We start from the raw sequence: 141,285 nt of genomic DNA on the forward strand, positions 1-141,285 counted from the left end.
GACTCAGGATGTAAGACCAGCCAGCATTCTGGGATCCATGATCAAGCGGCAGATAGTTCAGTATCCTAGAGGACATAAGAGGGAAAGAAACAGACAGATAGACAGACAGAGGAGATACTAACATAGGTCCAGGGCATGGAGAAGTCTAGTTGGACAGGAGACTTTCAGGACCATGGACAGATCACTGGGCCTGAGCAACTACAAACTGTCACTATTTTCCAGGGCCATCCGGATTTGTCCGTATCCGTCCAATTTCCTCCGGGGAAATCCAATCTTTACTACTGAACCAGAGCAAATGCCAACTAGATCTTCTCTGGGTGGATGTTTTGCACCGATTTATCACTGAAAAAGTAGGTTTTCCCAGGGAAAGCTGTGAGGAAAGGGCAAACTCCGGCTTAGAAAGTGAGGGACAAGTGGGAAACTGCCCGAACCCGTGCTCTCTAGACAAGGGGCAAGTGGCAAAACACTGAACAGAAGTTGATTTGGCATTCTTGAGGAACAACCTCCCACACAAAAGCTGGAGTTTGGGGAGTGAGGTACGTAAGGGGGAAATGCACCAGGAAATGTGGAATAACAGCTTCCTGAACCTAAAAGGTAAAGGTAACGGACCCCTGACAGTTAAGTCCAGTCACGAACGACTCTGGGGTTGTGGCGCTCATCTCGCTTTGCTGGCCGAGGGAGCCGACGTTTGTCCACAGGCAGTTTTTCCAGGTCATGTGGCCAGCATGACTAAGCCGCTTCTGGTGAAACCAGAGCAGTGCACGGAAATGCCGTTTACCTTCCTACTGGAGTGGTACCTATTTATCTACTTACACTTTGACATGCTTTCGAACTGCTAGGTTGGCGGGAGCAGGGACTGAGCAACAGGAGCTCACCCCATCACGAGGATTCAAACTGCCAACCTTCCGATCTGCAAGCCCAAGAGGCTCAGTGGTTTAGACCACAGTGCCACCCGCGTTCCAGAACCTAACCTCCCTGTAAATAGATCTGAACAAATGCTTGGTCTAAGCTCTCTGCAAACAAATGTCCAAAATGAGCAGGATCTCTAGAACAAACCCCAACCTCAAATTATGCCTCTCCTTCCAGACCCTGACTGTCAACGTCTATTGGTTTAGGGGTGAAACCATAGAAGGGCAGCCCTCAGACTTGGAACTCAGCACTCTGTCTCCTCTATTGCCTGTCTATTATAAGAACAGAAGAAGAGAGGCCTGCTGAATTAGGCCCATGGCCCATCTAGTCCAGCATCCTCACAGTGGCAGACCAGATTCCTGTGGGCAGCTCAAAGCAGGACCTGAGCACACCAGCTCTTGCAATTCTCTTAAATGGGCGTTCAGAGGCATCCTGTCTCCAACAGTGCCCATTAGGGCTGGGTGATATCTGGCTTTCAACATGGTGATATATCACCAGCTAAGCATCACGATATACTGATATATCACAGTGTCTGAAATAAGGACGGTGCTATAGAGAGGCATTGGCTGGCTTTGCGGTTTTCCCCACACTGTGATTTTTGCATAGTGCACGCACCCTCACAGACATCGTGATTCATGATACATTGCCAGGAGGAAAAACTATGAAACCAATATGACAATGTGGATTTCAAACTGGTTTGGGGAAGAATACAGCCATACCTTGGTTGCTGAATGCCTTGGAACTCATACGTTTTGGCTCCCAAACAATCAGAAACCAGAAGTGAGTGTTCTGGTTTTCTTTTCTTTTCTTTTCTTTTCTTTTCTTTTCTTTTCTTTTCTTTTCTTTTCTTTTCTTTTCTTTTCTTTTTTTAAAAAAGGTAAAGGGACCCCTGACCATTAGGTCCAGTTGCGAACGACTCTGGGGTTGCGGTGCTCATCTCGCTTTACTGGCCGAGGGAGCAGGCGTACAGCTTCTGGGTCATGTGGCCAGCATGACTAAGCCGCTTCTGGCGAACCAGAGAAGCGCACAGAAACGCCGTTTACCTTCCCGCCGGAGTGGTACCTATTTATCTACCGTATTGTTCGCTCTGTAGGACGCACCCGACCATAGGACGCACCTTGTTTTAGAGGGGGAGAACAAGAATTAAAAAAATTCTCCCCCTCTCTGCTCAGCGCCCCTTTAGCGAAGCAGCAAGAGAAACGGAGACCCTTCCATTTCTCCTCCCGCTTCGCTGAAGGGGCGCAGCACAGTTCTCCCTCTCTGCTGAAGCCAGGAGAGTCTTTCTCTCCCGGCTTCAGCAAAAGGAACCTGAAGCCTTTGGAGCACAGCGCGAGTTCCTGCTGCACTCCAAAGGCTTCAGGTGGCTATCCCTGAAGCCTGGAGAGCGAGAGGGGTCAGTGCGCATCGACTACTCTCGCTCTCCAGGCTTCAGCGAAAGCAACGCATAGCCTCCAGAGCGCGGAGGGAGCGCTCCCTCTGCACTTTGGAGGCTTCGCGTTGCTATTGCTGAAGCCAAGGAGCCTGCATTCGCTCCATAGGACGCACACATATTTTCCCTTAATTTTTGGAGGGGGAAAAGTGTGTCCTATAGAGCGAAAAATACGGTACTTGCACTTTGACATGCTTTGAACTACTAGGTTGGCAGGAGCAGCGACCGAGCAACGGGAGCTCACCCCGTCGCGGGGATTCGAACCGCTGACCTTCTGATCAGCAAGTCCTAGGCTCTGTGGTTTAACCCACAGCACCACCCGTGTCCCTTCCAAGTGTTCTGGTTTTCAAATGATTTTCAGAAGCCAAATGTCCGGTGCGGCTTCCGCAGCTTCCGGCAGCCAATCAGAAGCCATGCTTTGGTTTCCGAACATTTTGAAAGTCAAATGGACTTTCGGAACGCATTCCGTTTGACTTTCAAGGTACAACTCTATTGATATATCACCCAGCCTTGCCTTCCATTAACTTGTCTAGCTCTCTTCTAATCACCCAGGTTGGTGCCCAAAGCTATCCCTTGCCAAGCAAATTCTATAGCCGAACTATCCACTGTGTGGAGAGGTACTTCATTTTGTCTTGCCTTGAATTTCTAACATCTTGCTTTGCTGAATATTCTCGAGTTCTAGTTTCATGAGAGGCTGGAAAGCAATTCTCTATCCACTTCCCCCGCAGCATGGAAAATTGCACCGTACGAAAAGTTAAGGCAGCTGTGTTGGCACGTGAAGGGAAAACAAATTCAAAACCCCTCTTGCGTGAAATTGGTCACTAGGTGGCACTAGAGTTTCGGACTTGCCTGGAGCAAGGTCGGGTGGGTGGGCAGTGAGTTATGAAGGGGAATTTCCCACAAAAAAGGAACAGCGTCAACTGTCAGCCCCACATCTGGTTCGGTTTGCCGCATTGTCAGTGCGCAGAAGAGAGGGGATCCCAAAGAGACCTCAGCTGTCACTGGTAAGAACGCTGGGGCGGAAAGTAGAGGACCCAGAAATCTGGGGTGATGGCAAAAAGGGGGTGGGGTGGGATTTTCGCTCCTCAGAAGATTGGCTGTGTTTACGGCTGCCCGAATTTGATTCAAGGCTTTCCCCAAACCTTAGTTTCGGGGCCTGTTTCCAGTGACCTTGGAGTGAGAGGAAGTGAGGGAGCTTCTGTGCATGTGCAAAGCACTTGGGGGGGGGCGAATTCAGGGAGGAAAAGGTTATCAATGGCTTATGAGCTTTGCCTCCACAGTCGGAGGCATTGATGCTTCTGAATACCAGTTGCTGGAAGCCACAGTGGTAAACAGTGCTCTTGCCCTGGGGTCCTGCTTGTGGGTTACGCACAGACCTCTGTTTGGCCTCTGTGAGAACAGGATGCTGGACCAGATGGACCACTGGCCTGATCCAGCAGGCTCTCCTTATGTTTCGTTCCCTGGTGACAAATCCCAGAATAATAGCCTTGTAGGGATGTGGGTGGCGTTGTGGTCTAAACCACTGAGCCACTTGGGCTTGCCAATCGGAACATCAGTGGTTCGAATCTGCACGACGTGGTGAGCTCCCGTCACTCTGTCCCAGGTTCTGCCAACCTAGCAGTTCGAAAGCACGCCAGTGAAAGTAGATAAATAGGTACCGCTGCAGCGGGAAGGTAAACGGCATTTCCGTGCAATCGGGCACTTGCCACAGTGTCCTGTTGCGCCAGAAGTTGTTTAGTCATGCTGGCGCGGAAGGCTGTCTGTGGACAAACAGTGGCTCTCTCGGCCTGAAAGCAAGATGAGCACCACACCCCATAGTCACCTGTTACCATGGGTGTAGCCAAGGGGGTAGGGAGGGGAAGCTGTCCCCCCCAATCAATAAAAATAAATAAAAATACATAGCAAACTGAGGTTCTTGCTCCCCCAAAAGACCTGCTCTCTCCTCCCAAAATCCTGGCTACAGCCATGCCTTTGACTGGACTTAACTGTCCAGGGGTCCTTTTCCTTTTTACCTAGTACAGTGGTGCCTTGGGTTAAGAACTTAATTCGTTCTGGAGGTCCGTTCTTAACCTGAAACTGTTCTTAAACTGAGGTACCACCTTAGCTAATGGGGCCTCCTGCGGCCGCCGCATGATTTCTGTTCTCATCCTGAAGCAAAGTTCTTAACCTGAGGTACTGTTTCTGGGTTAGCAGAGTCTGTAACCTGAAGCGTCTGTAACCTGAAGCGTCTGTAACCTGAAGCGCCTGTAACCCAAGGTACCACTGTAGTCTTGTTTTGTCTGTCACAGTGCAAACAAAAGAAGAGCCTTGCAGGACTTTAAAGCAGAGAAGGAACCTCAGGTGAACTGCATTTCCCCGGGGCTTCTCTATCCAGCCCTCAGGACTCTCCCCAGGACACAGCCCCCCTTCCCCATTGGTTCTGCTTCAAACCCTCGTTGACTGTTGTTGCCAGGAGAGAACGAGTCCTTGAACTCAGATAAGGCTGCTTGGCTGCCTGGATGGAAGAGAGGGGTGTGTGACTGTGAGTAGAAACAAAGGAAAACATTTGTAGTTCCTCCCCCTCTGACCCCACACACTGCTGGCACCAGGCCCCTGGGAAGTTGCCTGGGAGGGACTGTGTTCCCTGTGTTGATAAAGGTTCCCAGCTTCTGCTTTAGAGATTATCAGCTTTGTTGTGAGAAAAGCCTTTGTGGGATAGATGCCAATGTTTGAGAGGCTGCAAGTGTAGATTGAGTAAGCCTGGTTCTGTGTTTTTAGGCCTCATTTCAAGCAAGGCTTTTCCCTTCCCACTACAGGTGTAAAATTAGCATATAAGGGGACCCTGTTAACATGCATTCTTGCTGCCATTGTCGTTGGTCATTGCACTTATCCAGTAGCAATCAGAAGCAATTCCCGCCCCCCTGCAGCCAGCATCTCTCCCCTTCTCTGCCTGCCTGTATCTGCTATGCTAACTGAACAGTATGGGACTTAATTTTAAGAAAGCATGCAAATGATTGGTCTGTTAGCTCTCAGAAGTCTGTCTAAAGTCTGCCCAGAAGTCTGGGCTTATCCACACTTAACTTTTGCCCTGTTTTTTCTAGGCAGAGGTCTGTGTTTGTTTGTTTGTTTTCTCGCAAAACCCAGCTCTGTAAAGCTGAATCAGAGCAAGCATCAATTTGAATTTTCTGTGATAGACATTTGTTCCGATTGAGCTTTGAAGAGCGGATTTTCACGAGGAAAGCTCCGGAGCAAAAAAAGAAAAGAAAAGCAAAAAGCAGGGGGAGCTCAGATATGGATCTTGAAATCGTGGAATGTGGTTGTGGATAAGCACTCAGAAAATACTTTTGTGTTTCTGCCACATTCAGTGTGGGGCATGCCATGAGAAAGAATGGTGTTAAAGAGTTATAGGTTTGAGCCCCACGTTGGCCAAAAAGATTCCTGCATTTCAGGGGGTTGGACTAGATGACCCTCAGGGTCCCTTCCAATGCTACGATTCTATGAATTTAAATGTCTGACCTCAGGGCAGTTCATAACATGAAATTGCAAAATACAAATGCATCCATTTACACATTTGCCATGAGATATCGCTCAGGAAGCAATTCATAAATGGAATTAAGTGAACAAGCAGATACCTAAGACCTTCCAGGGCAGAAGGTGTGACTGTTAAAATAATGTAGGGGCTGATGGAGGTTACTGTGCAGTTGTTTGAAAGCACTCTGCTCAAGCATACTCCTGAGCCTCCTTCTTCCTTCGCACGTCCCAGGGCTGAACCCCCGATTATGAAAATAGTGTCTGGGACCTAGCTGTAGCTCAGTTAAGCTATAGTTGCAGCAGAGTTAAACTACAGAATTGGTTCCCGCAAGAGCAGGGTGGATTTGAATTAAATCAAATCAATTTAAATCACGATTTAAATCACTAGTCAGTAAGACTTGATTTAAATCATTTTTTTTACAGAAAGACTCATTTTTGCATATTTAAAACCAGATGGTTTCATTTCTGGGATAATAAATTTTCAGAGTAGTTTTTACAGTTATATCAAAAATTACTGATTTGGTTATACTATTAGAAATACATTCATAGATAATTATGAAATTATTGTGAGTTTTTAATAAGTTAACTGTTTATAGTTGGACAACTTTTCTGCTTTACTTTATTGGAAGTAATCATTTTCTTAATAACAATTTAAACAATTTATTTAACTAAAACAATAACATTATAGCATATGTATCCATATTTGTTAACTGATATGGTTAAAGGATTTTTTAAAAACCAAAACCTTAGACCCAGTTTTAGCACACACGAAAAACGTAAAGCAAATCCTTACATCCTGATGGAAAGCCTTTGGACCAGGGGTCAGCAAACTTTTTCAGCAGGGGGCTGGTCCACTGTCCCTCAGACCTCGTGGGTGGCCGGACTATATATTTTTTTTGGGGGGGGGGAATGATGCAAGAGCACCATGAGCCCTGATGGCTGTTTACCTGTGTCTTGTGAGAGGCAGGCGCTGGCAGTGACAGTGGAGGGACAATGAGCGGTGCGCGAAAGGGCTCTGGAGAGTGGCTGCTTAAAATGGTGGCCGCTCGAGCGCTGCTGCTGCTGGCACAAACAAAGCCCAGACCCCTTCCTCCTCTAGGCAGGGCGGGGAGAAGCCAGGAGGAGGGAGGGAGGAGGCGCTGGTGCCATGTGAGGGAGCGGGAGGAAGAGGGAAAGAACGTACACGCTGGCGATCCATGTGGCGATTCCCGGATCGTCCGCAGGCCGGATCCAGAAGGCATTTGGGCCTTATCCGGCCCGCGGGCCTTAGTTTGCCGATCCATGCTTTGGACTATAATGTAACTTAAATAGAAAACTATCTTTAGACAGTGGCGTAGCGTGGGGGGTGCAGGGGGGGCCGGCCGCACCGGGCGCAACATCTGGGGGTTAGGGTTAGGGGGCGCAAATCCACAGGTTAGGGGGCGCAAATTACTTGCCTTGCCCCGGGTGCTGACAACCCACGCTACGCCGCTGTCTTTAGAAAGAGTTTTTCACCCAAGGCATTTTATTTTTAAAATCCGATTTAATTTTTTTAAAAAATCCGATTTAAATAAAAAATCCAGTTATTATTATTTTTATCCACCCTGCACAAGAGATAGTGATGGTTGCCAATTCTGATCGCTTTAAAAGATGATTATACAGATTCATGGGAGACAAAGCTATCAACAGCTGCAAGCAAGAATAGCTGTGTTCCAGCTCCACTGTCAGAGGCATTATGCATCTGAATACCAGTTCCTGGGAATCTCAAGTGGGAAGGATGCTGTTGTGTCCAAGTCCTGCTTCTGGTCTTCTCATTGGCATCTGATGTGAGAGCAGAATGCTGTGTCAAATGGGTCTTTGGTCTGGTCTGATCCAGCATGGCTTTTGTGTTCTCAGACGAAGCCCAAGAAGTAAACAGGTGCCTAAGGCTGTGCACACACCATTCTCCTGGGAATCCTGGGAACTGTAGCTCACCCACAATGGAGCTACATTTCCCAGCACCCTTAACAAACTACTTTCCCCAGCATTCTTGCAGGAGGGAGGAAAACGTGCTTTGAATGTATGTTGTGTATGCAGCTTTGGCTAAGTTTTTGTGGTAAAAAGGGGGCTGTTTGGGTGCTGCACCAGGGGCAACAGCAGGGACCCTTGGAATCTGCTTGTGGTCCACATAAATAAAGCTGAGAGGCTCCCCATAAGTAGCCCAAAGTGGGGGAGCATGAATGTGCAGTACAGGGACTGTCAACGGAGAAATCTGAGGGCTCCCTTGGACAAAAAACAAGGACACCAGCCAGGAATACCAGAGGAAAACAGCAGCCAGTAGGCTGGGTTTTTATTGAAGACTGTCGCGACAGGACTCCCACCTACCACAAGGTGAAACAAGATGGAAGCCCCGAACAAAAGAAAACCCAAACTTTTATTAGCTGCTAATCCCCACGTTAAAGGTAAAGGTAAAGGTACCCCTGCCCGTTCGGGCCAGTCTTGCCAGACTCTAGGGTTGTGCGCTCATCTCACTCTATAGGCCAGGAGCCAGCGCTATCCGCAGACACTTCCGGGTCACGTGGCCAGCATGGCAAAGCTGCATCTGGCGAGCCAGCGCAGCACACGGAACGCCGTTTACCTTCCCGCTGGAAAGCGGTCCCAATTTATCTACTTGCACCTGGAGGTGCTTTCGAACTGCTAGGTTGGCAGGCGCTGGGACCGAACGATGGGAGCGCACCCCGCTGCGGGGATTCGAACCTCCGACCATGCGATCGGCAAGTCCTAGGCACTGAGGTTTTACCCACAGCGCCACCCGCGTCCAAATCCCCACGTTACACCCCCCCAACTACATCACTAATACATCATGGTTACATCATGAAAGGGGAGGTCTGGGGGCAGTAATCTGAGCATCCTGGACCCTGCCCCATGGTTCCCCTTGCCCTCCACCAAACACCCATCAAGTGTAACAAAAGAGATATTTACATTTCCCTGTTTCCCAGCCAGGTTAATCACACCCTTTTGTCTTCATCTGGGTTTGTTTTTTCTGGAATGGCTACCTGTCTGGCACTCAGGTATCAGGATGCCAGAAATTATCACTCAGGCAGAGGGGCTGCTGAGGAGCTGAGCTCACATGTCTATATGAATTTCTGAAGTTTTCCCTGTGAGCCAGTACACAGATACATTTATCAGTGAATTGTTACATTTTGGATTGTGCAGCAGAGCCCCTTTGAATATATAGGAAGAAACTGTGATGAAGTGTTTTGTGGGGACAAATCACAGAAGTCACAAAAGTGATTGTGCTGATTTTGGTAGTGGGCTGCATGTGCATGATATCTGCTGGAGGGGCAACCCCCCCCCAAAAAAAATCCCCTATACATGAATTCCTGCAACAGGACATACTTTTAAAACAGCAGCAAGCTCCAAGCTTAACGTGTCACAGTTTCCTTTCACTGACTTAAAAAAAGAAAAGGAAAAGACTGAGACAATGGTTATGAGAAGAGAAAGAAAGGAAGGGGGAAAAACAACAACCCTCAGCCAGCTGAGTGTTACTGCTGGAGCCACACCTACCTCTTGGCCAGAGGATTTTGCAACCTGGAACTTCCCCAGTGAGCTCTGGGTCTGTAGGGCAAAGGCATGTATCTGCGGAGGTGTGGGTGTACATGGGTGGAAGCCAGGAGCGAGAAGAAAACAGTCCATGGAAAACAGCCAGTGCTTACTCCTTCCAATAGTCTCCAAGAGCAGGGCATCCCTTCCATGTTCCTTTTATCAGCCCCGCTATTAACAATGTCCGGGTGCAAGAGACATTCCTTCTGTAGCCAAAACAGCAAAACCCACATACAAGGGGGCAGGTAGCGGCACGAAACCTTAAGGTTACAGAAGTAAGAAAAAACAACAACTAAAACCCACCTAGAGTACAGGCACTGCTGTTTTTCTAGAAAAAGAGGTGCCAGAACTCACCACAAATGCCTCTTTTATAATGGCAATGGCATCCACCTGAGAAGTGAATGAACTGCTCAGTTCCGGTGAGTTCCAGCTGAAAAAAAATCCCTGAATACAAATCGAAGGGAGGAAAAAAACCCCGAACATTGCCCAATGAAGACTGAGTAACAGGGGTGCCCAAATGTTTTTCATAGAGGGCCAGATTTGATGAAATGAACATGTGTGAGGGCCGACCAAAAAGTTGTTGACCTTTTTTTATGAATTTACCCCAAAGTTCTTGAGCTTTTTTTTTACATTTTTACCCCAAAATTCTTGAGCTTTTTTTTTTACAGTTTTTTTTTACAGTTTTACCACAAAGTTGTTGAGCCTTTTGGCAGATTTTACCTCAGGAAGTAAACTGCCACAGGGGCTGGATTAAACCGACTGGCGGGCAGGATTAGGCTCCCAAAATGGACTTTGGACATGCCTGGAGTAAGACAAAGGAGTTGACTAACTGTTGGGGACAGGTGGGGACTGGGCGAGAGGGGCAATGGAGTACCGTGGATATTCAGGAACAGCAGAGCAGGGCACTGCACACTGCAACATTTTATTGCCGTTCCCTCTTGTTATTACTTTCTCCACACATTTTAGCTGGTCTCAGTAGCTGACCCAAGAGGCATGGTTGCCAGGGTCCTCCTCCTTCCTGCAAGTGTGTGTATGAGTGTATTCAGGGGTTACCTGCATTACGCCTCAGGAATTTCATGTTCAGAGCTGGGATGGTGGACATTTCCCACAATCACAGGCATGCTTTCGAGAAGTGCTGCTCCCACCCCTAGCAGCATGGTGCCACTGTGCGGGTGATAATGCCCCCCCCCCACCAAACCCTAAGACAAAGAGGAGGCTTGTCACATGGCTGAGATTTGATGGGGGGGGCGCTTAGCAGGTGGCTCTGCACTCCTAAACATTTCCCATCTTGCCCTTTTGTGGCCACAGGGCAGGAAAAGGGCAGCAGCCAGCAGAAGGCTTGCAGGTCTTACGATGTTCAGAACTCAGGAACCTAAACATCAAGAACTTTCTGGGGGCAAGAGCTGTCGGTGGAACGGACTCCCTCAGAAGCTGGTGGGCTCTCCTTCGTGGGGAAGCTTTTAAACAGAGGATGTGTTATGAGTGTGTACCTGGATTCACATGTGCGCAGCCGGCACTCATGTTTATTCATGTGCACACTGCTGAGAGGTCTAGGATCTCCTGCTGGAGCTACGATGTACGCTTCTTGTTATGGATGTGTGTGTCCACAAGGAACCCTCACACAAATAAAGAAAGAAAGCTTGGTTTATTATAGAAAACAGGAGTGACAGAATATATAAAGCTGCTGCTTTGGATGGCAAAGTTTCAGTCTAAGCAGGTAGCAAATTGCAACACAAACACACCTCGATTAACGAGTAAAATATTCCCTAACTATTCTAACGCAGGTGGCGCTGTGGGTTAAAGCCTCAGCGCCTAGGGCTTGCCGATCGAAAGGTCGGCGGTTCGAATCCCTGCGGCAGGGTGCGCTCCCGCTGCTCGGTCCCAGCGCCTGCCAACCTAGCAGTTCGAAAGCACCTCCAGGTGCAAGTAGATAAATAGGGACCGCTTACCAGCGGGAAGGTAAACGGCGTTTCCGTGTGCGGCTCTGGCTCGCCAGATGCAGCTTTGTCACGCTGGCCACGTGACCCGGAAGTGTCTCCGGACAGCGCTGGCCCCTGGCCTCTTAAGTGAGATGGGCACACAACCCCAGAGTCTGTCAAGACTGGCCCGTACGGGCAGGGGTACCTTTACCTATTCTAAGAGGTCTACAGAAATGTGGGCATAAACTACAAGCAAAGAGAAGCAGAGGAGGAAAGTATACATGTCCTTAGCGCTGGGATAAGCGTTGTCCTGTTGGAGCCAGAAGAGCCAAATGATAACCTTTGAATCTAATGGCTTTTTAATATCTTTTTGCCAGGGCATGTCAATGGAGAGGGGGAGAGGGGCTGTGAAATGAGCGCTTCCTACAATTTTCATAATCCCTTCCAAGACTTTCCTGCCTTCGTTCTCACCTTGACCATCTTGCTTGCTTAAAAAAAAAAAGGGGGGGGGATGAAAGACTTTTGATAATGGTAATGGCAATCCCTTGTCTGAGACCTGCCTTCAAATCACCATCCTGTACTACTTGACAACTCAATTTGCATGTGTCAGATGTGTGTGTGAACTCAGGATATTCCTGAATGCCTTTCATCTCTCTCTGGTTTTGGTTGCCTGCCTATTTGTTTCTGGGTTCGGTGTAAGAAGTGTTAATGATCTTAACCATTTAGAATATTAGAATTTTAGATTCTAGTCCAACTCCCTGCAATGCAGGAATCTTTTGCCCAAAGTGGGACTGCTCATGCTGTAGCTTCAAAGCTATCCCAGCAGAATTTAAAGCCCTGGTCCCTGGTTTGGGACCAGGTTACATGCACAGAGGCTTTTTTGCAGTATTTAGAAACATAGGTAGGGCGTTGCTTGAGTTGATAGACCATTGGTCCATTCTAGCTTATGCCTGCCAACACTGACTGGCAGGGGCTCTCTGGCGTCTTTCAGACAGGCTATTTCCCCCAGCCCTACCTGGAGGTGCCAGGGACTGAACCCGAGATCTCTTGCGCGCAAAGGTCGTGCGCCACCACTGAGCCACGACCCCTTTCAGCAACGGTCCTTCCTCCTCCAATAATTTCTGGTTGCGCAGAACTCTCCCCATACTCAGAGGCTCCCTCTCCTAGGGAAGAGAGGAGGAGGAAGACCACCCCCCCGTCCCTGAATTTCGCAAGTAACGCGCTTCGCACTGCAAGGGAGGAAGTTTAAAAACTTGTACAGGAAGCTTTTTGCAAAGTGAAAGCCCTCCTTCCTCCCTGGACCGAGACGCGCCGCCCAGCAGGGAAACTCCGCGGCTGCTCAGGCGTTTCCGCATCGCTCCAAAATGGAAGCTGAAACTCGGGTCGAGAAGCGATGAGAAACAAAACCAAAACCGAGACGAGGCGAGAGATGGGATTGGCTGGATCCTCACCCTCGGCCCGGCGTTGCTGGGTCTCCCTCGCCGACTCCAGCGGGTAGGAGACGGAGGAGAGCTGCCAAGTGTCGGGGAGGCGGGTGAGGAGGGTGAGGAGGGGTCAGGGAGATGGGTTTCCCGGGATCGAGGGGGGTCTCCTTGGAAAAAGTAGAAGCGGGGCAGAATCCTTCTCCCTGTCACAAGTGGGAAGGATCAGGCGCGGAATCGCCCCTCTGCCCCAAAATGATTACATTGTGTAAAAGGACGTGTAGCTATGAATTTTAAAAAGGGGTGTGTGTTTTGGAGGGGGCGCATTCAAGAGGAACATTTTTTTTTTTTTTACGCTTAGGGCGCAACAGGCGCTTGGTCAACAGCGCGCAGATTTTTAGGCTGGGAGGGAATCGGTTGTAAACATTGGGCGCTGTCAAAGGCAGGAGAGGGTTTTCCAGGAGCAAAGCTCGTTCCGTTGTTCGCAAGGCCCTTTCTGCATGAAAAGGCATGTCACGGGGGTGTGAGCTTTTGTTTGCGTACATCCGACTGTTTCCTGCCTCGGTGTTTTGTCTCAAAGCTTCTTTGCGCTTCAGACCAGCGGTGTTGTTTTGCCCGATGGATGAGCCGTAGGATTTCACTTCGCTTTTAAGACTTTGCTGTCCGTTTAAATATTCAAGCTCTTCTCTTTCCGCTGAAGGATAGATTTCACGTTTATTTTACAAAATAAAAATGGAGATCTATGTGTTTTTCCCAGGGAGAATAAATTGTGGCTTTAAGGTGCCACAAGGCTCTCAAAGTTTGCCTACAACAGGCTAACTAGCCTTTTGCTGCGGGTAGACATTGATCCTTCTGATATTGGTTGCATTTATGTCCTGTGGCGGTTCAGATGTTGTTGCAATCAACTGTCCCCATCCCTGACCATGGGTTAGACTTGTTGGGATTGTTGGGAGGTAGAGTTGAGCAACATTGGAGGGTCACAGGTTTTCCCCCTCCTCGACTTAGATGTTGTTTCACCTTTTAGCAATGTTTCCTTATACTGAGTCACTCTATTTTTCCATTTAGCTGACTCAGTGATTCTCCCGCTTGTTTTAGACAGGTGTGTCCAGCCCCACCTGGAGAAGCCGGGAATTTAAACCGAGACCTTCTGCAAACAAAGCAAATAGCTTCCATTGAGCTATAGCTCTTCAGCATTTATTTGCGAGCACAACAATTTCCTATAACCCCTGTCCCTCTTATGTTTCCCCTGCTCCGCATTAAGAAAACTTTATTTATTTGCTCCATTTTTGGCTCTCACGCTTCTCTATTTTATCCTCACGACAACCCTGTGAGGCAAGCTAAGCTAGGAGTGACTGGCCCAAGATCACCCAGTTAGTTTCGTGACTGAGTGGAGATTTGAACCCGGAGCTCCCTGTCCAAAACTCTATACCACACTGGCTATAGGGACGTGGGTGGCGCTGTGGTCTAAACCACTGAGCCTCTTGGGCTTGCTGATCAGAAGTCGGTGGTTCAAATCCCTGCAACGGAGCGAGCTTCCGTTGCTCTGTCCCAGCTCCTGCCAACCTAGCTGCTCAAAAGCATACCAGTGCAAGTAGATAAATAGGTACTGCTGTGGCGGGAAGGTAAATGGCGTTTCCATGAGCTCTGGTTTCCGTCATGGTGTTCCATTGCACCAGAAGCAGGTTAGTCATGCTGGCCACATGGCCTGGAAAGCTGTCTTTGGACAAACGCAAGCTCCCTCAGCCTGAAAGCGAGATGAGTGCCGCAACCCCATAGTTGCCTCTGACTGGACTTAACCGTTCAGGAGTCCTTTAACTTTACCTTTACCACACTGGCTCTACCAATAACAATTTTCTAATCAATTCTGTCCAATCCCTGGCTTCTTTCTAGTGTAATTATCTGGCCTGCCCTCACTACAGCCCTGTAGGGTCAATCATTAATTAGTGTTCCCTGTTTACACAACGCAGAAATGTGAGAGCAGGTTTATGCCTTATTAAGAAATTAAGAAATTAGGTACATTACTGCCAGTACATACCCCCCGCCCCGTTCTTTGTAACAGGACTAGAAACTTAATTTAAAAAGAAGAAAAACCCAAAAATTCAGGAAAGAAGCCCAGAATCTATCTGTGGGACAAAGTCCGAATACTGTATTGACTATTAGTTAACTTACTATATGCACATCCTGCATTATTGAACTGGCTTAGGGCTTGCAGTTCATTCCTTCCTTTTCCACCTGTGGCCTTATTCCTAATACACAAATGCTGATCAGGGTGGCACATTAGAACCAAAGACACCACTGGCCCAGGCTGCTTTCCCTATATTTTTTCAGCTTTCACTTTCAAATAAATAGTTTTTGGCCCTCTGGATTGCGGAGAAGTAAGTAAAGAGGTATATATAAGCTGAGACCCCCCTGTTAGTCCTGCCGGCCAATGTTGGGCCCATAAGTCCAAAGGCACTGGATTGGTTGACAAAGCCCTAGGTGCCTATTTTTAATTTTTATATATATAAACATGAAGTTGATTTTATGTATGCATTTGTTATTGACTTAAATTGCTAGATGCTCAAGAGGAAAAGCGCTTGGGTCTCTCTCTTTGTATGTGTATTGTATAGTACTTTTGACCATGTTTATATTTTGGTCAGGATGCGGGTGGCCCTGTGGGTTAAACCACAGAGCCTAGGACTTGCCGATCAGAAGGTCAGTGGTTCGAATCCCTGCGACAGGGTAAGCTCCTGTTGCTCGGTCCCTGCTCCTGCCCACCTAGCAGTTCGAAAGCACGTCAAAGTTCAAGTAGATAAATAAGTACTGCTCCGGCTGGAAGGTAAACGGTGTTTCCGTGCGCTGCTCTGGTTCGCCAGAAGCGGCTTAGTCATGCTGGCCACATGACCCGGAAGCTGTACGCCGGCTCCCTCGGCCAATAAAGTGAGATGAGCGCCGCAACCCCAGAGTTGGTCACGACTGGATCTAATGGTCAGGGGTCCTTTACCTTATCTTTTGGTCACAATATTTCTGGCTGTGAAACTCTTGGTTTTGCTTCTACAATATGCAAAGCAGCCCTTGTACATGTTGCTTCCACTTACGCTCTTCCCCATGTTTTAAAATAAAACCAAGCACCAGACCTCGCTATCTCATAGCCCAGGGCCATGTCAGCTCCACGCTAGAAACGTATTAAAGGACTCTAGCAAAAATGCATGCTTCAGGTAGGTCAAAGGATTTGGCAAGTCATGCATTGCCTAATTCGTATTGCATTGCATTTTTAAACAATCCTATTTTTGCGTGATTTTTAAAATATTTTTTATGTAGTTATTTTTTCCCCACAATTCATTCTGAATTTGCTAACCTTGGATTTGCTAACCTCTTCTTCTTCTCTTCTCCTCATCTGCTGTCTTCCGTTACCTGCAGAAGTTGCATCTTCTCCCTTGCTGCATTTCAAATTCAGGTTTCGTCCAGAACCTTCCTCCCCCCATTCAACCTGTGTTTTTGTTCCGCAGTTCGTTATCCACGTAACGGCCTGCCTCATCTCCAGAGCCGAAACGTGGCCCTGCGGCCGGTGGTCGTGATCTCCCGCCATGACGAGCAGTGGCAGGACCCTGGACGAATTTGCCGTCTCCGAGGAGGTGCGGGAGTTGGTGACCCAGCAGCGCCCCAGGATTGAGCAGCTCTTTGGGGTGGAGCTGAATGTCCTGGGGGTCCTGGGGTCGGCACAGAGCCCCAGCGAGGACCCCCAGGGAGAGAGGAAGATCTGGCTGCAGCTGCAAGGATGCAGAGAGAATTTGCAGAGGGCAAAGGTGCGAGAGGGCAGGAGCGGGAGGGAGGGAGGGAGACGGTAAGGGCTTCTGTGGGTCTCCATCAACTAGCACAGGTGCCAGCAAACTTTTTCAGCAGGGGGCCGGTCCACTGTCCCTCAGACCTTGTGGGGGGCCAGACTATATTTTGGAAAAAAAATTAACGAATTCCTATGCCCCCAAAATGGGACGCGGGTGGCACTGTGGGTTAAACCACGGAGCCTAGGGCTTGCCGATCAGAAGGTTGGTGGTTCGAATCCCCACGACAGGGTGAGCTCCCGTTGCTCGGTCCCTGCTCCTGCCAACCTAGCAGTTCACAAGCATGTCAAAGTGCAAGTAGATAAATAGGTACCGCTCCAGCGGGAAGGTAAACGGCGTTTCTGTGCACTGCTCTGGTTTGCCAGAAGCGGCTTAGTCATGCTGGCCACATGACCTGGAAGCTGTACGCCGGCTCCCTCAGCCAGTAAAGCGAGATGAGCGCCGCAACCTCAGAGTCGGTCACGACTGGACCTAATGGTCAGGGGTCCCTTTACCTTTACCTTATGCCCCACAAATAACCCAGAGATGCATTTTAAATAAAAGCACACAGTCTACTCATGTAAAAACAAACTGATTCCCGGACCATCTGCGGGCTGGATTTAGAAGGCGATTTGGCTGGATCCAGCCCCCGGGCCTTAGTTTGCCTACCCATGGACTAGCCTTTGGAATCCAGGACAGAGATGCCACCCACTGGCCCCTTCTGCTGTTAAAATAAGCACCTAGCACATCTGGAATATACGAGCATAGGAAGCAGCCTTATGCTGAGTCAGCCCATTGATCTAGCTAACTCAGTATTGCCTGCACTGGTGGGCAGCAGCTCTCCAGGTTTTGGGGCAGCCCTAAGTGGAGATGCAGAGGATTGAGTCTGGGACCATCTGCATGCAAGCGAGATGCTCTCCCACTGAGCCACAGCCCTTCCCAAAGCACATGGCTATATATCACCATATGAAGTAGCCTTTTACTGCCTTAGACCATAGATCTGTCCTGCCAAGTAATGTCTTTTCTGGCTGGCAGGGGCTTTCCAGGGTCTCGCATGGGGGTCTTCCTTTGCTGCCTGCCTTCCAAGATCCTGGAGATTGTGAGGAACAGGTCTGGGACCTTCTACATGCAAAAGCAAATGCTCTGATGTTGATCTATGGCCCCTCGTAAAGAGCAGAAGTGAGCATTATACCCTGCATGGGAATGCCACCATGGCAAAACTCCCCTGCAAAGGTCATATCTTCCAGCACCATTGTATTCTTATGTACACAGGCCTTCAGCTGCTAATGACAGGGAGTGGAGAAACTCACTATGTCATAAAACCACCTGGCATGGTATGTGTTCCCAAAGGTGGCGGAGTAGAGGGGTTGCTCATCGTGGGGATACCAACTGCAATATCACATATGCTCTATTTTCCAGGAATACATCAAAGGTCTCTGTGCGCCGGAGCTGAGTGAAGAGGTTTATTACCCCAAAGACATGCAGTGCATATTTCTGGGAGCCCAGGGATTGTTCCTTGACTGCCTCACCAAAGGGACATCTGCCAGCCTTACTTTCCTTCGCCCTGGCACTCTGTTAGTCTCCGGCTTGGCTGAATCCTTCGTCATGGCGCAGAGTCGGATCCAGGACTTTGTGGAAAAGCACCAGAAGAACCTCAGGTTGCCTGAAGAACAGGAGACCCAAGTCAAACGGGCCTTCCTGGAGCTGGTGGAAACCTACAATGACAAACACGCTATGGACCTCTTGATCCTTCCCACCTCGGTCAAGGAGGAGTTGCTAAGTTTGGTGAAGGAGATTCAGGAAGAAGATGGGGAGCACAGGCAAAGGAACGGATGTTGGGCACCAAGCCTTGGGCAAGACCATTTGGTGGGCTGGGAAACTAACATGGGTGGTGGCGGCAGGCCTCAGTCTCCGAGTAAAAATACATTTGGCTTGCCCATGGGACTCAGTAGAGTCCAAGAACAGAGTAGAACTGGAGACTCTACCATTGATTTGCCTGCAGGCTTTGCTAGGCCTGAAGCATCTTCTCACAAGTCCCCACAAGAAGCTACACAACCGCAGTACTCTGTCAGGCCTCGAGATGTTAGGACTGACTTGCCTGTCACGGTTGGTAGGCCTCAAGACCAAACTCTACCTCAGGTGTCAAGGGTTGACTTCCCCAGAGGCTTTAGTGAGCCTGAATTCCCCAGTAGGCCTCAGCACGACCTGTCTTGCTTGAATGGTCCTCAGGGTTGGCCTGAGGTGACAACCCCTATGAGGCCAGCACTTCCCAAGAGTTCCCCTAAACCTATTCCAAATGCACAGGCTCGGTTTCTTCCTGGTTACGGGGGCCAAGCTGAGTCTTTGCAGGATCGTCACGAGGGGAAGGATGTTCTTTGTGCAAGGGACTCGAGCCCTGCCAGCTTGCCTGAGGAAACCAGTGAAGAGGAGCCATCGTCAGATGTCCTGTTGTCATCGTGGACGGAGAAGGAGTTCAAAATGAGGCTGAACTTCTTTAAAACCATGGGCTATGAGGAACGGGTGGTCAAGAAGATACTTTTGGAGGGTGGGGTATGTGAGGCACCTTCAACTATCCTGGACAGGGTCCAGATGGCAGAGGCGTCCCAGAAAGAAGGGGTTGTCCTCCCTCAGACGGAGCCTGGGGGAAGAGAGCGCTCTCTTTCTCCACCAGAAAAGAACCAGGATGAAAATGAGTATCTCCGGGAACTCATCAAAGCAGCTGCTGCCAACTGTGGCCACTCGCCAAGCGAGATCCCCACAGAGATACAGACAGGAGCCCCATTGGCAGGTCTGCTGAGGCGGCTCAATGAGAAGGGGGAACACCAAGAGGAGGCTGAGGCTGGAATTGGGGCCTCAGCAGCAAAGCTAGAACACGGAGGACACCTTGGTGCCCGGAGGGCAGCCATCTTGAATCACAGGGAATCTTCGCCTCAGAGGCCTCAGGAGAGAGGGAGGAACAGTGGGTCCCCTTTCCATGAGGGCATCAGTTTGTCACCAGTCAACCCAGAAGTTGCTGCTTTCTCTCCTTCCCCCAGTGGTCACCTGTTCTCGACGTCCGATTCTGAGGGGAGCCAGTCGGCAGAAAGCACCAGCTTAGGGCTCCCCCACCAAGGCTCTGTTCCTACAGTAACCGGAGCCCAGCGCTTTGAGGAAGCCCTCCAGACTGAGTTCAAGCTCAAGTTGGCCAACACGCCAGGGAAGAAGAACCTACGGATGATCATCATTGATGGCAGCAATGTGGCCATGATGTGAGTGGTGTGTTTGTAGGGAGCCTGGGAATGGGCTCTTCCTATTGGTATGGCCTGTGGTACATGAGGTTGTTACAAACGAGAGGTAGCTATCTTGTGGACATTTTTTCAAATGTTATTGGGTTCCAGTACCTAGCCATCCAAGCCAGCCTGGCAAATGGTCAAGGATGATGTGAGTTCTAATCTAGCAACTTCTAGAGGACATGCTGGGTTGTGCAACTGAATCATTTCTATGTTGCTCCTCCCTTTTCTTTAAGCACATAAACAAACCAAGGAGGGATATAGCCTAGTGTTATGTATGAACCTGACATGGTGGTTTGTTTCCCTTTAACAAGGCTTAAACAATGGTTTGTATTGGTCTATGGGTTGTGGTTTGTTGGAGGGTCCTAGGTTCAGACAGAACGTTAAGAGGTGGAGAACCTGTAGCCCTCCAGATGTTGCTGGACAAATGTTCCCCATATTCCCTGCCCATTGACCATGGTGGTTGAGGTTGATAAGAGTTGGAGTCCAACAACATCTGGAGAATGCAGGACCTCTTATCTCTGGTTTAATACAAGGAGATTGTCTTACCATAATGTGTGACCTCAACCAATAAGAAAATGAATAATAGTGAATTTGTTGGGGTGTCTTTTAAACCCCATCTGCACATAACTGCTTTAAACAGTTTCTCACAAAGAATCCTAGGGACTATAGTTTGATAAGGATGTTTAGAGTTGTTAGGAGTCCTTTGTTGCCCTCATAGAGGTATAATCTCCAGCGTGGCTGTGGTAGAGTATAGCATCCTGAAGGCCCCTTGAGCCCCTGTTGGTTGCTGTGGCTTTCCAGATGTTAAGACTCCAGCTCTCCAACTATTGATCATGCTGGCTGGGGCTGATGTGAGTTGGGAGGCCCAATAGCACCAGGAGAACAGGTTCTCCATCTTGGAGATACACACACACACACACACACACACACACACAGAGTTATAGTAAAAATGTACTTTCTAGGAATTCTGCCTTGGCTGCCCAACGAAAGACTCATCTACATTTGTAGCTCACCAGTTCTCTAAAACAGGGGTTCCCAAACTGGTCCATGGACCACCTGTGTCCTGTGAGCTTCATTCAGTTGGATTTGTGTTTAAAGATGGGAGATGGCACATCCATCATATTAAATATTCATATTGACTTTTAATTGTAATTTTTAATGCTACTTTTATTTCATATATATCTATATGAGAAATAAAAGTAATAAAAAATAGAATTGAAAATCATACCGCATCTAGCATAGCACACTGAGTGGTTCTCCAAGATCTTCAGCAATTTTGAAGTGATCTGTGGGGGGGAAAACGTTTGGAAGGCACTGCTCTAAAACACGCAGTGCTGCTAACCCCAGGGTTATCCACACTTCCTCTTCTCCCACTGCTCTCCCTTGAGAAAACAACTCTTTAGTATTCATTTGGAGCAAACAGTATTTTGGGTTTTCCCCAGATTGCCTTTTGTTCTGATCTATCGCTAAAGAGTGGTTTTTCCCTTTGAAAGGAGCAGGGCAAGGGGAAAACTGCTTGGATCTGTGCCTAGAAAGTGTGGGTCAAGCGGAATACAGCTTGGACCCATGCTTTTTACGCATGGCCCAAGCAGAAGTTTTTCCTTGATCTGCTGTGTATCTTGTTTCCTTTGCTGGGATAGCCAGTGGATTCACCTAAGCGATTCTTATAGTCCTGCCATTTTGAGTGTCATCTTCTGTCCTCGTAGGCATGGTCTGAACCAGTTCTTCTCATGCCGGGGCATCGCTCTGGCCGTACAATATTTCTGGGACCGTGGGCACCGGGAGGTGACCGTCTTAGTACCTGCACATCGGATGGAAGAAGACTCCAATGTGAGAGGTGAGAGATGGCTGGCTCCCACCTATTGGGTGAGAACTCAGACGATATTTTTTTGGGGGGGGCAGTGCTGTTGCTTTTTAAAAGCCATTAACTGATTATTTGGATTGATCTGTGTGTTATTAAGAAAGATAGGGTGATCTGCTTTTAATTGATTCAGAGACAAGTGGCCTCAGGTCCCCCGCTGTCAGAGGGAGTGAGCCTCTGAAGACCAGTTGGTGAGAATCCTAAGTGAGGAGAGTGCTGTTGCATAGGGCTTCCTATGGGCTTCTGGTGGGCCACTGTGAGAATAGGATGCTGGACTGGACGGACCTTGGTTCTGGTCCAACAGGGCTCATTGTATGTTCTCATGTTATGCTCCATTCTTAAAAGAGACATTCCCTGCTATTTCCAAGATCAACTAGAACACCTCTTCTAAGATGGTGCCAGATGCATCCATTGTAGCTTTGAGTGTGCATAAGTATTTTCATTAAAAATAATTAGGGATGGGGGAAACCTATGGCCTTCCAGATGTTATTGGGCTCTAGCTCCTATCAGTTCTGAATATTGACCACCCTGGACTGAGTTGTTGGTGGTTGGGGTCCAACAACATTAAGCGGTCTAGAGATTTCCCCAGAACTCATGCCAGCATGAGAGTTTTAATCTATCAACATAGAATCATAAAATTTGAAAGGAACCCCAAGGGTTGTCCAGTGTCCCCCCTGCTATGCAAGCATCTGGAGGGCACTAGATTAGGGAAGCCTCCCCATACTTGGGAGAGGAACATCTGCCTTGCATGAAGAAGACGACTCCAGCATTCAATCCTTGGCATCTCCAGGTAGGACTGGGATAGAACCCACTAAGGTCGATGGACCCAATGGTCTTGCTCAGTTTAAGGCAACCTCCTGTGTTCCTCATGAAAGCCATCTACCTACTGAGGAGTAAGTCTTAATTGGAATCAAGGACACTTACTTCCAAACAAATATGGATGAGATCAGGCTGCAGCTGCCCCAATAAGAAATGAGGAGTCATTGAATGCGATGTTAGCGTCTCAGCTCCAGTGCAGGTATCATTCCTCTTTGGTTTTTTCTCTCCCTTTTCCCCAACCACAGAGCAGCACTTTTTGATTGAGTTACAGAACCTGAGCATCCTCTCCGTCACACCGTCACGCAAAATAGATGGGAAGGGCATCGTGCCGTACGACGACAGGTCAGCAGAGCTCTCTGAACTTACCATAAAGGCAATTCAGCGTTTCTCTGTATCAGACATAACACAGGTTCGCCTGTCGGCACCGAGTGGCTGTTCCCTGTGTGAGCGATCTCCCTGATCTTCCCCTACCGTTGGTCTAACTGCTGCGAGATCATGGAACATTCAGCTAACATTTTAAATATTGGTGGGGAAGGTTTGGAATGCTGGAGCTCAGTACAGCTCTGCAGGAGAGACGGAAGGTCTGTTTGGTCTGAGAGTTTAGCCAAAGGTTGGACAGAATTGAGGACCCACTTTTGTTTTTGGATGGAACACCAAGGTCCACCCAAAAAAATCAAAGAATGACATTGGGGGCAGAGCCAGACGCAAAGTGGTGCTGGGGTGGTGGTGGAGCCAATTATCTGCTGCGCCCCATGAGGTCATGCACTGTGATGCATGTATAAATTCAGATCTTCACCTGCGTTACTACAGAACAAGAATTCCAACTGGCCGATTTGTGTGGGGAAGAGAACTCTTAACTCAGGCATAGGCAAACTAGGCTCTCCAGATGTTTTGGGACTATAACTCCCATCATGCCTGACCACTGGTCCTGTTAGCTAGGGATGATGGGAGTTGTAGTCCCAAAGCATCTGGAGGGCTGAGTTTGCCTATGCCTGCCTTAACTGTTGTTAAAACAACTGGGTGTCAGAAACCTTCAACCATTGAATCTCCTTCCTGCCCAGACCTGTTTTAGTCAATTAGAACATTTCTTTGCGCTTGTTTAGTCGGTGGAAGGGTTTGATCTCTTCTAAACCGATCAGTCAATAAAACATTGCTGTTTCAGTTTTTCGCTTTCTTCAAGGCGAGCGGTGGTGGGTTTTTTGCGTGTGGCAGAAACTGATGAAAATATCCTCTCTTTTTCTGGTCTTTTTTTTTTTTTTTTTTTTTACTTCAACTTGGACCTTCCCTGGGATTTCCCCCAGGTTGGGCTTTCCAGATGTCAAGTCACCGGATATCGCTATGCTTTGATGAGGTCACAAGTATGAGGGTTTGGGGCAGAAGTAGGAAATGACTCTGCCAGCAGATGGGCCCGGGGTGGGGGTGGCAGGCATGATTTTTTAGTCATGGTGTAACTGACAAGATATGAAAGGGTGGTTATCACAGAAAGGAACTGAAGCATGTTGTGGCTACCAAGACACAGAGTGAAATTCTGAAGTGATGTCAGTCACACCACAGAGAGTGATATTCCAAAACCAAATTCTCAAATGTGTTCCATTTCCTTGGTATATTTTTATCCTTTTTGTTCCATTATTTCCTCACAACAATCCTGTGAGGTAAGTCAGGCTGAGAAAGGGGGCTAGGGATGGGGGAAGCTGCGACCCTTCCAGTGTACTGCTGCACTCCAACTCCCATCAGCCTTAGCCAGCATGGCCAAATGGATGATTGTAGTCCAGTAACATTAGGAGGGATTTGAACTCTGGTTTCCCCGGTTGAAATCTAACACACTAGCTACTGTGCCATCCTGGCCTGGAATGGAAGATGACGTCATCGCAGTAGGTTTTCATTGGGTTCCAGTTTTTGTGTAAACTTGTAGCTTTATCAGTAAGGAGATCAGTAATGGCAGACAAGCTTCCTTGAAAGATAGCATTGTTTTCTTTTTGTTGATCTGCTACACATGCACACATGCAGGTGCACGCACACACACACACACACGCACACACACAAAGGTAGGGTGAACCCTCGGTTTAAGAGAGACAGCCAATGTCTAACAGGCTTTGCCAGTGACAGCATTAAGCCCAGCCTCTGTCCCAGAACCCTTTGCAACATGGCTGTGGTTCTGTGGCAAACCACTAAAATTTAAAAAATATTCTATTTGACAGGTGTTTTCTTCCCTTTCTATGCCCGCAGGTTCATGCTCAAACTAGCGGAACAGACCAACGGCGTCATCGTCACCAACGACCAATTCCGGGATCTTGCGAAAGAGTCGAAGAAATGGATCCGAATCATTAAAGAAAGGTGCTGTGGGAATTGGTGACAGAGTAGCCCTCTTCTTTTTCCTTTTGACCTCTCTTGATTGTGCCGGGCTTTCACCCTCAGTTGAGTAGGGCTGGGGAGAGTGGGAAAAGGATGGGGATATCGCCCACCTTCTCTGGAGAGCTTTGGTTGCTATTTGATCTGTGGCTTGGGAACTGGGTAGATCGGGGAATTTTAAGAATTGTACTCTGGCCCCTGGGCTTAAGCAGAAGGGCTGCAGCTTAGTGGTGACAGACTCACTCCCTGGCATGTCCAGAAATTGCTTTGGGGGAAAACAACAACAACCTGCCTGTTGTTGTGTATTTTACTTACGTATTGGTTTTTTAGTTGCAAACTACCATTTTGGCACAGAAGTGACCTGTTAATTAATAAATGATAAAAACAACACCAAGGCAGATAAACCAATAGCCTAAACTTGTACACACCACACATTTAAAGCACATGACCAAAGAATCCTGGGAATTGTAGTTTACCTCCTCACACAGCTACTTTTCCCAGCACCCTTAACATTGTTCAAACAGCTGAACTGGCCTCCCAGAGCTACAGTTCCTGGAGTTCCCTAGGAAAGAGGGATGATGGTTCAAACACTGGGAATTATAGCTCAGCACATGTAATGAACTACAGTTCCCAGGATTCGGGGTGTGTGTGTGAGACCATGACTAATGAAATGGTGTGTAATAATGAACCATGCAGATGTGGCCTGAATGCCACTTCTTCCTCTAGGCAATAGGAAGTGCCCGTCAAACTGGTTTGGATTAGGGCCCCCTTGCCTTAATACATCCCATCCATCTTTACTTTATCCTTCTTGACTCTCTCTTTTTGTGTACCATCCAGCCTTCTGCAGTACATCTTCGTGGGGAATATTTTCATGGTTCCCGATGACCCCTTGGGACGAGACGGGCCCACCATAGCAGAATTCCTGAAGAAAACCCCCAGGTATGCACCCACACGTGGAACAAGTGATCTAGCTAAGTGGAGTTGGGAAAGGCATTTAACATGTTAAAAAGTCTCCATGGACCAGAGCAAGCAGCTGTCCCTAGGAAAACACCCTTTGTTTGTGTCTCCCCCTTTTCCAATCACAAAACAGAAGTATATATATTTCAGTGCATGGGGACACTGCTCCATCTTGTGGCCAGAGAAGTACGTGGGATGGAGCTAAAACAAACCCGGGTGAAAATTATACTGCTGCATATCCTTCCAAGTTCAGCTTGGTTTGCAAAAGGGTTCAAACGGCAGTTGATATTTTATAATAGCAGCATTGAGTTTTAAGATATGAAAAGGAAAAAATAGGGAGTGGAAGGTAAACATAGTCAGGTATTGGATATTTTATATTGTTGCATAATGGCCAGGAGGCAGCTCTTAGGCAAAAATTAAACCAAATGGCAGCTGGTTCCAGGGAGGTCAATGCCATGGGCCTCACTTTCTCGCCTCTCTGCCTGAGGCAGTTATGAGGAATGGTCAGTTATGGAGGCAGTTCTGGGAGGAGAGGAGCTAAATAGCAGTTAGGTCTCAGAAAAGTCAAGGCAGTGGGCCTTGCTTTTTTCTTTTTACCTTGACCTCTAAAGCTGCCTTGAAGAATGGCCAATGATGGAGGCAGCTCTGGGAGGGGACGGTCAAAATGGCGGATGGGACCCTGTGGTAGAGAACACCTCACTGTCTTGCCCTGGTGCCTTCTGCAACATGGGTTTCTCCCCTGAAGCCTTGAACCTTTTAATTAAGAGAGTTGTCTCCACCATCTAAACCCTTCCTGAAACCTGCTTTATGTCCCTTCACCATCGCAGGACCAAGCCCCCAAACTGCCACTCCTTCGCTGGCCGGTCTGTGCCTGTGCCTGTCCCCGTGGGCCGTGCTTCGCAGACGGAGGTCCTTCAGCTTCGAGACAGAAAGCCACCCGGAGGGTTACTTGCGGATCGAAGGAAGAGCCATAAACAGAACTCGCCAGAGGAGCAGCTCCGGCCCAAGGACGAGACCGAGCGGCTGAGGAGAGATCTCCTGGAGATCTTTGTGGGCCAAGACAAGAAGGTTGATTTTGTGCTCATGCGGGAGCCCTGCTGCCATGACCTCAACAAGCTTTCGGAGGCGATACTCAGCCTCAATTTCTGAGCCAGAAAACTTTTGTTGTCTCCCAAGGGGGTTGTGCATTTATCCATGCAGCTGCATCCAGAATGGGCTCGCCCTCGCTGGTATGACTGGTTTTTAGCGGCAGCTGTCTGTTCCTGAGGGATACAGAAGAACCTTTTGCTACCTAACACCGCGTGGTAGATTATTTTCCCTCAGAACTCTTAGTACGAAAATTACAGAGCCATTGGTGGTTCTCCTCATTAGCCAGTAGCAATAATGATCAGTTCAAAAAGCACCTAACATTAAGGTAACTCAGGGTTTAAGATACTGCGTGCCGGGGGGGTAGCCAACAGTCCTGCTTACTGGATGCTGTTGGACTCATCCCTGACCATTAGTTGTGCTGGTTGGGGCTGATGGGAATTGGGAGTCCAACAATATTTAGAGGGCACCATGTCGGCAAGTCCATATGGCCAGCCGAAGCTACACAGAGCAATACGCCCCTGCCCTTCAACCTTCATGGTTGGGCAAGTCTTCACTGTGAATTTAAACTGCTTTAACTGTCATGGCCTCCTCACACTACCACAGAATTGTGGGAAATGTTCCATGAGGCGGATTCCTGACAGGATTCTTAAGCCTCCACACAATATTACATCGCCTAGGAGTCTGTGGGATAAAAAAATAACATGGCAGTTATATTAATTCCAGACCAACTTAAGATGTCTTAGGGTTAGTCCAAGGACAGCTCCTTGGAAGGCCCTTGTACACCTTCCAAGTTACGGAAGAAATCATAATGCGACACGCAAGGGCACTTATACATAAACTGGAACTGTTTTAGATGATGTCTTGGGCTGAATGAAATGCCTTTTTACCGTTTAAAGAATCTGTCCCATAAACATTCTTGAGCACACTTCCTAAATTTTAAGACAGTAAATATATATGCATATATAATATATATGCTATACACACACACACACATTCTGAGATTTTAATTTCTTAAATTTAAACCCAACATGTAGATTATGGTCTGCTCTTTCAGTCTGAGATAACAAATTATTATTTTCATATATATATATTTCCTTTAAAAAGATGAAATGAAAATTCTTCTCCGTTACTTAGAAAATGGCAAAATATCCAATTCCATTCCCAATCAAGGAAAAGAAGAAATTTTGTTTTGTTTTCCTGGGATGTTTTGTTTTTACAAACAAAACTGGACTCTTTTTAAAAGCTAAAAAAAATAAACCTGTTTTCTTGACCTAACTACATGTTTGTTGGTCATGGAATGACAGAATTTGAAATTTTACAGGATTCATAAAAATTATTATTAAAAAAATAATAAAATACAGTGGTACCTCGGGTTACATACGCTTCAGGTTACAGACTCCGCTAACCCAGAAATAGTACCTTTGCTTCAGGATGAGAACAGAAATTGTGCTCCGGCGGCGTGGCGGCAGCGGGAGGCCCCATTAGCTAAAGTGGTGCTTCAGGTTCAGAACAGTTTCAGGTTCAGAACGGACCTCCGGAACGAATTAAGTACGTAACCAGAGGTACCACTGTATAGACACCTAGGAGCCCTCATACCAGACAATGCTCAGGAATTCTAAGAAAAACCTGTGCTTAAGATCAGGGCAGTTTTGAAAGCTTCAGCCTACCATCTTCATTCAAAATGATGTCAAATTTTATCCACACATAGCTGACAACCTGCTCCTTGATTTCAGGAACAAACATGCACAACTTGGTTATGTTATCTTAAGGGGAGGTGCCCAAATGCTTCCTTCCACTCTTTTGTCAGGCCCAAAAATATTTATCCTACACTGGCAATCCCTGGGTCAGATGTAAACAAGTGTTCTTCCTTCCTTTGCTTCCTGTTCATCCTGCGATCATTGCCTAAGAGAATGCCAGCCACCGGGACAGTTCTTCAGCGGCACATTGTCCACTATTAGGGACAGCATGCAAAAAGCGTGAAGGGGGAGCACCCTGGAATTCCTCAGCACAACACAAGCAAGGACACCATCAATATGCTCTCCACCCACAACTCATACTGCATGCTGCATTCGCTTTCCATGCAAGAGGCCCCAATTTCAACCCCCAACAGCATCTCCAGGGTCAGGAGAAACCATGAAGAGCCGCTGCCAACCAGCATCAAGAGTACTGAAGTAGATGGACCAATGGTCTGGCTTGGTATAGGACAGCTGCCTGCTTTCCTCCTCTGAACAGGGAGCTTCTGAGACAGCCTTCTAAGAACGCTGTCTCCAAACTGCAGCATGCTCAGAAGCTGCTGCCCCAAGACCTTCCTCACCCCAGTGTAGGAAGGTGGAGAAATCAGAGATGTTTCAGGACCACCAGATCCTCAGCATTCTGTAGCTTTCCAGTAGGAGTCTCTGTAACCCAGAGGGGGTCAACAGGAGCAGCCACATACCTGGCCCCACGGGATTCTGGGTAGCCTCCTCCCAGTACTGCATTCGCTTCCCGTCTCCTGCAGCAGACCCAGTTTCTCCAAGCATGGATGATTGCCATCACCTGCACCCGGTGTAAGCTACTTGCTTTTGAAGGACAGTGACCTAAGCCTTCTCATGGGGAGAATGTAAATTGGGCTTGAGGAAGCTGGCAGCCTTCCATATGCTGGCTACCAACTCCCATCAGCCCCAGCCAGGATGGCCAGTGGTCAGGGATGATCAGAGTCCTCTGGAGGCCCCCATATCGTCCATCTCATGTCAAAGAGTTGGACTGTAAGCAGTCAAGTGCTGCACTTTATCACACACAAACATCTCCTTCCTTGGAGGTTTTTAAGCAGAGGTTGGATGGCCACCTGTCATGGATGCTTTAGCATTGCAGGGGGTTGGACTGCATGACCCTTGGGGTCCCTTCGAACTGGACAATTCTATGGTTCTAAGATGTTCTGAAAACAAGTAAGCAAGCTGGTGTCATCCTCTGAAGAAGCGAAGCAGAGAGTGAACAGGGCACCAATTGAGCACCAAGACTTAATGTTGTTATCATTTATTATTATTTGAACAGTAGTGGTCTCATGACCTCCACCAAGTGTGACACAGGCCCCTTCTACATCAAGAGAAGCCCAGCAACTTGTTTTACCGCCTGTGAAATGGGTGTAACAATGAAATAAACAGGAAGCACAGCTGGGGCAGGGCAGGGAGCAAGCAAGCAACGCTCTTGTTTTATGCACAAGCCCAACCAAACAAACATCAGATTCTTGTCGCTTAGTCCTGGCATCAAGAATCAACCGGTGGCAGAGGTATATGGGTGGGTGGCGAGGGGCTGCGGGTGACCTTCAGGGACCGGCAGTAGAGGAGGGGCTCTTTGCCCAACCCCAGCTGGTAATGCCACCAGTACAGCTTCTGACGGGGTTGCAAGATCACCCGCAAAGCCTCTCCTTCCTCAGCTGCCTCCTCCCACTCTTCTTGCTCCGTCCGAAGCCCCAGACCACCGTAAGCGATGGGGAGGGAAAACTGTTGCTGGAGAAGGGAGGCGGCCAAAGACTCCGGATCCAGAGATCCAGAGACGCGGTATTTCTGACTGAACGCCAGCTTTGAGGAACCAACTTTGCGGGTGATTTCGTGGCTGCTGGGCATGGGCAGGTCTGTGGCGTTGGAGATCAGCTTGAGGCATTCCCAAGCGCCAAAGGCAGCCCCGTGGGTGTGGCCCAGCCCCCCAGGAAGGAAGGAGGCCACGTCAGGGTGGACGGAGAAGGTCTCCTTGGGCCCTGCCGCTGCAAAAAGGTAGCCACAAAGGCTGTTTTCTTCATCCATCCTTAAGCAGGCGAGGTGGCTGGCGTCTGCGCCATAGTAATACAGTCCGTTGAGAAGTGCTGGCTCCAAGCAGATCTCCTTAGCGGTGGCCCCAGTGGCCAGGTCGGTGACGGATAGGACCACTCCACGTGTCAGGAAAAAGATGAAGAACCGGCCCTCGCAGAAGGCATAATGGTTGCCTCCTTGGCAGCTTGGGTGCAGCGGGAGGGTACTGGAGGGCGGCTCGGAGCTCAGGTCAAGCACTTTGCAGAACGAGTCCCCACGGAGGAGGTAGATGGCGGAGCTGGTGGGGTCCCCCACGTAGTGGTCTGCACCGCGGCAGGCCGGGTGCAGATCCCACACTTGGAGGTCCTGCCCCAAACGGAAGTCGAGCGCTTGGAGGAAACAACCCAGGTCCGAGCGGACGACAAAGAAACCGTGGCGGGTAGCAAAGATGTCTGTGCCACGGGAGTCTGCCCGGGGCACAATGGCAGCCATGGATGTCCCGGGGCGGGGAGATGTGGAAGAGGTTCTTATTGACAGGTGTTAAGAAATACAGGTTAATGGAACCTCCAGGTCCAGAGGCAATTGATCACGAAATGTGAGTTGCTGTTGCTGGTAGAGAGGGAAAGGGAAATGAGAAATACATGTTCAGTTATACAAAGCAATGAAGTGACCCTTAACTTAGGGCTGGGTCCTGCTGTGTTAAAAAAAAAAATGTGACATTCTGTGCCAGTGGCATCCAAACTACATACACCTCTGTTGAGAACATCTTATTTTGCATTATTTTCTGCCTCTTTAAAAAGCAACAATGATATAGCATAATTTGTTCTGATTTGGCTCTAAGGTGCTGTGCAGAGCCCAGTGAAATGTCATTTGATTATTACCCACCTGAGATCTTGGATTTCTTCTGCCTGTGTGCTTTCTCAATGAAATCTTTGCAAACCTGTGGGCCACAAGCTCATGTATGTTTACAGTTACACTTATATGCAAAGCTGAAATTCTCAGAAAGCTAGATTCTGCACCTGAGCCCACCGTGTAAGGCACCCTAACCTTACGGAAGATTCAAGCGGGAGATCATTACCCTACATCATTCAACAAGTTCCTACTGAATACTTGAACAGCCTGCTTTGTCCCTAAGGTAATCTTGTGTACCCCTGTGTCTAGTTTGATTATGAGAAATAGGGCTGGCGTTCGAATCTCAAATCCAGATAGGTGTGCTTTGTTGTATCTGCAAACACTGTGCCATGACAGATGTTTTAATTTCATTTTCCTTTGGAAGTCAGCCATAATTTTTTCCTAGGGCATTTCCACTGTTTACATAACTTTAGTATGCATTTGTGCCTAGGGCCTCGTTTCCCAGAGATTTGGCTTGTTAGCAGCACCTGACTGGACAATGTTATATGCATATACTGTTAAACGTTCCCCTGCCTAGATTCATAATGCTGCAGTGGCAATTTGAGTTGCAAATACTGAGTACGCTAGCGATTATCTATAAATCTCAACAAGACAGCTCAGTTGGTACAGCATGAAACTCTTAAGGGTCGTGGGTTTGAGCCCCACATTGGGCAAAAGGATTCCTGCATTCCAGAGGGTTGGACTAAATGGCCCTTGTGGTCCTTTTCCAACTCTACAATTCTGGGATTTAATAAGCAAATAGTGTGTACAAGCTGAATACTGGGAAAGGTCGCAGCTCAGAGGCAGAACATCTGCTTTGCATGCAGAAGATCCCAGGTTGAACCCCAGCATCTCCAGGTAGGAATGGGAAACAAGCCCCAGTATGAAACCCTGGGGAGGTGCTGCCAGTCAGTGTAAACAATACGGACCTAGACAGACAAATGGTCTGACTCGGAATTATACAGTTCCTTGTGTCCCTGTGAGACTGCGCTTTTAAGAGGCACAAAACCGGGGATCAAGGAGTGTGGTTTGCAATTCAGGCCCCTTGGGGTGGGATTATTCTCAGCTATGGAAGACCAATGACCATTGGATGTTCACAGGCGCCAAGTGTCCTATTAATTAACGAGATCTGGCACAAGAAGCAAAAACATAACAGGAAAAGCTTTCCCCGTGCTGTAGGAGGTCGGGGATAACATCATTGCCATTATTCTCCTCCTCCTCCTGCCTCTCTCCATATCGCAAAGAAACTGTGCCAGAATATTAAGAGAAAGTGGCAATCTTAAGAGAGAGTGTGGCATGGTTTCTTAAGCTGCAGAAGGCTATGACCCCCCCAGATCCAGAGTCCTGTGGCATTTCTGCAGGCCATAGGAACGGTGCATGAGGGATTCTATTCCTGCAGGTCACTCCTTGTGGGCGGAACTGGGCCAGGAACCCAGGAATCCTGGGCTTCTGTCACAAGGGCTAAATCCCAAGCCCAAGGCTTTATTTTCCACAGAGCAGGCTGAAACACGAGCTGTGAGCACAGAGTAACTATCACAACAAGTTAATAATAATCACAGCCCTTCTTCCACTTCCCAATGCAAAATTAGTGTAGTGGAGCTTCAAGAAGGAAGATATTCTTCTCCCCTCTAAAGCCCCATTCCAGTCATTCTGCTGGGAGGGAGGGAAGCAAACTAACGTGCTTTTAGGAGTGATCTAATAATTTTTTAGAAACCACCTGAAACTCCCTTCCCCCTTTTTACAATCAAGCCGGGGATAGCTTTCATGAAAACAAACAAACAAATGACATCACCTCTCTCTCCTTCTCTTTCTTTGCCACCCCCCCCCCCCCCCGCCGACTAATTTTCAAAAATTGAAGGATTCGGCCTTTCTAACTCACGGTTGTTAGCACCGCCGCCACCATGCCCCCCACCCCCAGGTAGGAACCCCTAAAACTTCTCACACACCCCCCACGGCACCCCGCTGCGTGGTGGAGGCAAAAACAAACAAACACACAACACAGCATGAGAGGAAGCCTGCAAGCGAGTGACAACAAGCAGCAGAGGTCGGCTGGAGCAAATGCAGCTGCAGAAAATCCTCACCTGGTTTGCAGGCTCTCGCGCCAATTTCACCAGGGCGCAGCGGCTTCCCAGACTGCAGTCGCTGACAGTCGGGTCACGGCAGCTTCCCGGAAGGGGCTGGCGGAGAAGGCCGGGCTCCTCGGCTCCTCCCTCCCGAGGGGGAGGAGACCCAAAACCAAACACTGTAAAGCATGGGTAGGCAAACTAAGGCCCGGGGGCCGGATCCGGCCCAATCGCTTTCTCAATCCGGCCCGGGAATCAGCATGTTTTTACATGCGTAGAATACTTCCTTTTATTTAAAATGCACCTCTGGATTATTTGTGGGGCCTGCCTGGTGTTTTTACATGAGTAAAATGTGTGCTTTTATTTAAAATGCACCTCTGGGTTATTTGTGGGGCATAGGAATTCATTCATATTTTTCCCCAAAATATAGTCCGGCCCCCCACAAGGTCTGAGGGACAGTGGACCGGCCCCCTGCTGTAAAGACAAGGAAAGTTTGTGCGTAGGCGGGTGGGAAGCGGAGTTTGGGTCAGGGAGGAGGGTTCTTTGTGCATCGTTTTGGGGACATAGGGCAGGTGCAAAGGATGGCCTCTATTCCGACAGCTTCCATCCCAGGAGGAGATCTATGGGGGAGATCTGCTCCCCCTTCAGCAGATCTCCGCCTAGATCTGCTCGCCCTTCAGGATCTTGGCGTGAAGCGAAGCCGCGGAGCTGTCCGCGTCTCCGCGCCGAGCACAGGCGCAGGGGGGCGCGCGAAAAAGTTGGCCACACCCCCGTTACACCTCCCATGTTTGGGCGCCGCCGGAGAGAGGTGGGGGGAGTCTACGTAGTTCGGCTTGGGGGGGAGGGCGGCAAGTTGGTGTGTGACATTGCCCGGCTGTGTGTACGTGGGCAAATTCAGGTGGCAAATTCAAAAGCGCAGCGTCCCTTCGCAGCCACGCCCCTTCTGGGGTTATACAACCGGCTAAGATTATGCAATGATTATCAGGCATGTGTATTGCAAGAAACGAGACAGATCTCCACGCTGCCTTTCAATTAGAGCTGTTATTTTCGGCAAATATACGGGTGAAAAACTTGGAGCTTCCTTTGGCATGTCTTAATTTGTGTTTTTATTGCAAAGTTCCACCATACGCAACACAACTTTCACTCGATGCTCTTGAGAACGAAGCACTTCGTGTTTTCAGGGTTCCTGAGTGCTTAGCTTTGGAGCATGCAGTGGGCAAGGGACTCCATGCTAGGGTGCTGGAGACAGTGACCCTGCGGCAGAAATCCCAGGCTAGAATGGGGCCATAGCGGCTGGCTCAGTTTCCTCCAGTGAGCTTGAGGGCCGACACGAGTTCCTCCCCACCCACCCCGGTCATCCTATATTTGCATCTATACAAATAAAGTTGCATATGCAAACTTGCGTCGTGAAACAATACCTCAAGTGTTTTACATACCAAGCGACGCCCCCTTGTTTTAGCTTTAGAAATCTGCAATTCAAAGGCTGGAAGACAAGTCAGCCTCACATAATGCTCTGTAACACAGTCATAGACCACAAATTCATTCTTGTATGGGAAAACAGGGGCATAGGGACAGTCCGTCCCCCCAATAAAAAAAAAAGAAAGCCACAGTCCCTTTCTCTGGTGGTTTTGCTGTTCCAGGATCCCCCAAGTCTCTTGAGTTCATTTGACCCCTTGATGAGCTTGTAAACCAAGAAAATCTTTAATAAAAAAATACATTAAAAATAAATAAATAAAGTTGTCAATCCCCAACCCAGATTCTTAGGAATGGATATGAGATAAGGCCAAGGAACATCAATATATAATCAACATTTATTAATAATCACTAGGAATCATAAAACAGAAAAAAATAAGGAGTACAGCTGTATTGTGGAATCATCAAATGCAGAGGTTCCTCTCTGGCAAGGGAGGTGCACTCTGCACATGCCCATGTCATGTATTTCTGGGGCTCTGAGCTCCTAATTAAAATTTTTGTGCTATTCCTCTAATTTTTTCTACGCCTGGGCCTTTTCCAACCCCATTTCAACCTATAGGTGTTTATTCACCCTCTGGATAAACCCGCCAACCCTAGAGAGTCAGGCCTGTCACTCTGGACCACTCTGCTCTAATTCCCTGCATCAAGGCTGGAGGGGTGGGGAATCTATGTATTAAAACAACCACAGAAGGAATTCTCAATCTGTAGTGAGATTTGATGGGCCCTCTATTCAAGCAAGCATTAAAAGCATTTTATTAAGCTTTTGTACACACACACACACACACACACACACACAGCACCCCCAGGAATTCTTTCCAATAAGGGATGAGGAACCTTTAGCCTTCTAGATGTTGCTGGACTGCAACACCCATCAATCTTGACCCCTGGCTGCGGTTGATGGGATTTGGTATCTACTAACATTGCAAAGGCCGCAGGTTCCCCCATGCCTGGTTTGTTTGTTTATTTATTTCAGCATTTATCAGTTGGTAGTGTACAGAAATACATCTAAGGGGAAAAGGGTGGAAAGTAATGGGGAGCTGGAGCCAGCTGTTATTTAGGATGAAGAAGGCAGGGGGACCTTAGTGGGTGGGTCGCAGCCAAGAGTGACCTCAATATCCCTGCAAAACAAGATGACCTCCTTCCCTAGCCCTAGCTGATACTGCCACACATAGGCAACATCTTCAGGCTGTAGTGTGAACGTCAGGGTTGTCTCCACCTCACGGGCTTCCCCCCATTCCTCCTGCTCTGTGTTCAGGCCCACACCGCCATATTCGGTCGGTAACGCAAACTGGGCCTTGGCCAGCGCCATGGCGACGGAGCCTGGCTCAGGAGAATCTGGCAGGGCTGCTGCCACCCAGCCGCGCCCGACGTCAGCCAGCTTTTCTGTGGCACAGCCCACTTTCCGGGACACTTCCTGTAACCTGGAGACAGGGATGTTGGAGTAGTTGTGGAAAATGTTCAGCAGTTCCCAGGCCTTGAATGCTTCCCCTTTGCTGATGCCGAGACCTCCCGGCAAGAAATTGAGGATGCTGGGGTGGAAAGAAAAGACTTCTCCGCTGAAGTTATCCCACAGCTGCCAGTAGAGGTAACTGCGATGGCTTCCCATCTTCTCGTTGGACCACTGGTGGTGTCCTGGCTGTGCGTCTGGATCTGGTTCCCCTGTGGTCAAGTCCTTGACTGCCGTCATGGTGCCCGGGCTTAAGATTATGCCAAAGGAGCCACCAGAAACAACGAAATAATGTTGCCCAGCGCAGCAGCTGGGGTGCAGGCGGCGGGGCTCTCCGCTGGGCTCGGTGTGAAGGTTTGGGGTTTCCAGAAGTTTGTTGTCCCGGATGACATAGATGGTGTTGTGCCAACGGGAGCTGAAATAGTGTTCGCTGCCGCGCAGGGAAGGGTGCAAGGGCCAGAGCTCAGCGCAGGGTGAGGTTGGCAAACCGGAGAGGAGCAGGTAGCAGTTCAGATCAGGGCGAAGAATCACATCTCCTGCCCTGGTGCTGAAAATGTGGATTTTGGGGACTTCCTTCTGCAGAACCATCGCAGTCAAGACCTTCAGGGGGCAGAGAAGGAGAAACGGGTAGAGAATGAGAAAGGAAGTGACTTCGTTTTTAGAAATACTAATACTACTACTAATAATAATAATTTATACCCCACCCCACTGTGGCTCCCAACAGAATTAATGATGTTGATGACAACAACAACAACAACAACAACAACAACAACAATACATCAGACATTAAAAACTTCCCTAAACAGGGCTGCCTTCAGATGTCTTCTAAAAGTTAGATAGTTGTTTATTTCCTTGTCATCTGATGGGAGGGCATTCCACAGGGTGGGTGCCACTACTAGGAAGGTCCTCTTCCTGGTTCCCTGTAACCTCATGTCTCACAGGGAGGGAACCGCCAGAAGGCCCTCGGAGCGGGACCTCAGTATCTGGGCTGAACGATGGGGGTGGAGATGCTTCTTCAGGTATACTGGGCCAAGGCCACTTAGGGCGTTAAAGGTCAGCACCAACACTTTGAATTGTGCTTGGAAACGTACACCTCTCTCTGTCTTGATTTAATCTTTTCCAACATAACTTATACAATTGGCCCACTTAGCTCAGTGCTGTCTACTCTGACAGGCAGGGGCCCTCCAGGGTTTCAGACAGGAAGTCACTCCCAACCCTTCCTGGAGATTCCAGGGATTGAACCCAGGACCTTAGACATACAAGGCCGGCGTTCCACCACTGAGCTACCATCTAAGATTGTGCTCCCTCCCTTTCACACACAGTCCTCCTGTTACAAAAGACCCAAACTGCACCATACTTTCACACGACGTGAGCAAATTCATCACCCAATAAACCAAAAATTTATTTGCATATTGGATGTTACACTAATGGCGCAATGAGCAACCACCTCCAGGTTTGGTGTGTGTTGCAAAATTCCCATTAACAGCAAGCCAGCAGATCTGTTGCCTTGTAATCTAGTTTGCCCAATATGCATTTGAAATATCCACCTTTCCCTTCTGTGCAATGAAGAGTTCTGTGAAACCAGGAGGCCTGCATATTCCTACCTCAGTTAAGACAGTCCAATAGAAAGATTTTGCCCACCTCCAATTCTTTGCAGACCAATACAGTGCCCACTAGGTACTTAACAGCCACACTTTCCTGCCACAGATTCATAGTTGGCATGAAATAAACCCCTCTATTGAGGACATTGCATATTTTATTTTACCAATAAAGGGCTGAGTGCCCTCATTCCCAAAAAAACCCACTTTTTTTTCATGGCAGGGCTTCTGTATGCCTCCAATGCAAGGCAGAAATTTAACAGGTGCAGCATTTGAAGACAAAGTGGTTGGGGAAAACATCACCTGTTCAGTTTTTGCCTGGCATGTAATTGTTTAAAACACAGGCAACCTCCTAGCAGCAAACCCTATGCAATCCTAGCCCCACCCGTCTGACAATTATTCAGTATATTCTATAACACCCCTATCTCCCCTTCCTTTTCTATATTCCATCCCCTTTCCCTCCATTCCATATGCTCACAGCTCTTACGCCAGGCGAGTTGCAGTCGGAGAAATTCTGGGTTAATGTGAGTCAAAAAGGCTTGTTTATTTCTAAGGGCTTTGGCTCCTCCCCTCTCAAGTGACCCCGCCTCCTGAAGCCTCTCTATGCATGAACTCAAAGCTACCTCAGCATTTGTCTCCCGCAGATCGTCACTCATTCTTCCCTCCCCAACTCCACCAACTACGAAGTGGTGACTCCCTATAGGCTGGCTCCAAGATTCCCCCTTTCCTCACCACCCAATTTTCTTGAGAATAAGGTGGACCTCCTTATCTGCTTCATTCATATGCCAGAGGGTTGCTATCAGAGTTTTGCACAGAGCTGGTCTGTTGTGACTCTGATGTGTGTGTGTGTGTGTGTTTAAAACCGTCACTGTTTCCCTAAAAACTGATGCACCGCTCGTCCCTCCCATCCCTGAGCCTTGTTGGGGACCTGCTAGTCTGGGGCTGATGCAGCAAATCTCTCCGTTTCTATTGGAACCCCAAACTTTGCCTAGGAGTGTGTTAAGTTGTGGGTGAACATATCAGACGACACAGCAATTCTTCAAACAGCTCTTGTTTATTCACAGGCCAGAACAGAACTGAACTGAAGGGTTCAGCCAGCCTGCTTATATAGAGCTCCACTACAACGCAACTGTAACCACTTTCTGTAACTATCCAATCACTGAACGTCACTTTCAATCCCTATTTGCTTATGTGGACCTGAGTGAAAACTATCTACAGTATCCCCCCGCTGGCCCAGGGTGAGAACTTCAGTACATAACAGAGTGTGTTAAGAGGCATATGAACAATCTATAAATGGAACACACAAATTTCTAATGCAGGGAAATGGATAGTTTCAGATTATGACCAAGAGGAGGCGCAAATTCAACAAGCCACTCAGTCACGCAACTCTCTGGTTGAACTTGGGCCAGCTAGGGTCTCTCAGCCAGGCCAACTTTGCAGGATCATGGCAAAAGAGGGGTGACTCCACCAAGCTCCCACCTGCAAGGATTGTATCATCAAGTTAGTCATCTGAGGGAAGAACTGTGTGTGGCAGCAACTGCCCTGTTCTGGATGTTGTTGCCTCCTGGGCTCTAGGTTCTGATCTGGGGCAGGGAATAATATTTTTGAGGAGAAAATGTTCTTTATCAAGGGGAATCAGCCAGAACTGCCACTGACGTTGGTTGCAGCTTTGAAAACTTGTGATCGAGTTTGCTTTCTCCCTCCCACTGCTTTTTTCCTCAGGTGTCATGTACAGTGTTTTGAGACTGAGCCTGAGAGCAGGGACCATCTTAAAACTGATTTTTATAAGCAGCTCTATGAGCCTCTTTTGGCTAAAGGTCATGGGAAGCAGGTTTGTTGTGCAAGAACTCCAAACTGCACTACCTGTTGTAATAAATGTAAAACTGCCCTTATTCCCTTATGGGGGACACAAGAGCCCTTATAGAGTCCTTTGCAGGTTCTCTATCGGTTGGAGAAAGTAACAGAGGCCAACCAGAGAATATTGAGAAGCAAAGCAGATAGTAAACCTGATCTTTATTGAACCGTTGCAACAGCATGCCCCCTTCACATGCAGGAGAAGGAGGAGGACCCAGAACCAAGGTGTGCCTGCCCTTATATATTTTAAATTGCCCGCACTGGAGTCCAAGACCCCCCCCCCCCGACACATCATACCTACATCACAGAAAGGGCAGTCTACAACAGAAATCTGAGTGCGTTGTTTACCTCCTGTCTTGCAAGTTACCTGTTAATGCTTACTTGATTGGATACCCTGGGGAGCCTGGCCAGTCTTTTGTAATGATAAATAATTAGTTCCTGAGCCAGGTCACAGGCTCACCCTATTCATACGCAGACGTACATTTAAGACAGGATTTGTGAATGAAAAGACAATGGGGAGGCTTTTCCATTTTCCTTGACCTTGCAGATAAATCATTTGGTCAGTTTGGGAGTCAAAATGGTTCTAGGGCCGTTTTCCTGTGCTGCTCCAGACATGTGGTTTATATATTTATGTACGTGTTTGTTGGTACATCTATGAACATTTATTATATATATAAGATCTTAAATTTTTTATTTCACTGCATTTGCAAAATAGCAAGAGTGTGGAAGTTAACAGACAGGTCCGGGATTAGAACAAACAAATGGAATTTCCCCTTTCTTTGGAGATTAGAATGTTTGTGACGCTTCCATGACATCATGGCACTTAACCAATGGCTAGGAGCTGCACCCTGAGAAATTATTTACGAACCATCTTTTAGGCTATTATCTGGATTGGGAGCAATTTCCACCATCCCTCATTAAGCTTCCTCAAGAGGTGGCAGGATTTCTTCATCCTTTGGCTTGAAATCCCCGCTCAGATTGATCCCAAATTTCTCACGGAGCACCACTGGGATCTCGTTGCTCTGCAGGGTGATCTCTGTACGCTCCTCTCCCTTCTTGGAAATGAGACGCCAACCCATGTAGGTGAGGCGCCCGCCATTTTCTTTCTGTAGGGAGCAGAAGGATTTGCAAACGAATATGGAGCTGGGCGAAGTCTGGTGATACAGACACATGCCCGTAAAATCGTCCAGTTTCTTCTCCTCGAGGGTGAACTGATATAAGGGCCTCCCCTCCTTCCCAGAGACTTCTCGGCGTTCCAGCACCCAGATGCCCCCATGGAGGCCCAGCCAAAAGATGCCACCTTCCTGGACTTGCTCCACAGAGGCCTTCAGCTCTAATGGCTCTATGAAACCTTCACCAAAACCCACGTCGCAGAGCAGCTGGCGCCCACCCAGCTGCACCAGAATCACCATGTGGTCCAACGGGGGGCCGTAGCAGCCGGTGAAACGGTTCCGGACACGCCCGGCCGCAGCTTTGGCATTAAATCCCAATGCCTGCAGCAGCCACAGGAAGAGGCCATTCAGCTCAAAACAGAAGCCACCCCGATGCTGCCGGACGATCTTGTTGTAGAGGGAGGACACTTCCAGGACGATGGGCTCCCCGGAATGGATACTGAGGCTCTCGAAGGGCACGGAGAGGAGGTGGCACCGGTGGAGGCTGCGCAGGGTCTCCAGAGAAGGCTGCATGGGGCCCTGGTACCCGATCCGTTGCAGGTAATGTCCAATGTCCATTCTGGACTGGACTCAGGAAGTAGATGAGGAAGGATGAGGAGGTAGATCGGGATTCCTATTCTTTCCGCTCCCAGAGTTCGCAGGTGGGAGACCTTTTCCACACAGAGGGTTATATTGCCTTCCCTGCAACCTTCCACATGTGTAAGGTGGAGAAGCAAATGTGAGCAGAGCCAAAGATGGAAAGGGGCAGAATGTATTTGGCTGGCTGGTTTCTGCACACACTCCTCTCTCTGTGTGGCAGCCTCACATGCAAGAAAGAGGTATTAAGCAGAGTTCAAGGGCACATTCCAGCGAGGTTAAAACCCGGTTAGGATCCTCACCCCTGAGCTGCCGTGAACGGATCTTCCGATTCTTCACATACTGCTCCGAACCCCATTCCAAGCTCAGGGAACCCAGGAATCTTGGCTCTCACCACATTCCTGCTTGCTGGCCTGGTTTCAGCTCAACTTCTCTGGAAAAGCACCTCGGTTAGCGTCCGTATGCAAAAGCCAGCAGTTGTTTAGCTATGTGGAAAGAGAGAAAGAGAGAGAGAAAGGAAATGAGGGATATCATATGACCACACATTCACAAACACACAGATACAGACAGAGCACCTCCCACTGGCTCCTGTTTCAACTCTCTGGCAGGATCTTAACCCTTGCCAGCCTCCGTCCAATTAAATCCACTTTAGGAATTAAATCAAAAGTATAGCATAGCCATGAAAGTGGTGACTCTCTTTTTCTCCCTTTCTCACCCCATTTAAAATATTTCCCCCACATTTTCCTGCATTATTCTGTTTTCAGGAGGCCCCTTCTGTTTCAGCCTTTAGACGAGTGTGGAATTAAATGCAGGCAATTAAGAAAACATACCTGAAAACGATTTACAGATGGTATTTAGCTCTGAGTAGACTTGTTAAAATGTATAAGACTGAATCAGATGATTGCTGGAGATGCAACGAGGCTGAGGGTACATTCTGTCATATGTGGTGGACTTGTAAAAGAGTAAGGTAAAGGTAAAGGTACCCCTGCCCGTACGGGCCAGTCTTGACAGACTCTGGGGTTGTGCGCCCATCTCACTTAAGAGGCCAGGGGCCAGCGCTGTCCGGAGACACTTCCGGGTCACGTGGCCAGCGTGACAAAGCTGCATCTGGCAAGCCAGAGCCGCACACGGAAACGCCGTTTACCTTCCCGCTGGTAAGCGGTCCCTATTTATCTACTTGCACCCGGAGGTGCTTTCGAGCTGCTAGGTTGGCAGGCGCTGGGACCGAGCAGCGGGAGCGCACCCCGCCGCAGGGATTCGAACCGCCGACCTTTCGATCGGCAAGCCCTAGGCGCTGAGGCTTTAACCCACAGCGCCACCTGCGTCCCTTGTAAAAGAGTACTGGGAAATAATTTATAATGAATTGGGGAAAAAAATATTTAAAAGTTGTTTTCCAAGAAAACCAGGTTCCTTTTTGTTGGGGACAATTCAGATGGAAATTTCCAGGTGTCAAAATAGATTATTTATGTATGCCACTACTGCGGCCCGTGTTTTGTTAGCCCAAGAATGGAAAACAAGTGAGGTCCCAGCTAAAGAAGAATGGCAACTTAAGCTGACAGAATATGCCCAGCTTGCAGACTTAACATATAGAATAAGAAAACAAGAAGAACATACGTTTAGAGAAGATTGGAAAATGTTTATTGAATATATGGGTGAAAATTGTGTACACTTGAAAACGTTGGCAGCATTAAGACAAATTCAACAGTGTAAATAAGTTTTGATGGATATAATAATGGAATACTGAATGGCTTAGTTTATGTAAAATATGCAGGGATTTATGGTATGCAGAATGAACCATGGAAAGAGGAGAAGGGAAGTCACTGATATTTTAAGGTTGTTTAAATGAATATTCTAAAATGTAAAATAGAAAAACTTAATAAATATATATATATATAAGAAAAAAAGAAAACATATTTCTTTAATGCTTAATTGATGGTTTTCAATTTTAATTTTATGTGGTTTTTAATTATATATAGTACATGCATTTTTATGCACACTTTACCACAATGGCTGCCGTTTTGTACACAATACTTGGCTTCAGACCTGCACCTGTAAAATTTGGAGGCTTGAAAATTATGACGGGTGGCTGTGTTTTGGTTTGCATATTGTTTCAGAAAGTGCAGATTTGGTAGGTTTGCCTTCAGCGTGAGCTGAATCAAAATTCTCCACTATCCGTACTCATGACTAATTAAGCTTCTTTGGCCATGGGTGCATCTAATCTTTGCCACAGTTGCATCATCTTTCAAATATGTTCTGAGCATAAAAAACACCATTCCCAAATGACAAAGGCAGAAGTCACACACAGGGGAAATTTAAGTGCAATAATTGGTTGTTTATAGTCCAGATGGAAATAGGGGAATGGTCTTTGGGGGCAAGATGATGGATCGCACACGGAGCAGAACTAGAAAGTTTATTATTGCACCGAGCTCTTAAATAGATGAGAGTAATACACTAGGCATTAGGAGCCATGGAAAGAAAGTGTTCATTCTGTACTAAATTCATGGGTCAACAATGGGCCAGTAGAATCCATGGCTGGAAGCAGACGGTGGTCTCCATCCCTTTAGAAGGCTTTAAGAACTCGTCAGAGAGATATCTTGAAGGAGCTTGAAGCTTAGCGAATCCTGGCAGTGCTCGGCGGCATTCTCCAAGGTGCAAGGTGTGGTGGTCTCAGGTGGGCTGATCCGAACGCAGAACTTGAATGAAATAAAGCAGTGCAGTGACTTCCTCTTGATCTGTATGTCTGATCACCTCTCTCTGTTATATGTCTGCTTCTCTTCTATGCCACCCTTCTCACAAAAATGGTTAAAAGTAAAATTAGTTTTATGGCTAATGTCCAGGGCTATGCAACCACTATACCTTAAAGATTTCTGGGCGCCACAGTTTACACCTCACAGAGCAACAATTCCATTAGCAGAATTCCAAGGGGGGAAATGTGGTTCGTAGTCTAAGGCACCACTTATGAGGATTCCAGCCCATCCTTCTTTAGAGCATTTCAAACTGTTGAGTCCATTGTATCTCCATCATGGGTGGGAAGACACATCTCATGAGTTTTTCTCTCTAGTGTGAGGGATGCAATTGTCTTGCAAGGAACTGGGATTGATCTGAAGTGGCAGCTTTTCAAACTGTGTGCTGGAAGAACCCTGCAGTTCTTGAGAAGCATTGCGAGGTGTGTGTGTGTGTGTCTATTAATGGGAACATCTGTCAACAGCAGATGAGGTTCCCTGAAAATGAGATTTCCCAACAATGCTGCTGATCCTCACCTTGCAATGTGTCATGTGCATTCTTGGTTATACTCTCAGGTCATGGGTGGAAAGGGGTAGCGGTGAGGCCCGAATGGGTCTGCTCAGTGTGCCTGGCATGAAGAGGGTGTGCACCTGAGAGCAGGCATCTTCAGCCCTTTCAGACTCATTTTTAACCCCAATATGCACTTGGTAACAGATTTCTAAGTCATTTACCATATATCTGCATGGTAGTAATGCTCGAACTACCACAGGGGATTGAACCCAGGGACCTTTTGCACGTAAATCAGAGCTACAGCTCTTCGTCACATCAATGTAGGAAATACAAGTCCAAAGTAGGAAGGATTCCCTGAAGGTCTCATTTCAAGCAACATCTGATGGGATTCTTATTGAGTGTAAAAAGTGGAGAGTAGAATCTTCTTGGATCTAGCCCCCTCCTCCATACTGCTGTGCAGCACACCAGCCCTCCATATGTGTGGCTTGTGAGACTCACGTGATCCCTTTATAGTGGGATCCAGGAGGAACCAGGATCGGTAAATCAGGTCTTTAATGCGTACTAGAAATCCACACTCAATCCAGACAGTTGCTATTGAAGCGTCCTTTGGTTACTGCTTATTCCCTGCAAGTCTTACTATCTAAGGCAGGGTTATACAGGGAGGGAGCCACCCAATACCTGAGGCAGGAAAAGCCAATATGGTGCCTCCAGATAGTGTTGGACCACAGCTCCCACCATTCCTGACCACTGGCCATGCTGGCTGGGGCTGATGGGAGTTGTAGTCTCGACAACATCTGGAGGGCATAACACTGGCTATCCCTAAGTTAAAGGGTCACCTTAGAAGTTGTTCCCAGTTTGATTAAACATGTTATTAGGCTCACCCCTAGGTCCCTGAGGAACAAGAAGTTCCAGAGGTCCATTGCTTAGACCAGGTTAAGTTTCCTGTGAAAATAGATCACTGAAGGCTTATGGGATTGAGTAATGATTGTGTTTATTTACAGAGTGAACTTATTTACAGCTTGAACTGTCCAACAGCACATCCCAACTAGAGAAGCAGTCAACACTCCTAAATACACTTTCCAGAGGTTACAGAGCCTTAAATGAATTTCTCCTGGGTTGCTTCCACTTAGCCTGTTGAGCATTTGTCCTGATTTGTTTGCACAAGGTTTGCAGGGAGGTTAAATGGCCACAGCTATTTATTGAGCATTCGATCCGTCTTGTCTGCGGGAAGTTTGCATCAAGAAACCACATGTTTCTCCCTTCACTTCCCTGTTTGCAAAAAGTCCATTTTGCAGTGAAGCAGCTTTGTTGCACTGGTGATAAATCATCTTTATGTGAGCAACCTGAATTTGCCAGAAATGGCAATGGCCTGGGAATGCCCTCAGTCTCACTTCCCCATTCAAACAGCTATTTCTTTAAAGAGAGAGAGAGAGAGAGAGAGAGAGAGAGAGAGAGACTTAGATTATGCCACCCTTTCAACTATGTCATACTTGAAAGGGGAACATATGCCTTTATGTCCCATTCAGGAGATTTGGGGAAGTCCTTGCTATTGAGATCAATCACCAGCAGCTTCCCTAGCAACAGATGTACTTGGCAACTTGGCAACATACAATTAACAAAGTTCCATCTGGCTGTGTTATACCTCTGCTGTCCAGATGCTCAGTCTTACAACAATACCTTTTCCTCCCCAGTAGAACCGAACTCTAGAAATGAGCATCAGGGGGTGGGGGCGGCAGGGGCGGGGAAAATGCCCCACAGCCCTACAAATTTGCAGCATATCCTATGATGGGCACTGCTGGGCTAGCTCCCATGACGTCAACTAAACATTCACGGCTTCCTTGCTCTGGAGCAGTTCTGCAATTTACAAATGCCTCTGGCTTTCTCCCTCTGCTCTGAATTAAAATGGAAAGGAAGTTCAGTTGACTTTAACTGATTTGTTTGTCTGCCATAGAAGCTGCAAAACCTGAAAATGCTAGATTCACATCATGGATGAAGAACCTTCCCTTATGGAGAAGGACCATGACTCCATGTGCTCAATCCCACCTCTTTTGGGCAGGAGAGCTGTTGTCAGTCACTGCAGGCAGCACTGAGTTAGATGGACCCAAACTCTGATTCGGTGTAACACAGCTTCCCATGTCCCTGTAACTTCTGTTAACTATAAAAGCCCATATTTTTATCTCAGCTTGATTAAATGATCTGCCCTATTGGAACCACACATGGTCATGGATTTGGGGGTGGAAACGTTGCTTTCCGAATTCTACACACATCATAAAAGTCCTAACTTCCGATGCTGAGTGGTTTCTGTGGAATTTCAAATTTCACTTCAAGCCGTCACTGCTTCCTGTGGGAGTGAGTTCTGTAGTTTAACTAAGGGCTTGTCCACACTTACCCCTGGGGAAGCCTGCTGTTTACCACTGTCAAGTGGGTTTTGCACCAGACTGATGTTTGCTCCAATTCAGCACTAAATAGTGGGTTTCCCACGGGGAAGCAGCAGGGCAAATGGAAAACTGCTTGGACCCAGGGCCCCCAAAGCACGGGACAAATGAAAAACCACTAAGGACAAGCAGAAGTGTAGATGAGCCCTATGCATTGCATGAAGAAGTACTTTTATCTGTCTTGGATCTTCCAACATTCAGCTTCCTTGGACGTCCAGAAGATCTAGAGTTATGAAAGATGGAGAAAAACTTTTCTATACCCACTTCATTCATGCCATGTATAACTTTCAGCACATTTCTTCTTCACTTTCCTAATCACAAAAAGTCTATTTTTATTTTGTAAAGTAGATTTTGTTGCTTTAGAGCAACAAAATTTTCCGGTATGTGTTTGAATCCCTTTAGCAAAATACTGACAGTCTGGAGGTGACCCAAGTATTTGATATCCAGTTGGCCCCCTACTTTGTGGGTGTCATTTTTCTTGTCCTTTAACAGCACACTTGGGGTCCTGCCATGGAGGAAGGCTGCCCTCAAAGCTGGTGGAATGTGGAGGGGCATAATCAACCAAATACAACACAAATATACCAGCCAATCCTGTCCAATTATGAGAACTTGTTTGTTAACCCTCCCCGTTCCTCTTTTCTCTGCAGGATGCAAGACAGAACATTGCCTGGGAACTACACCATGATCACCCAGGTCTACCTGGTGGGACTCACCAGCCACCGGAGAACACAGCTTGTCCTCTTTGTGATTATCCTCGTTGCCTACCTGATCTCCATGGCGAGCAACCTCCTCATCATCCTGCTGGTCCAAATGGACTTCCGCCTCCATACCCCGATGTACTTCTTCCTCACCAACCTCTCACTCTTGGAGATGTGCTTCACCAGCACTGTTGTGCCCCAGATGTTGGCTCACCTGCTCGCCGGGGATGGGAGGCTTTCGTTTGGGCGCTGCGCCTTCCAGATGTACATGGCCTGCTCTCTGGGTTGCACAGAAGGCCTCTTGCTGGGGGCCATGGCCTACGACCGTTACATGGCGATCTGCTGCCCCCTGGTGTATGCTGTAGCCATGAGCCGGGCACGTTGTTTGATGCTGGCTGCCATCTCATGGGTAGGAGCCTTCCTTCTCTCTGGGCTCATCACAGCTTTTATCATGCAACTCCCTTTCTGCGGTCCCAATGAGATCAACCATTTCAACTGCGAGTTTGTCATGGTGATAAGGCTGGGATGCACTGACACGAGCTTCACAGAGGCCATCATCTTGGGGGTGGGGGTTTTCATACTAATTGTCCCTCTGGCCACCATCTTGATCTCTTATGGACTCATCATGGCTACTGTTGTGCGCATGAGCTCGGGCGAGAGCCGGAGCAAGGCTTTTTCCACGTGTGCCTCCCACCTGATGGTGGTCACCATGTTTTATGGCTGCCTCATTGGCCTGTACATGAGGCCTCGGTCAGGGACAGACCCCAGCCATGACAAACACGTTTCCATCTTTTATGTTGTCATCACCCCTCTCCTCAACCCGATCATCTACACGTTGCGGAATAAGGATGTCCATGCCGCAGTGGCTAAAGTCTTCAGGATAGAGCTGATAAACACAAGGCCTGAGTGGTCTTGAGAGGTAGCATTGTGTTTAGCAAACTGTGGTTGTCCAGACAAATCTAGGATGTTGAAGGATGAACAGGACGGAGTGGGGGAACTCACTGAAGCTCATAGATTTATAGGACCTCAGAAAATCTGATAGAAAGTATCTCTTGATCTCCTATATTTAGCAATGACAGGATAATTCAAGGACCTGAGGGGAGGAGCAGGGATTGGGGTGGTGATGGTGAGAGTTGCATGAAGAGCTGCCTACCATTTAGCTTCTGGTGTTCCAATTGAGGTGGGTCCTTTCATTCCAGACTAGCACCAAAGGGCTTCTTAAGAACTGACCTGCCTTAAGCAGAGAAAAGAACTGGCTTTCAAAAGAAGAAGCAGCAGAAGAAATTCCTAGTTGGAATCATGTCTTTACCATCGTATTATATAATTGTTATTTATTCTCTCTCTCTTTTAAATGTAATGTGTTTTGTGATGTTTGCCTGAAACACAGGTATCTACACCAAACTTTAGAATGCACCTTTTTTCCAATGGTTTTTATTGGATTTTACATTATATTTAACACAATTTTCCAGTAGTTTTTAATTATTTTACAATTCCAGCACATATGAAAAAATGTACCTTCCTTTTCTTTACATTTCCAACACTTATTAGAGCTTATTCTATACATCTTTGCCATTTGTACAGGTGTAATATACAATCGGTACATCATCTTCATATAATTCTCTTTTAACAATATACAGTCAGTAAATAGTTTTTCCCAGTAAATAGTAAATAGTTTTTAGGTTTTTTTAGTCAGTAAATAGTTTTTCCCAGTCTTCCATTTGTATGTTGTGTCCTATATCTTGTGCCCATTTAATCATTACAGATTTAACCTCTTCATCTTTGGCCTCCCATTCTAACAATAGATTATACATTTTCTTTAAGAATTTATTATTATCATCTACAATTTCTCTTTGGAATCTTGATATGGTATAGCCAAATCCTTTCTTTTTGTCTTCTTTAAAAACCTCATTTAATTGACAATGTTGCAGCCAATCATAAACATATTCTCTTTTCTGATCATAATCCTTAAGTTTTAATTTGCCTTCTCTTTCTACCAAAAGCTCTCGATATGTAGGCCATTTTCCTTCTATAATTGTCCTTTTAATTGAAATTACTTCTGTTGGGGCCACCCACCATGGCTTTTTTTGTTCTAATAGGTCTTTATATCTTTCCCATACTTTTATTAATGATCACCTAATTGTATGATTATGAAATCCTTTATGTACCTCCCCTTTATTATACCATAAATATGCATGCCACCCAAACTTTAGAATGCACCTGGCTGCAGGCCAGAATAATGTTTGGCAAGTTATGCTCCTTTGTTGCTGGAAGGTTCTCGCAATTTTCCTAAATTAACCTCTCGAGACCCAAGATGATGAGGTAACTAGCAACAAACTGATAATGATCCAGAGGTAAACTCCAAAGAGAGTGCATCCACACTCTTCATTGTCTTACTGACCCTCCGAGCTTTGGCAAGTTATAGGGGGAGAAAGCAAAACCCAATCTGTTGTTTATCTTCTTTTGATAAGAATAGACAAGAATGGTTGCTTTGAAAGCTTTATAGATTTGCTTGGTAGAGCTTATGTCAAGGTGGTTGAAGAACCAGCACTTAGTGACAGTGTACTAGCATTGCATGCAAAATATCTCCAATATCTATAGTTAAAGAACCTGCATGAACAAACCTGAAAAGGCATCTATGTGAGGCTCCAGAAAGCAAGATCCATAGAGCTAGACACAAAGGGCTTTTTAACTAAGAGTAAACTCAGGGCTTTTTTTTCCAGCCAGAACTCACCAGAACTCAGTTCTGGCACCTCTCAGGTGGGCACCATTGCCATTATAAGAGAACAAGGAAGGTGTTTATAGTGAGTTCCAGCACCTCATTTTCTACAAAAATAGCACTGAGTAAACTAGCTCCAATCCCTATACTATACTAGCATCCAGGGACTTCACTGGAAGATGCCAGGCACGATTATTTCCTTCTAAACTCTTCCTAACTGAGAATATAATGGGCAAAAATAACCAGCTAAGATGTCCATTTCTAACCAATACTACAATGGCTCATTGTGTCTGTGCCCATGCAAAGTCTATAATTAGTTCTGGATGATATTCGGACCTGGACATTTCACAGCTTGGAAAAGCTACAGGGTTCCAGATTTCAACTTCAAGGAAGAAGCCATTAGACATTTGACAATGAAGACCCTGCCTTGGGTGTGGAGCTTTCCAAAACTGTGTAGAGAAACATTCCATCAGCTGCCCTCATTTGAAACACAGGTTTTCTCCTGAAGTCACTGACAGTCTCTAGGAACCTTCTGTATGATTTCCCAACATTTTGCATTAGAGAACTGCCTTAATTAATCCAACTCCTAATGCACACCTTCCTATAAGGCAGTGCCACGCAGGAACCCGTCAAGCAGGAACATTTTGGAGAGGCACAAAGGTAAGATGATATTCTGTGATAAGGGTGTTAGACAGGCGCTCTAACCCACCCAATTTGCACTTCCCAAACCAATTTCCTTTAAAATTCGTAGTTTTCCGAATTCTGTTCATCCTCACCTTCCAGTCACTGACACTGTGGGATTTGCTATTTTGAAAAGTTACAGATTTTAACACATTTGGTCACATGTGCAGAATATCAGCAATCCTGCCTCTTCCCTTTTAATTTGTTTCTAGTTTCTTGCCTGATGTATCTAATCCTCCCCAGGGAAGCTTAGGGAAGACCAGTTCTGTTGGTCCACAGCAGGGATGGAGTACCTTTGACCCTCTAAACATTGTTGAATTTCAAAGTCCATCAGCCTCAATATGCATGCTCAATGGCCAAGGAGTTGTAGTTCAGCAAGGTATGGAGGACCAAAGGCTCCCCACACCTGGTCTACAGTAAAACGTGGCTGTACACAGCGCTGATTGTGATGTGGGAGAGTGTGGAGAAGAGAAAAGAGAACCTCCTATTGGCATAACTGCAATGTTTAGTTTCAGTGTAGATCTTAAATACATATTGTGTAGCTAAACCTGCTTGGCATCCTGTCCAAGTTGACAAGTTGCCTCATTGGTGTTTTTGGTGTTTTTTTTAAAGGCAATATTTTATTCTATAGATTTCAGGTCTTTTGACATGTCCCTCAGCACCTCTTTTCAATCCAGCCATTGTTGCCTTCTCTGGTGGGTTAAATCCTTATATCTCATGCTGTGCACACACCTGTCCATTCAACAGTTGCCATGAACAGGGAGTCCTGTTAAAGTTCATTTCCTTTTTGCCCAAAACATTTGCTCCTGAGACGCATCTGGAGAGACAAAACCTGGGCAGAACTATTGCAGATATTAATACTGTGAAGTTTGAAATGACTGGATGCATAAAAAACTGGGTTCTTTTGGAATGAAACATTGTCCAGACCCATTAAAATATTATTCAAAATTTACTTGCAGAACATTCTTCAAAAACAGAACAAAAGCATAAACGATACATCCATACAATATCTTGTGCTGTCCAGCGCAGGCTCAGCATCTTAGAAATTAAGCAAACTTATAATCAAAGCTGACAAATATAGCTCTGTTTCTCACACACAGGCCTGCATTCCAGCCCCCAAGACTGTGTGCCCTTGGAGAGCAAAGAATCCAGCCACCACCCTTCCAAGATGGTGAATTGGCAACTCAATAGCCTCATCACATGATCAAAGGTTGCATTCAGTTTAGAGAACAACCAACAGTTAGGTAGTTATCAACCCATTAAAAAATTCAGAGACCACTTAGAAAACTACTGTGGAAAAACCACAATGTTAGCAATACACATCTCGCCATTCTCCATGTTAAACCTTTGTTTACACACATAGGCATTCCCATTTCAGCATCAGTTAAACAACTATACTTAGCAAAAGCATCCAGAAATAGCCCTGTTTGTCATGGGGTCTCTTGCTGCTGGAGGTTCCCCAATCCTGGTTTAAGAATTGCATATTAATGAAGTAAATGTGGCAAAGGCAGTTTCCTGGCCATTTTCTGCTTCTTGGCTTGTAAGGTGAGAAGCAAATGGAGCTGTTGTCTCTCTCTAGCTGGGGCTTGTATGGTCTGCAGGCACACTAGACCTTGCTGAAGCCAAGAAAGTCTGGGTCAGGCCTGTGCCTGCATGAGTGATCACATGTTCCATCACCTTGGGCTGAATAATGGAAGAAAGGCAGGTTATAAATGGAACAATTGAAATAAGCGGGGCTTATGTGCTTTGAGATAAAACCTTCCAGAAGTTGTAGTTCCAGCCAGCCTAGCAAATGGTCAGGGGTGTTGGGAGTTGTAGTCCATCAGTATCTTGCTGCTGAGATGATTATGCAAAGTTGATTGGTTTGGGATTTGTTCTAGTGTTGCAGGAAGTGAAACATCACCTGTTTTTAAAGTTGTCCCATTCCCAGAGAACATCTCTGGTTTCTCAATGTTGCCCTTTCTCTTCAGGCAGGAGACTGGGATGGGGTTGGCGAACCTCACCACTATCACAGAGTTCATCTTGGTGGGACTGACCAGTCACCGCAAGACACAGATTCTACTCTTTGTGGTCATCCTCATAATCTACTCCCTCACCATTATGGGGAACCTGGTGATCATTATGCTTGTGTGGGCTGACTCTTCCCTCCACACGCCCATGTACTTCTTTCTAATACAGCTGTCAGGCCTGGAGATCTGTTACGTCACCAGCACCTTGCCTCAAATGTTAGTTCACCTCCTTTCCGGCAATGGGACCATCTCCTTTGCCCACTGTGCTATCCAGATGTACATTGCACTGGGCATGGGCAGCACGGAATGCCTTCTCCTAGCTGCTATGGCCTACCTGGCCATCTGCCACCCCCTGCTGTACACCACTGCCATGGGCAGGTGGCGTCAATTGCAGCTTGCCTTAGTCTGCTGGATGGGTGGCTTCCTCCTGGGTTCAATAAACGTGGCCTGCACCTTCAGGCTCCCCTTTTGCGGTCCAAACCGCATCAACCATTTCTTCTGTGAGCTGCCCGTGGTGCTGAAACTTGCATGTGCCGACACACACGTTACACAAGCCATTCTTTTTGTTGCATCTGTGCTGGCCCTGCTAATCCCCGTTTCTGTTGTCCTAACGTCTTATGGACTCATTCTCTCCTCAGTGTTGCGAATGCGGTCAACTGCCCGACGGCACAAGGCCTTCTCCACCTGCGCCTCTCACCTGGTGGTGGTCACCTTGTTCTATGGCACTGTCATGTCTATGTACATGATCCCCCAGTCAGGGTCAGCTCCTGACCGGGACAAGCAAATTGCAGTCTTTTATGTTGTGGTCACTCCCTTGCTCAACCCCATCATTTATACTCTGCGGAATAAGGACATTCATGGGGCAGCAGCCAAGGTGCTGGGAAGATGGAGCTTTGAACAGTGAAACTAAATGTTGCCTGTGATATGAAAGGGGTGGCTCAAGTGTTGGTATTCACCACATAGTTACACAAAGAGGTGGCAGATATTTCTCCCCCCCCCCATCCCCTAAGCAGTGGTTAGATCTTTCTTAACATCTCACATTGATTTTAAATGATTAAATTGAATTAGCTCCTCCAAATTTTGAGTGGTCCCCTTATCCATGGAATTTGAATTTTTATTCTCCAGTGATATGAGCAATTCATATATCTAAATATGTTATGGGAATTCTCTATGGAAATTCCACCCTACCCCATTATGTCCTTTTGATTTTGGTATGTGGTATCAAATCCATTCTGATTGTTGTAATTTTATTTTATAACCTTCAAATTTGGCAAAATAATTTAAGTAAATTTAAAGCAATTTCAAATGGCTTACCAGGATCCTTTAGTATTAGTACATCGTTTTCACATACACTTCCACCCCTAGAGTTTTCTGTTCTTTTCTAATTGCTTCTGCAGGTGGATTTGGTGAGAAGCCAGACAGTACCGGAAACCATGAGAATCCTTGCTTTGTGCCTCACAAACATAGCTCCAACTGAGAATTGTAGAATTGCGGAGTTGGGAGGGTCCCAAAAGGCTCATTTAGTCTGCAATGCAGGAATTATAGCTAAAGAATGTCCATGCAACCTATGTCTGAAAACCATCAATGAAAGATAGTCCACAACCTTACTTCTCTGATAGTACCTTATTAATGCAGATTGTAGCAGTTAGATCAGAATAAATCAGCTTAACCCACAAGATTAAGAACTGTAGAATTCAGAACACTTACACTATCAGCATTCTAAATTGTGCAAGGAGACTTTGCGCATGGAGCAAGCTCCATGGTGAAGACCTTTGGACTCCAACATGTAGCAGGTGGTGGGACCAGGCAATGGGGAGTGACGATGGGGGGGGGGGGGACGACGACGACACAGGATCAGCCAATAAAGAAATACCAAAATTCTTAAATAAACACCAAAATTAATACAGTAGATACAGCCATGGACGTGAGTTTTACCTTTGTACAATAAGTTAATTTCTACACATGCTAGTGTGCCGCTCTATATCCTATTAGGCTATCTGACGTTATGATTTTTTATTATGTTTTAATCATTGTTGCTCTGTAATGTGTTTTTGGGACACGGGTGGTGCTGTGGGTTAAGCCACAGAGCCTAGGACTTGCCAATCAGAAGGTTGGCGGTTTGAATCCCCATGACAGGGTGAGCTCCTGTTGCTCGGTCCCTGCTCCTGCCAACTTAGCAGTTCGAAAGCACGTCAAGTGCAAGAAGATAAATAGGTACCACTCCGGTGGGAAGGTAAACGGTGTTTCCGTGTACTGCTCTGGTTCACCAGAAGCGGCTTAGTCATGCTGGCCCCATGACCTGGAAGCTGTACGCCGGCTCCCTCGGCCAATAAAGCGAGATGAGCGCCGCAACCCCAGAGTCAGCCACGACTGGACCTAATGGTCAGGGGTCCCTTTACCGTTACCTTTACATTCTTCACTGTCATCAGTAAACTATTGGCTATGAAAGGCTACAGCTTCTGCTCTGCATCAGAAGTCCCTGGTTCAATCCCATATATTTTCAGCTGTGCCGGGGAATGTTCCTATTCTGAAATTCTGGAGAGCTGCCGACGCTCAGCGTTGACTTGACCTAGATGGACCACTGGTCTAACTCACTATAAGACAGGTGCCCATGTTCCTATGAGAATACCTTGCATCATAAAAGTTAAATAAAAGGTAAAACCTATGGATGTGCATTTAGATATACCCAGTTTGCATGCATTCAAATAATAGAATGAGGAATGTACTGGTATTTTGTTTTTTTGTTTTTTTTTATTAGAATGCATAGAACTCTATGTTGAATCCAGGAAAAACAACTTACTGCTTAACTTAAAGAAAACAAAAGAGATCATTGTGGACTTTAGGAAATGTAAATTGAATATTCAGCCACTTATTATTGAGGGGAAGTGCGTGGAACAGGTATCAGTGTTTCGATTTCTGGGAATGGAGTTGAGAGACGACCTAACCTGGGGAGAGAACAGCAAAGACCTGGTGAAGAGAGCACAGCAGAGGTTATATTTTCTGAGAATTCTCCGGAAAAACAATCTCTCAAAGGACCTGTTGATGGCATTTCACTGCGGAGAGCGTACTAACTTATGGTCTGTGTGTGTGGTTTGGGAGCTGCACGGCCAGGGAAAAAACAATGCTATCCAGGGTTGTAAAGACTGCAGAGAGAATTATTGGGTGCACTCTTCCCACCTTAGATCAAATCTATGCTGCCAGGTGCCATAAGAAAGCGGCAGAGAAAGCACATGATAGTACGCACCCCGGAAATGATCTCTTTCAGCTTCTGCCTTCTGGAAGAAGGTATAGGGTTATAAAGGCCAGGACTAGCCGCCTGAAAAACAGTTTCTACGCTAATGCAGCCCTGAGTGCTCACTGGAAGGACAGATTGTGAAGCTGAGGCTCCAGTACTTTGGCCACCTCATGAGAAGAGAAGACTCCCTGGAGAAGACCCTGATGTTGGGAAAGATGGAGGGCACAAGGAGAAGGGGATGACAGAGGACGAGATGGTTGGATAGCGTTCGCGAAGCTACCAACATGAGTCTGACCAAACTGTGGGAGGCAGTGGAAGACAGAAGTGCCTGGCATGCTCTGGTCCATGGGGTCACGAAGAGTCCGACACGACTAAATGACTAAACAACAACAACAACTAACCAACAGCATTTATAAGGTCACAATGTCCATCATCCCCGACTTTTAACTCACTTTGGGGGATCTAGTACTCAAAATGGGTGTGAGATTAAATATTGCTTGCAGTATGGAGAGTAGGTTCCTTCAGCCTGAACCCCCCCATGAGAAAGCTGATTGAAACCCACTCAGCTATAATTCACAGTTGCACAAGAATGAAAAACTCCTTTGAGGTTGCTGAGGAGCAACAAAGTGAAGTGCAAAGGTAAGATCATATTCTTCAACTTGGAATTGGGATTTTGCCTGTGTGTGAATGTTGCGCATATCTATCTATCATCTCTATCTATCATCTATCTCTCTGCTAAAATTTATCCCCATATCAATAACTAAAATTAAAATGAATGTGTGGCAATGTATGATAAATAATAAAATGTGAGAACAGAAAAACACACACCACACAATAAAATTTGGTTTGAAATCTAGACAAAGAAAGCAGTACTACCAGATTTAAGGAAGTAAGTAATGATCCATACCTCTCAATGATCCATCATTTGATAAAAAGTAAATGGTCACAGTCAGGAACTGACAGAGTTGTCTATCAAACTGACGACACCCAAGTAAAGAGGGTTGACTGGATGAGGCGAAAAATTACAGATATAAGACCTGTGTAATCATGCTTTACTTATTTTAACCCTGATTGCACATTATGGGTGAAATTCAATTAACTTTTATTCTGAGTACCTAGATTGATATTAATGAACATGGCCAAGTTAGGCTCATGGGTTTCCATAGGTCAACAAAAAACTAAAACAGCACCAATGTTTGGCTGTTAACGCTAATGTGAACTCATGATTTAGACTATATTTATCATGGGTAGGCAAAGTAAGGCCCGGGGGCCGGATCTGGCCAAATCGCCTTCTAAATCTGGCCTGCGGATGGTCTGGGAATCAGCGTGTTTTTACATGAGTAAAATGTGTCCTTTTATTTAAAATGCATCTCTGGGTTATTTGTGGGGCATAGGAATTCATTCTCCCCCCCCCCCCAAAAAAAAATATAGTTCAGCCCCCCACAAGGTCTGAGGGACAGTGGACCGGCCCCCTGCTGAAAAGGTTTGCCGACCTCTGATATTTATAAACCAAGCTTTGCATGAACCTGGTTTAAGCATTGCATGTTAATTGGTTGACACAATTTTATTGCCTTGGAAGCTGACAAGCAGATGGAGCACGTGTCACCCAATTCATGCCTTGTAGAAAGATTTGTGTTTATTTGAAATGAGACAAGGTTGGATTGGTTGGTTTGGGGATTAACTGACATTGTGATGTGTAACACATGGCTTGCCTTAGACTCACTGTTGCCCTTTCTCTGTAGGGAAGAGGTTAGAATGGGGGACGAGAACTTTACTTCGATCAAATATTTTGTATTGGTGGGACTGTCAAATGACCGAAGGACACAGATTCTACTCTTTGTGGTGGTCTTCATCATCTACTCTCTCACCATTATGGGGAACCTGGTGATCATCATCCTTGTCCGACTTGACTCTTCCCTCCACACACCCATGTATTTCTTCCTGACACACCTGTCAAGCCTGGAGATCTGCTTTGTCACCAGCACTTTGCCCCAGATGCTGGCTCACCTCCTGTCTGGAAACGGAGTCATTTCTTTCACCCACTGCACTCTTCAGATGTATATTTCGTTGTCCCTAGGTGGTACCGAATGCCTTCTTCTCAGTGCCATGGCCTATGACCGCTACTTGGCTATCTGCCACCCTCTATTATATGCTAGCATCATGGGCTGGGGGCGCCAAGTCCTGCTTACGTCACTCTGTTGGGCAGGTGGCTTCCTCCTAGGTTCTATAAATGCAGGTAGCACCATTCGCCTCCCCTTCTGCGTCCCTAACCACATCAACCACTTCTTTTGTGAGCTCCCGATAGTGCTGAAGCTTTCATGTGCTGACACGCACCTCACAGAGGCTTTCATATTCGTGGCATCCGTACTATTGCTTATAATTCCTCTGACAATTATCCTTATATCCTATGGGCTTGTTCTCTCCTCAGTATTGCAAATGAGATCAACCACTGGACTGCGCAAGGCCTTCTCCACATGTGGCTCCCACCTGATCGTGGTCACATTGTTCTATAGCACCGTCATCTCTATGTACATGATTCCACGGTCTGGTTCAACTTCTGACCGTGACAAGAAAATTGCTGTCTTTTACATTGTGGTCACTCCTTTGCTTAATCCTATCATTTACACTCTGCGAAACAAGGATATTCATGGTGCAACAGCCAAGGCACTGAGAAGACTGGCCATTTTGCAAGAGTTGAGAGTTGCCTACTAGTATGAATAATGTGCAAATGTTGCCCAAACATTATGTGTGTTGTAGCTGAAAATGCTGGCAGCATTAAGATAAATTCAACAGTGTACACAAGTTTTGATGGATGCAATAATGGAATACTAAATAATAATAATAATAATAATAATAATAATAATAATAATAATAATAAATTTTATTTATACCCCGCCCTCCCCAGCCAAGACCGGGCTCAGGGTGGCTAACACCCGATATAAAAACAAATTGACCGAAATATAACTTGAAAACAAGTTTAAAATACAACATTAAAACATTAAAATACAGCCTCATTTCAATGGAAACTCAAATCAAAAACCTTTTTGGGGATGAAAACGTCAAATCTTCACCAAGGCTAACTATCCAGACTGGTCCTACATGGGCCAGAAAAAGCCAGGGAAGTCCCCAAATAGGAGTTCCATCACAGGAGGAGAAAGGAAAAAAGAAGAGGGGGAGGGAATTGTATCGTTTTTGTAAATTATGCAGGGATTTATGATATGTAAAATGAGCCATGGAAAAAGAAGGGAAGTCATTGACATAAGGATGTAAAATGAGTATTTTAAATTGTAAAACAGAAAGCTTAATAAAATTATATACAAAAAACCCAACATTTCGCGTGTTGTTGTTGTTGTTGTTGTTGTTGTTGGTTTGCACTGTCTTTTTCCAATTTATATTATTAATTTTCCAAATTATTAAAAATCAAACCAAATTAAATTATTATTATTATTTTTAAAAAATCCTGTTCCAAACATATGACCATCATCTCCTCTCATAGCCAGATCATTTCTTATTTAGAGTCCAGTTGACATCCTTCACTTGCTGTTAAACCATTCTTCCAGCTGGCTGCTTTTTTCACCTTGCAGACAGCACCTCCGTTACATGTTATAAATAAATAAAACTTTTCACATGTGTAGTCCTTCATATACATTATTATCCCGGACCTGGTGTGCTGGGAGAATTAATTGCTATCTTCCATTGTTCAGTTCTTTGCAGTCTTTTTCTGGATGGTACAAGGTCACATTTGATTCCTCCTGCTGTTTACAGAATAGCGTATGAGCTGCAGCTGTAAATAACTGACAGAGTGAATATCCAAACTCCACCATGAAAATTCCACTCTGGAGTTCTTCCTCAGCACACAGTTAAAAACAAGATCTTTTCTCAAATTCAGCCTCTTTGCCAGATCTGTTCAGCAGCAGTTCATACTTTTTAAACAGTATTTCTCCAACAGCACTCCTAGTCCAGCTCAGGAATAATTTTAAGTCCATTCAACCTCAGTCAAAGGGGGAGGGCATACTAAAACCTTGTTAAATTCATTGTTGCGCATAAATCAAAAGCCTTTCCCCTCTTCTCCAGAATAAGAAACAGAATAACAAGGGAGGACAGAATAAAAAGGGAGACTATTTGAAAACCATAAGAAAGCACAAAGCACCTTGTCCCCCTTTCCCGTCTGTTGTAAGGATTCTCAAGCTTCAAGGAAAATATTCAGATATTTTCAAGGAGCCAAGCCCAGTCCTTTCAGTAGCTGACTGATTGCAGGCCATTTGCATATGTAGGTTCAGGAGCACCTCTTGATTAATGCCAATTGTCCAAATTATGGAGCAACCAACCACAAATCATGCCGGAGACGGAAGCTCGTCCATGGGAGGGACACATTCCCAGGTCACACCCGCTCTGCCTTTCAAGGTGGCAGACACAGGCTTGAGTGACACAGCAGGATGCAGTGAGCTCCCCAGACCTCACTCAGGCACCTGCAGGCCTACTTCACCAGCTCACAGGCTAATTTCCCAGGGCCTCCTCCTTCACTGGCCCTACTCTGCACCCTCTGATACTTCCTTTTCCAGGCTGGAATGCATCCTTAAAATGTGATGCAACATCCTCCTTGCCTTATATTGCTGTACACAACTGATATTTTGCAAGAAAGCTGCAAATAAGTCTTTTAAAATCAACACATAATATGGAGTCCTGATATAGGGTTGTTTTCAAACCACATTTGCAGTTCTATACCTAGTTTGTTCACCTCTGATGGTGGGTGCAGTATCATTTTCTACATTACCAGTGTTTTGGGTATGAATGCCAATAATTATTTACGCAAAATGTTGCCTCCCATGAACATGAGGAAGCTATTGACCAGCTTGTGGAAAATCCAGCTCTTGCAGGAATCTACATTTTTTTTGTGTGTGGAAGGGAAACTGTGGGGGTGGGGGACATAAACCCTAAAAGAACCTGACACGGAGAGAGCATGCTTAATTTTCACAGACTACTGAGTATTTGTTGGTGGCAGGAGAGAAAAGATTAGTTGGAATGCAGTACAGTCATACCTTGGGATAAATATGCTTCAGGATAAGTATTTTTGGGTTGTGCTCCGTGGCGACCTGGAAGTAAATGAGCGCGTTACGTCCGGGTTTCGCCACTTGCACATTCGCAGACGGTCAAAATGATGCCACACGCATGCACGGAAGCAGCGAAATGTGAACCGCACATGCACAGGCGTGCTGTCGCATCTTACGTTCTGTTCAGGATGCGAATGGGGCTCCACAACGGATCCCATTCGCATCCCGAGGTACCACTGTATTCTAGTAGAGGACATGGCATAGCTAGGTTATTAGAATATTCAATTCCATTCATTTCTTGGGAAATCTTTCCCTTGTGTCTTGTTAATCGCTATGTTAAAAGTTTCAAGCCCAAGTGGCTGAAGGTAAAGGTAAATAATTGTTAATGAGCTGAGGGACCAGAGATACAAAAGAAATTGGAGCAGATCCAGTGTGGGAGATTCACAGTCTTTATTAACTTAATGAATCACAATGCCTTTGTAAAATGGCAGGGAGAAATCATTCACCACTGCTGTCTCTGTTTTAAACCTGAGAAGAGTTAGGTAGTGGAATAAGCTAGGCTGTGATTAACCCTCATTTTGGAAGACTTTCCAAACTTGTTGGGGCAGCACCCAAGAAAAGCGCTGACCATATTTATATTCTTTTCCCCATAATTGATTAAGCTGTGTCAATCTCTTGCCTCAGGAGAAGCTGGATTTTTGCAGGGCTGAATGGCTGATTGGCCAGGACCTTGAGCTGGCTAGTAAGCCACCTCATGTTCCCCACATTACTCCACTTCCCCAAGACAATGGAAATGTGCAAATGAGAGGTGGGGGGAATCTATATCTCTAAAGTGCCCAATGAACGTTTAGTCAGATAGCCATAACAAGCACTTGTGTGCATACAGAGAAGACTACTGGAAGTATATCAGAGAAGAGATGCAAGCAGCTGCCGTTCCAGAATCTGTGTTCCTGTAAAAGAAAGAAGGCAGGGAGAGGCAGATCTTACTCCAAAGCAAGAGCCCTTTCACTAGCTCTCGTTCGTCTGCATGCAGCCCCAGCTGAGTAAGATTGTCTTCCATAAACACGGTTTTAACAATGAGTCCCTAAGTAACTATGGAGGCCAGTTCTGGATCCATATGTCCTTCCACAGTGGAGACATTGGTTTCTGGGTGGGAGTTGATCACGGTGTGGATTTGCCAAGCGTGCCTTCCTCTTGGCACGTTTTCCCCTTGCATCCTGAGTTTGAGTGTCTTCAAAGCCCATTAACCACCATCCATCCTCCAACCGCCTACAGACACTCACATAGGACATTCATTGGTTCTGTTTTAAAGGAGAGGTAGAACTGGGTATCATCTGTAAAAGAGAGAAGGCAGAGAGAGGCAGATCTTACTCCAAAGCAAGAATCCTTTCACTGGCATGCAGCTTTCCTATGAAGTCACCAGTATTACAGTGAACATCCTTGCCGTTTTTTTGCAGCCCTCAAGAGAAAATTATTCAGCTTTCATATGCCTTAAGAAAACTCTGCTGCAAGAGAAATTTCTTAGCAGCTGCTGGTGAACCCTGTGCAGCATACAAAGGTCAGATAATATTGAGTAATTTGTAAGTCAATTGGTGGTGGGGTGGGGAGGAAACCCCTAAAGTTTGTTGGCACTATCCATTCTTGAAAAGTTACTCTGCTGTATGCAGAGAATTATATGTAGTTTTGGGTCTGTAGTTTATTCTTTTAAGGGGTTCCTCTTTCTTTTTTCTTTCTTTTTTAAATTTCTCAAAGGCATCACTCTGAAATTCATTTATGCTGTGTTTGGGAGAACAGCAGCCATGAAGACTGGTCAGTTAGTTGGATATTTCTATTGTTTTATTCTTCCTCCCCCTTGGTTAGTCGTAATGTTGTCCTTGTAAAACTTATCTAAGAGGAGGTTGGGGACAAAACTAGAATCAGTTGGTCTCCTATTCCTGGTTCCCCTGCCTTCTACCTTATTAGACCAAATCACCACTACTATGAATGTGGAACCATTTTCTTTCCTCTCATATCCTTCCACATAACCCAAATAGACCCTCAAAGAAAATAAAACTCTCATGTGTTTCTTTATCATCTCATGTGCATAGTTCTTTTTGTAAAAATATAAAATAAATAAATATATCCCAGGGCAGTTCTTGCAACCATATACCACAAAAAATAACGAATGCACAGAACTAAAGTCAACGTATCAGCGGGATGTTGATGTCACTAAATAAGATGGTGTCCCAGCACTATGATTCCTGTAACACAGGCACCCCCAAACTCAGCCCTCCAGATGTTTTGGGACTACAACTCCCATCATCCCTAGCTAATAGGACCAGTGGTTAGGGATGATGGGAATTGTAATCCCAAAACATCTGGAGGGCCGAGTTTGAGGATGCCTGCTCTAACATAAATAAGTAAATAAAACCATGAACATCAAGAAATATATACCGGTACTTTTATATAAATTTATACAGCATTTATTGTAAGAAAACCCAAAGTGGTTTACCAAAAAAACACACCAATAAAATTATCTATACTTCAATAGATTGTTAAATAAAGAATAAACAAGCTGTTCTCACAATCACAATGACTCAAAGACATGCAGTAGTGAAATGAAATTCCAATTAATGGGAAACTAACGACACTTGCTGGGATTTTTTAAAAAATGAAATTGAGGCTCATGGTTGGTTAACGGTTTGACCCCAGTCTTGTAGGGCCCCAAACAAGGCTATACTTATGGTTCTCAGGTAATTTCTCTGGTCTCCCCTGTTGCCCTTTCTCTGCAGGAAGGAGATGAGGATGGGGGAAGAAAACGTCACTTTTGTGAAAGAGTTTATATTGGTGGGATTCTCCAGTGATCGAAGGACACAGATTCTCCTCTTTGTGGTAGTCCTCATCATATACTCCCTGACCATTTTGGGGAACCTGTTGATCATCTTACTTGTGTGGGTTGAGTCTTCACTTCACATACCAATGTACTTCTTCTTGAGCAACTTAGCAGGCCTAGAGATCTGCTATGTCACCACCACCTTGCCCCAAACGATGGCAAGCCTCGTGTCTGGCAATGGAGCCATCTCCTTCACCCGTTGTATGGCACAGATGTACATCACATTGTCCCTTGGATCCTGTGAATGCCTTCTTCTAGGTGTAATGGCCTATGATCGCTACCTAGCTATCTGTCATCCTCTAATATATACTAGTGTCATGGGCTGGTGGCGACAATTTCTGCTTGCCTCAGTCACTTGGGTTGGTGGCTTCCTCCTTGGTTCTCTAATGGTTGGCAGTGCCACTTCTCTCTACTTCTGTGGCCCAAACCGTATTGACCACTTCATCTGTGAGATGGCAATGGTGATTAAACTTTCATGCACTGACACCTACATTACAGAGGCCGCCATCTTTTTGGCAGCTTCACTTGGGGTCATCCTTCCTCTTTCAGTTATCATGACCTCCTATGGGTTTGTTATCTCCTCAGTATTGAAAATGAGGTCAACTGCTGGATGGCGCAAAGCCTTCTCCACGTGTGGCTCCCATCTGATTGTGGTCACCTTGTTCTATGGCACTGTCATCTCTATGTACTTGATTCCCCGGTCGGGTTCAACTTCTGATCGTGACAAGAAAATTGCCATTTTCTACCTTGTAGTCACCCCTCTGCTCAACCCTATCATTTATACGCTTCGGAACAAGGATATCCATGATGCAATAGCCAAGGTGTTGCAAAGACTGGACATTAAGCAAAAGAGTTGACCATTGCCTACTAGTATGAATAATATGGAAATGTTGCTTGAGCATCAGGTTTTGGCACAGGAGATACATATCTCCTGGGACATGGAGCTGTCTCTTTGTCAATGACCAGGAGCTGTTTCTGGAGCAGGAGCTTCTAAGAAAGTTGTAGAGCAAGTTTATGCCATTGATTTATTTATTTTATGCCCAATTTTTCCTCCAAAGAAGTCAAGGTGGCATAGATGGTTCTTTCATTCCCCATTCAGAACAACTCTGCGTCCTCTGCAGAGCACCACATTGTCTTCCTATGCCCTAAAGGACCAACCCAAGAAAACTCTAGACAGCATGGAACTCTTAGGCCAGGAAAAATCAAGGAGAACCAAACAGCTTCTGTCCTCAGTGCCAGCTCCTCGACTTGCTAGTCCTTTCACGGGTCATTGTTCACAGCCAAATCTTGATAACTTCTCTCTTTTCTGGAGTGAACACTGCTGCTGAGGAGATCTGAGCACCAAAGCCTCCTGGAAGCGAGACAGGGATGCTGGGAATTCCCACCAGATCCTCCTTCTGACTTCAATATTTTTCTCCCCGCCCCCACAACAAAAATAATTTTCTCTTTATTGGGACACCAAAGCCAAGATACAGTAGCCAAGACAGAGGGCTGTTTTCAGATTTCATTTGCAATGCTATACCCACTCAGGGCTTACCCACATTTCTGCATGTCCCATGCCTACAAAGCACAGGTTTGGAGAGTTATTAAGGCATGCTTTAATATCTTGTTTGTGACCCATCACATCCCAGGCCTGCAGAATTGCATTGCTGATGCCCTTTCTTGGTTCCCGGTGGAGCTATTCTGGGAGCTGGAACCCAGTGGATTCTGTGCGTTCTATGGAACTTTGGAATTTGACAACCTACTATGCCATCATTTTTGCCATAGTGGGTTTAGGGCACTAGGCGATCTTACCAGCAGCACCTGCAGAAATTCAAGGATTTTAGGGCAAAGGTACCGTATTTTTCGGCCCATAGGGCGCACCGGCCCATAGGGCACACCTAGTTTTTTGGGGGGGAAATAAAGCAAAAAAAAAATTATTTCCCCCCCAGGCATGGGGCTGGGGCAGGGGAAGCCCGAGTTTCCCCCGACCCCAACCCCCAAAACAGGCAGCTCTCCACAAGCCGTGGGAGAGCTGCGCGAAGCCCGAAGCCTGGGGGGCGCTGAGCTCAGCACGCCCTCAGGCTTCGGGGTGCAGGCAGCTCTCCCACGGCTTGCGGATAGCTTCCTGAAGCCTGGAGAGCAAGAGGGGTCGGTGGGCACCGACCCCTCTCGCTCTCCAGGCTTCAGCGAAAGCCTGCATTTGCTCCATAGGACGCACACACACTTCCCCTTCATTTTTGGAGGGGGAAAAGTGCATCCTATAGGGCGAAAAATACGGTACATCTTCCCTTCACAGTGGTGAAGTTAGCAATTGAATTTAGGTGTGTATCTTAACTTTTGTCTCTTCAAAGGAGAGATGAGGTACAGACATTGCTCCCTTTTGGTACCAACTCAGTCTTCTCTTAAAAAAAATAACCTCACGCTTGTATTCCCAGGTAATTAAATATATTTGCTTCAACTCTACAATTGAATACACTTGATTATATTGCCTTATTTTTGTATTCCCTTGTCAGGTGATATATTCTATATGTGATTGATTAACCTTATTTTTTTCCTCTTCTGTAACCCTGAACTATATTGGCGTAAGTAAAGAAATATATTGGCTAAAAATAAGATACTGAGACTCTTCGCTAAACCCTCAATATTATGTGTGCTGATATGGAGGGTGACCATAGACACGCCCCCCACATGGTATATGATTCTGGGATAATCTAAGATGCTACATCAACCGTTGAACCAAAGGTTTTGATACATAAAAGATACTCTTAAAGTTTTATCCGGAAAAGGGCAATATTAGTCACAGATGCCATGCCAGATAGGACATTGTGGATGGAGTTTAAGAAAATAGTTTGACCCTCCCAAAGGGAGAATTTCAACTATAAGTGCTTGCATAGAAAGGGAATTTATGGAGAACAGAAATGGCTCAGAATATTAATAAAAGATTTGTTTTTGGAGAGCGGCACTGACAAAGAGAACGTCATATTTCTGAAGTCATCTAGGGAGATTGAGGGATGCGGGTGGAGCTGTGGTCTAAACCACTGAGTCTTGCCAATCAGAAGGTTGGCAGTTCGAATCCCCGTGACGGGTTGAGCTCCCATTGCTCGGTCCCAGCTCCTGCCAACCTAGCAGTTTGAAAGCACGTCAAAGTGCAAGTAGATAAATAGGTACCACTCCAGTGGGAAGGTAAACAGCGTTTCCATGTGCTGCTCTGGTTTCACTTAGTCATGCTGGCCACATGATCCGGAAAAACTGCCTGTGGACAAACACCGGCTCCCTCAGCCTGTAAAGCGAGATGAGCGCCGCAACCCCAGAGTCATTCGTGACTGGACTTAACTGTCAGGGGTACCTTTACCTTTACCTTTAGGGGGATTGGGTTGAAGGAGAATGCTTACACAGTGGCAGAATCTACCTTCACAGATGCTTTAGGAGGAATTCTGGACTCTCCTAAATTAGTAGTGGGTGAATGCAAAGGCAGATCAGGTACTCATGCCATCCTTGTCTGGCACAAATGCTTGCAAGGCTGACAGGGAGTTATAGCTGGTAGCAGCAGCTCATAATGGAACATGCTCCCACAATGGTTTTAAAGGAGGATTGGACAGATTCATAGAGGATAAGGATATCAATGTCTGTATTACATCTCCATTGTCAGAGTCACTGTTCCTCTGGATACCAGCTGCTTGGGAATTGCAGGTGGGCACAGCATAACTGATAAATCTGGACTGGGCCTGGTCTGGTGTGCACCCATTCCAGTTCACCCCAGAGCCAAATCCGGATGGCAACCTGCAAACTAAAAATCTCTGAAAATGTCCCCTTTCTGAAATTATGGAGAGCAGTTGCTACTCAGCATAGGTGACACTGAACTAGTTGGACCAATAATCTGACTCAGTATAAGGCAACTTCCCAAGAGCATACCATGCGCCCTAAATGCTAAGGAAAACATGAAACTCACAGAGACAAATTCAAATATACTCAGTTTGCATACATTCAGATAACAGAATGTGAAATGTGCTTATTTGTTTTTATTACAATGCATACAATTCTGATTCAAAGCCAGCATAGAATTATTCTTCCATATCTGTGGTATGTTAAGAACATGAAGCCCCATGAGGTTCAGGAAATAAACACCTATTAATGGCTGAAGAGAAGAAAGGCACCAAGGGAGTCCCTGTGGAGTAGATGCACTGTCCTCATTATCATAATGAATAGCAAGCAAGGGAAAAAAAATGCAAAAAGTCATAGGGAGACTACAAATACTGGTGTGCTGTCCAGTTTCTAATGTTGGGAATAGGCAGTTGAGCAAGCCAGGTTGTGTTGAACCTCACCTTAGTAGGCATTAAAACTAGGTTGGAGGATCATCAAGCATCTGGCCAGGTACTTGAAGAAGCATATCAGAAGGAGAGCAAGACTTTTTCTGTGGTCTATCAGTGGTCCATCTCCAGTTAAAGGATCCCAGTTCACAGGACAGAGAAGGACAACCACCTGATGACCTGCCAACATATATATAACTTTTTCTTTAGGATGGGAGGCAGGGATTTTCCTGTTTGAGATGAATCTAGATGTTCATAGCACTGATTGTTTGGACCTTATGTCAGTCTTAGACCAACCTGCCCCACTTGCTCAGAGCAGGAAGGCACAGCATTGATTGGCTGGGCCATGTGTTGTTGAAATTCCCCCACAACCAATTTGATTTCAGAAGGTTAGCAGAAGCAAACTGCAAGTAAACCACAAGGCATTAGACTACTGAATGCCCTGCAACAGGCAGTCTTTCCAAGCAGCACAGAGCTGCCCTCCCTCAACAGAAGCCCCTTTAGGAGAGATGCAGCAAGTTCCTCGTTGAGATTACTGACAATTCCTTTGATTGTTCAACGTCTCACGTTAAGACAGCTGACTGGAGCCCCCTCAGCTATCATCTACAGTTGCACATACCAGTGACATGGATAACTATTTGGGGGTTGCTGAAAAACAACAAAGAGAAGAGCAGTGGTAAGATCATGTTCTTCAATTTGGAAATGGGATATTTGTGTGTGTGTGCATGTGTGTGTATGTTTGTGTGTGAATGTAGCCTATTTTCTTGTTTTAATGGATATTGTGAAGAAGGGCTACCTACATACAATGGTGGTCTCCCTTAAAACATCTATTTTATCCCAGTAAACTATGATCTCCAGGGGTGTCAACTGGAATAAGATATTGGGTAGGGTAGGTAAGCTGCACCCTTCATAATTCATCACATGACATGGTATATGCACACTATTTGAATGGTAATGCCCATCAACTTAGGGCAGGCAAAGGCAAACTCGGCCCTCGAGATGTTTTGAGGCTACAATTCCCACCATCCCTAGCTAACAGGACCAGTGGTCAGGGATGATGAGAAACTCTGATGTGAAACCATGGTTTGAACTATATTTGCCAACTATGGCCTGTATGACTCAATGATAAGCAGTGTGTGTTACCTGGTAGCCTTTCTTATTTGAAAGTGACACACAAATGGAGCGAATATCTCTCTATTCATGCCCTGTGGGAAGCTTTTCCTCTGTTTGGAATGAGACAATTGTGCACTTGCAGTCTTGGATTGGCTTGTTCTGGGATCAATCCGATATTGCGATGAGTAGAACACAGCTTGTTTGAGACATGCCCCGTTTCCTGAGCGTGCTGCTGCTCTTTCACTGTTTCCCTTTCTCTGCAGGGAAGAGGTCAGAATAGGTGATGAGAACTTGACCTCTATCAAATATTTTATATTGATGGGATTCACCAATGACCGAAGGACACAGATTCTACTCTTTGTGGTCATCTTCATCATCTACTCCCTCACCATTATGGGGAACCTGGTGATCATTATGCTTGTGTGGGCTGAATCTTCCCTCCACACACCCATGTACTTCTTCCTGACAAACCTTTCGGGCCTGGAGATCTGTTATGTCACCACCACGCTGCCCCAGATGCTGGCTCACCTCCTGTCTGGCAATGGTGCCATCTCCTTCACATGCTGTATGACACAGATGTACATCACATTGGCCCTGGGTGGGACTGAATGTCTTCTTCTCAGTGCCATGGCCTATGACCGCTGCTTAGCTATCTGCCATCCTCTATTATATGTCAGTATCATGGGCTGGGGGCGTCAAGTCCTGCTTGCCTCGCTCTGTTGGGCAGGTGGTTTCCTCCTTGCTTCGATAAACGTGGGGAGCACCCTTGGCCTCCCCTTCTGCCATGCCAACCACATCAACCACTTCTTTTGTGAGCTCCCGGTGGTGCTGAAGCTTTCATGTGCTGACACACACCTCACAGAGGCTTTCATATTCTTGGCATCAGTAGTATTGCTATTAATTCCTCTGACGATTATCCTTATATCCTATGGGCTTGTTCTCTCCTCAGTATTGCAAATGAAATCCACTACTGGACTGCGCAAGGCCCTCTCCACATGTGGCTCCCACCTGATCGTGGTCACCTTGTTCTATAGCACCGTCATCTCTATGTACATGATTCCACGGTCTGGTTCAACTTCTGATCGTGACAAGAAAATTGCTGTCTTTTACATTGTGGTCACCCCTTTGCTTAATCCTATCATTTACACTCTGCGAAACAAGGATATTCATGGTGCAACAGCCAAGGCACTGAGAAGACTGGCCATTTTGAAAAAGAGTTGAGAGTTGCCTACTCGTGTGAATAATGTGCAAATGTTGCTCAGACTTCATGATTTTTTGCATTGTCTGCTGGGTCATGAAGTTACTTCTTTGTCCATGATGAGGAGCTGCTTCTGGTTCACGAACAGGCAAGAGAGTTCTAAAACAAGTTTATATAACTTTTTTATTATATTTCTACCCTGACTTTCCTCCAAAGAATACAAGGTTTTATATTGCATACAAGAATATTTAATGTTTTTGATATTATACAACAATAACACAACATAATATATTAGGAAAGATCACAATAAAATAAGGTGGGCGGAGGGGAGGAAAAAAGAGGGAAAAGAAAAATACTGTTATCATTCGTTTTCTAATGAAGTTCAATAAATTGAGTGTAGCATGCAATCTCAAAGCCTCCCAGCAATGCATATGGATTTATATTTTCCTGCACCTTACTACCCCAATATACAATAATAATAATATTTTTTTTCAACAAACTGATCATAATCCTGTCTGCCTTCTCTCACTTGAATCATATTGGTCAGTTGGTCACATACTTTATTTAGCCAGTTGTCTCCTGTATGAAACACTGGAGATTTTTCTAGTTACAGGTGAATGTTGTGTGAGTTGCACTCATTAAGTAAAGAGGCATCTACCTGTCACCCATTAAAAGTGAATCTTTGGCACAGACTAGCAAAAGAGTTAACAAGCTGACTTCAGTCTTGTGGTTCAGTGGAGTGAAGTAGGGGAATCAGCAAAGGAGGGAGATTTCAGGATGTGGCTGGGGGGACAGTAGGTAAGATGTTCATAAGACTAGGTAGTACAGCAGAAGACTAGAGTACAGCACAGGTGACTCTCAAGCATGGGCGATGGATGAGATCCTCCAGGGAGCTATTGGTTTTCTTGAGGAAAACCCAGCTTTTGTGTGCTCAGACCCAGAGACCTCCCCCCTAAATAAATTCACGATGGTGGTGCAGCTGGGCAAGAACGATTTGCCAGAAGCTCCCACTTGAGCCTGTGGACCCGCATGCAGGAGGACTTGGAAGAGTTGAAGGCAGCTCTTGCTGGACTCAAAACTTTTTGGTCGCAGTTGCTGAAGCGACGTGTGTGGTGTGGTATCCGATGCCCAGCTGCCACCGAGAGAGCCAGGAGGCGCTTCCAGAGCATTGTGGTCAAGAAGGTTCTGGCTTTGGGCGGGACGGTGATCCGTCACCCGGGCATTACCTTCTGTGATGCATCCCTTTACAGACTTGATGGGGTTCATCTGTCTGTAATTGGGAATGATTTGTGGCTGACCTCCATGTCAGCGGGGATTGGTTGCAGGTGCGAGTGGTTGGTGGCGAGCGTGGTGCTCATGTGGCGGATAGGCTCTGGTTCAGGTGATAGGGATGGGAGAACACTCTCGCCATCCCTATGCGAAGGTTATTCTGTTAAAGAAATCCAGGGACTCGATAGTTTGGTTAACCCCTGAGAGGGGATTGTGCCTGTGCCTGAGTCCAGGGGGATATCTGGGTGGTGGAGATAGCCTGTTCCCGAATTTCTGCTTATCCAGCTGTTCATCCTAGGTTGATCTATGCTGGTGCCCTGCGTCAGCGCTACCTGCAACAGTGCAGGGAGCTAGTTGAACCAGAGTCTATGCAACCACTCATGTGCTATAATCAATAAAGTTGTGGCAAAAATTCTGCCAAAAACCAAACCAAAATTTGAGTCTTGTCTGAATTTATTTAAGGGGAAGGTTTAAAGGTCTGAACACACAACAGGTCCAAGTTATGCTTTTCTTTGGTGTATTTTTATGTGTGCCCAAAGGACTTTACAACTAAAAGGTGTGGAAACTCAGCACCATATCTATATTCTTTCCCCCATAATTGACTGAGTTCTCTCCATCTCCTGCCTCAGGAGAAGCTGGATTTTTGCAGGGCTGGATGACTGATAGGCCAGGGCCTTGAGCTGGCTAGTAAGCCACCTCATGTTCCCCAGAAGACAATGTGAATGTGCAAATGAGGGGTGGGGAGAATCTATATCTCTAAAGTGCCCAATGAACATTTAGTCAGATAACCATAACAAGCAGTTGTGTGCATACAGAGAAGACTACTGGAAGTATATCAAAGAAGAGATGCAAGCAGCTGCCGTTCCAGAATCTGTGTTTCTGTAAAAGAGAGAAGGCAGGGAGAGGCAGATCTTACTCCAAAGCAAGAGCCCTTTCCCTGGCTCTCATTCGTCTGCATGCAGCCCCAGCTGAGTAAGATTGTCTTCCATAAACACGGTTTTAACAATGAGTCCGTAAGTGACTGTGGGGACCAATTCTGGATCCATATTCCTTCCACAGTGGGGACATTGGTTTCCGGGTAGGAGTTGATCATGGTGTGGATTTGCCAAGCGTGCCTTCCTCTTGGCACGTTTTCCCCTTGTGTCCTGAGTTTGAGTGTCTTCAAAGCCCATTAAGCACCATCCATCCTCCAACTGCCTACAGACACTCACATAGGACATTCATTGGTTCTGTTTTAAAGGAGAGGTAGAACTGGGTATCATCAGCATACAGGTGAACACCCAGCCACCCCACCCCCACCGATGATCTATCCAAATGGCTTCATATAGATGTTGAAAAGCATGGGGGAGAGGACAGAGCCCTGAGGCGCTCCACAAGTGAACACCCAAGGGTCCAAATACTCATCCCCCAACATCACTTTCTGGATGTGGTCTAGGAGGAAGGAGCAGAACTACTGCATAGCAGTACCTGCAGCTCCCAACTCCTCTAGACAGTCCAGAAGGATGTCATGGTTGATGGTATCAAAAGCCACTGAGAGACCCAGCAGAACAAGGAAATAGCTTTCTCCTCTGTTCCTAGCCTACTGAAGATCATCAACCATGGGGGGAGAGATCACCAGAGGGTTTGGTATAAGTGGGATTTCACCAAAATAGATGGGAGGAGGCATGGGGGTGAAAACAAGGGTGTGAAATGGGGCTACATAATGTAAGAGAGAAATGGCTCCAGAAATGGAGTTGGGATGGTGAAAAGTGAGCTTAGTAGGAAGCTCTAGGGCACCGGTTCTCAACCTGTGGGTCCCCAGATGTTGTTGGGCTACAACTCCCATCATCCCTGAGCTCTGGCCTTGTTAGCTAGGGGTGATAGGAGTTGTAGTTCAACAAGTAATGTTAGTTGCAGGGCTAAATGTGTGGCTCTGCTCCTGAGTGACTCCCAAATTGCCGTACACATGAATAGTGCACAAACATGGCTCATGAACAGGTATGGAAGGGGAAAGTGATTTTGAGAGGAGATCCAGGGGAAAGCTGGGAAGATGGCTCCTAAAAGTGAGGGGTGTGGCTACCACCCCACGTGGGTAAGTAATTTGTGGCGACTCTCTGTAGAATGTATTTTTGGAATGGTGGACCCCTCCCTCCCAGACTCATATATTACTATTTTATTTATATTAGGCATTATTATGCTTTTGAATGGCTAAATTAGGTTAGCATATTCCCATTGTTTTGTTTGCATTGTACTGTTTCATATAATACTGTATGAATTCATTTTGTTTTCATACTTATTGATATTATGATTTTCCCTATACATTTCTAATATGAATGGTTATACTTACTGATCTGCTTTAGGCACAATTTTGCAGGAAAGTGGCGTACAGATCAACGGATGAATGAATTGTGTGTTACATTCTTCATCACAACTTTCTGTGTTGAAAAGTTTGGAGAATGTTTCCCTCCCTCTGCATTTTGCTATGTTAATTGCTTGGGACCCAGAAGGCCCAAAAAACAACAAGCTGTTAATGATCCACAGGAAACCACCAAGGGGATTGCAAAATTTGCAGAGTATCTGCAGAGTAAAATAAACATCTTTATTTTCTCACTGGGACCCCAGACCTTTGATAAATTGCAAGGAGGAAAAAGCAAGGATGGTGTTCGCCTTCTGATACCATAAACATAGGCAGATGGAAAAGGTGGTTTTGCTTAACCACGGAGATCTTCAAAAATTAGTTGGCGGAGCCCTATACAGGTAGCTTAAGTGTAAGAGCACATGTTTTGCATGTCCAATGCACCTGGCATTAAAGGATCTCCGGTAATAAAAAGACATCTACCTGAGGTCATGGACAGCTGTTGCTAGCCAAAGATGGAAAGATTTCTAGGCTAGATTTCCTGTTCATCCAATTCAGCAGAAAGTCATTTCTTTCAATCTCAATCTTATAGACTATGGAACTCATTGGAAATGTGGACTGTCCCATGCTTTTTGGGTTTGTGGGGTGTTAGTGCAGGGGTGTTAGGGGAGGTGGGGGGACATGTCGTCTTCCTTCTGGGGTAGTTTGTCTACCTTTGGTCCCCACCCTGCACTCAGTTCCCATCTGTGGCTTCTAGAAGCTGTCACTGTCATGTGACAGTGGCTACAACCCAGGAATGGATTCAACTGGCTGGCTATAACAGATGAGGATTGCCGATGGGTCTCATACCCTCAGTGCATTAGCGGCTTCCCCTGCACTTGAAGACAGGCTCTGGTGGATTGAACATACAAGACCAATTATGGGTCCAACGGTCAAGAAAACACTTACTGCATGTGCAGCAGAGGCAAAGAAGGGGCAGATGGGGCTTGTTAGCCTGGGAAGGCAGCTCATCTAGGGGAATGAAAACTCTGATCTAACCTGCCACTGCCTTTCTCATTCATGAGAAAGACTTCAGGAGTAAACCCTGAGGAAAAATCCATATTCAATGCCTTGCAGGACACCTTTGAGAGAAGTAAAGGCTAAGGAGTAAAGCCTGCAGAAATTTGGAGTAGAGTCCATAAGACGGCTGGATGACCAGGTGCCTTGTATGCCTCCTTCCGGCAACTCCTGCGGCCTAGCTGGTGCTAAATTTATTTCTCTGCTTCCTTTGGACCACATCAACAAGGCCAAGAAAATGGGGGGTCTTCTAGTCTGCGCAACCCAGGACCTCCATACACACTGCCTAGGCTTGTGCCCCAGGAGGTCTCTTTGGTGCTGCTAACACAGTAAAACCATGCGGGAAGCAGGAGTTGCGAGTTACCAGCCACAGCAGGTGCTGTGATTCTCCAGCAGTTTGACTTCACCCACGGAGGCACAAGAAGAACAAGAACAACACGAAGCTTTTTGCTCTTTAAACTGCAGTGTGAACACCCCTTTCATCAGAAACCTAGATGTGATCACAAGCAGACTTTGGAATTCCGAACCCAGAGAGCTCCACTTTTCCTTTTCCTTGATGCTTTTCTCGCATGGTGTAGACACTTCCCTTTGTTGGATAGTTGTCAGTTGTTAGTAAGGTGAGACTAATGAATTTTTACTGCTCTTCTTACATTTTTTACTTCGCTTCCTTGTATCTTCTGTTATGTAATAACGTTTTCATGATTTATTACATTGTGATTGTATCTTTACTGTATTCTTTACCTATAGACATGCTGTTTTTGTTTCTTCATTAAACCACCTTGATCTTTTCGGAAAGGCAGGATATAAATGTTCCCCACTCCCAGTTTTCGTGGTTGGGATGGACTTGTGTTCTTTAGGTCAGGTGTGAGGAAACCTTTGACCCTCCAGATGTTGCTGAACCACGACTCTCATCACCCCTGACCTTTGGCCATGTTTTCTGGGGCTCATATAATTCAACAACATCTGGAGGGCCAAAGCTTCCCCACACTTGACCTAAGACAGAGAGGGAAGTAATATTGTCCAGGATGAGCCACACATCCTGTAGCTCTGGGGAAGCCAATGTAATGCCCTCCATTTGTTGGACTAGAACACCCAGCATTCTGACCACTGGCCATGCTCACTAAGGCTGATGGTAGCTGGAGCCCAGCAACATACGGAGGGCACCATGTTGGCTACCCCAACTGTAGGTGGTATATATCAAAGAAGTTTTAGCTGAGAGCTGTAAGTGACATCAAGAGGTGTCATGTCACTTCATCTATTACAGTGGTAACTCGGGTTAAGAACTTAATTTGTTCCGGAGGTCCATTCTTTACCTGAAACTGTTCTTAACCTGAGGTACCACTTTAGCTAATGGGACCTCTCACTGCTGCTCTGCGATTTCTGTTCTCATTCTGAAGCAAAGTTAACGGAGTCTGTAACCTGAAGTGTCTGTAACCTGAAGTGTCTGTAACCCAAGGTACCACTGTAGGTCTCTCCTGTAGCAGACTGATTATTTCAGTTTTTCTTTTTAATCTGTTTTTCGTGTTGTTAGGTTGGTACTGCAGTCTAAGAAATGTCTGGTGTAAATCCTTAAGTTGTGAATCTCTGTCTGATGGGTCAGATAGTATTGCAAGACTTACCTGTAAACAATGGATTTTGTGGTGTGTTCTGGGTGGAAGCTGGAATCATAAAAATATTACAGACTTTCAATAAGAAAGTTTCCAATATAAAGTGGTCATTACAGTGGTACCTTGGTTCTCAAATGCCTTGGTTCTCAAACGCCAAAAAGTCAGAATTAAGTGTTCTGGTTTTCGAACGTTTTTCAGAAGCTGAACGTCTGATGTGGCTGTCAGCTATTGTTTCTGGGGCACCTGCACCAATCAGAAGCTGCGCTTTGGTTTTCGAACATTTCGGAAGTCAAACAGACTTCCGGAACGGATTAAGTTGGCACTTTTGTTTTTGCTATTTATTTTGCGGTTTTCTTTTTGATACTTTTCCAATTAATTTGTTTTTGTGGCTGTGTGGAACCCAGTTCAGCTACTGGTTGATTGATTGTGCGACTGTGGAAATGGATTTAAAAAACTACCCATACAAACAATGACTATCATCACTGCAGGTAAGATTTTTTTTAAAAAAATATATTTTTATCATCTATGTATGATATTGTCTTATTTATTTTGTAGTAGAGTACATTGATTATTGCTTTCATTTTATGGATCGTTAGATAGTAAATTTCATGTTAATTTGCTGTTTTAGGGGTTGTTTTTAAGTCTGGAACTGATTAATCCATTTTGCATTACTTTCTTTGGGGAGCGCTCCTTGGTTTTGGAATGCTTTGGTTTTGGAATGGACTTCTGGAACAGATCAAGTCTGAGAACCAAGGTACCAAGGTATAAGTCCATTACATAGTCTCACAATAGTATCTGTTTTCAGAAATTGCACCTGTTCTGTAAACTGGTACAGGCTCAGGTTGATAGTGGGGATGAATACTGTTGGTTCCTGGTGAAACCAAGTTTGTGTATCTCATGGGAGAAAAAACTACACCATCTCTGTTTGTTTGTTTTTTAAAGAAAATGACTGCATTCATCCTAACTTCTCTTTGCTTATTCTATCCATCCATCCATCCATCCATCCATCCATCCATCAATGTAGGGGGAGAAGCCAGAATGGAGGCTGAGAACCTCACTTCTATTACTGAATTCATCTTGGTGGGACTCACCAGCCACCACAAGACCCAGATTTTGCTCTTTGTGGTCGTCCTCAACATCTATTTGCTTACCATTGTGGGAAACCTGGTGATCATCATGCTTGTTCGGACTGACTCTCACCTCCACACACCCATGTACTTCTTCCTGACTCACCTTGCAGGGGTGGAGATATGTTATGTCACCAGCACTTTGCCTCAGATGCTGTTCACCCTCCTGACCAGAAATGGTGCCATTTCTTTAACATGTTGTGCACTCCAGATGCACCTGGTATTGACCCTGGGTGGCACTGAATGTGTTTTGCTTGGTGCCATGGCCTATGACCGTTACTTGGCCATTTGCCACCCCTTGCTTTATGCCATCCTAATGGGCAGGTGGCGCCAACTGCAACTGGCTACGGTTTCCTGGCTAGTAGGCATCCTTCTTGCAACAATCAATGTGGGCTGCACTTTCAGCCACCTTTTCTGTGGCCCCAATCGTGTCAACCACTTCATCTGTGAGCTACCAGTGGTGCTGAAACTTGCATGTGCCAACACTCACATCACCGAGTTTGTGGTTTTCATGACGGCTGCTATCATCCTCCTGGGCCCTCTTTCTGTTATTTTGACCTCATATGGGCTCATTTTGTCCACTGTACTGAAAATGCAGTCAGGCTCTGGCAGGCAAAAGGCCTTCTCAACATGCACCTCTCATTTGATGGTGGTCACCGTGTTTTACGGCACTGTCATCACTATGTACATGAGACCTGGGTTGGGCACAGCCTCTGATTTTGACAAGAAAATTGCAGTGTTTTATATTTTGGTCAGCCCCCTGCTCAATCCTATCATTTACACCCTTAGGAACAAGGATGTCCATAGGGCAGCAGCTAAGGTTCTGCAAAGATGGGGTTTGAAACACAATTGAGTGTCACCACCTTGCTTAAGTGGACATGTTGACTAGGAGCTGCCAGTTGCCTTTTGGGGCACATGGGACTATTTGCAAAATGGGCAAGCTGTCGGGTAAACCAATAAGACCACCTTATTGCCATTGCATTTGATTCTCAGAAAAATTGGAATTGAAATTTGTACCACTGCCTCCATTTGCCAGATCCTAAAAAATAAACCAATTCCTTATCAGCTTTCCCCCCATATATAATTTTTTGCAATGTGCACCCTGCGGAAGCCGCGCCTGACATTATTTCCAAAACATGCACTTGAGTATCAAATTTGCTTTTGAATCGCGAATCCCCAGAGGCGGAGGATGCTGTTCATTGGGCAGTGCGGAAACCTGCCTAAAGAAATAAATAAAGAAAAGAAAAGCAAAAGCACGCCGCCCCGAGTATTCACAGGGCGCGCTCCCGAAACACAAGTGCGCACTCGGTCTCCCTCTCTCCAACACGCGCGAAGCCGGCTCTGCCCTTCTCCGCGTTCCACCTCGCGCAGGCGCGCTGTGCTCCCGTCGGGACTTATTTCACCCCGGCGAGCCCGAAAAGAAGTTGAGAACAACAGCAGCGGCCTTCCATATCCAGCCCCGCCCTCGCCATGTCAAATAAGTCTCGGCTAGGTAGCTGGAGGGGGGGGAGGCCTGCGCCTGCGCAGAAGGGACCCGAGGCGCCCTGCGTGCGCGCCACAGCCCAAGTTTCCCTCACAGATATATATAGACCAGACTACACGGGCCACATGATGAGGTCTGGCGGGCTGGATTCGGCCCGCGGGCCTTGTGTTTGACACATGTGGTCTGATTCTTGCGTTTGGCATTAAAACAACGTATCAAACCTCTGTTCAGCCTTGAAGCCCAGATAGTGGCTTCAGGTATGATGGCTTATATCTCAAGTTGGGGACCTTTTCTGGGATGATAGCATACTCCAACCTCTGCTCTTTGGGAAGTGTTGGGCAAAGAAGGGAAGAATATTAGCACAGTGGCAGTAGCTCATGTTTTCCACACACAAGTTCAACCCCGGGTATTTCCAGTCACAGCTGGAACCCTTGAGAGCTACTGCCAGTATGGCTTAGAGCAGCCTTCCCCAACCTACCACGCTTCTGATGTTTTGGAGTACAACTTCTATCAACCTATCCAATGGTAAAGGAACTGGAGAGACCAGGTTTGGTAAAGCTTTCTGCAAAACTTCTCCCTGATGGATGTGGCAGTTCTTTAAGTGCTGCCTGTCAATCAGAGCCTACCTGGGTTAAAGGTAAAGGTAAAGGGACCCCTGACCATTAGGTCCAGTCGTGTCCGACTCTGGGGTTGCGGCACTCATCTTGCTTTATTGGCCGAGGGAGCCAGTGTACAGCTTCCGGGTCATGTGGCCAGCATGACTAAGCCGCTTCTGGCAAACCAGAGCAGTGCACGGAAACACCGTTTACCTTCCCGCCGGAGCGGTACATATTTTCCTACTTGCACTTTGATGTGCTTTTGAACTGCTAGGTTGGCAGGAGCAGGGACCAAGCAATGGGAGCTCACCCTGTCATGGAGATTCGAACCACAGACCTTCTGATCGGCAAGTCCTAGGCTCTGTGGTGTAACCCACAGCGCCACCCGTGAGAACCCTTAAAAGATGGACTGCTGCCAACACTGCCACTTGTCCCTTAACCTTCATCTGACATGCAATGCTGCTTTTGTTTCTTGCGAGGAGGCCAGAAGCCTGTTTGTAAGGCACTACAATAGGATACGTAGACATGAAGTAAATTGTTTTCTTTATGTTCTTAAAGCATCATCCTCCCAATTCCCTTTTGGAACTTAATAAACTTCTTCACATTGACAGGTGTGGTTCTCTGTGTTTTTTGCCAGGCTTAAAGGGTCACTACCCTTTCACACAACTAGTATTTGGTTTCATACTTCATATCCACATCAGTGGGGAAATCAAGCCAGGCATAAAATGTTATAGTTGCTGACTGGAAGTTAAGGGTTGTGCACTGATCAGAATGGAAAGTATGGCTGTTATAAAAGTTTGGCAGGCACAAATGGTATTGAAAGTGGGACATATGTGATCACTCCAATAACCTCATGAACTCAAATCATCATGGATGTGACATAAAATGATGTCTGGTGGGGCCCTAACTTTTACCTTAATCTACCTCACTGGGTAGTTGGTAGTTCAAAAGAGATGAAAAGTATGAAAATGAGGCTGAAGATTCTGCCTGATTAGAAGAGAATCCTTATGGATGCAAATAATGTATTTATTCCTCTTCATGCTCCTCCCTTATTTGATAATAAATTATTAAATATTTCTGTATATGAAAAACATAGGAAATGCACTGTGAATACTTTTCAGTATGCATGCAACATAATTTGCTTAAAAACAATGATCCCTACTCAAATGCTTTCCTGCTTTGGAATGTACACAACCTCACGTGTGGGCTAAAAAAAATGTAAATTACTGCCTTTCTTTATTTCCACCATCTTTGTTACCTGTTTCAAAGAGCCTTCTTCCATTTTTGTATTTTAACTGCTTGCAGCCCAAGAGAGAAGGGACTATTACAAATCCAGAAGAAATCTCCAAAGGAATCTGAGGAGTCTCTGTGGAGTAGACTCACAGTCTTCATTATCGTACCGAATCCTCAGTCTCTTGATGTGTTCAAGGGGAAACAGCAATAGGAGCCACCACCTAACACTTAGAACAGGCAGCTGAACAAGCCAGATGATTTTCATTCTCCCATTTAAAGCATTAAAAAAAATGGCTGGGGGAGCACCTGTCCAAATGGATTGCAAAGCAGGAGTTTAGTGGAAAGGCATCTCCTTTAAGTGGCAATAGGTCATTTGCCTGGAGATTGGCTGCCAGTCGAGATAGCCAATACTAGACTTGAGCAGACACCTCACAGGTAGGGCAGTAGAAGATGCTTCAATCAAATTTGCAACACCACAGTTATTTGATGGACCAGTGATCTAACCTGATGCAAAGTAGCTTTTCTCCCAACTCTAGAGTTCAGGGACTCTAAAAATCTAGGCATCACAATTTCCTTCCAACCTCTTCCCAGCGGAGACTCTAACAGACAACAAGTTAAGGGTCAGTAGCATCCCTGATGTATGTGCTACATATGTTCCTTTGGTGTGACTCCCAGTGTACTTAAAGATCAGAGTATCTTCAGACAGTTCTTGCCACTTTAAAGCTAGTAAAATCTAGGTTTTCCCTGCCTCCTATTGGAGGGATTAGCCATGAGAAGTGTGGCCACCACGATTGTGCCACAGGCATCCATTTCAAAGCAGCACAGAGAAGACCTCCACCAATAGCCCCTTGACACTGGACAATCCATCTTTGTGAACCTTCTATATGTTGCGTTAGAAGCTTGAACCTAACTCAGCCAACTGTTGTACGACTTGACATAAACTCACCACATCAGGAACACCTGGGAACAGCATGAAGGTAAGATTATATTCTGCAGTTGGAGGGGAGAAAAGGAACTCATTTCACTGTTTAAGATGAAATTTACCTGCTTGGTAGTGCTATCTGCTTCAGAATTCTATGATTCTAGTCTGTCTTGTATGATCTAGTTGTGATTCCTGCATTTCAGGGGTTTGGACTCTCGTGGTCCCTTCTAACTCTGCAATTCTATGATTCTTTGGTATGTCACTAATGTTAATATTTTCGACCTTGAAAGCTTGTTACTTTCAATTAGTGCTGAATGAAAGGGGGGTGTATGATTTGTTTGGACATGCAACTTTTCATCTTCCCTTTTGTTTTCACCTTCAGGAGGGTTCTAAAAAGATATCCTTCTATTCAGTTTCTCAATTTTCACTTCTTGTGAAAGAGACAACGTACTTCAGTGCAAATCTCAAGAAAATTAACTTTGGAATCTTCTCATATTCCTGTTTTGTTCTCACTTCTCTTTTTCCATGTGAGAAACTGGTGATTGGTGCCCATTAATACTCTTAGGGCAAAAGGTAAGGAGGGCAATGGTATATGGAGCCAGGGCCAATGACAGGCAGATCCAACTAATTCCAGTTTTCTTCCACCCTTCTCTCTTCTGCATTCAAGGAAGAAGATGACAGGTGGTGCAATCCGCTAGGCTGGTTGTAAGCAGGCAGGCAGACAGGCAGGTGCAGACTGGCTGAGGACAAAGGAAAGTAAGCTGAACCATTGGTATAATTGTTGAGTTGGAGGTACAGCTTTGCCAAACCTTTTGGCACAGTTTTTTTTACCAGCATTTCATGATAGGCCAGTTGCATAGAAACACAACATTCAGAAGTTGCTGAACTGGGATAGCTCAGAGACTCTTAATCTCAGGGTTGTGGGTTTGAGCCCCACATTGATTCCTGCAATGCAGGGGTTTGGACTAGACGACTGTTGTGGTAGGGTTGCCATATTTCTAGAAGTAAAATTCAGGACACAATTCACCTTTTCTTTGGAAAATGAAATTCAAAGTTGTTGAGCTTTTCTTAGGCAAGCAACCTCAAAATCCTGGACATTTCATCGATTCCCACCCCCCATCCCACATCTTGTGGTCCCTGCCAATTCTGTGATCTACCATTCGATGTTCTTGGGGCAGTAGGCTTATATGAAACAAATGAAATCTTTCTACCCTTTAAATTGGGGTTGGGGAACCTGTGGCCCTCCAGATAGACACAGGCATGGGAGTAAAGGCTCTTTGGAATCTGAGAACTGTAAAGGGGACAATGTAGCCATGCAATTAAATAAAACCCACAGAGATGTACAGTATATGTGCTAATGCTTGTCTCGGTACTTTAGTACTCGAAGCCTCACCACTAGGGAAAGTGTGCTCAGGCAGCACATAATGAGAGTGGTGACAACACCCATCACCCTTTTTCTTCCAAGCCACTGAATCTGTGTGTGTGTGTAAACTTTACAGGCTTGATGGGGTTCATCTGTCTGTAACTGGGAATGATTTGTGGCTGACCTCCATGTCAGCAGGTTTAAGGGATTGGTTGCAGGTGTGAGTGATTGGTGGCGAGCGTGGTGCTCAGGTGGCGGATAGGCTCTGGTTCACGCTCTCACCATCCCTATGTGAAGGTTATTCTGTTAAAGGAATCCAGGGACTCGGTAGTTTGGTTAACCCCTGAGAGGGGGTTGTGCCTGTGCCTGAGTCCAGGGGGACATCTGGGTGGTGGAGATAGCCTGTTCCCGGTTTTCCGCTTATCCAGGTGTTCACCCTAGGTTGATCTATGCTGGTGCCCTGGGTCAGCGCTACCTGCAACAGTGCAGGGATCTAGTCAAACCAGAGCCTATGCAACCACTCACGTGCTGCAATCAATAAAGTTGTGGCAAAAATTCTGCCAAAAACCAAACCAAAATTTGAGTCTTGTCTGAATTTATTTAAGGGGAAGGTTTAAAGGTCTGAACACACAACAGGTCCAAGTTATGCTTTTCTTTGGTGTATTTTTATGTGTGCCCAAAGGACTTTACAACTAAAAGGTGTGGAAACTCAACACCATATCTATATTCTTTCCCCCATAATTGATTGAGCTCTCTCCATCTCCTGCCTCAGGAGAAGCTGGATTTTTGCGCGTGCGTGCGTGTGCGCGCGCGCGCGCGCGCACACACACACACACATCATATACATATATATGAATGAGTAGGCTATGAAGAGCAATCTTAGGTAGATCGTCTCTAAGAAAAGCACCACAGAGTTCAGTCAGCTTTAGAACAGAAGAAACCAGGGACAGATGAAAACAGGAATTGGATTACCCAAATCTGGAGGGCCCCCCAAAATAGAAACTCACAGTGGAAAAAATGAAAGGAAATACACCACCCCCAAAAGGACACATGTTTGCACTGGTGTTATATGCTGACTAAGTCTTGCCCATGTGAGCACTGGCTGCTGAATTCTGCACCATCTGAGGTTTCCAACACATCTTCAGAGGCAGCAGTAATCTAACCTAGAGGTTACCAGAGCATAGATGATAGAAGTTAGGCTATCGCCTATCCCAGATAGGGACACAGCTGGGCCACCAGCTGAAGCTGATAAATGCACTCTGTGCCATGGAACATAACAGGCAGCTTAGAGGGGTTAAATCTAAAACAATTCCTAGTTATTTGGTATCCATTTTTCAGGGTTTTTTTTCCTGCAAAAACAGGCAGCAGTCCTTCCTCCAGATCTCCACTGTCCATTACAGACTGGTATTGTATCTAAACATTTTTGGTCTGTAACTTAAAATCTATACATTATCTTTGTTGACCTTCCATATTGCTGTTTCTTCATCTTCAATATTTCCCCCCATACTTCATGTGCATTTAGAAGCAGGGCTGGAACTAAGTGTACAGTCAAGTTTTCTTGTAGGTGTCTTGTTTGTCATTATGTATTTTTGTTTACCTGAAATGTTTCAACTGAAATAATAAAAGGAGCAATACTAGCCATGCCTACTCAGATGCAAGCTCTATAGAATAAAGTGGGAATTATTCTAAGGTAAGTGGGGTTGGGATTGCAGTCTAAATCTTTCTCTTCACATAATCAGCATCATGGTCCAAATTGTATCACATGGTATCTTGGTGCACAGAGCTTAAATTATTTAAATCATCATGCAAAAGAATAATACCTAAGGATATTTGAGAGTCAAATGGGGGGTGGTCCTCACAACTAAGAGCATTCACCTGCTATGTTGTTGTTGTTTCAGTTTCAAATTACCAGCCTTTATCCCAAGGATCCCAAGGCAGTGTACAACATTAAAAACACATTACAGATCATCAATGATAAAACATATTGTTTAAAAACATATTAGAACCTTCCTTCTGCTTTGTGAGAGAGATGATAGTTTATGGTTGTCCCATTGTGCCTGGTCTCTTACATTTGTCCTTTCTCTACAGGGAGGAGGCAAGAATGGAATTTGAGAACCTCACCTCCGTCACAGAGTTCATCTTGGTGGGGCTCTCCAACCACCGCAAGACACAGATTCTCCTCTTTGTGGTCATCCTCATATTCTACTCATTTACCTTTTTGGGGAACCTGGTTATCATCATGCTGGTGCTGGCCGACCCCCGCCTCCATACACCTATGTACTTCTTCCTGACTCAACTCTCTGGCCTGGAGATATGTTATGTCACCTGCACTGTGCCCCAGATGTTGGCTCATCTCTTGTCTGGGAATGGAGCTATCTCCTTTGCCCGTTGTGTGACCCAGATGTACCTTGGGCTGTCCCTGGGGAGCACAGAAGCTCTTCTGCTTGGTGCCATGGCTTATGACCGCTATGTGGCCATCTGCCAGCCCTTGGTCTACGCTGTTGCCATGGATAAGTGGCACCAGTTGCAGCTTTCCTCAGGCTCCTGGGCAGGTGGCTTCCTGCTCTCCCTGATGAATGTGGCTTGCACTCTTCGCTTCCCCTTCTGTGGCCCCAACCTCATTAATCACTTCTTTTGTGAGATGCCAGTAGTGTTGAAACTTGCATGTGCTGACACCCGTGTTACGGAGGCTGTCGTTTTTGGAGCAGCTGTTATTATCCTTCTAGTGCCCCTTTCTGTTATCCTGACCTCTTACGGACTCATTCTGTCTTCTGTGTTACAAATGAAGTCAGCTGCAGGTCGGAGCAAAGCTTTCTCTACATGTGCTTCCCACCTGGCAGTGGTCACCTTGTTCTACGGCACTGTTATTTCTATGTATATGAGACCCAGGTCAGGGACAACTCCAGACAGTGACAAGAAAATTGCTTTTTTCTACATTGTGGTCACCCCACTTCTCAACCCTATCATTTATACCTTGAGGAACAAGGATGTCCATGGGGCAGTGGCCAAATTGCTACAAAGAGTGTCTTGGAAGAAGAAAGGATGAATGTTGCCATCCAGCTTATTTGGCTTGGATGTTATCCAAGGGCTGAGAGGGATTGATTTTTACGTCTGGCATTCACATGTCATATCAATTCTCTGTTCAGCCTTGAAATCCAATTAGTGGTCTGTTGGGCAAAGAAGGGAAAGATAGTTCATGTTTTGCATACACAAGGTTGCAGGTTCAGTCTCTGGTATTTCCAGTTACAGCTGGGTTATTGTCTGGAACCATGGATTGCTACTGCCAGTATCGTGTAGAGAGCCTTCCCCAGTGGTGTTTTGGAATCCAACTCCCATCAGCCTCAGCCAGAATGGCTGATGATTAGGAATAATGGCAGTCTATGTCCAAAACATCTGGAGAATACCAGGTTTGGGAAACCTTGTGCAGATGACAGATAGATAGGTAAATGATCAGACTTGGTGGAATAAGAAACAAGTTTTATAATATTGCATAAAAAGTTTTTTATAGCAAATTATTTGTAATAACAAGAGACTTAGAGGGAGGGGTGCACAATGTCCTTGGTCCCAACACCTTTATCTCAAAGCTGGGCTATGAAGGATCTCCATCTGAAACAATGGAGAGCCATTACCAGTTAGTGTAGACAGTACAGAGTCTGATGAACCAATGTTCTGGCTTGCTATAGGGCAGCCTCTTATTTAATGGCCATCAAGAAGAGGCCATCAGGTCAAGGAGGCCTTAAAGTAGGGAAGACACTGGCATAAAAGAAGAAAAGTTTTGCATAGTTTCTAGTTCTATACATGGCATGAAACTGGGCAGAATTTCTAAATCAGGCTGTTGGCAAAAGAAGGAGGTTCAAAAAGCAGACAGAAGCTTCCAGTTCCATAGAGTAGTCAGTCTATAGAGTAGCCAGTGTGGTGTAGTGGTTAAGAGCGGTAGACTCGTAATCTGGGGAACCGGGTTCGCGTCTCTGCTCCTCCACATGCAGCTGCTGGGTGACCTTGGGCTAGTCACACTTCTTTGGAGTCTCTCAGCCCCACTCACCTCACAGAGTGCTTGTTGTGGGGGAGGAAGGAAAAGGAGAATGTTAGCCACTTTGAGACTCCTTGGGGTAGTGATAAAGCGGGATATCAAATCCAAACTCTTCTTCTTCTTCAACATTTTCCCCATCTTGTATTGCCAACTGAAAAAGGTGGCATGTTTTTCTTCAGCTTTGCAGAATAAAGTTGTAAGTTGGTATCCTTCCTGGTGGATAGCCAACTATCTTGGCAAACTCCACACCATAGTACTTTTACGGGGAAAGGCAAAACAGGGTCTTCATGAAGATGTCATGCTAAACCATGTCTTGCTTTTTTTTTAAAAAAAAAACCATCTGTAATGCACGTCCATGTGTTCAGCAGCACCTATCCAGCCTTAGAAGCACCCGACTTCTCACCCAGGGCTGAGAGTGACAAAAGGAACCTCTAAGTGTGGTGCCTGTTAGTACAAGTGTGCCCACCAGTAGCTCCAGTGGCAAACAGAGGAAGTATGAGTAAATATTCCCTGGAAAATCTGCATTGCTGGAGAAATTGATTTCAGCTTATGTAGTGTGAGAACAAGGATAAGGTGCTTGGAGGAAGTTTGGCCCTCTTGATCCTTTCATAAAATAAACCAGCCTGAATAACCAGGCTGTGCTTCCTACTCATCATAGCAAGTGGTGCTAGGCACCTTGAAAGTGGTAATCATGCACCCAAGGCTTTGGGTCCAAGGTGTCCTTAAAATATATGGTGACACTTGCTCCCCACCCAAAACTCAGCAGTTCAGCCAATACCAGCAAGCTTGAAGTCAGTGCCTATCAGCAGATCAGGACTAATTTGAAGCTGGTAATATGGACAATATGGATGGATATAAAATACAGATTATGTAATAATGTGTACAGTGGTACCTCGGGTTAAGTACTTAATTCGTTCTGGAGGTCCGTTCTTATACTGAAACTGTTCTTAACCTGAAGCACCACTTTAGCTAATGGGGCCTCCTGCTGCTGCCATGCCACCGGAGCACAATTTCTGTTCTTATCATGAAGCAAAGTTCTTAACCTGAGGTACTATTTCTGGGTTAGCGGAGTCTGTAACCTGAAGCGTATGTAACCCGAGATACCACTGTAGTTGAAAATGATCACATTTGGACCCATGGAAGGGATGGGAGGTGTCGTGAGATTCAGAGAAATCTCTTTATATGGATATGTATTGGGTATTGTTATAAACTCATTTTTGTAAAATCTAATAAAAATCAATTTTTTAAAAAGGATTGGCAGCTATAAATGATAATATGAAACAATGATTTGAATTGGATTGAAAAAAATGGGGTGCATTACCAAGATTTAAACATTGCATGTAGATTCAATAAAGCATAGCTAACACAATCTATCTTTATCTTTACTGTGTACATGATGAAAAGAAGAAGTGGTTCTCCCTCAAAACCTTTCACATCAACAGAATAGGGCTTCAAAGTTCAGGAGGCATTTCAAGCCCAGCAATAACTAATATCACAATTAGGGGTTATTAGTTTCTAATGCCTGAATTATTTCTTCTCACCAGTTGCTCCCTGTTGTTCAACTCAGGTTTAACCAAAATGATATAGCATTTAGGGGCAAAAATGCAGCCCAGTAACCCAGCGCCAGAGGCCAAGATGGAGAAGATCTCCACAGCCACCATGTATTTCCCTTTTGTGCTAAGGTAAGTTGGGACAAAGGTCACCCAAACACTGCAGAAGACCAACATGCTGAAGGTGATAAACTTGGCTTCATTAAAACTGTCAGGTAACTTCCTGGCTAAGAAAGCTATTGTGAAACTGACAGTGGCCAAGAAACCCATGTAGCCTAGGACTGAGTAAAACAAGATGGCAGATCCTTCATTACATTCCAAAACAATCTCTTCAGCCATTGTGTGCATATCTACATCTAGGAATGGAGGAGAGGTTGCTAGCCACACAGTGCAAAGAGTGGCTTGAATGAGGGAGCAGGAAAGAACAGCAGAAGCAGCCAGTCTTTTCCCTATCCATTTCCTCATAGTGGACCCTGGCTTGGTGGCCATGAAAGCTAGAACCACAATAATGGTTTTGGCCAAAAGACATGAAATTGCAACGGAGAAGACTATGCCAAAAGTGGTTTGTCGAAGCAGACATATCACTTTCTCAGGTCGGCCAATGAATAGCAGAGCACAGAGGAAGGAGAACAGGAGGGAGATGAGGAGAGTGTAGGTGAGGCTCCGATTGTTGGCTTTGACTATGGGAGTGTTTTTGTGCTGAATGAAGATTGCCAGCACCAAAGCTGTGATGGAAGAAAGGGAAAGAGTAAAAGCAGCTAAAGCGATCCCCAAAGGTTCTTCAAAGGATAAGAAGCTGATATTCTTTGGAACGCATAAATCTTGGCCTTTGTTTGGATATTGACCATCTGAACACATCAAACAGTACTCCATGTCTAAGGAAAGAAATATTTTTTTCATTGCAGTGAAGTTTGCATTCAGTGCACTACAGAAACAGCTCTTTAAAACTGAATGAGAACTGCTAGCTCAAAATCAGTTCACATAATTTTCAAGCAATGTTACTTTTTCTTTTTTTTAATATCTACACAAAGCAATGATTTAAGAAGAATCCAGAATTTAGGGGTATGAAGACAGGAAAGGTAACCTGAAGCTCGGTAGATGTCTGGAGTTTGGTTAATTTTTTTAAAAAAAATATCAAGTTTTTCACCAAACTTTTATTAGACATTACAAAAAGAATTAGCATAACCTCCATTCTGATGTTTGGATTTTTTGCAATTATTTTCATTTGATTTCATTTTGTCCTGGTGAAATTGGGTGCTGTGCATGAGAGCACACTTGCCATATTCACTTGCCATATTATACTCTATCCACTCACGTGAACTATTCATTTTAAATATGAAGGAAATGGGGGTCTGTAAAAACGAATGTAAAACTATGTCCTAGAGGGAAAAATAATATGGGCATGACTTCTCTTACCTGTCTGATTTGAAATCTTCCCTTCTGGACATAGAAGGCAATCATAGCAGCAAAATGGCTTCCCTTCCTTCTTTCTCTTGCTATAACCTGATTGACAGACATCATTACACCATGAAATGGGTTGTACCTGTATAGAAGTGAAATTGGTTAATGTCTCAGCATTTAGGCCATATATTTCTTTGGTACTGGCATGGCAAACTGGTAATACTTTAGAGAGGCCTCCTGACAAAGCTTTCATTAAATCATGTCCACATATCAAGATGGTGTTGTCTAGGGTTTCCATATGCCCTCTTTTTCCAGGGCACGTCCTCTTTTTCATGATAAGAGTCGTCATAGTGATCCATAGTTACAAGTAGAAGTCGGCAAATGCGTCCTCTTTTTTGCTCTTCGAAACATGACAGCCCTAGAATGCCTGTACGGTGGTACCTCGGGTTACAGACGCTTCAGGTTACAGACTCCGCTAACCCAAAAATAGTACCTCAGGTTAAGAACTTTGCTTCAGGATGAGAACATAAATTGCGTGGAGGTGGCGCAGCGGCAGCGGGAGGCCCCATTAGCTTAAGTGGTACCTCATGTTGAGAACAGTTTCAGGTTAAGAACGGACCTCCAGAACGAATTATGTAAGTTCTTAACCCGAGGTACCACTGTAATCACAGTTTTTAGTACAAATGGCAATCATTTTAGTCACATCCAATTGATGTGTGATTGATGATGCACAGACCCTTTTGGAACCAGAAGGCGGCAGGACTGGGGCAGAACTGGGGATGTAATGGGGCAGGGCACACTTATATGCACTCCACTGATGCACATGGGGGCCTAATGAAATGGTCTCAGCCTGTATATGAAAATAGTTCTCAAGGAAATATTTCCACTCCCTCTGTGATTTGGCCAGTGTCTTTCCATCAGAACACTTTAAACCTCACTTGACAAATTTCTGACAGCTTGACAAAATCCCTCATGTTTGCTTCATTATATGTTGCTTATTCTTTACCATGTTGTTAGTTTCCCCATTCCTGCAAATGCTTGGAAGTAAAGTGTGCAATATTCAATAGGGCATCCTCCTACTCACCTCTGCATAAAATTACAGAACATGTGTGTCACCCTGGGCCTACAGACTTCACATGACCCTTGGAGGTCTTCAGTGTGATGTATACATGGACACACACCAAGGCTGTCTCCTACTTCATTCCTCCCAGCATGTTGTCAAACTTTGCTCCCTCCCTGCAAAGGGGGTGGGCTGAGGAAACACAGTGAGATTCATCGCAAACATCTTGCAACTCACAGAAACAGTGTTCCTCACGGTTGGGCTTGTGATGGGAAAGATGGCACATGGGAAGAAAGAAGTTCCAAAAATAGCAGAGCCCACTAGTCAGAAACTCAAAACATGCCTTTTAGTGTGTCTTCCCCTGTTCTGTAGAACAGCCTTTCTGTCAAGACATGACTAGCATCCACTACCTGCATTTTCTGGAAACAATTGAAGATATTTATGTTCCAACAAGCTTTCCATGCTTTCCAAGCTGGATGAATAGTTCTGTCAGGGGTGTCCACTTTGTACTGTTTTTAAATGTAGCTATTATTTCTGTTATTTCTGTGTGCTGTTTTAAACTCTTTAAAAAACATCACCTTGAGTGCGTGTGGAGGAGGATTATATACAGTGGTACCTCAGGTTACATACACTTCAGGTTACATACGTTTCAGGTTACAGACTCTGCTAACCCAGAAATAGTGCTTCAGGTTAAGAACTTTGCCTCACGATGAGAACAGAAATTGTGCTCTGGCAGTGCAGCGGCAGCAGGAGGCCCCATTAGTTAAAGTGGTGCTTCAGGTTAAGAACAGTTTCAGGTTAAGTACGGATCTCTAGAACGAATTAAGTACTTAATCTGAGGTACCACTGTAATTGTAATAGAATATGCTCACCTCCATGTTTGTGTCCTCTTCAAAAGTGTGCATGAATATGCGCAAACAAATGACTGTGTGTGAACGAGCATGGACCCCCTCCCATGTTTAGAACCGCCCACCAGCATGTGGTCCCAAACCATGAATCATCTGTACCTGGTTAAAAGCACTGGGCCATCTGATGCTATTCACAGAAACGTTCAATTCTTTCTCTTTGGAAGCAATGGGGTCTATCTCTGCAACCTTGACTCTCAGGAAGGACAGGTTTGGAAATGTGACCCAGCTGATAATATCAAATCCAGTGGCCAAGTATCCATTTTGGTCAAAGGAAACTTCATCCCTGGCACTGTTGTTAAACGGAGACTCCTTTCAGATAGTGCTGAAGCTGAATCAAAAGAATAAAGAGAATACCATTTCCTCCCCACAACAGTCCCTTTAAAAGTCATGGTGTTGCTACTCCTGCAGCCAACACAGACCCTGCTTAGCCAAGAACCATTTTGCCCAGAGTTGTGGGGGGTTCTGTCTTTCAAAAATATATATTTTAACTTCCCTCTGCCATTTTGTTGTACAATTTTAAATTTATCCTAATTTGTGTTGTCATCATCACAGCCAATGGGTGATCTCTCTCTTGCCTTTGCACCATGGCTTTCTGATGGGGGAGCATTCCACTAGGCATCACTGCCACGGGCAAGTAGGCAGGAAACAGGGAAGTGCCTTAGGATAGAATCATAGAATCATAGAGTTGGAAGAGACCACAAGGGCCATCGAGTCCAACCCCCTGCCAAGCAGGAAACACCATCAGAGCACTCCTGACATATGGTCGTCAAGCCTCTGCTTAAAGACCTCCAAAGAAGGAGACTCCACCACACTCCTTGGCAGCAAATTCCACTGTCGAACAGCTCTTACTGTCAGGAAGTTCTTCCTAATGTTTAGGTGGAATCTTCTTTCTTGTAGTTTGGAGCCATTGCTCCGTGTCCGCTTCTCTAGAGCAGCAGAAAACAACCTTTCTCCCTCCTCTATGTGACATCCTTTTTATATATTTGAACATGGCTATCGTATCACCCCTTAACCTCCTCTTCTCCAGGCTAAACATGCCCAGCTCCCTTAGCCGTTCCTCATAAGGCATCATTTCCAGGCCTTTGACCATTTTGGTTGCCCTCCTCTGGACACGTTCCAGTTTGTCAGTGTCCTTCTTGAACTGTGGTGCCCAGAGAGCCTTATTGGAGGGCTGCCCCTGCCAACACCACGCATAATTTTACACACACCTACCATGTCCCCACTTTGCTTGCCTCACCCGACCAGCACCAGATCTTGTAATCAGTGCTATTTTTCTAGAAAAAGAAGTGCCAGAACTCACCATGAACACCTCCATCACTCTCTTAGAATGGCAATGACGCCCACCTGAGAGGTGCCAGAACTGAGTTCCTGTGAGTTCCCCCTGAAGAAACACCCTGCTTGTAGCCTTTACTCATAGGGATGTTGCTCCAGTCCCTTGACCATTTTGGCAGTCCTTTTCTAAGCCTTCTCCAGTTGAGCAATATGCTTTTTGAGGTGGGATGACTGTAACTGTGCACGACATTGCGAATGTTTATTTTCCATCTAGATGCCTAAAATAGAATTCACCTTTTCTTCACAACTACAACCTGTTGGTTTCTCCCCATTTATCTATGAATTCATAATGTAAGAAGGGAATTTAAAAGAAATGAAGGTCATTTACAAAAAAACTTATACACTCCCCCCTTATATTCTCTCTCCCTCTCTCTCCCTCTCTCTCCCTCCCTCTCCCTCCCTCTCTCTCTATCTCTCTCTCTCTCAACACAAACGTACACACAGTGTCTGCATGGCTAAAGGACTGTTGTTCCTCACACAGATATTGTGAGCCAGTGGTAGCTTTGAAAGGGCTCTGAGCAGCATGCCCTAGGGTATCTACAGCATGATCCTGGTTGGTGTCCCACAAGGTTAGCAGATTTGCTGTGCATGTTAAATGGGAAGTAGAACAGCACTGTTAAGACACCGGTGAAGTAGTCAACACCATCTTAATTTTCCAAGAAAATGTTGGGGTCCATAAGCACTCAGTGGAACTTGAATTTATTACTGCAGCTGCTTTAACCAATGCTTTTTATATCATGTTCTACAATGTACAAAATGAAGCAAAGCAAGATAATGAACACTCCTATATTTTTGCTACAGACATTACCTGCCATGGTTGTTGATTCGGAAGCTTCCATCTCCTTCTTTCCACTGTCACTCTGTTTTTTAATTTGGAGGACCGCATGGATTGCAAAGCATGTGCCACAGCATAGACTGCATTGTACATGCTGTAACTGTGGCCAGTCATGCTCATGTCAAAAACAGATCCAGGAAGTGCTTCCAGTTTCTCATCCCCGGTGCAGACCTCCCCACTAGCATGATCTCCATCAGAGGTGGGGAACTCACAGTTGAATGCCTTCTGCCAAAAGATCTTGAGAAAACCATCTCCTTGTTGCAAATTGGGATTTTTCAACTGAAGAAATGTCTGGAATCCTGACACCTCCTTTGAGTGAATTGCCAAGGACATAGCACCGTGGATTACGTCTATGTTGAAACCTCTTTGAAAGGAAAGTGAAACGAACTCCATACGACCTATCATAATCCAGATTTTACCTGCTGTCTTCATTGGTGTGTCCACAATGCCTGAAGTAACAGGAAACATTCTCAGAAATATCATGGTTTGAATTTCGCCATGTACAAGCACAACAGTAGCAGTGCTCCTCAAAATAACCATGTATGTTTCCATCGTATTCTCCAGAATTTCTCCAAAGTCAGTTGCAAAATGTGCCAGTTTGTGATAAAATTCAATAAATGCAAAGCAGATGCCGCTCTGGGAAAACTTGGGAAGAATGGCCTGGACAACCCTTTCTCCGCTGTCAGCATGTAAAGTAACTATCCCAATCCAGGTCCATTTGAAAAACAGCAGCAACTGGAGAATCCCAAAATACTGGTGGTACCAATCAGGGAACAATTGCAGGAAGAACGCTCCTTGTTTTTGATTATTCATCACTGAAGCAGAGCCATATCCAAACTACATGGGAAATAACCAGAGAAAATAGCAACAATCTATTTCCAAAACTCTCTTCATTTTCATTCATTCATTCATTTTTTTGTTTTTTGTTTAATGCTTTTTATTCGATTTTTCATTTGTTAATCATTTACATATTCCAATCCTTTTTTTTATTTTTACATATACTGTATACATAGTTAAACCAAACAACATCCATAATTCTTCACCAGTGACTTCCCACCACCTCATTGCAGCTTCTTCTCTCTTATTTTTCTATTAACAATAATGTTGTTTATATTTATTATCTTTTTATTACATAATATAAAACTGATCTATGTGAATTTTGACTTTGTGAAATTTATTCGAAACATATCAAGGGTATGATTTGCGAACAATGTTTTTCCAAATATTCTTTTGCACTTTTCCCACTTTTTAAAAAAGTTTTTGGTTTGGTTGTTGTCTAATTGCCGCTGTCATTTTTCGCCAATTCCATATACTCACACAGCCTGTTTTGCCATTCTTCCTTTGTTGGTATCTTATCCCCTTTCCAGTTCCTAGCGATCAACATTCTAGCGGCAGTTTTGGCATACCAGAACACCTTTTCCTTATCACTGCGGATACTGGTTGTCAGAATGCCCAACAAAAAGGCTTCAGGGTTCTCCCCTGAATGTTTGTCTTAACATTTTTTTAAACTCATCATAGACAGTGTTCCAAAATTTTATTTGTATTCTGCTTTGCCACACACTCAAATCATGCTCAAAGTGGCATGCAAGAAGGAAACGGAAGCATTTCAAACAAACACTACAGAAACTACCGTATTTTTTGCTCTATAAGACTCACTTTTTACCTCCTAAAAAGTAAGGGGAAATGTGTGTGCATCTTATAGAGCGAATACAGGCTGCACAGCTATCCCAGAAGCCAGAACAGCAAGAGGAATTGCTGCTTTCACTGAGCAGCGATCCCTCTTGCTGTTCTGGCTTCTGAGATTCAGAATATTTTTTTTCTTGTTTTCCTCCTCCAAAAACTAGGTGCGTCTTGTGGTCTGGTGTGTCTTATAGAGCGAAAAATACGGTATTTCATAATCCAACATAACATAGTAAAACAGAAATATGGTAACAAACAACCCCTCCCCCCCTTACATTTCAACGCAATAAAGACAACAAGATTTCTTAAACACCAGGCAGTATCCAGAAAAAGGGAGCTTCACAGTTTCACCTTTCCTAGAAGCACCCCTCCCATGATGTTGCTCACAGTACTTCTTCTGCAGCAGCTTCTTATAAGTGGCAGGTCAGAACTGCCTCTAGTTTGCTACTTTCTGTCTCCAAAGCCTGGCTAAAAGGCAAGGGAAGCACAGCTGGTTTGTTAAAGTCTTATGCTCCATGCGCAAAACGTACCTGTGGAATCTTGTAGATGGAGAGAATGTCTGCCATGAAGAAACACACGTCTGAGTTAGGACCCCCAATGACAGCTACTGCATTACCCTGGAGATCACAATTGTAGTTTGGGATGAATCTGCCCCATGTAGAGAGAAGTTCCATAGAGGCCAGATACATCCTACTTGCCAAGAATTGACTGTTAATAATGTGGAAGCCCAGGGTGAGGTTGGATAAGATCTGGCCATTTTCGTTGATCTCCGTTACAGCAAATGTGAGGGCCACAATGTGCTGGTATATCTGTGTCATAAATCTGCAAGGTATTTAAATCCACTCTCAGAATATTTTTGCTTCAGAATATGCCATGAGACGTATCTACAATAGATGTTTCACTCATATAGTGAACTAAAATATATTTTATTGCCCTCAGTTCCAGGACGTTTGATGGAGCACTGGCACTTTGACCAGGAGGATATTTGTCATATGAACGTCACTTATTTGGAAAGTATGCACGGACACTTCTATGCAACGTTAAAAACCCAACTTTAAATGTTTAGCATATTATTGAATCTGGCTTCAGAGGCTTTTCTTTGTGTGCCTCCCTGAGACATTTGGAGGACGGCAACATGAGAAGAGGCCTTTAACATTCCCCCGCCATCACCCCCCATATAGCAATTGGGGCTTTAAACAAACAGCTCCTCATGGTGCCAATGGAAGCTTTTTTATGTCTATTTGCAGCATCTGCAACAAAACATGTCTCTATCTTTCTGTACAGGCACAACAGGCACTGTAACCTTCCAAGCATTTGACCACACCCGCAAAGGCACACTCCTCCATTGTCTCCTGAGACAGATAGCATGGGGTTGCGGCTGAGGAGAGAGGGGTTATCCTTCTGTTTCCCACATGTTGTGATTTCCCTCCCCCAACAATTGTTTCCAGTGGAGAGATGAGGTAATTTGAGAGGTGAGAATGAGAGAAAAATGGGGAGACGTGGGAAATCAGAGTGGTGGTGTGGGGCAGTTCCACCTACTTTTGTCAGCAGACACCATGTGTGGTGCCCAATAGATTTCTCCCAAAAGATTATGGCTGCGTCTATCCAATTGGAAAGGCTCACTTAGACCTCCTTCCTCCTTCTCCTCCTTTCAACCTGCAGGGTGAACATTCTACTACCACTAAAGCAGCCTCCCTTTCTCCTTACAGATAATTAAATGGTCAGTCCATGAGCACTTAGAAAAGGATGCTGTGATTACTAAGACCCAGCATAGGTTTCTCAAAAACAAGTCATACTGGACAAATCTCATTTCTTTATATGATAGAGTTACAAACTTAGTGGATCAGGGGAATGCTGTGGACATAGTGCATCTTGATTTCAGCAAAGCTTTCAACAAAGTCTCCCATGGGATGAAGTCACTGTTAGATGCATTTGTAGCTAGTTGACTGACGCAACCAGCTGCACAAATATAAGATAGGGACTTCTGGCTTGTCTGTAGGACATGTGAAAAGGATATATGTGTCTAGTACAACACAAGCTGAACATGAGTCAACAGTATGATGCAGCAACACAAGAAAAAAAAGGGGGGAGCTAACGTGATTCTTGTGAAGTCTAGTGTCCCAATCAAGGGAAGTCATAGTACTGTTCTATTCTGCCATGCTTAGATCACACCTGGAGAACACAATTTAAGAAGGATATTGACAAACTGGAATGTATGCAGAAGAGGACAACCAAGATAATCAAGGGTCTGAAAACCAAGCCTTATTGGAGAGGAAAGGTTGAGGGAGTTGAATATGTTTAGTCTGGAAATAGAGAAGACCGAGAAGAGATATGATAGTCTTTTTCAAATATCTAAAGAACTGTCACATGGAAGATGGAGTAAACTTGTTTTCTCCTGCTCTGGATGGTAGGATCCAAACCAATGGCTTTAAGTTACAAAAAAAGAAAGAAAAATAAATTCTGACTAAACATCAGGAAGAAGTCCCTGATGGTAAGAGCTGTTTGACAGTGGAACAGACTCTGACAGAAGGTTATAGGTTTTCCTTCCTTGGAAATTTTTAAGCAGAGGTTAGGTGGCCATCATTTGTGCATCATTTCATTGAGATTTCTGCATTGCAGGGGGTTGGACTAAATGATTGTTGGGGTCCCTTCCAATGCTACAATTATATAATTATATAGAGAATGTTCAAGGAAAAGGCCCCCTGAATGTGACACAAGAACATCTTAAACACTAACCATTTATTATGGCACATAAGCTGGGGTGGTCAACATGGTGTCCTCCATGTGTTAGACTACACTCTCTTCCTTCCTGACCACTGGCTAGGCTTGCTGGGGCTGATGACAGTTAATGCCCCACAGGGACACAGGTGGTGCTGGGGTCTAAACCACTGAGCCTCTTGGGCTTGCTGATCGGAAGGTCGGCGGTTTGGATCCCCGTGATGGAGTGAGCTCCCGTTGCTCTGTCCCAGCTCCTGCCACCCTAGCAGTTCGAAAGCACGCCAGTGCAACAAGATAAATAGGTACAGCTGTGGCAAGAAGGTAAACGGTATTTCTGTGTGCTCTGGTTTCCTTCGTGGTGTTTCATTGCACCAGAAGTCATGCTGGCCACATGACCCGGAAAGCTGTCAGTGGACAAACATCGGCTCCCTCGGCGTGAAAGTGAGATGAGCACTGCAACCCCACAGTCACCTTTGACTGGACTTAACTGTCCAGGGGTCCTTTACCTTTACCTTAATGCCCCACAATACCTGGAGGTCACCATGTTGTCTACCCCTGGCATAAACGTTTGTGGACTAGAGTCCACTTCAGAAAATGCTAAGCTTTTACCATAATTAATCAGTCATTAAGCTGCCACAAGACTCCTTATAGTTGCTGCTACCCTTCTGGAAAATGATATAATTAAGAATCCAGTTGCTTACATGGGGTCATCAATAAGTTCATGAAGCGGGTGCCTGTTGAAGTCCACAGAGCTGGACAATCTGTAGCTCTGGGAAATAATGGCAGCAATGTTGAGGTCTCCTGAATGATAATACTTCTGATTTTCTGGAATAGTACCACTTATATTACATCGAGCAATGGGAACAGCACACACATCTTGAAGCAGTAGTAATAATACCAGGAACATGAATAATATCACCATGCATGAACATATTTCTTCTTGGAACCATTTCACCTGTTTCCTCATTGTCATTCAAATGTCCCCGAGTAGCAGAGCCTGAACTGAAAGGCCACTCAATGGACTTATTCAAACCCAGTATTATGTAAAGTATTGGTGGGCTGTTTAACCCTGCCTGTCTTTAAACCCTGAACTGAATTTCACAGGTGACCTTAATAGAATCTGTTTTTCTCAAGTCATGATTTTCTTAGTGGTTACTGAAGCTCCCTTGGGATCTGGAGAAGCAGTAATCATGGACAATTTTGATACTTACAGGGGAGATAGTCACTTATTCAGAATTAGAGGTTCTCCGCAACATTGCAAAAGAAAACAGGTTGATTGCACTTCCATCAATCCTTTTCTCTGATCCTCTGCAGTGTGAAAGCAAATTATGTGTAATAGTAAGATATTTAGTGGGAGGCGTCTAGCTCAGTGGAAGAGTACATGACTAACCAAAACAATGTCTCCAGCCAGAAATGCCAGAGCCAATGAATCAAACTATTTGTTCTACTCCCAAATGAGAATCAAGGCTACACCTAGAGAAGTTGTTTACTTCAATTGCAACAAAGAAGGACATGTAGCCACACTTTGCAAAATTGGGGAATTCCCCTGCATTTAGGCAACCAAACCAAAATAAAGGATACAAAGAAAAGTATTTTCTTTTGCAAGAAAAGAAGCTATCTGTTAACAATTATGACTCAAAGTCATACAAATGGTTAATTGATTCTGGAGTGTCTTCTCACATGAAAATTCAGTTTAAGAAAGTAGGTTTAACTCCATTGTGGAAATGAGAAGATGCATATTAAGGGATGCAGCTCTCAGGAGCCACTGCAGTGTGCTTCCAAAACAGACTGCCAGCGACAGATTTTCATTGGCTCCCAGTGCATTTCCAAACACAATGCAAAGTGTTGGTGTTGACCTTTAAAACTCTGTATACCTGAAGGAGCGTCTCCACCCCCATCATTCAGCTCAGACACTGAGGTCCAGTTCTGAGAGCCTTCTTGGTAGTGGCACCCGCCCTGTGGAATGCCTTCCCACCAGACGTCAAAGAGATAAACAATTATACAATTTTCTGTAAACATGTGAAGGCACCCTGTTTCAGGATGTTTTTAATGTTTGATGTTTCACTGTTTTTAAAAATATTCTATTGGAAGCTGCCCAGTGTGGTCAGTGCAACCCAGTCAAGATGGGCTGGTTACAATTAATAAATGATTATTATTATAAACAATATATCCTCTCCTAGAATCTAAACTCATTTCTGCATGAAGGGGAGTCCACAATCTCCTGAAGGAGTCTGAAGGAATCTTCTTCCTTGTAACTTGAAGCCATTGGAGAAAGCAAGTTTTTTCTATCTTCCATGTGACACCCCTTTAGATATCACATCTCCTCCAGAGGTGCCAAATTGAATAAAATATTGGAGGGAGAATAAGCCCTGCTCTGCACAGTCAATCCCATGATGGGGTGCATGGACACCATTTGAATGGCAATGCCCATCAATTTTGGGGGTCCAGCCCCCTCAAATATTTAATTGGGAGGCCAAAGACCCCTTGGCCCCCAGCTGAAATTTCCAAAGGATCTTCAGAAACAACTCCACGTATAACGTGTTGCTGTAATCTAACCTAGAAGTTACCAAAACATAGACAACCGAAGTTAGGTTTCCCCTGTTCAGATAGTGGCAACGCTGGGCCACCAGCTGAAGCTGATAAAAGGCACTCCATGCCACGGAGGTCACCTGTGCCTCAAGCAAGACCAAAGGATCAAGAAGTAGCCCCCACCTATTTACTCACTCCTTCAGAAGGAGTGTAACCCCATCAAGAGCAGGCAACCTCGCATCCATGCAGTCCAGGGAACTGCCCACCAAAAGTCCCTCAGTCTCACCTGGAATGAGCTTGAGTTTGTTGGCACTCATTCAATCCAACTTTAACTAGATTGGGACTTTCCAATTTGAAATTTGTTCTTTCCTCTCATTAGCTGTCCCCTGTTGTTCAACTCAGGCTTAATCAAAATGATATAGCATTTAGGGGCAAAGATGCAGCCCAGTAACCCAGCGCCAGAGGCCAAGATGGAGAAGATCTCCACAGCCACCATGTATTTCCCTTTTGTGCTCAGGTAGGTTGGGACAAATGCCAGCCACACACTGCAAAACACCACCATGCTGAAGGTGATGAACTTGGCTTCATTGAAACTGTCAGGCAACTTTCTGGCTAAGAAGGCCACAGTGAAGCTGATACTGGCCAGGAAGCCCATATAGCCCAGGACAGAGTAAAACATGATGGCCGATCCTTCATTACATTCCAGAACAATCTCTTCAGCCATTGTATGTGCATCTAAATCAGGGAAAGGGGGAGAGATTGCCAGCCATAGAGTACAAAGAATAGCTTGAACTAGGGAGCAGGAAACCACAACAGAAATATCCAGTCTTTTCCCCATCCATCTCCTCATACTGGACCCTGGCTTGGTGGCCATGAAAGCTAAAATGACTGTAGTCGTTTTGGCCAAAATAGAAGAAACTGCCACAGAGAATATCATGATAAAAGCAGCTTGTTGAAAGAGACACATAACTTTATGCGGCTGGCCAATAAACAACAAAGCAGAAACAAAGGAGAGCAAGAGGGAGATGAGGAGAGTGTAGGTAATGTTCCGGTTGTTGGCTTTGACTATGGGAGTGTCCCTGTGCTTAATGAATATCCCATGCACCAAAGCTGTGATAAAACAAAAGGAAAGAGAGAAATTAGCTAAAATTACCCCCAACGGCTCTTTGTATGACAAGAAGCTGATCTTCTTTGGAACACACAAATCTTGTTCTTTGTTTGCATAATGATCTTCTGGACACTGAATGCAGTATTCTGCGTCTAAAAAAGGAAACAGATTTTGTTTTATACATGGATGAACTTCTACATACAGTACATTACTGAATTTAATAAAACTGGGAAAAATTTTCTGTGCTATTTCTGGGTAGCGAAATGGAGCAGAGTGGATTTTGTCATATATTCTTTAGTGAGATAAAATTATCCAACAGTTTTTCTTTCCCTGAATGAAAAAATAATAATTCAGAAACTTTGGCTCACTGAATACTAAATAAAATTCTTTTTTTAGTTTTTATTGTTGGATGAAGAGTTGGAAGTAGAGTAGGCCTTGCCCATTTCTTCGTTCATGAATAAAATGATTTAAAAGAACATTACTCTTAAAACTGGATCCAAAAGTGAAGTAAAAACTCATTGACCTCTCAAAGATTTGTTAGAAAATTCTTTTAGCTCAGGCATATTTACAAAACCCTGTATGGTGACACCTAGCTTAAAACCAGTGTGCACAATCTCAGTTACTTTTGCATGACTATGCGCACAGCAGATCCCCTCACTGATGGTATTTTAATTCCTGGAACATCACAAAGCAAGAGTTATTGTGAACTACATATTCTTCTTGTCCTGTTATGCTCAAATCCTGTTTACTTCTAAATTTCCTTTCCTTTCCTTTTCTTCTGAGAAGCTGAACGCTATGCTAAACAACAAAGGAATGCTATGGAATCACCAGCGCTAAATTTGGAACATTTAAATATAAGTAAATTCTTGTCTATAAACAGTGTTGAACAAGTGATTGATAGCAGTTAATAACCTGAGGAAAATGCTATGAATAAAATGTATTTACCTCTAAATTTAGAAATCCTCCCTTCTGGACATGGAAGACAATCATAGCAGCAGAAAGGTTTTTCTTCCTTCTTGCTCTTGCTGTAACCTGGATGGCAAGCGTCATTGCACACTGAAAGCGGCTGTACCTGTGCATAAATGAAATTAATGGGTGTTTAAACACAGAGATCCAGCTCCAAGGGCCTTCTGGCGGTTCCCTCACTGCGAGAAGCAAAATTACAGGAAACCAGGCAGAGGGCCTTCTCAGTAGTGGCACCCGCCCTGTGGAATGCCCTCCCACCAGATGTCAAAGAGAAAAACAACTATCCAACTTTTAGAAGACATCTGAAGGCAGCCCTCTTTAGGTAAGCTTTTAATATTTGATGAATTATGGTATTTCAATATTTTGCTGGTAGCCGCCCAGAGTGGCTGGGGAAACCCAGCCTGATGAATGGGTATAAATAATAAATAAATTATCATTATTATTATGCATTCAAATTTTGGGGAGGAGAAGGGAGTTGTATGACAATCTCCTGCAATAAAGATAGGAGCAAGGTAATTCTTTATAACCAGCAGTAAAGTATTGCACTTATGTGAAAGGAGAACCTGTGGCCACTTATCCCCTGCCCAGTGGGTCAAAGTAAGGATGAGGCACTTTTGGGATCAAAATTAGAATTTTATTTATGTACATTTGATGAGGGCTGTAACTTGATATCCACTCTGACAAGGCACAATACTTTGTATGAAATAAGCACACCATACAGAAATAGCTGAAAGGTTCTTACAATTCTAACTTTAAACATGCCTCAGAATAGACTGATTTCTTCTAGAATGGCCATTGGTCTTACACTTTGAGTAAAACACTTCCAGCCCCATCTAGGATCTTCATTTTCTTCTCAGGGAAAACAAACTGGATTGCCATGTCTAGCTAACTCCTAATTCAGACCTACTATCTGACAGTTTTAACTTATCTAGGATCTAACCAGGCTCTAACCAAGCCCTTTCTAGGTACTTTCCAAGCCCTAAAGCAATCCTATCTCCACTAACTGTCAGACAGGCCCTATTTGACCATTTAACTGTCATGTTCTAACTTCAAATTCCCTACTGTCTCTCCTGATTGGGTGACACTCAACCCATTGTCTGGATGCTCAAGTTCCACGCATCACAATTTATATTTCTCCAGTTCTCCTATCAAAAGGATTGTGCTACCAAAACAATGGATGGACAATTATTATTTTATCATTATTCTTATATATTTATTTATACCCTGCCTTTCCCCCTGACATGGACTAAGGGCTGCTTACAGATGAAATGGGAACAGCTAAAAACCGGCTTGGGGGAGGTCATAAAAACAATTAAACATTAATAAAAATAAAACTATACAGAAGCATAAATTATCTAATAACAATGTACAGATAATTACAATACCTGTTTAAATGCAGTTGGCCATACAATGTCTTCAACAGAAACACTCAGGATTTTGTCTTCAGGAGCTAAGGGATCTATCCTTCCAACTCTGGCTCGAAAAAAGGAGCGGTTTGGAAATGTCACCCAATTGATAATATCAAATCCAGCAGTGATATCGCCGTTATGATTAAAGGAAACCTTTTCTCCAGCACTGTTGTTAAAGGAGACTCTCCTAAGGTAGTGCTGAAGCTAAATTGAAACAACAAAAGACAAATAATATGCATATATAAGATGCTTCAAATAGACTAAAAGGTTTTCATTTCCCACAAGCTACTTTTGGCGCCCCATTATTTTATTTTTTTATTTATTTATTTTAGTTATATACCATCCTATACCTGCAATGTGCATACTTCTCACAGTGTTGCAAATTTCCTATGCCCTCATAACTTTTGCAACCAATCTATTGTCATCAGTAACATACACAAGTCAGATAAACACAAGGGTGGAATCGACACACATATAAAAAACTGTTCTGAAAATGCTTTTTTAAAAAGCGTTTTTTTAAAAAAACAACACATTGAATTTTCCCTAAGGCTCACCATGGCCATCTAGTGTCACATTGCATATTGCACTTAAAACACACACTTACAACATTTTATTTGCAGCTGTAGAGCTGAGTCCAAGGAGAAAGAGATCCAAGAGGCAAGGGCAACACAAGGTTGTTTGCGGGATTGTAAATAAATGCAAACATTAGAAAATGCCAACAAGCCTCCAAGGACCTCGTTCCAAATAAGACAAATATAGGGTAACCCCTAGAAGGCCCAGCATGATGCTTCTTAGGGGTGGGGTCTAGAATGGTTTTTAAAGTGAAAGCAATTAATTTTTTTTTTGTTTGTTTTTAATGAAGGAAGTCATTTGAGCCCCAGCCCTTAGTGGCCTCTCTGGGGCTGCTGGATCTGGGCATTTACCTGCCATGGCTCTTGATTTAGAAACTGCTGACCTCTTCCTAGCACCATAGTTTCGGGTTTGAATATGAATGAGTGCATGCGCAAATTCATGGGGGAAACAGGAAAGCTATTGCTAACATTCAAGGCAGATACAGACATTCTTCAGAAAGAAATGCATCATGGGGAAGAACAGGGGGAGAAGACTATTGTCAGAATGTCCTGTTTGAAGGCTTCCCCAAAGTGTCTGGTTGTCTGCTATAGGAAGGCCTTGGACTGAGCCAGCAGGATCCTTCCTTTGTTCTTAGTGTATTCAGGACATTACCTTCCATAACTCTTGATTCTGAAGATTTACTCCGTCATCCACTATCACTCTGCCTTTGTATCTAGATGGATGCATGGCCTGCAATGCATGTGCTACAGCAAAGACTGCATTGTACACACTGTAGCTGTGGCCAGTCAGGCTCATTTCAAAGACAGATGCAGGAAGTGTCTCCAGCTGCTCTTCCCCACTGCAGGTGTCTCTATCGTCCCTTTCTGTATCAGTTTTAGGGAGCAAACAGTCAAAAGCTATTTCCCAAAAGACCCTAAGAAAAGCATCTTCTTTCTCCGAGGTAGGATTTCTCCCCTGAATAAATTTCTGGAATCCCACAATCTCCTTTGAATGAACTGCAATGGATAGAGCACCATGTATAATGTCTATTTCCCAATCTCTTTGAAAGGAAACGGATGTGAATTCCATCTGTGCCGTCATCATCCAGACTTTGGCCTTCATTGTTATGTCCTCCAGTTCTGAAAGCCGGGGAAACATTCTCAGAAATATCACAGTATTTATTTCACCATGTAATACCACGACATTGGCAGTGCTACGGACAATAACCTTGTATGTATTGACCCACTCGGTCACCATATCGTTCGTGCCAGTGGTAACATACAGTGTTGGCAAATTTTGGACAAAGTCAAAGCAAATACCTTTCTTGGAAAATTCAGGAAGCTCAGTCTGTACAAACCTCTCTCCATTGTCGCCATTGATAAAAACCACCCCAATCCATATCCACCTGAAAAACAGCAACAGCTGGAGGATTCCTGCAGCCTGATGCTCTTCGGCAGGAAACATCCTTTGGAAGAACGCTTCTTGGGTTTGGTCATTTATTATTGGAGCAGAGCCATATCCAAGCTATAAGAAAAATAAAATAAAATCCAGAGATATGAAATGTTAAGAGTTATTTCCAAAATCCTGTTTACTCGTCACCCTCTATAATGACATTTCCTAGACATGGAAAGTCTGATGCCATCCTTTTCATTCATAAATATAAATATAAAATATGAAAAGCAAAATTTTATCAGAGGAGAAAGGTAGTATAACTGGTTTGTTTCAATCCTATGTTCCATGGAGACACATTACCTTTGAAATCTTGTAGATATATAGAGTCATTGCCACGAAGAGACACACATTTGAATTAGGACCCACAATGAAAGCTACTGCATTATCATGCACATCACACTTGTAGTTTGGGATGAATCTGCCCCTTGTGGAGAGAAGTTCCATTGAGGCCAGATAGGTCTCTCTTGCAGTGAAATGGCTGTTATAGATGTGGAAGCCCAGGGTGAGGTTGGATAAGATCCAGAGATTTTCATTGATCTCATTGACAGCAAATATGAAGGACAGGATGTGCTGGTAGGTCTGAGTCATATATCTGCAATCAGATTTTCATGCTGTGTCAGAGCATCTATGCATCAGAATATGCGCATCTCTGAATTTTACCCCAATCTATTTTGAATCCACACATACACATTTGCCCTGCTTCACATCTGCAGTGATATCCACTTTCATTTATGTATCTGTACGTCTCTTCTGCTGAAATTATTCTAGTAATGCCTGTTACACTGATTTGCTCTCACAGGGTGGGGCGACAAAATTGATTGGAGGAATTGGCATGTCTTAGAAAATGGATCTTTGATGGGCAGGTAATAAAAGTCATAGTGATTTGGGGAGAGATCTGAAAGGGAGATGTGTACTGCCTTGTGAACAAGATCTTCAGGTGAGGGAGCTGTGTGGTCTTTCACACATTGGAATAAAGGTGCATACCCTCCAACATTCTTCAGATGAAAATGGGGACATATCTCACCCCCCAACTACCCTCCTTAACCCCCCATCCCCCCCCCAGAGTATTTTCTATCAGGAGAAGCAAGTGATACCACCACCACATCAATGTGACACAGCACACACCCTCTCCACTGTCCTGTGAAAACCCCTCCTTCCTGATTTCATTTCATTTCATTTCATTTTTTGGTAGATTTCCAAAAAGAAAAACACACACCAATAAAGAAATTTTAGAAAGGGTCAAGCATTGGGTGGTTTTCGTTTAAAATCAATACTCCTTGCACTCTGCCAGGGCCATATGCGGTGCCGGGGTGCAAAGATCCATCTGGCGCCCCTGCCCCTATGCTGCCCAGAGTTGTCAACCTTTTTTTATGGAGAGAACCCCCAAAGTTGTAGACCTTTTTAGGAAATAGTTGTTTACCTTCAGAACAGTTGTCGGACGCAGTGACTCACAGCATCAACCAGCTGGGGTGCCAGTGTACAAAGATGGCTGTGGGTTCCATGGGTGGGGGGCAAAATATCAGGAGGCACAGTTGCTGCCCTGTCCACCTGCTGTTTCCCCCCTGCTGCATGGCGGCTCACTGTTTTAGCTGCACGCACAGCGCCTGGAGAGCCGTGTAACGTAGTAGGCGTAGTAGGCGCTGCACAACGCATCCTGTTGCTTGCGCCAAGCTGCAGATTTCTTTGCTGGGTTTTCCACTGTCGGCACACACTCCCAGTGCCGCCCAACATGGGGTGCCAGTGCAGAACGAGGGGGAATGCAAGTGGCAGCGGAGGAAAGATCTCCGGATGGGATCCATGCGCTCCTATTCGTCTGGATTTGTTGCTGTGCATCACGCAGCACCCACAACATTACACACCGCTCCGGGCGCAGCGCAGAAACAGTTAGCCACCATGCAGCTGGGGCAAGACCTGACAGCTGACAGTGGAGCACTGTGGGCTCTTCTGCTGCGGGCGGCTTGGGGCAAGTTTCGGGGCAAGTGTTGATGTCCGGGGAAGAGCCGCCCGCAACAGAAGAGTCCGCAGCGCTCGGATGGGCTCTGTTCCGCTTGGCTGTTGGCGGCTTTTCCCCGGACTCCAACGCTTGTCCCTGGACTCTTGGCCTGCCGCCCCTGAGAACCCGATGCCCAGGTACCGTGTACCCCTAGCGCCAACAGTTAAGATGGCCCTGCACTCTGCTCCACTTCCCCTTTCTTCCAGCCCAGGGTGGCCCTGCCCTCTGCCTGCCCCTGAGAACCAGCGTGTCACACGGGCTGGGCCTCAGCGACAGCAGCCTCTCTTCCTTTTCACCCACTCTCCAGCAGCCAGTAGGAGCTGCCTGAGAGGGCGGCCAGCAGCGGAGGTCATAGAAAGGCAATGGGATGCCCCCTTGTTCAGACAAATGCCAGCTCATCCTCCTTCCCACGTTTGGCAATGGCAACAACGGCAGGGAAACAGAGACATTCTGGAACCAAATCAGAAGCTGGTATGGCTTTCGTAATTCCAGGATTGTCCCTGGAAAATTGGGACACTTGGAGGTTTATGAAGATGCTGTGTGTGTGTCCGAGGACGAACGTTCAGCTGCTGCTATCCCAGCTATTATAACTTCAAGATATCAGCTTCCAGTGTTCTCTACTTTTCTTAGCAGGTCTTCAAGAAGTAAAATTAGGGGAAACTTTATTCCTCTACATCAACATAAAATAAATATCAGGAGTGTTTATCTCTGCTACCGAGGATGATATAAATGTTACTAATAGGGACCGAAACCATCTACCAAAAACCATGTAGTCACCTGATGATAAAAAGGCAATAGAGTGGCAGCCCATTACAGAATATCCAGCAAAATCAGAATACAAACACTATACATTGTGAAGGCAGGGTGCAGTGCCAGCTATTCAGTTCAGAACCAAGACCTAAATAGCAAATATAGCCTTGGCAGCTTTCTTGAGAACAATGAAGACAATTCTTTATCAAGGGGGTAACTATTCTTCTAGATTTACAATGCAGGCCTACACTTAGTTATCTAGGAGAATGCCCTACTGAGTTGGGAGAAGATATGCACACTTTCACAATTAGACCATTGTTTTATGTTTTTCTATACATAAAAGGTGTGTTTTGTGTGGATTAAATATTTGTAAATTATTTACACAAGACAAGGTATCATTTAGAGTGACAGAAGTAATTAATACTCCGGTCATTGTTGCTGCTGCTATTATTATTGCAATATCCATAAATATATACATGAATAGATCTCAAAATCTAGCCGCAAATCTAAACTTTGCAGGGGTGGCTAGCATCCGCCAGATGCTGCCGAACTGCAACTCCCAACATATCTGACCAATGGCCACCATGGCCTGCCTCAGATGGGAACTGAAGTTCAGCAACATCTAAAGGACAATAGCTTAGCCACGTCTGTCTTAAGAAAGCGACTGAAATGTAGGCATCATTCATCCTAATCAACACTCTTAAAAAGGAATGAGAGTTGGAGGAAGATGCTTTGGATATAAGCACCGGAACTACAAACCATCCACTACCACCAATGCACACGGAGATGTAGAGAGTGATGGAATCCCAGTAATTTTACTCCGAGTTTATTCTAAGAATCTTACCTGGGCAGATAATGGTTAAAACCCAAAACTAACAAATGTATTATGGCATAAATGTTTTTGTGCTTAAGTGCATTCCATCATAAGTAAACTCTAACCCTGAAAGCTTATGCTATAATAAGAGTCCCCCCCCCCCGCCATTTCTCTTTTTTTGCTGCCACAGACTAACACAGCTAGACTGTCTGGAAAATGATATGATCAAGAAATCAATTCCTTACACAATGTCATCAAGGAGTTCGTGAGAGGGATGTTTTTCGAAAGTTAAAGGGTTGGAAAATGTGTAGATCTGAGATATAATGCCAGCAATGATGAGGTCTCCTGACTGATAATACTTGTGATTTACTGGAAGAGGGTCACTGATACCACATTGAGCTACAGTTAGACTCCACACAGCCCGAGGAAGCAGCAGCAATACCAATCTTGAACACACATCTGTCTTAGCACTTATTCTCATGTTCCCTGAGCAGCACTGAATGGTCACTCTTTTGACTTATTCACAGCCAAGACTATACACTGCAGAGTATCAGCAGTCAGAGTGACCACCACCTGCCTGTCTTAAGCACCTGCTTTGGATGCTACAGGGAATGTTAATAGCACCCATCAGTCTTGGGCCTTTGTTTTTGCTGTGGCTAATGGAACTCCCTTGGGACACCTTGAAGAAGACGAAGTAATCATGGTGAATTTGATAATTATTTGGTAGCAGTGCTATTTTTCTAGAAAAAGAGGCGCCGGAACTCAATGTGAAGGCCTCCCTTGTTCTCCTAGAATGGCATTAGGGCCCACCTGAGAGGTGCCGGAACTGAGTTCCAGTGAGTTCTGGTTGAAAAAAAGCCCTAATAAAAAAGCTCTAATGTACTTCGTAGCAAAAAAACAGGTATGGCTTGAACAGTGAGGCTGTATTTAAACATACCATTATGAGGACCATCTGTACTATGCATTTAAAGCAGCAGCATTGTCATTAAAATGTCCCTGAGTAGCACAGCCTGAACTGAAGGGCCGCTCAACGGACTTATTCAAACCCAGTATTATGTAAAGTATTGGCGGGCTGTTTAACCTTGCCTGTCTTTAAACCCTGAACTGAATTTCACAGGTGACCTTAATAGAATCTGTTTTTCTCACGTCATGGTTTTCTTAGTGGTTACTGAAGCTCCCTTGGGATCTGGAGAAGCAGTAATCATGGACAATTTGGATACTTACAGGGGAGATAGTCACTTATTCAGAATTAGTGGTTCTCCGCAACATTGCAAAAGAAAACAGGTTGATTGCACTTCCATCAATCCTTTTCTCTGATCCTCTGCAGTGTGAAAGCAAATTATGTGTAACAGTAAGATATTTAGTGGGAGGGGTCTAGCTCAGTGGAAGAGTACATGACTAACAAAAACAATGTCTCCAGCCAGAAATGCCAGAGCCAATTAATCAAACTATTTGTTCTACTCCCAAATGAGAATCAAGGCGACACCTAGAGAAGTTGTTTACTTCAATTGCAACAAAGAAGGACATGTAGCCACACTTTGCAAAGCCTCAAAATTGGGGATTTCCCCTGCATTTAGGCAACCAAACCAAAATAAAGGATACAAAGAAAAGTATTTTCTTTTGCAAGAAAAGAAGCTATATGTTAACAATTATGACACAAAGTCAAATAAATGGTTAATTGATTCTGGAGTGTCTTCTCACATGAAAATTCAGTTTAAGAAAGTAAGTTTAACTCCATTGTGGAAATGAGAAGATGCATATTAAGGGATGCAGCTCTCAGGAGCCACTGCAGTGTGCCTCCAAAACAGACTGCCAGCGACAGATCTTCATTGGCTCCCAGTGCATTTCCAAACACAATGCAAAGTGTTGGTGTTGACCTTTAAAACTCTGTATAGCTGAAGGAGCGTCTCCACCCCCATCATTCAGCTCAGACACTGAGGTCCAGTTCTGAGAGCCTTCTCGGTAGTGGCACCCACCCTGTGGAATGCCTTCCCACCAGACGTCAAAGAGATAAACGATTATACAATTTTCTGTAAACATGTGAAGGCACCCTGTTTCAGGATGTTTTTAATGTTTGATGTTTCACTGTTTTTTAAAAAATATTCTGTTGGAAGCTGCCCAGTGTGGTCAGTTCAACCCAGTCAAGATGGGCCTGGTACAAATAATAAATTATTATTATAAACAATATATCCTCTCCTAGTGTCTAAACTCAATTCTACATCAAGGGGAATCCACAATCTCCCGAGGGAGTCTGTTCCACAATCAGCCAATTTCAACTGCCAGAAAGTTCTTCCTGATGTTTTGTTGGAATCTTCTTTCTTGTAACTTGAAGCCATTGGTTCAGGCCCTAACTTCAAGAGCAGGAGAAAGCAAGTTTTTTCCATCCTCCATGTGACACCCCTTTAGACATCACATCTCCTCCAGAGGTGCCAACTTAAATAAAATATTGGAGGGAGAATAAGCCCTGCTCTGCATAGTCAGTCCCATGATGGGGTGCATGGATACCATTTGAATGGCAATGCCCATCAACTTGGGGAGCCCAGCCCCCTCAAATATTTTATTGGGGGAGGGGAGGCAAAGACCCCTTGGCCCTAGGAGTTGACTACTATGATCTCCAATCAGTCTCCTCTTTTTCCAGGCTAAATATATTCAACTCCCTCAACCGCTCCTCATATGGTTTGGTTTCCAAACCCATGATCCTCTTGGTCGCCCTCTTCTGCACACATTCCAGCTTGTCAATATTCTTCTTAAACTGGGATGCCCAGAAGTGGACACAGTATAAAACAGGTGTGGTCTGACCAAGGCTGAATAGAATAGTACTGTGACTTTCCTCGATCAGAACACTAGATTTTTGTTGAATCATCCTAGAATAGCATTAGCTTTTTTGCTGCTGCATCACACTTTTGATTCATGTTAAGCTTGCGGTCCACCAAGACCCCTAGATCGTTTTCACATGCAAGCCACGTGTTCCCCGTCTTAGATTTGTGCCTCTGGTTCTTCTTGTCTAAGTGCAGAACCTTACATTTTTCCCCATTGAAATTCATTTTGTTAGCTTGCGCCCAGTTCTCCCATCTATTAAGATAATTTTGAATCCTGATTCTGTCTTCTGCAGCATTAGCTACCATCCCAGTTTGGTGTAATCTGCAGATCTGATGAGCATCCTCTCAATTCCTTTGTCCAAGTTGCTTATAGAGACATTGAACAACAACTGGCCCAGGAGAGAAGGAACACTCTGCACCTTGGCACATTATACAGTTTTAATGCAAATCTTATCTATGCCTCTAGGTATGAATAAAAGAAGGTTGCTTTATTCATGTAGCTGAATAAACGAAGCTTCCTAATGGTCTTTTTATTATATTTGTTTACAAATTTATAAGCTACATTTAAAAAGAAACGAAAATGTAGAATACGACATAACAATTTAAAAAATCCATAAAACATTATAAAACATGAGCAACTGGCTGCCAAATTCTGCACCAGCTGAAATTTCCAAAGGATCTTCAGAAAAAACTCCACGTATAACGTGTTGCTGTAATCTAACCTAGAAGTTACCAAAGCATAGACAACACAAGTTAGGTTTCCCCTGTTCAGATAGTGGCAGCGCTGGGCCACCAGCTGAAGCTGATAAAAGGCACTCCATGCCACGGAGGTCACCTGTGCCTCAAGCAAGAGCAAAGGATCAAGAAGTAGCCCCCACCTATTTACTCACTCCTTCAGAAGGAGTGTAACCCCATCAAGAGCAGGCAACCTCGCATCCATGCAGTCGAGGGAACTGCCCACCAAAGGTCCCCCAGTCTCATCTGGAATGAGCTTGAGTTTGTTGGCACTCATTCAATCCAACTTTAACTAGATTGGGACTTTCCAATTTGTAATTTGTTCTTTCCTCTCATTAGCTGTCCCCTGTTGTTCAACTCAGGCTTAATCAAAATGATATAGCATTTAGGGGCAAAGATGCAGCCCAGTAACCCAGCGCCAGAGGCCAAGATGGAGAAGATCTCCACAGCCACCATGTATTTCCCTTTTGTGCTCAGGTAGGTTGGGACAAATGCCAGCCACACACTGCAAAACACCACCATGCTGAAGGTGATGAACTTGGCTTCATTGAAACTGTCAGGCAACTTTCTGGCTAAGAAGGCCACAGTGAAGCTGATACTGGCCAGGAAGCCCATATAGCCCAGGACAGAGTAAAACATGATGGCCGATCCTTCATTACATTCCAGAACAATCTCTTCAGCCATTGTATGTGCATCTAAATCAGGGAAAGGGGGAGAGATTGCCAGCCATAGAGTACAAAGAATAGCTTGAACTAGGGAGCAGGAAACCACAACAGAAATATCCAGTCTTTTCCCCATCCATCTCCTCATACTGGACCCTGGCTTGGTGGCCATGAAAGCTAAAATGACTGTAGTCGTTTTGGCCAAAATACAAGAAACTGCCACAGAGAATATCATGATAAAAGCAGCTTGTTGAAAGAGACACATAACTTTATGCGGCTGCCCGATAAACAACAAAGCAGAAACAAAGGAGAGCAAGAGGGAGATGAGGAGAGTGTAGGTGACGTTCCAGTTGTTGGCTTTGACTATGGGAGTGCCCTTGTGCTTAATGAATATCCCATGCACCAAAGCTGTGATAAAACAAAAGGAAAGAGAGAAATTAGCTAAGATTACCCCCAACGGCTCTTTGTATGACAAGAAGCTGATCTTCTTTGGAACACACAAATCTTGTTCTTTGTTTGCATAATGATCTTCTGGACACTGAATGCAGTATTCTGCGTCTAAAAAAGGAAACAGATTTTGTTTTATACATGGATGTACTTCTACATACAGTACATTACTGAATTTAATAAAACTGGGTGATTTTTTCTGTGCTATTTCTGGGTAGGGAAATGGAGCAGAGTGGATTTTGTCATATATTCTTTAGTGAGATAAAATTATCCAACAGTTTTTCTTTCCCTGAATGAAAAAAAAAAATTCAGAAACTTTGGCTCACTGAATACTAAATAAAATTCTTTTTTTAGTTTTTATTGTTGGATGAAGAGTTGGAAGTAGAGTAGGCCTTGCCCATTTCTTCGTTCATGAATAAAATGATTTAAAAGAACATTACTCTTAAAACTGGATCCAAAAGTGAAGTAAAAACTCATTGACCTCTCAAAGATTTGTTAGAAAATTCTTTTAGCTCAGGCATATTTACAAAACCCTGTATGGTGACACCTAGCTCAAAACCAGTGTGCACAATCTCAGTTACTTTTGCATGACTATGCGCACAGCAGATCCCCTCACTGATGGTATTTTAATTCCTGGAACATCACAAAGCAAGAGTTATTGTGAACTACATATTCTTCTTGTCCTGTTATGCTCAAATCCTGTTTACTTCTAAATTTCCTTTCCTTTCCTTTTCTTCTGAGAAGCTGAACGCTATGCTAAACAACAAAGGAATGCTATGGAATCACCAGCGCTAAATTTGGAACATTTAAATATAAGTAAATTCTTGTCTATAAACAGTGTTGAACAAGTGATTGATAGCAGTTAATAACCTGAGGAAAATGCTATGAATAAAATGTATTTACCTCTAAATTTAGAAATCCTCCCTTCTGGACAAGGAAGACAATCATAGCAGCAGAATGGTTTTTCTTCCTTCTTGCTCTTGCTGTAACCTGGATGGCAAGCGTCATTGCACACTGAAAGCGGCTGTACCTGTGCATAAATGAAATTAATGGGTGTTTAAACACGGAGATCCAGCTCCAAGGGCCTTCTGGCGGTTCCCTCACTGCGAGAAGCAAAATTACAGGAAACCAGGCAGAGGGCCTTCTCAGTAGTGGCACCCGCCCTGTGGAATGCCCTCCCACCAGATGTCAAAGAAATAAACAACTATCCAACTTTTAGAAGACAATCTCCTGCAATAAAGATAGGAGCAAGGTAATTCTTTATAACCAGCAGTAAAGTATTGCACTTATGTGAAAGGATAACCTGTGGCCACTTATCCCCTGCCCAGTGGGTCAAAGTAAGGATGAGGCACTTTTGGGATCAAAATTAGAATTTTATTTATGCACATTTGATGAGGGCTGTAACTTGATATCCACTCTGACAAGGCACAGAACTTTGTATGAAATAAGCACACCGTACAGAAATAGCTGAAAGGTTCTTACAATTCTAACTTTAAACATGCCTCAGAATAGACTGATTTCTTCTAGAATGGCCATTGGTCTTACACTTCAAGTAAAACACTTCCAGCCCCATCTAGGATCTTCATTTTCCCCTCAGGGAAAACAAACTGGATTGCCATGTCTAGCTAACTCCTTATTCAGACCTACTATCTGACAGTTTTAACCTATCTAGGATCTAACCAGGTTCTATCCAAGCCCTTTCTAGGTACTTTCCAAGCCCTAAAGCAATCCTATCTCCACTAACTGTCAGACAGGCCCTATTTGACCATTTAACTGTCATGTTCTAACTTCAAATTCCCTACTGTCTCTCCTGATTGGGTGACACTCAACCCATTGTCTGGATGCTCAAGTTCCATGCATCACAATTTCTATTTCTCCAGTTCTCCTATCAAAAGGATTGTGCTACCAAAACGATGGATGGACAATTATTATTTTATCATTATTCTTATATATTTATTTATACCCTACCTTTCCCCCTGACATGGACTAAGGGCTGCTTACAGATGAAATGGGAACAGCTAAAAACTGGCTTGGGGGAGGTCATAAAAACAATTAAACATTAATAAAAATAAAACCATTTTCAGAAGCATAAATTATCTAATAACAATGTATAGATAATTACAATACCTGTTTAAATGCAGTTGGCCATACAATGTCTTCCACAGAAACACTCAGGATTTTGTCTTCAGGAGCTAAGGGATCTATCATTCCAACTTTGGCTCGAAAAAAGGAGCGGTTTGGAAATGTCACCCAATTGATAATATCAAATCCAGCAGTGATATCTCCATTATGATTAAAGGAAACCTTTTCTCCAGCACTGTTGTTAAATGAGACTCTCCTAAGGTAGCGCTGAAGCTAAATTGAAACAACAAAAGGCAAATAATATGCATATATAAGATGCTTCAAATAGACTAAAAGGTTTTCATTTCCACAAGCTACTTTTGGCGCCCCATTATTTTATTTATTTATTTATTTATTTATTTTATTTATATACCATCCTATACCTGCAATGTGCATACTTCTCACAGTGTTGCAAATTTACTATGCCATCATAACTTTTGCAACCAATCTATTGTCATCAGTAACATACACAAGTCAGTTACAGATAGGTAGCCGTGTTGGTCTGCCATAGTCAAAACAAAATAAAAAAAATTCTTCCAGTAGCACCTTAAAGACCAACTAAGTTAGTTCTTGGTATGAGCTTTTGTGTGCATGCACACTTCTTCAGATACACTGAAACAGAAGTCACCAGACCCTTCTATATAGTGAGAAGGTGGGGAGGGGTATTACTCAGAAGGGTGGTGGGATTGGGTGATTGGCAGATAGCTGTGATGAGCCTGTTGACGACTTTTAACTCTTAACTCAGAAGGGTGGTGGGATTGGGTGATTGGCAGATAGCTGTGATGAGCCTGTTGACGACTCTTAACTCTTAACTCGTTTGAACTCGTTAAGAGTCGTCAACAGGCTCATCACAGCTATCTGCCAATCACCCAATCCCACCACCCTTCTGAGTAATACCCCTCCCCACCTTCTCACTATATAGAAGGGTCTGGTGACTTCTGTTTCAGTGTATCTGAAGAAGTGTGCATGCACACGAAAGCTCATACCAAGAACTAACTTAGTTGGTCTTTAAGGTGCTACTGGAAGGAATTTTTTTTTATTTTGTTTTATACACAAGTCAGATAAACACAAGGGTGGAATTGACACACATATAAAAAACTGTTCTGAAAATGCTTTTTTAAAAAGCGTTTTTTTCAAAAAAAAAATACATTGAATTCTCCATAAGGCTCACCATAGCCATCTAGTGTCACATTGCATATTGCACTTAAAACACACTTACAACATTTTATTTGCAGCTGTAGAGCTGAGTCCAAGGAGAAAGAGATCCAAGAGGCAAGGGCAACACAAGGTTGTTTGCGGGATTGTAAATAAATGCAAACATTAGAAAATACCAACAAGCCTCCAAGGACCTCGTTCCAAATAAGACAAATATAAGGTAACCCCTGGAAGGCCCAGCATGATTCTTCTTAGGGGTGGGGTCTAGAATGGTTTTTAAAGTGAAAGCAATTAAAGTTTATTGTTTCTGTTTTGTTTTGTTTTTAATGAAGGAAGTCGTTTGAGCACCAGCCCTTCGTGGCCTCTCTGGGGCTGCTGGATCTGGGCATTTACCTGCCATGGCTCTTGATTTAGAAATTGCTGACCTCTTCCTAACACCATAGTTCCGGGTTTGAATATGAATGAGTGCATGCGCAAATTCATGGGGAAAACAGGAAAGCTGTTGCTAACATTCAAGGCAGATACAGACATTCTCCAGAAAGAAATGCATCATGGGGAAGAACAGGGGGAGAAGACTATTGCCAGAATGTCCTGTTTGAAGGCTTCCCCAAGCTGTCTGGTTGTCTGCTATAGGAAGGCCTTGGACTGAGCCAGCAGGATCCTTCCTTTGTTCTTAGTGTATTCAGGACATTACCTTCCATAACTCTTGATTCTGAAGATTTACTCCGTCATCCACTATCACTCTGCCTTTGTATCTAGATGGATGCATGGCCTGCAATGCATGTGCTACAGCAAAGACTGCATTGTACACACTGTAGCTGTGGCCAGTCAGGCTCATTTCAAAGACAGATGCAGGAAGTGTCTCCAGCTGCTCTTCCCCACTGCAGGTGTCTCTACCGTCCCTTTCTGTATCAGTTTTAGGGAGTGAACAGTCAAAAGCTGTTTCCCAAAAGACCCTAAGAAAAGCGTCTTCTTTCTCCGAGGTAGGATTTCTCCCCTGAATAAATTTCTGGAATCCCACAATCTTCTTTGAGTGAACTGCGATGGATAGAGCACCGTGTATAATGTCTATTTCCCAATCTCTTTGAAAGGAAACGGATGTGTATTCCATCTGTGCCATCATTATCCAGACTTTGGCCTTCATTGTTATGTCCTCTGTTTCCAGAAACCATGGAAACATTCTCAAGAATACCATAGTATAAATTTCACCTTGTAATACCACAACGTTGGCAGTGCTACGAACAATAACATTGTATGTATTGACCCACTCGGTGACCTTTTCTTCCATACCAGTGGTAACATACAGTGTTGGCAAACTTTGGATAAAGTCGAAACAAATACCTTTCTTGGAAAATCCAGGAAGCACAGTCTGTACAAACCTCTCTCCATTGTCACCAGTGATAAAAACCACCCCAATCCATATCCACCTGAAAAACAGCAGCAGCTGGAGGATTCCTGCAGCCTGATGCTCTTCGGCAGGAAACATCCATTGGAAGAACGCTTCTTGCATTTGGTCATTTATTACTACAGTAGAGCCATATCCAAGCTATAAGAAAAAATAAAATAAAATCCAGAGATATGAAATGTTAAGAGTTCTTCCAAAACCTTGTTGACTCTCTGCCCTCAATAATGACATTTCCTAGACATGGAATGTCTGGGGTTATCATTTTCATCCATATCTCTGAGTAGATATAAATATCTACTCTTCATCCATATCTCTGAGTAGATATAAATATAAAATGGGAAAAGCAAAATATTATCTGAGGAGCAAGAGCAATATAGCTAGCTTATTATAATCCTATGTTCTATGGAGACACATTACCTTTGAAATCTTGTAGATATATAGAGTCATTGCCACGAAGAGACACACATTGGAATCAGGACCCACAATGAAAGCTACTGCATTATCATGCACATCACACTTGTAGTTTGGGATGAATCTGCCCCTTGTGGAGAGAAGTTCCATTGAGGCCAGATAGGTCTCTCTTGCAGTGAAATGGCTGTTATAGATGTGGAAGCCCAGGGTGAGGTTGGATAAGATCCAGAGATTTTCATTGATCTCATTGACAGCAAATATGAAGGACAGGATGTGCTGGTAGGTCTGAGTGATATATCTGCAATCAGATTTTCACGCTGTGTCAGAGCATCTCTGCTTCAGAATATATGCATCTCTGAATTTTACCTCAATCTATTTTGAATCCACACATACACATTTGCCCTGCTTCACATCTGCAGTGATATCCGCTTTCATTTATGGATCTGTACGTCTCTTCTGCTGAAATTATTCTAGTAATGCCTGTTACACTGATCTGCTCTCACAGGGTGGGGCGACAAAATTGATTGGAGGAATTGGCATGTCTTAGAAAATGGATCTTTGATGGGCAGGTAATAAAAGTCATAGTGATTTGGGGAGAGGTCTGAAAGGGAGATGTGTACTGCCTTGTGCATAAGATCTTCAGGTGAGGGAGCTGTGTGGTCTTTCACACATTGGAATAAAGGTGCATACCCTCCAACATTCTTCAGATGAAAATGGGGACATATCTCACCCCGCAACTACCCTCCTTAACCACCCATTCCCCCCGCAGAGTATTTTCTATCAGGAGAAGCAAGTGACACCACCACCACATCAATGTGACACAGCACACACCCTCTCCACTGTCCTGTGAAAACCCCTCCTTCCTGATTTCATTTCACATCATTCTTTGGTAGATTTCCAAAAAGAAAAAAACACACCAATAAAAATTTTTTAGAAAGGGGCAAGCACTGTTTTTTTCCTGTTGTTTTTTTTTTTAAAAAAATACTCTTTGCACTCTGCCAGGGCTGTCTTAAGCATCTGCGGTGCCAAGGTACAAAGATCCACCCGGCGCCCCTAGGTTGCCCAGAGTTGTCAGAGGCGTATGAAGGTGCCTGTGGGTTCCGGGGTGGGGATGTTGGGTGGCACAGTTGCTGCCCTGTCCACCCGCTGCCCCCCCAGCTGCATGGCGGCTAACTATTTTGGCTGTGCGCACAGTAGTACCATGTAACGTTGTGGGTGCTGCGCGGCTCATCTTGTTGCTTGCACCAAGTTGTGGGTTCCTTTGCTGGGTTTTCTGTTGTCAGAGCACACCAACAGTGGAAAAGCCAGCGAAGAACCCACAGTTCGCCACATGCAACAGGATGCATCGCGCAGTGCCCACAACATTACACACTGCTCCGGGCATGGCGCAGAAACTGTTAGCCGCCATGCAGCTGGGGCAAGAGCCGACAGCCGAGTGAAGCAGAGCCCGTTGGAGAACCGTGGGGTCTTCTGCTGCGGGCGGCTCAGCACGAGTTTGGCAGCGAACAGTCTGCGGAAGAGCTGCCCTCAGCATCAGAGCCCGCGGCACTCCAATGGGCTCTGCTCCGCTTGTCTGTCAGCAGATTCCTACGCTTGGCACCAGACTCTAGGCCTGGCACCCATAAAAGCCTGATGCCCAGGTGCCGTGTACCCCTAGCGCCAACAGTTAAGATGGCCCTGCACTCTGCTCCACTTCCCCTTTCTTCCAGGCCAGGGGGCCCCTGCCCTCTGCCTGCCCCTGTGAGCCAGCGCGTCACACAGGCTGGGCCTTAGCGACAGCAGCCTCTGTTCCTTTTCACCCACTCTCCAGCAGCCAGTAGGAGCTGCCTGTGGAAGGAATCCAGCAGCGGAGATCATGGAAAGGCAATGGGATGCCACCTTGTTTGGACAAAAGCTGGCTCATCCTCCTCCCCAAGTTTGGCAGTGGCTGCTGCTATTATTATTGCAATATCCATAAATATATCCATAAATAGATCTCAAAATCTAGCCGCAAATCTAAACTTTGCAGGGGTGGCTAGCATCCTCCAGCTGCTGCCGAACTGCAACTCCCAACATATCTGACCAATGGCCACCATGGCCTGCCTCAGATGGGAACTGAAGTTCAGCAACATCTAAAGGACAATAGCTTAGCCACATCTGTCTTAAAAAGGGACTGAAATGTAGGCATCATTCATCCTAATCAACACACTTAAAAAAGAATGAGAGTTGGAGGAAGATGCTTTGGATATAAGCACCGGAACTACAAACCATCCACTACCACCAATGCACACTGAGATGTAGAGAGTGATGGAATCCCAGTAATTTTACTCCGAGTTTATTCTAAGAATCTTACCTGGGCAGATAATGGTTAAAACCAAAAACTAACAAATGTATTATGGCACAAATGTTTTTGTGCTTAAGTGCATTTCATCATAAGTAAACTCTAACCCATGAAAGCTTATGCTATAATAAGAGTCCCCCCCCCCGCCGCCGCCATTTCTCTTTTTTTGCTGCCACAGACTAACACAGCTAGACTGTCTGGAAAATGATATGATCAAGAAATCAATTCCTTACACAATTTCACCAAGGAGTTCATGAGAGGGATGTTTTTCGAAGGTTATAGGGCTGGAAAATGTGTAGATCTGAGATATGATGCCAGCAATGATGAGGTCTCCTGACTGATAATACTTGTGATTTACTGGAAGAGGGTCACTGATACCACATTGAGCTACAATTAGACTCCACACAGCCCGAGGAAGCAGCAGCCACACCAATAGCATGAAACATACCATCTTGAACACACATCTGTCTTAGCACTTATTCTCATGTTCCCTGAGCAGCACTGAATGGTCACTCTTTTGACTTATTCACAGCCAAGACTATACACTGCAGAATATCAGAGTATCAGCAGTCAGAGTGACCACCACCTGCCTGTCTTAAGCACCTGCTTTGGATGCTACAGGGAATGTTAATAGCACCCATCTGTCTTGGGCCTTTGTTTTTGCTGTGGCTAATGGAACTCCCTTGGTACGCATTGAAGAAGACGAAGTAATCATGGTGAATTTGATAATTATTTGGTAGCAGTGCTATTTTTCTAGAAAAAGAGGTGCCGGAACTCAATGTGAAGGCCTCCCTTGTTCTCCTAGAATGGCATTAGCGCCCACCTGAGAGGTGCCGGAACTGAGTTCCAGTGAGTTCTGGTTGAAAAAAAGCCCTAATAAAAAAGCCCATATATACGCACTTTGTAGCAAAAAAACAGGTATGGCTTGAACAGTGAGGCTGTATTTAAACATACCATTATGAGGACCACATGTACTATGCATTTAAAGCAACAGCATACTAATTTAAATAGTCCTTGCTCCCCATCCCATCCCATTTATTTATTTATTTATTTTGAAAACTGCAGTTTATTAAGGGTCCTCATGAATGTTAGGAGACCCCCTCTCCCCTCACAGAGCTACAATTCTCAGAGTTCCACAGGAAGAGAGATTGATTGTTAAAGCACTCTGGAAATTGCAGCTCTGTGAATGGAATATTACAGAGGATCAGAGGTTTATAATCTACTCTTCCAGGTTGAACCAGGTTTTCATTAGCTCCTGATGTAATGAAACTTAGTTGTTTCAACTGAAAAGCCCCATACGACAGAGACCAACTGAGAAGTCTCACCCCATCCACCAGCTTTTATATAGTTTGGTTTTATAGGTAATTTAAGGTTCTTCCCGTGAAATACAAACAAATTCGAAATATTCTGCCATTTCTTCATGAGGAAGGAGACAGAGAAGCTAAAACAGAAATAAAAACCTTGGAATCAACTTCATTTGAATTGTTGCTATTCATACAGCTAACATCCTTTTAGCTAACTTTTGGTGAACATTTAGCTAACTTTTGGTGAAAAGCGAAGGTTTCACAGCCCCTCCCACTTCAAAAATGATGTAAAGAGGATGGTGTATAATCAGGGACCAAAGAATGATCTGGTAAGAGGGCATGGTAGATAGTGTGAAATAAAGAATTAAATTAAATTTTTACAGATTCCTAAAAGTGATGGGATTAATGTGTAAGATAGGAGCAGAACTATATATTGAACTTTCCACTTCTCTGAATGTGCAGCACAATACCCACCAGTTTGAACCTATCAAATTACACTTTAAACAGGCAAGAGACATATTCCACAATTGTGTTTTTTTGTGATCTATGGATCAGTCTATTTTCGTCCAAAGGAAGTTGGACATATATACATTTGTAAGTCTCATCTATGACACTACTGCATCATCATCAATCTGTGCCTTAAAAGCGGTGGGAAATAAAATTTCTCAGGGACTTCTGGGGAAAACATGGGTATTTCCTTTAAAAGGGAAAAATCCCCCTGGATGGGCATGTTGATCCCCAAACAGAGGACATGTCTGGGTTTTCCTGGACGTATGGCAACTCTTTGTAAGGATAAAATGGGGAAGGGGAGAACAAGGAATGCCACCTTGAGCTCACTGCAGGAAATGTGGTAATGATGGGAATGAAAAAAATTGACTCAATTTGGGTGCTTTAAAATACAGACACGTCCTGTCAGTAACCCTTAAGAAGGCTGACTTTTATCTGCATGTGGTAGTGTTTTCCAATATTCACCTAGGGGTGGGAGCAGACAAGCAGCGCCTCTTATTTGCCAAAAGGCTGTAGAGACAGCATTCGTATGGGGCGTCCAATGAGGTGCCCATTCTGACCTCCCAAGAGTGTGCCACAGCCATTGCTCTCACCCTGGTGGCAGCAACAGGTGATGCATTCCTTGAAGGCCAATTCTGCAACCCCTGTGGATCCTGCCACGAGGTGTTCACTTCACCTTGGCAGGCTGACCCTGCCTCAACCAGAAGATCAAAGTAATGATGAGTCCCTTTATAATTTTCTTTATATACACTTGATGAGGATTATAGCTTAATTGTTATTCTTATAAGGCACTACACTTTATTTCAGACAAAACTCTATACAGAGATGGTTAAGAAATGGTTAAGAACATTACTTTAAAATCCCACTTTAACTTGTTCAGGAATCAACTAATTCGTCAAGAATGGCTATTCTGTTCTATTAAGCCAGGAACACGATCCCAGCCCCTTCTAGGAACTTTCAGAATCTAGGTTGCCCTGCCCTAACTAACCCTTTCCAGGCCCTCATCTAATTCCTGTCTAAGACATAGCTGACAGTTAAGTGCTATTTATGGGCTTTCCAATTCTGACAGATTAATCATAACTTCTAACTCCCCACTCCTTCTTGACTGGTCGATCCACCACCCAGCTCAGCTTGGAATCTGTGGCCTCAGGAAATGTAAACTTTTTGTTTCAACCCATTTGTTCTGTTTCTGTGCCTATGTGTCCTCTTTATTATTGCAAAAATAAAAATGCAATAATATAAATGAATGAATAAAATGTCAACTTTTAAGACAAATGCAGACAGTTTTTGTGGTAATCTTTTCATCTGAATATCTCATTATACCAAAGGCCTTTATTTTTTATGTCTGACAGTAGAATCACAATAGAACCCAGTGAGCTTAGGGTTGCCATACGTCCGGATTTTCCTGGACATTACAAGGATTTCAAAGGTGGAATTTATGTCCGGGGGAATTTCTGAAAGGTGGCATTTTGCCCTGCATCTTAGGCAAGTTGATTTCTGTGGTTTTTACTTTTTGAAATATGGCAACTCTAAGTGAGCTGGACCATGGTTTCTTCTGCAACGTCTCACAAAAATGTAACTCAGAATAGGTGATTATTTCCCCCATTATAATTACCTAATTAATCATGATTATATGCTACTTCTTCTCCAGGTCTCAAGGCAGCTGTAACCATGACTAAAACTGCAAGAAATAAGGATTCCATAACTATCCCCAATCCAATTCTGCGTGAGGGCTTTATAAATCTGATCTTGGACATTTTAGATAGCACGGTCATTGTGTTTGTGGCCATTCAAATCAGGTTGTCAGACCCAGCAGAGAACCCATTAAGGTATAATGTGGAGGCAACAGAATGGGTGTAGAGAAGGAATCATATTACAGAAGCTACTGCCATTTGCAGTCATTTTGCCTCTAGTGGTGTATAAGATATCTGACATGAAATCTAGTGTCAGCAACTTTCTTCCTAGTTTTCACAAGTTTTACCAACCTGGAGACTTCATCATTGCCAGCATTATAGCTCAAATATTTAGACATGCCAGTACAACATATTTCATAAAAAGGTCTTCTAATGACATATCTGAAGACAATGTGTAAGGTGTTTGTTTTTTTTAAAAAAGTTTCTTTTCAATGTGATATATCTTTCCTAGCTATGCCAAATTACCCATCAGCACTGTGATGATCATATGGTTTTATTCATAGCTGCATTAAGTATTTAAGAATGTTCTGACTGTAAGAAAGAAACTGTTTCTTTAATCTGGTCATATTTTCTGAGAAAGTATTGATAAGTAGAAGCTGCTGTCACTCCAATGTAGAGCATCTTCATTGTCCAGAGTAGGTCACTTTTTCAATCCCTGACACCTTGAGGTAGGGCAGCGAAAATGTCAGAGATCCACGACCAGCCAGTGTAGACATTGCTGAGCTAAAAAGCAGCTTCCTATGTTCTTAAGTTATATCTTATTACATTTGATTTTATTTATATTTGACCCCATTTTGAAGAACAACACTAAAGGTGTGCAGAGTAAACCCATTGAAATCAAGGGAACTGGATTAATTCGTTCAGATATTTCAGTGAGTTTACTTGGAGTATGACTAATATTGAATATCATCCTATGTACTTAAAGACCATCAAAATCTGGAAAGAAATTGAGATGTCGACAATTTCAGAGATGCTCTGAATGCTGTATCAGCATTGTGCTGGGAAGCTCAGATGATGAAAGCACAATATTTCATCATTGAAATATTATCAGTCATGGCACCCGCCCTGTGGAATGCCTTCCCATCAGATGCCAGACAGAAAAACAATTATTTGACTTTTAGAAGGTATCTGTTAAGAGAAGTTTTGAATTGATGTTTTATTGTGATTTTAATATTTTGTTGGGTGGAGCCCAGAGAGACTGGGGCAACCCATCATATGGGCAGCGTAAAAATAATAAAATTATTGTTATTATTTGTATCATGCTTACCTCGATCAGAACCATTATACTATATTCAGGAATAATGCATGGAATTTAAGAGAAACATATGTCATATTCTGTGGCAAATCCATGCTCACAGTGCAAGTAACTCTAATTACAAGGTGATAACCCACATCTACCAACATATCCTGGCCTTGATATTTGCTTTATAAGTAACATTTTGTTACTTATAACCTATAATCAACCAAAAGCTGCTAAGTGTATAAGGATATTAAGATTGATGAGATATAAGGAAACACATTTTGCTGCGATGGAGTTTTAATGCAAAGGTTTGATGTCTCTGGACTCAGAGGTTTACATTGCTTAGAAGAGACTGACTTCCAACATGCGACATTGAGAGGGTCCACAAGTCCTCCTCCTCCCTGTTTTCCTCCTCCTCTTCCTTCCAGTTCTTTCAGATCCCATGGTCTTTCCAGATTGAGTAATGGCAGAAGAATGAGTAGTACCATCAATTCATTCACAGAGATGAAATAGGAAGCCCCAGTAACGATGTATTTGAGCTGCCTGTGATTTCTATGTAGTGGGGTTCAGAGCCCACCTTTTCTTCAGAATCTTTGTACAGTGGTACCTTGGGTTACAGACGCTTCAGGTTACAGACACTTCAGGTTATAGATGCTTCAGGTTACAGACACTTCAGGTTACAGACGCTTCAGGTTACAGACTCCGTTAACCTAGAAATACTACCTTGGGTTAAGAACTATGCTTCAGGATGAGAACAGAAATCGTGCTTCGGCGGCATGGCGGCAGTGGGAGGCCCCATTAGCTAAAGTGGTGCTTCAGGTTAAGAACAATTTCAGGTTAAGAACGGACCTCCAGAACGAATTAAGTTCTTAACCTGAGGTACCACTGTATTATGATCTTACAGCCCACAAAAAAATAATACAGGATTGGTCTCCCCCCCAAAAAAAAATAATAATACAGGATTGGTCTTTTTCTCCACACATAATTTTGTAAATTTCCATTAGATCATATATGGCTCCCCTGCAGTGATACAAAAGACAACCCAACCTGCTTTCTGTAACCAGATGTTCCCAAATTTGGAGCTTCAATATAAGGCAATTCTCCAGATACTGCTATATTTCAAGTGGACATGGATTGGAGTAATTTCTATAAATGATCACAATGGAGAGAGGTTCTTACAGAATATGATCCCCAGATTAGCCCAGAGAGGCATCTGCTTTGATTTCATAGATAGAATTCCCAAAATGTATTTTTCCAGTTTTATTAAGAGTTCATTGATCGAGTTATTTGAAATGCATGAAATCATTATGAGGAGCAGTGTGAATGCAGTCGTCATTCAAGGTGAAATTGAGACAATGATCATCCTGAAGTCAGTTCCATGGCTTTAAAATATGAGCTTCTCACAACAAAGAGAAATGGTAAAGTTTGGATTATGACAGCCCAGATGGAGTTCACTTCCTTTCCTTCTCAAAGAAATTGGGACATAGACTTCCTACATGGTACTATATCCTTTGCTGTCCACTGCAGTGAGGTGTTAGGATTTCAGAAATTTCTTCTGTTGAGAAACCCTTCTTCAGAGAAAAAAGATGGCTTCCTTAGGGTTTTCTGGGAGCAGGCATTGGGTGTCAGTTCCCCAACTCTATGGTAGATCTACAGGATGAAGGCAGCTGCAGTGGAGAAGAGAAGTTGGAGACTTTGCCTGCCTCTGTTTTTGAAATGAGCATGACTGGCCACAGCTACAGTGTCTACACAGCTGCCTTTGCAGTAGCACATGCATTGCAGGCCATGCATTCATCTAGATTCAAAGTCAGAATGATAGTAGATGGAGGAGTAAAACTTCAGAATCAAGAGTTGTGGAAGGCAATGTCCTGAATACACTAAGAACAAAGGAAGGATCTTGCTGGCTCAGTGCAAGGGCTTCCTATAGCAGACAACCAGACAGCTTGGGGAAGCCTTCATACAGGACATTCTGGCAATAGTCTTCTCCCACTGTTCTTCTCCAGTTTCCGGTTTTCAGAGGCATGATGTATTCATTTCTGAAGAATGTCTATATGTGCCTTGAATAGAAGCAATAGCTTTTCTGTTTCCTCAAGGAATTTGTAGAAGCTCCAGGTCTCACAAGATTCAGATAAGTACAAAAAGAATTGAATATTATGTGGAAATTCCAAAAATACATGATGATGAGCAGGGAGTATTTTTTTGCTGTCCCTGCCTTCCACCACAGCATGTGTGAATGATACAGCTGTGGATGCAGTGGTGGCTGTTCCTCCTTGTCATATTCTGCTGCTGCCCTGCCAGGGTTAGGTTTGCTTTATTAATTACTATCTCAAGGTGGTATATGCACATCTTCTACTCTATGATTACCCAGCATAAAGCTTTGCAAAAGTTCTATAATCAAGTGGAAATTATTGTCAGCCTTTGGCATAACCTGAAGAATTGCCTTGGTTTTATTTTCTTTACCCTGCTTTTCTTTAGCTTAACCATTTTGTTAAGAGGATTGTATTTAATAACACTGTTGGGGAAAAGGTTTCCTTTAATGAAAATGGGGAGATAGAGGCTGGATTAGATGTTATAAACTGGGTTACATTTCCAAACCAGTCCTTTCAGAGAGTCAAAGTTGGAAAGATAGACTCCATGGCTCCCCAAGAAGAAGCGTTTAGCATTTGGGAAGAAGCCATTGTGTGACCCAGAAGCTTTAACCAAGTGAGGTCCATTCATTTTTGTTGCATATCTATTACTTCCAGAATGATTCACAGTTCACCTATTGACATTGCTCAGTTCTGGGTTCACCCACCGCTTTGGTGTAGGGATGGAAGAATGTTTGAAAATGTTGTGTCAATTAAGTGACATCTATAAACCACTTTCACCACCAGATCCTAACCTTGAGGCAATTAAAGACATAAATCTACAGAGGGCAATAGTCAAATAAATGATGCACTTGAAGATGTTGGGGTTGTGCTGCTTTTATTCAGAGCCAAACATCCTGATTGGCCATTCTTCACCAATCTTTCACTTTCCTTTTCCATGATCATTTAGCCATCTGTAACTTACTAAAATAACTTGGCCAATCTGACTATCCAAAGAGTTTCCCCCTAAGCATGACAGGGAGATTCTGGTCTTAAAGATTCTGTCTTCTTTCCCATATGGTGGCACTGTATGAGTCAGTTCTTCAAGTTTCCAGAATGTAATGTCCTTTCGATATACAAGCTTGCAAAACAGAAAACCTTCTCTTCTTTCATTTGTGGACAGGTGCAGCCCCGTTCTGTTTGTAGTGATAAATGCTCATTGGGTTACCATAAAGCAAAGAAGGAAGGGGAGCCATTTTGTTGCTATAACTGCATTCAATGTCCTGAAGGGAAGTTTTCCAACCAGATGGGTAAGAGACATCATGCACAGAGCCTTTCAAATGAAGTGTCACTCAGGGATTCAGAAATCCATTTCCCTTGTGTGGAGAAAATTGTTCAGAATTCAGTGAAGGATGTGGTTCTTGATATGAAGATACAGCATGATATACTTAACCATTGCAGTCCTAAGTCATTGAGAGCTGGTCATGATCTACACCAAGAAGGGGAAAAAACCCACCACTCTCTCAGAAGAAGTTATAGTGTTTGTTCAGAGAAAATCTGAAGATTGCAGAGTTACAATTTTGGAGGGAAAGTTAAAGTTATAACAGCCTCTCCATCTTAAGGAAAAGGCACAAAGAGGGCTCAGCATGCTCAGTTACCATAGGAGAGGTCAAGGGAAATGCCTAAATAACTTTCAACTCATATTTATTATTTTGTTATTTTAATATGTATTATTTTAGTAGAAAACAAATTGTGCAGCACTGCATAGAACCTTGAATTTTCTTTTTCAGACATGGATGAATGCCTTCAGTGCCCACAAGATCAATACCCAAACATGGAACGGGATTCATGCATGCCGAAGGACATCAGTTTCTTGTCTTATGGAGAACCTTTGGGGATCGCTTTGGCAGTTCTTGCTCTTTCCCTTTCTTTCTCCACAACTTTGGTGCTCTGGGTTTTCATTAAGTACTGAGACACTCCCATAGTCAAACCAACAACCGGAACCTCACCTAAGCTCTCCTCACCTACCTCCTTCTTGCCTTCCTTTGTGCTTTTCTATTTATTGGTCAATCAGAGAAAGTGACGTGTCTCCTTCGGCAAACAGCATTTGGCATCATCTTTTCAGTGGCAGTTTCTTGTGTGTTGGCCAAGACAATCATTGTGGTCCTTGCTTTCAGAGTCACCAAACCAGGTTCCAGGATGAGGAAATGGGTGGGGAAACAGCTGGCCACCTCCATAGTTCTTTCCTGCTCCCTGATTCAAGCTGTTCTTTGTTGCGTATGGCTGGCAATGTCTCCCCCATTCCCAGATTTGGATATGCACTCTGTGTCTAAAGAAATTGTTCTGGAATGTAATGAAGGGTCAGTCACCATGTTCTATAGTGTCTTGGGGTTTTTGGCCTTGTTGGCTGTTGTCAGCTTCACAGTGGCCTTCCTAGCCAGGAAGTTATCTGACAGTTTTAATGAAGCCAAGTTCATCACCTTCAGCATGTTGGTTTTTTGCAGTGTGTGGCTGTCCTTTGTCCCCACTTATCTGAGCACAAGAGGAAAATATATGGTGGCTGTGGAGATCTTCTCCATCTTAGTCTCCAGTGCTGGTGTCCTAGGCTGCATATTTTCCCCAAAATTCTACATTATTGTGTTGAGACTCAACTGAACTGCAAGGAGCAACTAAAAAGAAGAAAGGATTGACATATCTGATATTATATAGCCCTTATCCATCTTAAATCAGCTTTGATAAAGCAATCAGATATTTACAATCATGTTGGTTATTATCCCGTTCCTTTGATAGTCATCATGTCATATTTTGCAGTTTTATCTCCTCAGTAAAATGTAAATGCCATGCAAATTGTTATTCTTTATAAATGTTTGATATATTTCTGTTAAATATATGGTTGCTGTAGAGAACCAGGCCTCCAATGCTGTGTTATTAGACTGCACATGTTCCCCAAAATGTTTTATTTTTGTGCGTGAATGGAACAACACAGAGCAAAATAGATGAATAAAGAATTGACACAATTATCTTGTTCATTATCATATTCAACTGGGAACCATCATCATGTTATATGTTTATTGGAACTGAGGTTTATGATACAGTTTTGATTTTTTGTGTTATTTGCTGAACTTTTTTGTGCCTTGTTTGCAGGACAATTTCTTTGTCCTTTCAGTAGGCTCAACATTTAACTTGCCTTCTTATTGTGAAGTGGATGAGAGTGTGCATGTGTGAATTCTCCATTCCGCTCAACCTTTCCCCAATGCTGTGCAGCCTCCCTAGCCTTCCAATTCGGTCCCAAAGTTCTTCATCTAGTTTCTCAACCAAACATTTCCCAACTTTAATCATAGTGTGATGAGAGGAGGAGGAGACCACTGCGTGAGAATATTTTATATTTGAGAAATAATACCTTTACCCAGTGTCTTAGATCTTTCAAGAAGTTGTTCAAAACTATTTAGGTCACGTACTGCCTGATCACATATACTTGGCTGGTTTAGAAAGTGCATGACCTGCACTTCCTAGCCAGCTACAGCATACAGTATATCTAAGACCAGAATTTCATTGCCATGCTTAACAAAAAGCTCTGTCATCTGTAATCTGGGTGAGTTACTTTAGTATGCCACAGCTGGCTGAGCGATCATGGAAAATGCAAGGGGAAGAAGGAATATTACTGAACAATGACCACTCAGGGATGCTGGGCTCTGAGAACACCCCTCGCCCAAATGGAAAGGCTTTTCCTTTGGAAAAGCATTGGGCTCAATATTTGTTCTAACATGGGAGACAATGTGGGGAAAGTAATAATAGAAAAATGAAAACAGTGGGGATCTAGTAAAAAAATAGATGTAATGTAATAAAGCATAGAGAGAAAACGGTGGTGGGAAGGCCCATTTAAGAACCTCAAGTACTAATAATCATACTAATCAGTGCCTGGCCTCTATGATATGCCAAGTTGGGCCAGGGTCAAGGGAGCTGACTTATTTAAGCAGGTTGTCTACATGCTAAAAGCAATAGTAGAAAATGAAAACAATTGGGATCTAGTGAAAAAATTATGAGTTATTGATAGACGTAACAAAATAAAGCATAGAGAGAAAACTGATGGGAAGGCACAATAAAAAAAGTGGTACGTCATCAATTGCAATTTGTTTTATATGTGAACAAGTAAAACAGTTAAATGATGTAAAAATTTTAAAAAAAAGGTTAGAAAAACAATACAAAATAAACATCTAAAGCTGAGACCATTCCACCTGGCTGAAAATGCTTTTTGAAAGAAGAATTACTTTCATTATTCCTGGAAAGCACCAATAGTGGGTGCCTGTCATATCTCAACAGTGTAGAAATGTTTCTTCACAGGTGGACCAGAGGAAACTTCTTAAAAACCCACAAAAGGCTTGTTTGCACTTGCAATTTGCAGAGAACCTCTAATTCTGCATCCGTGATTATCTACCCAAGAATTATCCAATTGACCATGATTACTTCAACTTTTTCTGTAAGTCCCAAGGGAGTTTCAGGAGCTAATATGAAAACAATGACCCAATGTGGATGGGTGTGATTAATATCCAGTGTGTTATTCAGAGCAGGGCTTAAGACGGGGGGGGGGGAGGGACCATAACTGGTATTGTAGTATTGGCTGCCAAAAGGTCAGCTGAGTGGCCATTCATGTTAGGCTGTGTTACTTAAAGACACATAATTGAATAGCAATGAGGGCATAGGAATATCGATATTCAGATAGATTTCGTGCAAAATGAGGGGTCTTAATGTTGCTCAGTGTAATATGAGTGAACCTTTCACAGTAAACCACAACTATTATCATTCCAGAAGCCTAACCATTGCTGCCATTATTTCTCAGATCTACACACTTTCCAACCCTATAAACTTCAAAAAACATCCCTCTGAAGAACTCCTTGATGACATCTTGTAAGAATTTGATTCCTTTAGAATCAAGAAAATGTACCTGTGTTATTTTTTTGTAGTTAGAACAGCCAAGACTCGATGACTGGCCATGAGCTTAAGACATATTTTAGAGCTGTGACTAGATTATTATCAACCTTTATAATATTTTGCATCAAACATATTGCAACTTATGCTATAGCTGTTTATAGTTACCTTTGTCACTCAAAATTATATATTGTCAGGTGTAAACAATGTTGTTCTTGTTGTTAAAAATCCATATGTAGAATCCATACAAAATTTATTTAATGTATAGAAAGACACCACAAAGGAGTGATCTGATTATAAATGAAAATGGAATTGTATGCACATCTTTTCACAATTAAATAGGGCATTTTAAATCTTGAACCAGCTTTCTCCTGGTAAATAATTTTCTTCTATATTCACGAGGTTTGCTGAGACTGGATTTACGATTTACGTTTCACCATAATTGTGTTGGATTTTCTGGACTGGACCACCCCTCCGCTGCAGGTTCTATGGTTTCCTATTTAACTTTGCTTTGCCTTCAAGTTTCTTTATAGTCTTTGATCAATTTTAGTAGCATTTATATCATTGTCATCTCACCCTTTGAGAGCTGATCAGTCTAGTAGAAAGTATAAGAATATATCAACACAAAGGAGCTCACATCTGCATAAAACAAATTTTTATATCAATAGCATTTACATGTATGAACCTGGCTTTTGAACATGAATGCATATGTCTGGTTTCTGAATAAGGTAAAAAAAGGTAAAGGTAAAGGACCCCTGGATGGTTAAGTCCAGTCAAATGTGACTATGTCGTGCAGCTCTCATCTCACTTTTCAGGCTTAGGGAGCCGGCATTTGTCCTCAGACAGCTTCCCGGGTTATGTGGCCAGCATGACTAAACCACTACTGGCACATGGAGGACTGTGACAGAAGCCAGAGCACAAGGAAACCGTGCTTATCTTCCTGCCGAGCGGCACCTATTTATCTACTTGCACTGGTGTGCTTTTAAACTGAGATTCGCAGAAGCTAGGACAGACCTCACCCCGTAACACAGCACAGAGTGCCACCCACTCTCTAGCTTTTAAACATTGCACATGAATGCATATGTCTGGTTTCTAAATAAGAGGCATTTATTGGGGTAAAATTCAGAGATTCGTTGAATAGAGATGCACCACGTCCTGTATTCTAAATGTGAAACACTCTGACACAGCATAAAAATCTAATTGCAGGTTGATTACTCAGAGCTACCAGCACATCCTGGCCTTTGTATTTGCTGTAAAGGAGATAAATGAAAATCTCAAGATCTTTTCCAACCTCACTCTGGGCTTCAACATCTACAATAGCCATTTTATTGCTAGCAGGACTTATCTGGCTTCACTGGAACTCCTTTCCACATGGGGAAGATTCATCCCAAACTATAAGTGTGATGTGGGGGATAATGTTGTAGCTGTCATTGGGGGACCTAATTCAGATGTTTGTTTTTTCATGGTAACCATTCTCCATATCTTCAAAATCCCACAGGTAAGATTTGCTCCTGAAGCACTGGACTTTAAGAATTCAGTCATGCTTCTGATGCCTGTTAGGGGGACTTTACTGATTCGGAGATGGAAAGCAGCATGCTAGAGAAACTTGTTCTAAAGTTCTTATTTACAAAGGAAATAAATAAAATTTTTGTAAAACAACGTTCTTTATGCATATTTATAGGTCGGGTATGGCTCTGCCCCTGTGATTAAAGGTCATGCTCAAGGAGCTTTCTTCCAGAGGATGTTCCCAAATGTGGGCCAACAGAATGCTGGGATTCGACAATTGCTCTTGTTTTTCAGGTGGACGTGGATTGGGGTGGTTTTCATAGATGATGACAATGGGCAGAGTTTTGTACAGACTGTGCTTCCTGAGTTTTCCCAGAGTGGCATCTGCTTTGACTTTGTAGAAGCTTTGCCATCACTCTATTTTACTGAGGATGTTGATGAAACGTTCGTTGAGTGGATTAAAACATATAAGATTATTATAGATAGCACTGCCAACGTTGTGATTCTACATGGTGAAATTCATACTATGATATGCTTGAGAATGCTTCCGCAGGTTTTAGAAATAGAGGATATTACAAGGAAGACAAAAGTCTGGGTTATGACCGCCCAGATGGAATTCACATCAATTCACATCCAAAATACTTGGGACATAGACATCATCCATGGTGCTTTATCCATTGCAGTTCACGCCAAGGAGGTCCTAGGATTCCAGAAATTCATTCAGATGAGAAATCCTTTCTCTGCAAAAGAAGATGTATTTCTTAGGATCTTCTGGGAAAAGGTTTTTAATTGTATATTCCCCCAAAGTGAGGTACAATGGGAGGCTGGAGAAATCTGCACGGGGGGCGAGAAGCTGGAGACACTTCCTGCGTCTGTCTTTGAAATGAGCCTGACTGGCCACGGCTACAGTGTGTACAACGCAGTCTTTGCTGTAGCACATGCTTTGCAATCCATGCAGTCATTCAAATTGAAACATGCAACAAAGATGGATGGAGGAAGAGGGAAGCTTCTGAATCAAGAACCATGGCAGGTAATTTCTTGAGCCCAGAGATTCAGGAGAGTTCATGCATGCCATCATCAGCACATCATAAGTTCAGGGCTGATGCTGGCATACTTTTGCTATTGTTTGGGGAAAATAATGGTGTGTTTTTACTTGTTACTTTTAAAAACATTTTGGAACCCAACTCCAAAAAGAGTTCACATGCACAGTGTTTACCTAAGGTTTGGCAAAATACCACTAGATCCTTATTCATATATTAAAGTTGTTGAAAACCACTCCCAGCCACTAAGGAAACCTGCTTCTCCAGCAACACAATTTGATCTAGGAGCACCTATAGTCTTCACTTTGTGCTTCAAGAACAGGGAAACTGAATTCATACCAGATAGCTGACTGCTTTCTCAACACTTATGTCACCAGGTCTTTCCCTCATGTGATTTTTTATGACATGGCAGATATCCTGATGATGGGGATATAGCTCATTAAAATCTGATGGGTGATGATGATGAAGATGTTAATATAGGGTAATCAGATTTACTGCATTAGCAGGGTGCTTTACTATGATTATGAGTGAATATGAACTTTCAAGGGGGCCGCTAAAACGTAGTTTGTTGACTTCCCTGTTGTTTCAATTTAGCTCCATGACTTCCTTAAAAGAGTCTCCTTTAACAACAGTGCTGGGGAAAAGGTTTCCTTTGATGAAAATGGAGAATTAACAGCTGGATTTGATATTATCAACTGGGTAACATTCCCAAACCACTCCTTTCTTCGAGTCAGACTTGGCAAGATAGATGTCATTGCTCCCAAAGAGAAAACGTTGAACATTTCTTCTAATGATATTGTATGGCCTACCAAATTTAACCAGGTATGGTCAATACATACCTAAATAACTGGAAGGAAAATTACTTTGCAAAATCTTGGACTCTAAGGCTCTCATTCTGTGAATACCTACTTAGTGGTTAGACCCATTAAATACTAAACTATTAACCTCCAGTTTTGAATGTCATTTGATATTTTAAAAATATAATGAAAGATTAATCAACATGTACCCACACAAAATGCCCCTTTGACATAGTGGATACAATTGTCTCAGACTTTCACTGATTTCATGTCTGTACAGGCACAGCCCCTTTCTGTATGTAATGAATTTTGCCATCCAGGCTCTAGGAAGACTAAGATCGAAGGGAAACCATTTTGCTGCTATGGCTGTGTTTCATGCCCAAAAGGGAAGATTTCCAACCTGACAGGTAAGGGATGCAAATTTTAAATAGAGAGCACAGAGGAATGTAAAGAGATGAATAAGTGGTAGAGGAGGCAAGTCATGAAGAAGGAAAAAGCAGATTGGTTTTACTAAAGCCTGTTTTTCTCCCCAGACATGGCTGACTGTTTAGAATGTCCAAGCGATCATTATGCAAACCGTGAGCAGGATTTATGTATTCCAAAAAATATAATATTCTTGTCTTATGGAGAACCTTTGGGAATAAGTTTGGCCATTGTTGCTCTTTGCTTTTCTTTCATCACAGCTTTCGTGCTGGGAATCTTCATTAAGCACAACAGTACCCCCATAGTCAAAGCCAACAACAGGAACCTCACCTACACCCTCCTCGTCTCCCTCCTGCTTTCCTTCCTCTGCCCTCTGCTATTCATTGGCCAACCCGAGGAAGGGACGTGCCTCCTTCGACAAACTGCCTTTGCCATTATCTTCTCAGTGGCAGTTTCTTGCATTTTGGCCAAAACTGTCATAGTGCTTTTAGCCTTCATGGCCACCAAGCCAGGGTCCAGCCTGAGAAGATGGGTGGGGAATAGACTGGCCATTTCTGTTGTTCTTTTTTGCTCCCTGATTCAAGCCAGTCTGTGTGTGGTGTGGCTGGCAACATCGCCCCCGTTCCCAGATGTAGACATGAACACAATGGCTGAAGAGATTGTTCTGGGCTGCAATGAAGGTTCAGTCATCATGTTCTGCTGTGTCCTGGGCTTCCTGGGCTTCCAGGCCACTGTCAGCTTCATTGTGGCTTTCCTAGCCAGGAAGTTGCCAGACAGTTTCAATGAAGCCAAGTTCATCACATTCAGTATGTTGGTCTTCTGCAGTGTTTGGGTGACCTTTGTCCCAGCCTACATGAGCACTAAGGGGAAATACATGGTAGCTGTGGAAATCTTCTCCATTTTGGCCTCCAGTGCTGGATTACTGAGCTGCATCTTTTCCCCTAAATGCTACATCATTCTGCTAAAGCCTGAGCTGAACAGCAAGGGGCAGTTAGTAAGAAGAAGGAATGAACAAATCTGAAAGTACAAAGCCCCAGTTCAGCTGAAGTTCATGCTCGTTCGAATGTGCCTCTTTATTTTCTTAGCCCCGGTCACCTTGGGTACAATCTCACTTCTCATGGAAAGAATCAATGCCACTTCCCAAGTAGGAGAACTTGGGTCATCTCAATCCAATTTTCTAGAGGACCTCTCATAACCACCCACAAGCTGTGCAGTGGCAAAATTGTACAGCTATATATTTTCCAGATTACTACCTCTTCAATTTAGGCAGAGACCTTTTCGTTTTCTCCTCTTCCCCTTTTATCCATCTTTTATACTTTCTATGAGTTTGTTAGGACCAGGAAGCACAATTCTTCAGAAGTGTACCCCTACAAGGAAATATATTTTGTTTTTAATTGGGAAGTTTCTCTCTCTCGTGAAAATATTTCTACACACACACTTTCTTGATTTATTGCAAGGAACCCCAGACACAGCTGCAACTTCAATCTCTCACCCAAAAGTTACTGTGAAACTCTCGTTCTATTACTCTTCCACCCCCAGGAGAGGAAATTTTTAGCTTCCAGTTTCCCCCTCCTATCTGTACCTTTTCATTTCCCTTAATGTCACATCAGCCAAATCCCAGTTGTTTCCATTTAGCCATGCACTGCAACTCCTGCACTGCCTTAGTGCTTGGTATGCTATATATATGTAAGGCAGCTCTGCACGGCAATTCGATAGAGATACTAATCTCTACATTAGTATCTGTATACAGTGGTGCCTCGCAAGACGAAATTAATTTGTACTGCGAGTTTTTTCGTCTAGCGAATTTTTTCGTCTTGCGAAGCACGACTATTAGCGGCTTAGCAGCTTAGCAGCAAGACATTTTCGTCTTGCAAAGCAAGCCCATAGGGAAATTCGTCTTGCGAAGCACCTCAAAAATGGAAAACTCTTTCGTCTAGTGAGTTTTTCGTCTTGCGAGGCATTCGTCTTGTGGGGTACCACTGTATAAAACTCTTAAATATATCCTAGGGGGAATAACCACAACATAAATAGATTTTGAATCTCTTTCTGCCAATGTTCCCCATCAAGATGGATTGCAAGTTATATCAAGCATTGTTCATGAGCAAGCACCCTATTGCTACTACCAGTACACTGTCAAGCTTCTTCATTACTAACTGTATATCTTAAATTCATAGTCACTTTATACCTCTAAGCCATGTTCCGCACCCAATAAGTGTGTGATGCCTTTGCCTGGCAGTGCTGGTGGCCCATAGATTGCAGCAAAATGCTGGGCAAGGTTTTGCCCAGTACCTTCTCCGTGCAAAAGACTCATGGGAAAAAAATGTCCCATGAGCCCTTGCAAAGGGAAGGGAAAGCCTATATAAT

The 141,285-nt window shown here is 44.4% G+C and overlaps 13 protein-coding genes and 1 long non-coding RNA gene across 19 annotated transcripts; 8 read left to right on the top strand and 6 right to left on the bottom strand.

The window, feature by feature from the left end:
* The first annotated feature begins 3,246 nt into the window (after window positions 1-3,246).
* Window positions 3,247-28,102, top strand: KHNYN (KH and NYN domain containing). 3 transcript variants are annotated; one of them, XM_079951550.1, is made up of 8 exons: window positions 3,247-3,342; window positions 16,238-16,534; window positions 17,969-19,797; window positions 21,528-21,658; window positions 22,747-22,843; window positions 24,728-24,835; window positions 25,688-25,789; window positions 26,635-28,102. In XM_079951550.1, exons 2-8 carry the CDS (start codon window positions 16,316-16,318, stop codon window positions 26,954-26,956), a joined length of 2,808 nt encoding a protein of 935 aa, XP_079807676.1. In that variant the 5' UTR covers window positions 3,247-3,342; window positions 16,238-16,315; the 3' UTR covers window positions 26,957-28,102. The 3 variants fall into 3 exon arrangements, with proteins under 3 accessions (XP_079807676.1, XP_079807677.1, XP_079807675.1); XM_079951551.1 differs by lacking the exon at window positions 3,247-3,342 and adding an exon at window positions 12,559-12,862; XM_079951549.1 differs by lacking the exon at window positions 3,247-3,342 and adding an exon at window positions 12,559-12,822.
* Window positions 23,747-24,720, bottom strand: LOC307202081. Its single transcript, XR_013832811.1, has 2 exons — window positions 24,531-24,720; window positions 23,747-24,488 (listed from the first exon to the last, which is right to left on the bottom strand). It is a non-coding gene; the product is annotated as an uncharacterized lncRNA (long non-coding RNA).
* Window positions 28,103-29,892: 1,790 nt separating the features above from the next.
* LOC307202009 (uncharacterized protein) lies at window positions 29,893-33,758 on the bottom strand. Of its 2 annotated transcripts, none has more exons than XM_079951618.1 (2): window positions 33,633-33,758; window positions 29,893-31,269 (listed from the first exon to the last, which is right to left on the bottom strand). In XM_079951618.1, the coding sequence occupies exon 2, from the start codon at window positions 31,150-31,152 to the stop codon at window positions 30,139-30,141; it is 1,014 nt and encodes a 337-aa protein (XP_079807744.1). In that variant the 5' UTR covers window positions 31,153-31,269; window positions 33,633-33,758; the 3' UTR covers window positions 29,893-30,138. The 2 variants fall into 2 exon arrangements, with proteins under 2 accessions (XP_079807744.1, XP_079807745.1); XM_079951619.1 differs by lacking the exon at window positions 33,633-33,758 and adding an exon at window positions 32,481-32,681.
* A 1,649-nt stretch (window positions 33,759-35,407) lies between these two features.
* Window positions 35,408-38,824, bottom strand: LOC307202006 (uncharacterized protein). 3 transcript variants are annotated; one of them, XM_079951613.1, is made up of 2 exons: window positions 38,756-38,824; window positions 35,408-37,134 (listed from the first exon to the last, which is right to left on the bottom strand). In XM_079951613.1, exons 1-2 carry the CDS (start codon window positions 38,786-38,788, stop codon window positions 36,142-36,144), a joined length of 1,026 nt encoding a protein of 341 aa, XP_079807739.1. In that variant the 5' UTR covers window positions 38,789-38,824; the 3' UTR covers window positions 35,408-36,141. The 3 variants fall into 3 exon arrangements, with proteins under 3 accessions (XP_079807739.1, XP_079807741.1, XP_079807740.1); XM_079951615.1 differs by lacking the exon at window positions 38,756-38,824 and adding an exon at window positions 38,620-38,755; XM_079951614.1 differs by lacking the exon at window positions 38,756-38,824 and adding an exon at window positions 38,611-38,743.
* A 343-nt stretch (window positions 38,825-39,167) lies between these two features.
* LOC307202050 (arylamine N-acetyltransferase, pineal gland isozyme NAT-10-like) lies at window positions 39,168-42,264 on the bottom strand. The gene has a single exon (XM_079951677.1). It carries the CDS (start codon window positions 41,714-41,716, stop codon window positions 40,904-40,906), a length of 813 nt encoding a protein of 270 aa, XP_079807803.1. The 5' UTR covers window positions 41,717-42,264; the 3' UTR covers window positions 39,168-40,903.
* A 3,728-nt stretch (window positions 42,265-45,992) lies between these two features.
* Window positions 45,993-49,390, top strand: LOC307202016 (olfactory receptor 2D2-like). Its single transcript, XM_079951636.1, has 2 exons — window positions 45,993-46,053; window positions 48,051-49,390. Exon 2 carries the CDS (start codon window positions 48,052-48,054, stop codon window positions 49,015-49,017), a length of 966 nt encoding a protein of 321 aa, XP_079807762.1. The 5' UTR covers window positions 45,993-46,053; window position 48,051; the 3' UTR covers window positions 49,018-49,390.
* A 4,091-nt stretch (window positions 49,391-53,481) lies between these two features.
* Window positions 53,482-54,411, top strand: LOC307202034 (olfactory receptor 2G3-like; the record flags this gene model as incomplete). The annotated part of the gene is made up of 1 exon (XM_079951654.1): window positions 53,482-54,411. One exon carries the CDS (start codon window positions 53,482-53,484, stop codon window positions 54,409-54,411), a length of 930 nt encoding a protein of 309 aa, XP_079807780.1.
* Window positions 54,412-58,434: 4,023 nt separating this feature from the next.
* LOC307202007 (olfactory receptor 2D2-like) lies at window positions 58,435-59,454 on the top strand (the record flags this gene model as incomplete). The annotated part of the gene is made up of 1 exon (XM_079951616.1): window positions 58,435-59,454. The coding sequence occupies one exon, from the start codon at window positions 58,435-58,437 to the stop codon at window positions 59,452-59,454; it is 1,020 nt and encodes a 339-aa protein (XP_079807742.1).
* Window positions 59,455-64,571: 5,117 nt separating this feature from the next.
* On the top strand, window positions 64,572-65,522 carry LOC307202019 (olfactory receptor 2G3-like; the record flags this gene model as incomplete). The annotated part of the gene is made up of 1 exon (XM_079951639.1): window positions 64,572-65,522. One exon carries the CDS (start codon window positions 64,572-64,574, stop codon window positions 65,520-65,522), a length of 951 nt encoding a protein of 316 aa, XP_079807765.1.
* A 4,779-nt stretch (window positions 65,523-70,301) lies between these two features.
* Window positions 70,302-71,375, top strand: LOC307202046 (olfactory receptor 2J3-like). The gene has a single exon (XM_079951669.1). It carries the CDS (start codon window positions 70,386-70,388, stop codon window positions 71,286-71,288), a length of 903 nt encoding a protein of 300 aa, XP_079807795.1. The 5' UTR covers window positions 70,302-70,385; the 3' UTR covers window positions 71,289-71,375.
* Window positions 71,376-78,570: 7,195 nt separating this feature from the next.
* On the top strand, window positions 78,571-79,601 carry LOC307202024 (olfactory receptor 2D3-like; the record flags this gene model as incomplete). The annotated part of the gene is made up of 1 exon (XM_079951644.1): window positions 78,571-79,601. The coding sequence occupies one exon, from the start codon at window positions 78,571-78,573 to the stop codon at window positions 79,510-79,512; it is 942 nt and encodes a 313-aa protein (XP_079807770.1). The 3' UTR covers window positions 79,513-79,601.
* Window positions 79,602-85,865: 6,264 nt separating this feature from the next.
* On the top strand, window positions 85,866-87,574 carry LOC307202008 (olfactory receptor 2D3-like). The gene is made up of 2 exons (XM_079951617.1): window positions 85,866-85,946; window positions 86,345-87,574. The coding sequence occupies exon 2, from the start codon at window positions 86,358-86,360 to the stop codon at window positions 87,300-87,302; it is 945 nt and encodes a 314-aa protein (XP_079807743.1). The 5' UTR covers window positions 85,866-85,946; window positions 86,345-86,357; the 3' UTR covers window positions 87,303-87,574.
* A 15,053-nt stretch (window positions 87,575-102,627) lies between these two features.
* LOC307201642 (vomeronasal type-2 receptor 26-like) lies at window positions 102,628-105,218 on the bottom strand (the record flags this gene model as incomplete). Its single annotated transcript, XM_079950940.1, has 3 exons — window positions 105,116-105,218; window positions 104,353-104,479; window positions 102,628-103,409 (listed from the first exon to the last, which is right to left on the bottom strand). The coding sequence occupies exons 1-3, from the start codon at window positions 105,131-105,133 to the stop codon at window positions 102,628-102,630; spliced, it is 927 nt and encodes a 308-aa protein (XP_079807066.1). The 5' UTR covers window positions 105,134-105,218.
* A 9,590-nt stretch (window positions 105,219-114,808) lies between these two features.
* Window positions 114,809-117,752, bottom strand: LOC307202002 (vomeronasal type-2 receptor 26-like). The gene is made up of 3 exons (XM_079951608.1): window positions 117,489-117,752; window positions 116,910-117,036; window positions 114,809-116,117 (listed from the first exon to the last, which is right to left on the bottom strand). The coding sequence occupies exons 1-3, from the start codon at window positions 117,504-117,506 to the stop codon at window positions 115,186-115,188; spliced, it is 1,077 nt and encodes a 358-aa protein (XP_079807734.1). The 5' UTR covers window positions 117,507-117,752; the 3' UTR covers window positions 114,809-115,185.
* Window positions 117,753-141,285: the final 23,533 nt, after the last annotated feature.

Source organism: Podarcis cretensis (assembly GCF_951804945.1).
Source record: "Podarcis cretensis genome assembly, chromosome: 13".
Lineage (NCBI taxonomy): Eukaryota > Metazoa > Chordata > Lepidosauria > Squamata > Lacertidae > Podarcis > Podarcis cretensis.

Bases quoted from the DNA above. Each gene is read 5' to 3' on its own strand.
- KHNYN (XM_079951550.1), top strand. From the start codon at position 16,316: ATGACGAGCAGTGGCAGGACCCTGGACGAATTTGCCGTCTCCGAGGAG. The intron at 22,844-24,727 runs GTCAGCAGAGCT...CTATGCCCGCAG, and splicing joins ATCGTGCCGTACGACGACAG to GTTCATGCTCAAACTAGCGG. The intron at 24,836-25,687 runs GTGCTGTGGGAA...TGTACCATCCAG, and splicing joins ATCCGAATCATTAAAGAAAG to CCTTCTGCAGTACATCTTCG.
- LOC307202009 (XM_079951618.1), bottom strand. From the start codon at position 31,152: ATGGCTGCCATTGTGCCCCGGGCAGACTCCCGTGGCACAGACATCTTT.
- LOC307202006 (XM_079951613.1), bottom strand. From the start codon at position 38,788: ATGAGTGACGATCTGCGGGAGACAAATGCTGAG. The intron at 37,135-38,755 runs GTAGCTTTGAGT...TGCCCCCTGAAG, and splicing joins TGCGGGAGACAAATGCTGAG to GTCTTGACTGCGATGGTTCT.
- LOC307202050 (XM_079951677.1), bottom strand. From the start codon at position 41,716: ATGGACATTGGACATTACCTGCAACGGATCGGGTACCAGGGCCCCATG.
- LOC307202016 (XM_079951636.1), top strand. From the start codon at position 48,052: ATGCAAGACAGAACATTGCCTGGGAACTACACCATGATCACCCAGGTC.
- LOC307202046 (XM_079951669.1), top strand. From the start codon at position 70,386: ATGGGATTCACCAATGACCGAAGGACACAGATTCTACTCTTTGTGGTC.
- LOC307202008 (XM_079951617.1), top strand. From the start codon at position 86,358: ATGGAATTTGAGAACCTCACCTCCGTCACAGAGTTCATCTTGGTGGGG.
- LOC307202002 (XM_079951608.1), bottom strand. The intron at 116,118-116,909 runs GTAAATACATTT...TTCCTTTTTTAG, and splicing joins GAGGATTTCTAAATTTAGAG to ACGCAGAATACTGCATTCAG.